Here is a 120427-nt window from a genome sequence, read left to right on the forward strand (position 1 = left end):
TGATGCATCATTTTTTGGCTCTCGAAATAAGCTCTGTCAGCCAATGGGATTCTGTATTTTGTGTAGCCCCTTGAGAATGTCCAGGTATCAAATCTGGTATCAAGCCTTACTTAAAAAAAACAAACCCTGGAAGAAGGAGCCATCTTAGATCCTGAGGAAGATCTGAGGTCTGCTTCATTAGATCAGACCATGAACCCTCAGAGTTCTGCCTCAGTCTCTTTTATTGTAGGTTGGACAATTTTAATCCCCACATATTAAGGCTCCCTTTTCTCTTCTTAATCCCTAAATTTGTCTGAATTTGTCCAAAGCCTACAAGACTTTGTGGTTTCCAGGGGAACTCCCATTCTAGGGTAAGTCCTTAAACTTATAATAAATCAATCAATAAACATTTTAAAGTACCTTCTATGTGCCAAGCACTGTGCTAAGCTCACCTCTGTAAATAATTCACAAGGCAAAGTCTGTGTCTTTCTAAAGGAGAGTTAAAAAGAATTGTTTTCAAATTGGAGCCGATCACTCTCTTCCAGGTATCAAGTAAGTCTATTTGGTTTTTGAAGGCAGGTCAGGGAAGATTGGCCTGCAATCCTTAATGTGGTGGGTATGCATGGGAACTGGAGCCTCCATTGGCCGATTGGCGCTGACTAGACCTGGCGAGGTCCTAACTTCTAACTCAGCTGATGAGGAAACTCCTCTCTAGGGCCATGGACTCTGACCTGAATAATGAAGTCCTTTTCCTAGAGTTGGAATATTAAAAGAGGATCAGTTCAATTACCACTGCCCATAGCTGGAGGCAGTTCTTTCTCTGAGGAAACCTGGAAGTCGGGAAGCCTGAGAGGAAAGATAAGACTGGAGACAATCTATGTAACAAAGACCTAAGAGTTACCACAGTCTTTGGAAGAATTGTAACAACAGCTCGAGTTTATATAGCACATTTAACATTTAAAAATCACTTTCCTCACAGAAACCTGAAGTACTGCCATTTTACAAATGAGGCTTGACAGGTTACATCATTTACACTTATTTTTACAGGTTGTTAAACCTGAAAGTTGGTTAAAGGAGGCAAACAGAACTAGATGATAGAAAAATTAATATTATTTATTTATTCATTCCCTTTAAGCATAGCAGACAGGCATGACCAGGGATTGAGCCAGACAGAGTCTAACTGACTTGTACAGAAACATGAACAGGTTTTATATTTTTTAGAACAATCACAATTCAGCATGTTACTCAATTTTATGATGCCCATGTATGTTTAACCACAAGACAAAGATTTTCCTTCATCTTTTAATGGCTAACAGGGGAAGAATATCCTTAGATCAGGCTGATCTGGCCTTGTTGACACATAAAAGGGTATTTCCTGAGCAAACTTTAGAGAACAAAGAAGCCCAGGTCCAGGCTCTTCTTCAAGTGGATCATTATTAATTCAGGCTCTGGGTCTTATTGAAATTACAAAAAATGATATAAAATGGTATTAAATATTCCACAAGGTCATATAGTTAATGTTGGGTCTCCTGAGATCCAATGGAAGATTCTTTACACTCCAGACCGAAGCACACTTTTTTCGATTTTTCTTTTTTTTTTCCCTTGGCGTTTTTGTGTTTTTCAGTATGTTCAATATGGAATATATTGTGCATGATTTCACATGTATAATCGCTATCATATTGCTTGCCTTCTCCAGGGGTGGGGGAAGGGCAGGAGGGAAGAAGAGACTTTTGAACTCAATTTTTAAAAAATGAATGTTAAAAATTTTTTTAAATTTAATTGGGAAATGTTTAACTTAATAAATAAAAAAAAATTCTTGAAAAGATTTTTTTGCACTCAGTACCCCTTAGATGTCTCTTGTTTCGGTTCGCTGTGGTTGTTTTTTTTTCCTGTTGATCTTAAGTGCCTTGTCCTTAGATACCTTGAATTCTAAATATGTCCTGAATAGCTTGGAGCCTCAGAAATGGCGGTATTATGTCCACGAAAGCCAGTCAGGGTAGACGGCACCATTTTAATTCTCAACTATTAATTTAACTTAAACCTCCCAAATGTTAACATTGTATCATTTTGTTAAGTCCGTGATCACTTACTAAGTAGCTGTATGACACTGGAAAGCTACTAGACCTTTATGTAACTGTTTCCCTCTGTCAAAACAGGAGTAGCAACATTTGCAACAGGAGCTCCTAGATTTGGGAAAACAACAACAAAAGCTATAAATAAAACTACATAACCCATTTTTATCATCTTGAATATATGAAAAAGCACTTACTCATTCTGCCCACAAGGAGCTTACATTCTCATTGGGGAAAACAACGGGCAGGTGAGTGGTAGGCAGATTTAGCTCGCTACAAGGGTAGTGGTGCACTGGGGAGCAGGAGGTTGACACGCGCCACCCAGAGGCAATGACAGCTTAAATCCCATCAAGGTTCCGGTTACAGAACTAAAATGTATATGAAGAGTTAGAGGGGGCACTGTAGTCACGGGAAGTTGGTTAGGAGGTTGCAGACGTGCCTGGAGAAGACCGAGAGATGCGCAACCAAGCTGGAGGCAGTCTCATACGAAGAGAGTTCACGGCAGAAGCACTTCCGGGACGCTGAAGTAAGGATTCTCCCAACCAATAAGCAAGTATGGACGACTACCTTTCCTCGGCCCTGCTTCGGAAGTGCCCAAGATCTTAGCCGTCACTAAGGCTCGTCTACTCCGACCTCTACCGCCCCCTCTCGCCGAAGCCCAAGCGCCGCCACACGGCCTCACGAGTGCGCCTGCGCCAAATAGTGCTTCCTTGTCTCGGTAGCGGAGCGAGAAGGACGAGAAGGGAAGGGGGCCAATTCTCTTCCCCATATCGATTTTTTTTTTCTTTTTGCTTGTGTGAGGGCGGTTAGCGCGTGCGCAGACGCAGGCGCTGGCAGCCCAGTTCCCTTTCCCTTCACAGGGCAGGATCTACTTCCGGTAGCTGCCCGGAACCGGCGCTTGCGAGGGGGGATTAGGGGGAGGGTCTCATTTACTAGGCAGCGATGGCGGCGGGGAGTGGCGGTAGCTGCCTGGATGCGCTGGTGAGTGCAGTGCCCCTGCGTGGGCCCCGGGTTCGGCGGGATGGGTCGGAGCGGGACGGGACGGGGCTTTGACCTGTGCTCTCTCTCCGCAGGGCCCCGGGGAGCTGCTGTCGGCGGCTCACGCGCTCTCCCTGCCGGCCGAGGCCTACGGCAACGACGTGAGTACGAGCCGGACCCCGAGCTCCCTTCTGCTTTTGAGATCCCCCGGGCCGACCCCGCGTGCCCCGCAGCCGACGCTCGACGTCCCAACGCACCCGCGTTTAGCTTTTGAGCGGAGCGGTGGAGGGCACGGCCCGGCGCTCTCGCCCAGCCCCGAAGGGCTTCCGGCTGCGGGCCTTGTGCTTCGAGCGCCGCCTTCTTTCGATCTCCCGACCCTTTGACGTCCTCCTCCGCCGTCCCCTCCCGTTAGACTGATGCTGATGGGAAATCCTCCCTCCGCGGGCCCCGCCGCATCCCATTCTCTCGTCTTAGACAGATTGCCCCCAGAGTAATATCCCCCCCCCCATTTTCAGTTTCTTCCTATCAACTTCCTGCTACCTGCAAACATGCCTTTTCACCCCTGTCTTTAAACCGTGGGGTCCTTGAACAGATATGTGTGTGTATACGAATAATCCTGTGTCTTTGTAATATTCTGAAAAGGAGTCTGTTGGCCTCACTATAGTGCCAAGGGGGTCTGTGGCATTAAAAAAGGTTAAGAACCTTTGCTTTAGATCCCATTGGGGAGAGCCAGCAGTGAGATACAGTGAAATGGAGCACTGACTTTGGAGTCAGAGGATTTGGGCTGAAATCCCCTTTTTGACATTTGCTGTGTGTGTGACCTTAGGCAAGTTATAGTCTTCCTAGACCTCAATTTCCTCAACTGTAAAATGAAGACGTGATATTAGCTGGCCTCTGAGGTTCTTTTCAGATCCAGATCTGTGATCCTGTGATCTCTGAACATTTCAAACTGGATATTCCATAGGCATACCGTCTTTTAGATTCCCATATTTATTGGGGGTACCACCATCTTCTCTTCAACCTAGCAAACTAGTGTCATCCTGACTCATTACTCCCACTTATATCTCCTCTCCAGTTGGCTGCCAAATCTTCACTTTTCTATTTCCAAAGCATCCTCACATCTGACCCCTTCTCTTAACTCAGGTAGCTGCTGTCCCTGGTTTAGACCTCCTTTTATCACCTCTGGCCCAGACTATTCTAATAGCCTCCTAAATGGTCTCTTGCCTAAATTCTTTCCTTACTCCGATTCATCCTCCATAGAGCTGCCAATGAAATTTTTCTGAAGTGCATGCCATTCCCCTTCTCAGTAAACTCTTGGCTCCCTATCACCTTTGGGGTTGAATATAAATTTTTAGGCATTAACAGCTCTTCACAACAAAATGACCCCATCCTCACTTTCCAGTATTGTTATACATTACTCCTTCATACACAAACACACACACACCACAGTACAGCCAAATGCGCTGGCTGTCCCCCACACCTGGAATGCACTTCATCATTTCCACCTCTTAGAATCCCTACCTAGCATCCTTCAAGGCTTGGCTCGAATACTAACTTCCATGTGATTCCTTTCCTGATCTGCCTGGCTCCTATTACCTTGCCCACTCTCCCCAAATTATCTGTTGTCTTGTAATGTTCTGGAGGGTAGGGTTTCTTTCTCTATTCTCTTTGTATAACCAGCATGTAGTACAGTGTCTGGCTTGCTGTAGGTGGGTGTTTAATAAGTGCCTTGTTGATTAGGGCAAAGGATCATCCAAGCTAAGGTAGAGAATCTTATCAGGTTGGTCACAGAAGCCAGGTTTTTGGTCTGGAAAATTATCTAAGGAGTGCCAACATCAAGGAAAATACCTGTATGGTATGTGCAAAGATACTGAGTTCAGCTCTGGGGATATGTAATGAGGTAAGACCCTACCCTCGAGGAGCTTAGGGGTCAGATGTGAGTATGCTTTGGAAATAGAAAAGTGAAGATTTGGCAGCCAACTGGAGAGTAGATATAAGTGGGAGTAAGGAGTCAGGATGACACTAGTTTGCTAGGTTGCCAACTTTAATGAAGAGAAGATGGTGGTACCCCCAATAAATAAGGGAATCTAAAAGACGGGATGCCTATGAGGGAGGCAGGGTATGATGGATGGGCCCTAGAATTGGAACTGAGAGAACCTGGAATTGCATCCTGACTTGGCTACTTACTATCTTTGTGACCTGGAGCAAGTCACTTAACCTTTCTACTCCTGTTTCCTCATTTGTAAAGTGAGGGCCTTGATTAGATTGCTGAAGATCCTGTGAATTACAGTGTAAAATAATAAGCACATTTAAGGTCAAAATCAATTATTATATTGAGTATGTGAAGAAGAGACAAGCTAAGGCAGCTCAGAGCTCATGTTGAATGTGACTTGATGCTCTAGGCTACACGGAAGCTTATTGAAGGTGTTCAAGAAGAACAATGTATCAAATGAGTGTTAGTAGAATATATGCTATTATGGGTCCTAGGAGAGAGTATTCAGTCAGTGGGATAGGGCCAGGTTGGGCCTCGAAACAGATTAGGGTAGGGATAGGATGTATTTGGTGAGACACGTTTGGCTAGAAAAGTTGCATGTGGATTAATAGTGAGGTAGTATGATGTAGTTCATAGAAGACTGGCCTGAAGAGTCAGGAAGACCTAGATTCAAATCCTCTCTCTGACACATCCTAGCCATGATCTGATCTTAGGCAAATGTAATTTCATCCATGTGAATACCTTTTCTAGTAATTTACATGACAACTTCAACACCTGGGTAGATGTTATTTCATGAGTTGCTGTGGCTGAAAATGTTCACAGAGTGGCCAGTTCTTTGGTGACAACCTTCTCCAGCATTAGCTAGGCTTTTGTCCATAGTTTTTTTTTTTCTTGAAACCATTTCCATTCTTGAACTCTTCTAGCTGGTTAGGATAGTATCTGCCAGATCTTGGGCTCAGTTGGCACAGCTATCCAAGAACCAGGGGTCAAGATGAGGCATTGGAGGATATAGATGCTTTAATAATGATTATTAGTGATACCATGTATTTGTATAACACTTTGAGATCTTTGTTACGTCTTGACTTGGTATTAATACTCTAAATGGTCTTTCTGGCTTCATGCTCTCCCTTTCAGTCAATCCTGTGTGCTAGTTACCAGCTAATCTTTTAGTTGTAAACCATCAGGCACTTATTACCTACTGAATAAAGTCCAAACTCCTTAGCCTGGCATTTAAGGCCTCCCATAATGTGGCTCCAACTTGGGACCCTGCCAAACACCATTCCCTGAACTCTCCCTTCACTTGTGCATTTGTGACCTTTATCCTTAATGCTTCTACCACCAGTCTCATATGTTAAATCACTAACTGTTCTTTGAATTCTAACTTAAATTTTCCTTCTTCCATGAAGATTTTCTTCTTCTATCTCCATTGATTGCCTAGCTAGAAATGATCTCTCTCATGTACCCTTTCTATGCACTAAATTTACATTAATGTGTAGCATTTCACAATGCCATGTATATGCTTAATAATGCAATAGGATCTATGTATACAAAGAGCTTTTAAAAATAAAACATTTTGCATTGTACTGTACTTGATAATATAGAAGCACACAGATTAACTTCATTTTACAGTTGAAGAACCAAGGAGCAAGCAAATCAGTCTTAAGAACTAAGGAATTAAGGAAAGAGCTGACCTGACTCCAGTCCAGTACTCGTTTTCATTTTTAAGAGCTGGAGTATACATGGCTGTCCCCAACAGTAGCTCTTCCGTATGTTATCGCAATGTAATTGGTGAGAGTCATGATCCATCTAACCTAACTTGACAGCTGTGGCATCTGGAGATAGCACAGCTTAGTTGTCATCACCTGGATAGCTTTCTGATCAGTCATCTCTGAACTCTTGTTATTGTTTTGCCTAGAATAGAACAGGGCTTCATTTTCCTTCCTCCTGGTTTGCCTTGTGTTCCCTTCAGCGTAGGCTGCTTGCTCTTTTGTGCCAAAACTGGGAGCTGTGCTGAGATGATTTTCCTTCTTTGTTGTGTTGCAGCCTAACATTGAGATGGTTTGGGCCATGAAGGCTATGCAGCATGCTGAGGTTTATTACAATGTGAGTCTTTTTTATTTCAACTATTCAAACAGAATTAAGGAGACCCTTCATAGTGCCAAACATGTTATAGTACCTGCCTTCTGGGAGGTTGGGATGGTATTGATCCTGGGGTATAGAGATATGGAGAACTTAGCTTTGGCATGGGAAAAGAACTGTTATATTTATTCCTCATTCTTTCTCAGATTGAGTGACTAACAGTTACCGAATTCCTAGGAGACAGTAGTACAATAGAATTTAAGTCCTAGATTTGGGAAGAAAGGACTTGAGTTATTCTGCTTCTGCCACTAGCTAGCTACTTGTAGGACCTTGGGCAAATCACTTAGTTTCCTCTTCTGTAAAATGAAGAGCTTGGATTAAATGTCCCTTCCCACCCTAGATCTAAGATCATACAGGGGAAATAGAGTAGGCCAGGATCAAGGATTGCAGTGTCCTTTATAATAATGCCATCATTGTATCTAGCAGTTAAGACTTATGTTTGCTTCCCTGCTCTCTGGCAGTTGATTTCTTCAGTTGACCCACTGTTCCTAAGACTCACTAAAGTGGATGACCAGATCTATTCAGAATTCCGGGAGAATTTTGGGAAGCTCAAGATAGATGTGTTGGACCCAGAAGAGCTCAAATCAGAACCAGCTAAAGAAGTAAGGAGGCTCTTATAAGGACTGAATTGAAATTGTGGTTTATGGATTTATCTTAATATGGAATCAAGAGAAAAACTGTTAAGAGTGAATGGTTATAGGTATTCAGAGGCTGCTTACCTGGTTCATGGATCATGTGGATCTCCCATCGGGCTGTTTCACTTATTATTGGTTATTGGTATCTCTAGCTTACTCCAAACAAAGTATTTAAAGAAAAGATTAAAGTAAGGCATTTTAGGTCTTTTGGATATGTTACCCTATGACTAGATTGTTAGAAATCGGCTGAACTTCTAAAATTTTAACCTGTAATTTTAGTCGATTTTTTCCTCACTCAAATAAGGCATTATTGGTGTTAACTGTAATTATTACACATTCAGTGATTATGAGCACTTTTTAATACAGACTGTGGGGGTCTTAACACCCACCTTTTCTTTTTTTGAGGCTGGGTCTCCTTGTCGGTTGTTCATGGATTTAGCCCCGCCCTGTTGATCCATATGGAAACTACTTTGCTGTACTTTTACCAACCTGCTGGCTCCCTGCTCCCAGGAATTTACCATATTGGTGCCTGAGTTAGTGCAGCTATCTGATCTGCTCAGCAACTCGGAACTCCCAGACTCAAGCAATTTCCACAAGCCTTACCTTTCCCAGTAGCAAGTGCTCCCTGTGTGCCCAGCTCTATTATCTTTTAACTTTAGGACATCAGTTGATAGAAAACTTTTGATTCTACTATGTCTGTTTTCTTAGCCATATGGATAAGAACACAGCTTGGTCCTTCTAGGTATAGGCTTGTTTCCTATTAGTCCATGTAGGTAGGGCCATAGTAGATGGGTACATTTGATCTTTTTCTGGTCTGGGTTTTGCTTCCACAGAAGTGGAGACCATTTTGCATGAAGTTTGATGGTATTGTCGAAGATTTCAACTATGGTACACTACTGCGGCTGGACTGTACTCAGGGGTATAGTGAAGAAAACACCATCTTTGGTGAGTATAGTGATGCTTTAGTACAGACATTTTTTCTGTATATAGGATCTTGGTCTTATTTGAGATATTACCATTTGTGTATCATGCATTTGATTATCAGATTTTCTACTGGGACATAAAAGTCCTTATGCCCCTAGGCCTTTGCAGTTTTCTTGTGGGCGAAACCTTTGAGTTGAGGGAGAAAGCTTTCTTATTCTCTTTCAGAAGAAAAGGAGATCTGAAACTTAATTCTTCTTGCTTTCCAGCAACCAGGATACAGTTCTTTGCTATTGAAATAGCTAGGAACCGGGAAGGTTTTAACAGAGCTGTTTACAACAGTGCTCAGCAGAACAGAGCAGCAGAGAAAGACAGCACCATGTCCAGGTAAAGATTGCAGGAGCTACCAGTCTTTCAGATCACTGAATCTAATATCCAGGAGGACTTGCAGGAACCTTTGTGGATTAAAGAGGCATCATTATTTGGCATCTGCTCTGTGTAGTTTCCTGACTGGACCATTGGAAGTATCACACAAACTCTTCTCAGGGTGTGCAAAAGAGGCAGTGTTCAGAACTGCTGAACAATCAGTTCAGGAACAGTCAGTTTAAAAATATTGATCAAGACTAGTATGGATATAGGCCATACGTTAAGAAAAGAAAATATACAAAAATACAAGATACTGCTGAGTATGTTCATGAACTTTATATGGGAACTTTTATAAAAAGGACTTCCTTTATATTGTACCCTTCCTGCTTCTTTCAAAGTGTTCTAAGGAGTAAATAATTCTTAAAATGTATGTGTTCTTTAATTGCTCTTAACTCTTGGGCAACCATATAATAGCTGTCAACTTTGCTATATCTCTTGTACATTTGTGGGTTAACAGGTTATACTATTTCCTGTAATGTGTAAAAGCAGGTTTGGTTACAATGGTAACCTGCCAGCTATTGGCATTATACCAATTATGCTTTAATATCCATACCATGACTAGAACACTTAAAACAGCAGATAAGAATAAATTCAGTAGAAACCATTGAAGTTTATTGGCGGTCACAATGCTTACACTGTATGTAGCAAACACCCTTACAAGTCAACCGTCAATCTGACCACGCAAGAAAGGACCCAACACGCAATCGCCAGAGGAAAGAACAAGAAACAAAAACACAAAACAAAAACAAAAAAAAAACACAAAACAAAAACAAAACAAAAAACTAAACAGGGTTGGGTGGGGTGGGCAAGGGAAGAGAAATGAAAATAAAACCTAATTGATGTATCCCTTGGGCAAGAGCTGAACTAGAGATGCACACAACTAGCAGCAACAATTGTGGGAAAGGTACAAGGCAAACAGCTTTCTCTATTTCTCTGTAGGTAATTTTTTGTTTTTAATGTTAAAAACGTTTACTATGGTGGATTTTTTTAAAAGGAAAAAATGTATTCTTTTTTTTTTAAAAGGGGCAGAAGGAGAAGGATGTTAAATATTTCATGCTAGGCAGACCTTGTTATTAAGAACCCCCTCCATTGTGGTAACTTTCTCCAGCTCATACATTCATGAGTGCAGGGTATATATAGATATATATAAATATCCACACACATACACACACACACACACACACACACTCACTCTCTCTCTCTCTCTGCCTCAAGGGCTAGGGAAGACTAAAAGTTATTGGCCACAAGAACTTGGCCAGAAGTAGCCATGTTCAGAGCTGTTCAGCCCTAGGGCAGTAAGCTTTTTTTTCAGCTCCTTATCTCCATACTTAAGAGACCCAAGGAATCATTTAACAGAGTTAAAAATCACACTGCCTTAGAGCAAGAGGCCTCTGGGGATTGGGGAGGAGAGAACAAGATCAAACACTTTAGCTGGAGTATCTGTCAGTGGCCAGGGGGGCTCAAGGAAATAGTAAAGGAGGGATGGTGCTTGATTGGACATGGCTTAGAGTTCCTAATAACAAGGGTTAAGACAGTAACAGGAAGTGGTAGTTTCAGGGAGAAGTGAAGGGACGGACAATAAGAAAAAATATACATTTGGAATTACTTTTTTTTTTTGCCTCTCTCTACACTTGTCACTAAATATATCTCTGCACTTTCACACACCCTCATCCAGTAAAGCTTCAGGCCACCAGAATACACATTTTCGTCACTCGCATACACAACCCCTCACTTCAGCATTGGTGCACTAGACTCTGTAAAAATTTTTCAATCACACTTTTTTTTTTTAAACTTGAGTCAATATAAACCTTGTTCAAAATGTTATGAAAAAATGTACATGTTTATACAAGGCAGGTTGTGTCAGGACGCTGGGGTTCTTCCCCTCCACCAGGAAGAGGGGACTGGATTTTCACACCTTCCTGCTTACTATCCCCACTTCCCCCAACCCCACCCACCTCCCAGGAACCAAGCAGTGCCCTGCCCCCCTGGTGAGCACAGGCTCACACCCCTCTTCCCTGGGAAAACAGCCAAACTGACCTTTGTAATCCCCCCCCAGAGGGAGGAGCAAGGGTCAGGCATACCCTCTCCCCCTCAGAATTGTTCAACCCTCTGGGCCAGACCAAAGGGACACTGCTCTGTACAGGTGGAATCTGGTAAGGTGTCAGCTCATCATGTCATTGCTATTCACGCCATAGGTGGAATTTTTCATGGAGTCATTGACTTCTCGACGAAATGCTGACAAGTTCTGGGTGAACCTGCAGAAAAAAATCATGAGTTACAAGAGGAAGAATAATCTCTGTCTTGACCATTTGCTGTTCCCCCTTTCTGAAGGCTCTGCAGCAAGTTTAATTAAGGATCCAGTTAAGTCTCAGGTCCATAGTAAAGAAGAAAATTTGTAGGTAAAACTGGGTAAAATTCATAAGGAACACTTTAGTTAGAACTCAAAATCTTGCAGCTCAAAGGACTTTGGGGAGTTTCCTAACATTGTTATTTTACTAAGGAAAACTAGTTTATAAAAACCCAAGGTCACCCAGAGGTTAACAAAACTAAGAGAAGCACAAAGGTCTCAGCTTCCAGAGGTATTTCCACAACACTATGGTGTTTCCATTGGACAAGCAGGGTAGTTAGCCAGCATTCAAGATAAGGAAAAGGAGTTAGCTGAGATTTGGACCTGGGGAAAGTAATGCTATCTATAATACTAGCGCCAAAAAGCATCATTTATAACATTTTCTGAGTAGGGAAAGGCTCTTATAAGTAAAGTAAATCCTATAGCTGTGTTGCCACATTAAAAAATGTCCTCACTATATACTCACCTATCTCTGTTTTTTGTCAGAAGATTTCGTTCAATGCCTTCCATCAGGTTCTCAAAACACAGGTGCATTGCCTGCTGTTTTTCAGGGGGCTGGCTGTTCACTATACTGTTCCTCAAATCTGAGAAATACTATTAGGTGGTTGATAAGGGTAAGACAGAAGACAAAGGAAAGAGAATGGATGGTTTAGGCTTTATGTGCCATAACTGAGTTCTCATTCGTTATATAATTGTTACAAAAAAAAGTGCTTGTTATGCACAAAACACTGCTACATGCAAAAATACAAACATAAAAATAAAGATAAGGTCTTTTGGAATTGACAGTTTAAAGCTATAAAACAGACTAAAATATTGTTAAGGGTATGAAAGGAAACGTTATTCAAGTTCTGAGTGTAGTCGGTAAACATTTATTAAGAGCCTGCTATGTGTGCTAGGCATTGTGTTAAATACTGGGGGTACAAAGAAAGGCAAAATAAAGTCCCTGCCTTCATACAGGATAAATTTGAAATAGTTAGGTCTGACTCTTCCCTGAGGCCCTGGTGTCCACCAATTTTTAAAAGTGTTTTTTCTCCAAGGCCTGATAGGCAACTTAACATTCATATCCTCTAAACAGTAGTAGAAAGAAACCTTTCAATTCTGAAAGGCTAGGTTCCCAGTCTGCCTCTGCTAGTAGTCCTTTGAGCATCCTTTGTAAATTAGGAAGTTGATTTAGATCAGGGTACCCAACTTGGGACCCATGGAGAGACTTTGGGCAGTCTCTGAGTTTGGATGGGGGAAAAAAATACAAATCTTTATTTCAATATAATTGGAGTCCTTTCTAATTTAAAAACATTCACACAGACTGCCAGATATGTCCATAACACAGAAAAGGTTAAGCACCTTTGGTTTAGTTCTATGATTTGGATCATGCCCTTACCATACAATATGTAGCATTTCAAGAAGTGGAAATGGAGGAGGGAACCATTCTAGGCACAGGAAACAATATGAGCACAGGTGAGGTAAAGTACTGGGCATGTATAAGAACTTGAGAAGTCCAGACTTTTATTTGGTAGGTAATAAGCCAACTGAAGGCTTTAAACACATTAGTAATAGCAGATTTGTGCAAAAGATCAACCTGGCAGTGTTCTGGAATCAGGAATCAAGCTGCCCGTAATTCAAGAAGGGCCCCTGTCTCTGTGTCTCTTTCTGCATTTTGGGTAGTTTCTGTAAGGTAGCTTCTCATAGAGAGTTCTAAAATCATGGTGCCTTTCTTACCTTTTCATTAAGTAATATCAAACCAAGTAGAGGTCGGGACATGGACCACTGGTTCCGACAGTCCTCAAAAATGATAATATTCAGCACCGTTGACAGCATCTAGAAGAACGAACCAAGAATCTAAAGAGATGCCCTTAGACTGCTGTGTGGTTGATAAGAGAGCAGCCTGTGAGCCTATTCAGGAGCCTGGCTAGAAGCTGTTGGACACTTGAACATGGTGAAGGCAAATGGAACTTTTCTGGTTTCCATGGAATTATTTTTGGTAGGTGAGATTTGGTGGAATCACCAAGCTTTAAATGTCCTTATTTCTAACACCTGCCTCTGAAAAAAAATTTCATCTTAACATTTCTGGAGACATTGTCTCTACTAATGGAACAGAAGTTAGTTCAGTTAGTTAGAACATCATGATTGAGGCCAAAGTATTGATTTTGATTTGTGGGGGCCAGTTATTTTCATGCTGTCTTAAGACCACATGCATCCTTAACCCTGACTAGCCATCTTGAAAAAAAATAAATATATATATATGTACACTACAAAGGAGACCAGATCAAAGTGGATGGATCAGGGTTAGTTTATTTCTACTACTCTTTAAACCTATGTCCTACCCTGGCTAATGAATGTGGGAGGGGTGGGGATGGGGGCCATCTTTGTAAAAGGACAGGATAAACTGGGCCATGGAAGGTAGGGTTGAACATCTGGAATTGTGACCCTATCCATATATGACAATTATTCTGCTAAAATGATACTTATCTTCACAATGAGGGGTTTTAGAGAGGTGTCAAACATTTTGTGTGCACCTTCCCAGAAGTAGCTCTCCTGATAGAATTCAATTCCCTGGCTTCACCCTCAAGTTGCTTACCTGTTGGATCATCTCTGGATGCTGCTGCATAATATGCAGGAAACGGTCACTTTCCTGTGTCAGAGGTGTTGTTCTCTTCTTAGTGCTACGTGATAGCTGCTTGAAGAGGTATGTTACAATGTGGTCCAGGCAGGAGCAGCAGCCTGTACATACCATGGTGTCTGGGAGGGCCAAGAGAGGAGAGGAATGGAGCTGAGATGCTATACTGACTCAAATTCTTGGGCAGAGAGGTTACTTATGCTTAACACCTGACAGCAGGTAGTGATTTATAGCAAGATTAGGAACTACAGTTGTTTCTACCAGGACAGTATTTCCCATTTAACTTCTTGTTCCCACATAATAGGACAAAATTTCTAAAGTTCAGTCAAAAAAAGGTATGGAATTGTATAAAATTCTTAAATAATCAATGAATCATGAGCTTATTACTACTCCAGTCTAGTTAAGTCACCAATCCTAGATATATCTGTCTGATTTATTAAGAGTAGTTCTAGACTAAGTGCTTTGTGGAAATGAAAAATCATTAAAAAGTAGATTTAAAGCGGTGGAGTTTCCTGTGCAAATTTATCTAGTAACAATACTGCCACATGTTTACCTTGGCATTTATGTAGATAACCTAAAATCACCACTAAAAGTGAAAGGACACACTATTTTATCCATTTTATAGAAGGGGATGATATAGCACAGCTCAGTCAGTCAGTGAAGGGGTCACTGGTCGACAATCAGTACCTTCTTTATGATCCAGTCCCCAAGATTATACAAAAATCGGTTGAGGGCCAAGGAAAATACTCAACTACTCTCTGTAGTTAGTTTAAAACTTAAATTGAATTAGCTATCAGTATGAGACAGGATGAATGAGAGAATGGGGATGGGTGGGAAGACCTCAAAATATCATACAACCCTTTAGGAATGAATATTATATACCCTATAAGCTTTGCACACAGTAGGAGATCATCAGATGTTAAAGGAATTTTGAATTGTGTTCCATTCCAATTTGTGTTTTAGTCAAATGAATTTGTGGCAAAAAGGCCTGAGGATCACTAAATGATAGCCCAAGTCAATATTATAAAGGATGAACGTTCAAGTTTTTTGGATCCAAAGCATTGTTATTATATTAGCATATCTGCTTTGGTGAATGGATCTATCTATCACAGTAGGATTAATCCTTTGTACATTCAGTTCTTTGTTACATCTCCATGAAGCCTTGTACTTCAGAAGTTTCAGTGTTATAGTGGTCTTCTATTCCAAGAGGGCTTACTAAATGCTTCATTCTATCATCATACAAGGTGGGCTTTGAATGAAGAACATGTGTACTCTTGTTGAGAGACCCCAGGTATTTACCTAGTGCAGTGAGTCCTTCAGAAATGGAAGAAAGAATATACATGATAACATGGGGTTCCAGGCTGGCAATAAAGTTCATATGGTCCTGGGTGAGGACTTCCAGTAATGAATAATATGACTGACTAAGCTTGGGGTAATCCTGTAGGCAAAAAGATAGATAAAAATCAATTGAGGGCAATGAACAACTTCAATAAAGTTGCAGAATACAAGAGTCACCAATTCTTCTATACTAACAAGCCTCAGGATAAAAAGTCAGAAAGAAAAAATACAATTTAAAATAACTACAAAATATATATAAACACCTGAAAGTTAACATACAGGAACAAAGGTGCGACTAGCATTAGCTGACTTAAAACCGTATTACAAAGCATCAATCATCCAAAACTACTTGGTTTCAGTAACAATAATCATAATTATCATAGTTCTCCCATAATAATATGGGAGAAAGGGGTAAGGAGTTTGGCAGAAAAAAATAGGCATAGACTAGCATTTAACAACATATCCCAATACATCAATCACACAAATATTTATTAAGTGCCCTAAATGGTTTAAGTCATTAAAAAAATATTAGGACAATGAAACTAGTTAGGGGGAAAAGTAATAACCAAGTGAAGGAGAAATAATCACAAAATATAAGTTTTTTATTATATAGGCAGCTGGCAAATAGGAAAACAGTTTTGCATCAAACACCTCTGATAAAGCCCAATGTAGTCTAAGATATTCAGGGAAATGACACAGACAAGACTAAGAGCTGTTCTCTAAAGGATTTCGAGTGTAATGCAAATTATCAATAGCTGTATGAATAAAAAGAACCCATTCAAATCACTAATAATTAGAGAATTGTGAACAAAAAAAAGACCTCAAACTTAGGTTTTGTCTCACATCCATTAAAAATTGCAAAAGCAATAATTAGACAGAAATAGGTACCATTGGAGGGGCACTGAAAAGATGGGCAGGCACACTAAAATACTGCTAGTGGAGCAATTAATTCCAACTTATAAAAATCATTCTGAATTGTGTTTAAAAAATTACTAAACTGCTCATATTCTTAGGTCCAGGGATCTACTGGGCATATTCCCCAACCCCGTGTACCAAAATTTTTATAGTGGCATTCTTTGTAGTAGAAAAAAGTGGAAACAAAATGGGTTCTGTTGACTGGAGAATGGCTGAACAAACTGTGGTACTGAATGCTGTGGATTGTGATTGGACTGTAAGAAATGAGAACTAAGAGAAACATGAATAGACTTTATATGAACTGACACAAGACATGGTTCTGGGGTGACTATGGTGTAAAAAACACAAAGCATAGTCTTATCGGAATAAAAATGAACAGTTAATCCTACCCTACATGGAGAAAGGCTGAAAGAGAGTGAAGGCCTAGACCCTACCAGTATAATTAAGCCTTACCAGGAGGTCACTATGTGGGATAGAGAGGAGCAGCTTGATGAAGGTCTGTAAAGCATTGTCCAATGCATCATCGCCATAGAGACGGAAGACCCCAAAGTTGACATAGCTTCCACTGAGTGCAGCCTTTAACATGGAAAAGCAGATGGAGATGCCCTTGAGCTTCAGCGCATAGACCTGATCCTTTGGGACTTCTCCTAGTGTCAGGATGCGATTTCCTGAATGTACAAACACATAAAACATATGTAAGACACAGAATACCTAACATTTAAGTCCCTGGGTTGGCTGGTCCAAAGAAAGTCATGGAAGAACTTTAAACAAAGCCTGTTTATCTTTATCCAAAATGCAAATTGGCTGGATCGAATAATAATGATTAATATGTATCATATTATTATATTGCTGAGTTAAATAAGCAAGGTTCTACTCTCTTGTCCATATCTGACTGGATGGCACATTTCTCTATTCTTCATCTAACTACTGACTACATATTGAAAGGAAATCATCTTCTAGCCACACAGACATTAAACTTATGATTGTGAATGAGAAAGGGTTCTTGTTCAGATATCTTTGCAAGTCCAGTATATCCTGCTGTTCTTGGTATTCCTCCAATCACCAGGAACCCACCCAATGTTAGTGGGTATTACTTCTCCCAAAAAAACAGCTAAGCCACCCTGTACCTTCTATTTTTTATTCAGAATGCTGGAGATTTGTTACATGCCCCTGTTTGCTGCCCTTGCCCCAAGGCATTATGTAAGAAAATTCCTTAGGGCCAGTCTTATTCATCTGTGTCATCTAGAATGCCTTGCACATGGCAAGCACTTCAGATATATTTGATAAATAGAATTAGATAAATCCCTGGGAATGTCAGCCTAGCTCTTAGACAAGGGAGCTCTGAAGCTTTTATTTTCTGCCTGCCATTCTGTAGTGAAACTATAATCCTGCTCAGGAGGCAAAGTTGTTCCACTGTACCTACCATATGTAGTTATCATTTTGCTGGTTTCCCGAAAGAGTAAGATACCATTTGGGGAGGAGACATCGAACTGAAGTCGTTGGGACCTGAGCAGAAAATATGGGAGACTGTTGAGTCAAGTGTGGTGCTAGAGAGGTCAATGTGACTTTAAGAAGTCCTGCCACTCCTCACCCTTCCACCCTCCAAACTATCCTACCCTGTCTTGGGTGCTTTGAAAAAGCTTATTATAGGGCTTCCTGGATTATTGTTTTTAGTGCATCAGGACATATACAGCAGGCCACAGAATCTGGGCTTAGGCCCCTTCTCCTTCCCCTCAAAGAAAAAGTTTAATGAGCTCAGTGGTGTGGAACCAGGCATGCTGCTTGTATGTTGAAGGATGTGACATTAGATGTTTTGCCTTTCACTCAAATTTAAAAAACAAGGAGATGGAAAATATTGTTCATTCTTTAGTCTCTGATATTCATTCAATAGCACCTTTAAAGACATGACTTCATTCATCATGGTTTCCGTGGCAAGTAGAAGTTTGCATGGGTGTGTTTGAGGTGGTAAGTGGTTGCCCAGAGACCATTTTTTTTTTAAAGAGGGGAGGGCAGTGCAATTGGGGTTAAGTGACTTGCCCAAGGTCACACAGCTAGTAAGTGTGTCAAGTGTCTGAGGCCACATTTGAACTCAGGTCCTCCTGACTCCAAGGCTGGTGCTCTACTCAATGCACCACCTAGCTGCCCCAAGAGACCATTCTTAATAGAACTGAAGAGTGGGACTTGTTCAAGCTCAAAAAGGAAGTCAGAGCCTAAGCCAAAGTTAAAAATTTTTTGAGTCCCCAACTGCTCACTACACCATATTCCTTTTGTCTGTTTTACACCATGGTGAAAGATCTCCTGACTCAAATAAACCACAAAAGAGACTATATTCTCTGTTTATGGATTGCCTGTTATCTCGTGCATACTTGGTAGTTAATAATTAAATCCTCTTGTTTTCTGTTTGGCCAAACCTCTACTCCTGAACTAAGGTTTCTGGTCTTACTTCTTTTGATAAAAGCCTGTCCTAAGTCTGCTAATTAGCATAGTTTAACTGGCAGAGAGTTTTATGTGTTTGCTGATGTCTCTACCAGGATCAATGTTGTGTGTGATTTGGTATGTTTTTCTTTTATCTATAGAGGACAGAGAGTATGGGGAAGGGAGAGGAAATAATAGGTTAGCTTTTTAGAGAGTGAATCCCCAAGTACACACCAAGTCTGCCTGGGGCAACAGAAGAAGCAAATTACCTTGAGATTTCCTCTGTGACTCTCCTTTCAAGCTTACCTGTTATGTACCAATTCAGCCATCAGTTTGAGCACAGGTGTAGTACAGGCTGGGTCATGGTACCAAAGTTCAATTGCCCTCTGAAGGATTGGCATGTAAGATGGGTACCTGTAAGTAGTAAGCTAAGGAAGCCCCCTTTGGGCACTATCCCAAAAGGCCCCAGGTTTAAAATTATTTTCTAAGCATTTGCCAAAAAAAAAAAAAAAAAGGAAGGGTCCAATAACAAATGTCTGCAGAGTCATGTTTCTCTGGTTTGTGGACAATAAACAGATACAGCAAAATTTTTCTGGGGGTTCTCTATTCTACCAGAATAAGGGGTTGTCTCATTGATTAAAAGACAACTAATTTACAAAATATATTACTAATTTACAGTTTCTCCCCCAAAGAGCTCAAAGTTATTAAATTTTCATTTATCTTCATATCACTTCAGTGAGATAACTAAGAGAGACAGCTACTCTCTCAATGTCAAGTCTAGGTGCCTTAGTTTCATCAAATAAATTATTTGTTAAAGGTCCCAATCTGAAGTAAAGCCAGAACTAGAACTCAGGCTTTCTAATTACAAGTTGGATGTTTCCATTAAACAGTCTTACATATCTTTTCTTAGTAACTTGTAACTCCCATTTGTAGTGAAATTTGTGTGGAAATGTCTCAAGGTAAAATCACTGAGACTTATTCACTCATTCTTCTTGACCCTAACAGAAGCCTGAGTGGCTTATTTACCCACCCTCCAACCTTACTGACCACATTAAGTGATACCAAACTACGTATTCTTCAATGAAATATATATAGCATGCTTCCTGTGAATGCAGGAAAATTCCTCACCACCCCCTCATTACTAAGACACAAAGTCTACCCCAATTCTACCCTATGGAAATAATAGCCTCTAGTCAATTCTCACTGTAGACCAATTCCCTCCTGAGTCAGGATACATCCATTCAAACAACATCATGAAGCTGGTCTTCGCATTGAAGGCAAAAGCTATTCCCCTCAGATCTCTCACTAGGCCCACTAGAGTTCGCTGTAGCAAAAGACAGAGGTATGATTATTATTTTTAATAAAGATAAAACCATCGGGGATTTAAAGTTTCCAGAGTCAAATTCTCTCTTTACTATAAAAATTCTTCTTTCCCTATCATTTTCATCCATATGTTAGAATAAGGGAGTCATCTCGCTTTAGAGAACATATTATTTGTATTTGTCTTTGTGCTAAGGAAATGGAGTAATCCCCAAAAAGTTCCAAAAAAGTTAAAATGATTTTAACTTAAAATAATACAAATTTAAGACTGCAAATGAGTGTGCCATGTGTGAAAATGGGAGAGTTAAATGATCAATTCGGTACAAGAGCAGAAAAGTTATACTTTCCAAAACGTGGTTGCTTTCCTAACTATATAATGGCACAAAGCACTGTTACATAACGGCACTGCTGGCATCAGGAGCCGTTCCATATCACATGGAAGAGTTAAATGTGTATCAAAGTATTTTTAAGCTCATGTGTTTGAAAGCAAAATAGGATGAAGTCTATCTCTGATCTCTGAGTATATTCAGCATTTACATAATTAAAGACTATATGAGATGGAAGGCATCTTAGAGCTCCTCTAGTCCAAGCCTCTTATCTTCCAGATGAGGAAACTGAGGCTCAAAGAGAACAAATGACTTGCTCAAAGCTCCTCAATTAATGATGGTACTGGATCAAGTCAGATCTCCAAATCAGTTCATAGTCTAGTGCTCCTCTATCCTGTACTGCTTTTCAGTCTATCAGTGGGCCTTGAAGCCCTTGTCAAAATACTCTAAGAAACCTTGCAGAACACCAAGGAGTCTAGAAGGAATTGTGCCCTTGGGGCAGGATGACTCAACCAAATAATGTTCCTCAGCTGGATCTGGCTAGAAGCTTAGCTTTAAGGATACAATGAGCAGGCAAGGCTACCCTGGGTTTATGCCAAAGGCCCAAATTAAAAGCTAAGAAGTGGCCAGCCTGAAAGATGGAAAATATGAAAGAGCCACCAGGTAGTTTTTGAGAGCCCTTTGTAGGAAAGGAGTGGGTAACAACGGTGATTCTTTAGGCTACTTTTCTAGTATTACCAGAGCTGTTCTATCAGCTGGGCCTACAGCAGCAAGACCTTTATTTCATTAACATTACCCTAACAAAATTTTAATACTGGGGCAGGTTACCTTAAATACCAATACAATGGAATAACATTCAGTACCCAAGCAGTGCTCAGTCCATACCTCAAAAGATAAAGTACAGCGCAGAGAGGACTATAGTACTAATACTGACATGGCTTGCCTGCTACCGCTGATGATTAAAATGAAATAGCTTTGTGAAGATGAAGAAAAAGACACCAGGGAATGCCTGCTATATCTGCAAAAGTAAATTTTGCTTGACCATGGCTTACTGTCACTTATGCTTAGCCCTGGCACTTGCAACATCAAAAACAGTTAATAGTAATATAAGCTCACATTTATATAGTGCTTTAAAGGTTTACAAAGCACTTTCCTTACAATAACCTTCCCATTTTACACAGAGGGAAACTGGGGCTCAGAGAGATGGTAAATTTTCCACAAGTCACATTGCCAGAGCTGGAATTTGAAACCAGGTCTTTTAAGCAGTTGAAACTACAAAGAGTCTTTACAATGGTAGGGTCCTAGTGTTGAAACTGGGATGCAGAGGTTCTTCTGGGTAAGTGACAAGGTATGTAAGTAGTAAAAATAATAAGGAAAAATTGAGATGACAATTCTCTAAGGTTGCAAGAAGTAAAAATCTAACATGAACGTTCATATACAATAACTATGGGTGGTCATGGGAAAACCCTAGGTCATAGAATAAAAACCACTGGATACATGACAGAAGACCTCTCATTGTCTGCAGTGATACCTAATTTAGTCCCTTCCAAGGAAGACCTTCAAATCCAACTAATCACTGGGACAAAACTCACCTTTGCTTCCTGTTCATTGAAAGTATTGGTGCTAAACATCTGGGCAACAGCTTCAAATGCTGCTGTGAGAGGCAACATGAACTGCTCATATTGATCCTCATCCTCCCCTAGAAGTAAAGAAAAACCCAAAAGTGTCAGCTACCTGCCAACAATTCAATCCCGCACTGTCACGAACACATAAAAAACAGAATGGGGTGGGAGAATTTAGCAGCCTCAGGCTATCTTTAGAGGTGCCCTTTACCTCTAAGTAGAATACTCCTATAGGATTTGGTGCCAATTAAAGAAGGAAAAGTCTATGTGAAACATAAAGGGAAAATCTGCCAGACCTTGCTTGCAAGCCTCCTAACCTCCCTACAAATAAGAGACTTTTAAAAATCATTGCTCATCGGAAGAAAATTTCAAAGACATGTTTATCCTTCGGTTACATGGAGGTATCATAGCATTTCAAATTTCCTTCCTCCTCTGGCTAAATGATCTTGCCATTTCAGGAAGCTCTTTCTGTTAAATTAATGTGGATAGAAAACACCTCACAAATTCAGTGCTTCCTATGTCCAAAACACAATATGAAACAATGCTTATTTAAGGAACCCCTAGGATTAACTGTAGTACCTAAATCCACCATGAGGAGGCGCCCAAGTGCCGTGTAGAATGTAGTTCGACACCGCATGTCTGTCAGGTTGGACTGATTGTTAATACCCAAAAATGAAAAGTGCTCGCTCTATTAAAGAAAAGGAACAAATCAAATAGATGAGTTGCATGAGTTAAGACAGTTTACAAGCCAAGAGCCTCGGAACCTGTGAGACCTTTGCAGCTGACAGCCACCAGAACATTTTTACGGAGTTGGTGGTTGTTACTTTTTGCTACTTGCAGCTAATTTATCAGCAGAGAGTGTGAACACCAGAAAGATTTTTGAGTGCTTAGATTTACCACCTTTGAGGAGTAGTACTACATAGCTGCCTTCTACTGTGGCGACGGCAATGACATTCATCTCTACACCCCCAGCACATCATGGCTGCTTAATGCTTGTTGAGGGATTACACAAACCTTTTAAAAATTCTTTATAATTTGGGAATGTAATACTATTGCTGCAGCATAGCATCAAGTAACTCCACCGAAGGTGACTCCAGCATGTGTGTAGGGTCTGTAGGTCAGACAGACCTGGAGAAGGAAAGAAGATACTCACCGTGTGATTGTTCAGCATGAACTGTACTGCACTAAGTTTCACCAATTTCCTCACACTACTGTACGTAGAGACGAGACAGAGAGGAGTCAAGGAAAGAGCAAGTGGAGCTGGGGTAAATAAACTGGATAAATGAAGTCCTGTATCTAAAATATCTTCTATCACTGTACAAAACAGAAAAATCCAAGGCTGCTTGGTCCATGTATCTTTAAACTTTATTGCCCAAGAATGCTGACAAGACTCACTGTCAGATTTTTCTGGGGAGGCAAAACAAGGCTTCCTTTTTGCAAGAATATCAATGTAAAGCAAGCTTTAAAAGCTGTAATAGTCTTAAATCTAAGAGGGCTAGACAACTTGTTCTCTGTCCTTCCTGCAGAGATACCTAACTAGGATTCTACCAATGAACTGAAAGGGCAACCTAGGGAAGGCCATGGCCATGGAAATACATGCTAAAATTCCAAGAAATGATGGGAAGAATCTACGGTAAATAGTTTGGGTTATTCTTCCCTTTTTGTGGGCTGAAATGTTCTTCTATTTGGCTATTATCTTTTGCTGCTACCAAATAAGAATTGAGTTTGCACTAAACCTTAACTAGGATTAAATGAGTGAATGGCCACAATTTATATCTGTGAGGCATACTGCTGTCTGTGTTGTGTGCACAGGCTTGGGGCATTACAGACATGAATAAAAAGGATATCCGATGGAGAGGTCATTGAGAAGCTGTAGTGTCTTAGAGGTGATTGGTTCACAGCGGCCCCAGTACTTCAAGTTGGTGATGCTAAGAACAAAATAAAACACAAAACACAAACCTTTTAACTTTCTTTGCTGCCTAGAGGGAGGAACTAGGGAAAAAATTATCCATCAAAAGTCGCTTCCAACAATTCACAGACATCACAACCACAAAATATGGGTATAAAATCACTGTACTTACATTTGTTGACTAGAAAATTATCCTTCAGATAATCTTCACTACTTGGTTCCAAAGCTATACTGGCCCATACCCAGGCCCTTGGAATTCTGGGGCACTCCAGGGCTGATTTCTGCAGCAAGGGCAAGAGATTTCTGCGGCAGTGATAACACGCAGACGTATGCAATTCTACACCTGCACCATCCACTGTCAGTTGCAGAATTCTAGTAGCCCTTGCTTCTGGATTCCTGATTGGGAGAGTCCTTTAGACCCGCCTTGTTTGGTTTAATTTTATCTGAACCAGCATATGGGTTTGAGTGTGGTTTGGGGAGGGGAGAAGTGGGAGAAGGCAAAATGCCATCCTGCACACAGCCCTGGGTGTGATACTTGGCTCCTGGTGTGTGCTTTAAGAAACAGCTCCTAGAAGGGAGAAATGCCACCAAAAGGGCACAACAGCAAGGTTGTCTTTTCAATCTAAAGAAAATGGCCAATGAAGTTCTACTTCAGTGTTGGTTTGATTAACAGTATTAGATTTCAAAGAATGAGGCCCATTTTGAGGTGAGTCTTAACTCGTTGAAAATCAGCAAGTGTGAACCCCTGCTAAGGGCTTCCCCAGCAGCACTGTAATAGGTAAGACGATAAACACTGACTGGGTATATGCCCATTTTAGTAATGACAGTGACAGGGTTTTCACTTGTGTCCCTAAGGCCAAAGTGAGAGTCTTATAATATATAGTGGATGAAATTAAATTCCCTTCTGGGCAACCCTGGAATGCTCTGGGGCCGGGCCACATCTCTAAACACAATCTGTCACACACTCGGATGCACGATGCTCTGACGCAAAACGATCAAGCCTGAAAGACCAAAGCACTGGCAGCACATTGCCAGGATCACAAATGAACTGTTGCAACAGAAGTGCATTGGCCTGACTCCTGTTGTTGGCAAGCTCCAACACTTACATTTTTCCTATGAAGACGCTCAGGACCATGGTCTCATCGTTTAAGCCCAAGACTTCTGAGAGTCGGCGATACAGCTGGTTGTTACAGAGAATGAGAGAAGAAAAGGGCAGTGAGGAGAGAGGGGTCAAAATATTCCTATTAATTCACCAACACTTTCTTTTAGACCTAAGGATGGGAGGGACATGAGGGGATATGCTGAAACATCTCACCTGCTCAAAGGGTAAGCAGGTCTTTTTGCATTGGCACACTGAAACATCCAACCCAAGCTGACAATGCCCTATGTTCCGAATGTGGTATGCTCAAACCTTACTCTTTGCCATCCAGATATATACAAATCCCCATACTTTGGGGCCTTTTCCGGGACATTTGTTTGGACAGAAGCTGAGAATGCTGAGTAGACTTTCAGAATTCAGAAGCCTTGGAGCTGAAGTCTGCTCTCAGTCTGGGACCTAGTCCTGAGGATGTCACCAGCCCCCACCAAACCGGGAATCCCAAAAGGAGAAGCTGTGCTAGTGGGGAGTGGTTGTTACCTTGGAGGATTTCTGCACCTGGTCCCCAATGTAGATCTTACGGAACTGTTCAAAGAAGCTCAGCATGGCTAGCTCTAGCTTCTCGTTCCCTGCCTGGGCCAAGCGAGAGTCTGTCAGGTTCATCAACTGGAGAACCCTATAGGTAGAGAAGCAATGATTTTCTCAATAGCAGGAAATTCTGGATGTTCCAGGAGACCTAATCTACTCTGAAATATTTTACATTATTTGCTACTCTTAAAAGAATAGTTTTCAGATTTTGGGCTCTGTTGAGGGAAGTAAATTCTCCATTTATACCCCGTAAGTAGGTACTTTGGTCCAGGAATGAATAAACAGCTAGATACTGATACCTCCAATCATTTAAGAGGCAGCATAGTACTATGAATATGAACTGGCCTAGAAGTCAAGAAAACCTAGGTTCAAGGTTTATGTGACATACACTAATTGTGTGAACCACTTTAAACTCCAAGTGCCCAGGCAACTCCCTTAAGAAGAGAAGCTGCCAATTAGGACTGATAGAGAGTCTCCTCATTTCAAATTCCCTCCACCAAGGAAGACATGGGTGTGAACAAAAATAGAAACACTTAATACTTCTTGAAACACACTCTTGAGCAGAACACTGTAGTATAATGGGAAAAAGGCAATGGCTAACAGTTAAAGACACTTGGGTTCTACCAAATCAGCTATTTCTGTCACTTAATAAGCCCTCTGATCTTAGGTTAAGACCCTTTCCCTTTTTGGGTCTCATTTTCTTTCTCTAAAAATGAAGTGAGTGGACTGAATTATCTTTAAGGTCTCTCCTTCCAACTCTAAATTTTCATGTATATGTAGCCCTTGAATCTGACTACAGAATCAGAAAGATAGCAGATTTCCAGTCTTACTACCTACACAAATTCCCTTCCCTAATTTCCAAAAAAGTGTTATAAGATAATGAAACTGAACTTGTCATACTTATGAAGCTAAAGGTAAAATAAAAGGGCATATGAAAATAAGTTGTGGCTATAGAGGGAGAAGGAAGTAGGATTTCTAGAAGGTGCCCCTAAACTACAAAGTGCACTTTGAAGTGTGGTGTTTGATGAGCCTGTGTTGAGACCAAATAATTCCAAAACATTACATTGGAATGTAGCCCTCTCCAACGAAACCAATGTTTAGAGATGTCCAGGATATTTAAATCTCTATTGTATTACAAGTTTTCAGAGCCACTAATATGGTGAAATTCTGCCTCAGTCCAGTGAAGAAGCCATTTAAAAATGCTCGCCACTGGTTATTTGTAAAATGAGAATCCCAGTTAAACAGACTCACCATGAAGCTGTATGGCCTGTTTGGGTTTACGGCCATAGATCAAGAATGTCCATCCAATAACAGGTCCACATATCATCAACTCTGCCTAACATTTTGTGGTGCCCTTAAAACACTCTAGAAGCCAGGATCCATTTTGGCATTTCTAATATTACATTTATAGGTCTCTGGTTAAACTACTTCAAATGTCTTTCTTATGAGACCATATATGTTCCACAAACTGTAGTTGAGACTGTGCTTACATCTGAACTTCACTAGTACTACCACTAGTACTACTACCACTACCACTCCTCCTCCTGCAACTTCCTTTTCACAAGCAATCTGCTTCACTAGCTCATTTTCAGGGAGAGAGGAAGAAAGCTATAGCAGAAGCAGGTTCCCACAGCAGCCTTACAACTCAGAAAAGATGCCGCTGAAGTGGAAGTCTGGGGAAACACTTACCGACAGACCAGTTCCCCATCCATAGCATCTTGCTCATCTGTGCTTGCAAATGAAACACGGCCACCAATCACTGCACCAATAATGTAAACCAGCCACGTTAGCCGTCCTGCAATGGAAAGAAGCAGTGTTAACATCACTCTTTCTTTCAATGACTAGGGCCGAAAAGAGATTTCCCACCATATACTTTCTTTTGGCTACTTTGTGACACTGAACTGACTGACCCTGGGAACCAGTGGTTTTTTTTCAGCAACAGTAATATTTTAGGGACTACAAAAGCCTTGCTTTAGTCAAATGAGACTTGAAATTTCTTTAGAGTTTATGTGGCACTTAACTAAAAATATTTCTTCTGGTGTACAGATGTAACTGATTAACAAAGACCCTTTTGAAGAGAAAAGAAATGCAGTATTAGAAAGAGTCCTGACTGAATGTTCAATCCCATCAAAGGCCATGTAGCCAGTTTTGGAAGATCCTGCTTGAAATACTCACCTTCCTGCACTGCGATGTCCATGGGGCTTGCGCTGGCACTCTGGAGCAGCTCCTGGTATGACTGGGCTGACTGGTCAAACAGCTGGACAAGGAGTGCACATGTCTTCTCGTATTCACAGCGACCAATTGTAGACAGTTGATCCAACTGCTGCTGGACCAAGCCTGTATCATCCAGGGGGTCTTCCAGACCATCTCTGTACTCAGTAAGAGGGAAGATAGTCCAGATAATGTCAGTTCTCTACCTGCAGCCATTTTTCCCATCACTTGGGGGGTCCTAATCATTAAACTGAAAAAACTGGAAAACATATTGGATGCTCCATACTCATGGACCTCTTCCTTCTGCGAAGGAGTGAGGTAGGGCCATTTTCTCATATCTCTCATCTTTGAAACCATGCACCATAAAGATAACTAACTGCTTGCTTTTTACTCTTGTCTGCCCTGAACTTTTGAGAGTTGGTTATTCCATTTCATCTTAAGTTTCCTCTTCTGTAAAAATGAGGAGATTGGATTAGATAATCTTTAAGGTCCTTTTGGCTCTAAGATTCAGTGACTAGGACCCTGATGACTATTGGAATATGAGACTTTTGGCCCTCAGTCACAATAAAACCTGACTTACTGGTTCCTACCTTAATCCCTTGACTCTATTGGCTTGTGAAAGACTCTTAACACACCTGTCCAGCCCTAACCCCATATCTAACTACCCTGTCCTGCCGCTGCTTATATCCTATCAAATGAGAGAATATTTGTAAAAGTCCTTAGCACAGTGGCTGGTAAATAGTAGGCACTCAATATATGTTTGTTTCCTTCCCTCTCTTCCCTTCTCTATCATCACCATCACCAAGATGACAGCTATGTAACAATTAATCAGATTTGGCCCTGAACAAGCTAAGAGAATGATAACAGAAAATCAAAAGGTAAGTCTTGAGAGTCCAAGAGAATTTCACCTAGTAGCTATCACTGAAGATAAATGAAAGAGGCAGGTTCTCCTAGATGAAGAACCATTTCATTTTATAAAATGTCACTCTGATGAGGTCTGAATCTTCTTCAACCATAGCCATGGCTTAATCCTCTTACTCCAAGTGAAATGTCCAGAAAGACAGGGCCCATGTGTTAATGTAATATGTGACCAGCTGCTTAGCATTTTGATGTTTTTAAGTTATCCTGGAGTTAGAAGTGATACAAGATCTTGTGAGGAAATAAAGCTCTTACTTAAATCTTTAAAAAACTTAGACCTTTAGGGGTTTGATATTTAATACCTATATTGTACATAATGTGTTTTTATATCATCTTTGCCCTACAAATCTTTCTCTCATGTGAAAAGAGAATTTGTAGAAGATTCTGTTGATATCTTTTATATTCAAAGAAAATGCTATGCCTGGTGAAAAAGTGGAAAAAATAGTGGGATAATGAAGAAGACTAAATAGCTCTCCTCTCAGAATGCATGATGTCACGTGCCATTTTAGTTCCATTTTTTTCTTTAAACAAAGGAAAAATAAACCTTTAGTTGTATTAGCCATAATTATGACTCAAGCATTTTTTTTTTGTGACATAGCAGACCTCAGGTAACAGAAACGTAAGGCTGTGGATAGAATAATTAGGGTGACCTGGCTCCCTTACCTTAGGATGATATGCACAGACTCCAAGCGTGATGTGATGTAGGCTTTGGTGACTTCAGGGGTATAGGTTTCCAGCATGTGGGGCTCTGTGGCTTTGACATAGGGTACAGAGGCCGCCAGTCGCTGCCACAGACTCAGGAGATAGTGCACACTATTTGGGGCAAATTCCCAGTGCTAAGGAGAATCAAAAGGTGGAGGGATTATTTTCACTTTTTTGAATAATACAGATTGGCCACATGCTACTGACTGCAATAAAGAGGATATAGGTTTTGATTTTTTTTTTTAAAGAATGCCTTTTCCCAAGCTTTGCTCTCTGTGTAGCACATAGCACAAAATTCCTTTCATTTTAACAAAAAGGCATTGTGTTAGGAGACACACAATGTGTTGGGGATACAAAGATGAAAAACAGCACAGTTTTTGCCCTCAAAAAAACTTATAATCAACATAATAGGGAGTATGAGCCTACTTTTATAAAACTCAACAATGGCTAACAGTTGTTCTATAGCTCTTTTCCTCTTCCTCTCTCAGGTGAGAACTTCCAACAGGGTTAGGGACTCATCTTAAGTATTCCCCAAGGCCCCACAAATGTGATCTGTCTTTTACTTGTTTTCAATCTCTCCCTGACCTTTGATGCTTCCCTACTATCTATAAACATGTTCATGTCTTAAAAAAACCCCTACTTGATATCCATCCCCACTAGCGATCAATCTATATCTCTTCTCCCTTTTATGGTTAAACTTCTTGAGAAGGCCATATGTGATAAGTAATTCCACTTTCTTTCATCTCATGCTTTTTAGAAATTCTCAATAGTCCAGTTTCTCTGATCTCATTATTTAATTGAAACTACTCTCTCAAACTTACTAACACTCACTTGCCCAATCTAATGGCCCTTTATCGATCCTTATCCTTACTGACCTCACTCTGTAGCCTCTGACACAGCTGATCACCCTCCTCTCCTTGATACTCTTTTCTCTCTAGGTTTCTGTGACATGAGTATCCTGGTTCTCCTCCTATTTGGCCACTCCTTCTCAGTCTTCTTTCCTGCATCTTCATCCAGGTCAAATTCAATAATGGTGGATTTCCCCCAGGATTCTATCCTAAGCCCTTTTCTCTTTCTTCTATACTATTTCACTTGGTGATCTTGTAGGATTCAATTATTACCTCATTGCTAATGATTTTCAAATCTATGTTATCAGACCTAACCTCTCTCCTCACCTCTACTCTCATATCTCCAACTGCTCATTAGACATCTTGAACTGAATGTCCCAGACATCTTAAAACTTGATATGTCCAAAACTGAACTCATTATTGTTTCCCTCAAAACCTCCCCTATTCCTACCTTCCCTATTACTGTTTAGGGTACCACCATCCCCCGAGCCAAGACTCCAAATTTAGGTGTCATCTTCAACAACTCACTCTCTTACCCTACATATCCAGTCAGCTGTCAAGTCCTGTCATTTCCACCTTCTCAATTCTCTTACAAATGTCCCCTTCTCTCCTCTAAAACTATCGGAACCATGGCACAAGTCTTATCATCTTATAGCTGTAATGCTGAAGCAGCCTGCTGGTTGGCCTCTTTTTCCTAAATCTCTTCCCACTCCAGTCCATTCTTTACTCAGCTTCCTAAAATTCGGGTCTGATTATAGCACTGTTATAATCAGTTTCAGTGGCTCCTTGTCACCCCCAGGAACACATAAAAAATCCTGTTTCTCTTTTAAAGCCCTTCATTACCTGGCCCCTTCTCACCTTTCCAGTCTTCTTATACCTTACTATTTTCTATGATCCATTGACATTGGCATCCATGGTGTTCCCTGAGCAAGATATTCCATTCCAATTTGTTTTGTATATATCTTGTTTGCTCATAGTTGTCTGCATGTGTCTACCTTATTGGACCGTGAATTCCTTGAAGGAAGTGCTTAGCATAGTGCCTAGTACATAGGAGGTACTTAATACATACTCTCTGACTAATCTGGCTGTGGCAATCTAATTGAACTAGGATCTCCTCTATTTAAATCCTCTGGTTCTAATCTTGATGTCTTGGGGATGTGAGGGAATCCTATCTTAAATGGATCAAAAGATAATTTTTATGCTTTCTGTTCCTATCACCTGACAACCCTACTGTTAAGCAAACTAGTAGAATGAAAATAAAACTGACCTGAAGGCTGCTATGTATTTATTACATGATAACCTTGGTGCAAAGCTAAAGTTTCATCTCTGTTAAGACCTCTATGTTTTGAAAATTTCTTTTCTGAAATTTCTTTCATAGTTGAAAGGAAACTTTTACTAAAATTTAACTGAACCCAGGAGTAACTTTGTACTACCAATTATTAAGTATTAAATATTAAAAACTTATCCAAACTTAATTTGGGGATGAGGAGGGAGAAGGTGGCACTTATGTTATATAGTTTTATATATTTTGTCAGTCTTTATAACAAAGGAATAAAGTACTTGAAGATCAAAGAAAATATACCATTCAGGTGAGGTTCCCTTTGCTCAATTCTCCACAGACTACATGTAGCACTTCCAAAGGAGTGAAAATAAAACTTCAAGTATAGATAAGGGTCCCACTTCAAAGTTATTAACCACCATAAATATTTTTCTGATTAAAAGGTCACTAATGGGTATTTTAACTGATAATAAGTACTTAGAAAATAAATGGAAAGACACAGCTCCTTTTCATCACTTCCTTAAAAGAGACTCAGTCCCCCTCCTACCCCTACTTAAATTGCGATACTGTGCATTTGATTACGTAAGCAATGATACTGGTAAAATGACATAGTAGCTAGGGCTCTTTTAGAAAAGGCATTACTTAGCCTAAGTCCTTACTCAAAAAAGGGCTTCCCTTGTTAATAATATCTCCCCATCCTGTCAACCTGTACATACTTCCTCCACTTAAGAGAGTCTTCTTAACTAATAACTTGTAGAACTGATGTGGGAAAATAAAATTCTAACATATTATGTCCTGATAAAAATCATTACATTACTTCAAGTTAATTTATCAGTATTACTATATGTTTGCATATACTATAACCAAATTTTTTCTCTGGGAACATATATATATGTATATATATGTGAACTTACAATTGAAAACACTGAAAATGCTTTTCCTCCCCCATTACATATCTTTGAAGAAAACACTGTTCAAAGTGAAACAAAATTGGATAAATTAAGGCTCCAACAGTGTTAGAGGCAAGAAAGAGCATTTCTAATTCAAATTAATTTTTTTTAACAAACAGGAAAGGTATAATAAAAATTAGCATTTATTGATGTAAAGTAAAAAAGCTGATGCAGGAAGTCTCTATAACGAAAGGAACAAATAAGATAACAGCTGTCACTTTCACCTAGGTCAGGCTTGACTGGAGAACATAATGGGAATATAAATTCTTGTTTTTAGTTAATGAAAAGTACTTCCTTGTTTACCTATTTAAGTTTTTTTTTCCTTAGCATTTTACTTGAAAACAAATGTCCAAATATGGCCATACTGCTAATTCAAGCACTGACAGCACCTCCCTTAGCCTCTTGTCCCCTCTAATTGGAAGGCTAGAGGGCAGAGTACCAAACTCCTCCCACTGCCTTCTTTTATAGAGGGCAGAAACTGGGCTTTCTGGCTCACTCCATTCTGCATATGCTACTCTGCATGGTTTCAACTCCACACAAGACATCCCTGACCCTCTTTCCTGTGTTTTCTCTCCCCATTAGACTGCAAGATCCATGAGGGCAGGAACTGTCTTTCTTTTTATTAATTGTATCCCCAGAGCTCAGCACCATGCCTGACATATAGTAGGTGTTTAATAAATGTTTGCTGGATTGGATGGCCCAGAAATATTTTATGAAATCCAGTGTATCACAATATTTTTAGAGATCGTTCTTTAAATTGTTTCAATACCCATGAAGCTAGCTTATTATTATATTATTACTGTAAGCTAGCTTATTACTATGTTGTTATTATTATATAATAAGCTAATTATTATAAACAAATTATTGTTTAGTGAGGAATAATATGGTCAAAATTTAGTTATCTTCAACCTCTTACTTCACAATATTTTCCCCCTCTGATAAACTGAATGAGTGTCTTTTTCATTGTCTCTGTTCAGTCTCTCGAAAATACTTCCAGAAAATGAAACTTAAGTGAAGACGAGGGAAAATAAAAGGCTAAAATAACCACCAAATTGGATTATCAGGCCCTGAAAAGTGAATTGGTTGAAGCCTCCAAATCAAATGCAGTTGTGAAGGAAAGTAAGTCTATCATACCCCTGGGTTGGTTAGGGTCTTTGGGTGGGTATTGTTCCTACAAAGGTGAAATCCAGCAGCAGCAGCAGAAAGAACATTGTAGACAGGGAGAAAGGAAAGGAGTCCAAAGCAAACCTGTAAGCTTGTCACTGTGAAGTTGGCTATTAACCGGATAACCTCAGGGTAGTTTTCCACCTTTACCAATTCTCCCAGTTGGTAGTTACTTTTCAATCTGGCCAGAAGCCTGCAAAACTCATGGTAATTGTTTGGGTCTGACAAACTCTGAAGGAAATAGAGAAGGAAAAGAAAGTGTGAGTGCCATGTACTTCAACTCCTTCTGGTATCTTATAGAGTAAATGTGTGGGGTTTCTTTGGTGTGGAGAGGATTGGGGTGGGGGGGGGGAGAAGTGATAGATGTTTTTAATTCCTGAGATGAATCTTTATTCAGAATATCTTATATTTACATAGTGCAAAAAAAATTTTTTTTTGAGGACTTTCACATCAATTATCTCAAGCAAAAACCACCTTCAGATATAAGAAAGGCAGCTTTTACTAATTCCATTTTGTAGATGAGGAAAAACTGATTCACTTAAATTGAGGTTAGGAGGCTTGTCTAAAGTTATAATGATTACTAATGACATACTCGGGACAGAAGACCATTTCTCTGTGTCACAAAAAATTAATTTACATTATCTGTCAAGTGAAATATTGAGCACAACAAACAGGTACAAAATTACTAGAATGTTTCATTAGCAAGAAAGACAAGGGGCAGAATTTGGTATTTTAGTATGAAACCATTATCTCCTCCCAGCAGAGTACTAGTTAAAGTAGATCAGGACTGGAGAAAAAGCACATCTGAAAGCAAATAAAAATAACAATACTAATAAAGGAGCATGGCACATTGAAAAGGGGGCTGGCTGTACTTGGAATTAGGAAAAAACGGGGTTGAAATCCTGCTTAATCTTTCTAAGTCTTAGTTTCCTTATCTGTAAAATAAGGTTAATGAAGTCAGTAATATTTAGCACACAGGGTAACAAGAAGGACTAAATGAGATGTTTGTAAGGAGCTCTGCAAATCCAAAGGCACTATAAAGTACCCTATATTATGAGATTTTATATACATAAGATTCTTATGCCAATAGCCTCAATTTGGCTAAAATGGTTCCTTCCTTTAAAATCTTGCACTATAATCATTTACCAAGATAATCAGAGTTATCCATTCCCTCCCCAAGTTCCTCACATCGCACAGAGTCAGAGAACTCAAGCATATGTATGCTTGGAAGCAAACATACTTGAGCAGGTGTCAAACATACAGTCTGGCTCTCAACACTCCTGAGTGAAGCCTGAACCAGAAGAAAATGTAATTGGAAAATATTTAACAAAATAAATAAAAATACAGTAAAATCAAAGATGTTAATTTGTGGTTAAGCCAATATGCAGGCCACCAGGAGTCTTATATGTGGTTTAGTGGCTCCATTTCTAAGTTTGACACCATTGCACTGGAGAATTTAAGGTTCATTCTTTTCTAGTCTACTGCCAAATATGGCACTCTCACCTGTGGATTTTCCAGTATTCGCTTAACACCATCAACAAGATGAGAGAGAAATTTTGCCCTTTCTGCATTGTTAAACAGGGACCTGCGAACTGAAGCAATTTGTACCAAACAGGATAGGACCTAAAAAAGAAATTAATCAGAAAAAAAGAACTGAAAATAGTACAACTGGTTACTTTACCCAAATACTCTCAACTAAAGAAGCCTTCCTCATCTCTTATAATGGCATCTGTTTTATACCCCATTGGGCTCTCCAATTTTAATGGTATAGAAAGATCAAGGAGGATATAACTCAGGGCATCTGGGCAGTTTTATTATGAGGTAAGAACATTAGAACCAAGTTGATCATAGCTGCTAATTAGATTCACTGTTCTCTGCCCAGTTTAACGTTCCTCTCTTGTTCTTGCCAACATACATATTTAATGCTCTAAAACTCCAAGCAATTAATAGCTTAATTGCTTTAGATTTCTGCTTAATGGCCTATGTTTTTCTTTTTAGCAAACCTTTTCGTACTTCATCAGCCTTGGCTAAGTTGTAGTGTAAAGAAATGTCCATAAAAAAGCACATCATTTCTACCTGCACTGAGTTAACACTTCTGCTACAGGAATAGCTTTTCAGTAACCTGGAAAAGCATGAAGGCATCTAGAATCCTTAGTTCTACTGTAGAAACAGTGAAAAACTGAATATTTCATTATGTAGCTATAAAATTCTTCTTCCTTTGCTATTTGGTATACATGTATATGAACAAATAAAACTTTAGGACTTAAAGGAGTCTGTCCAGGTTAAGAATTGCTCTAAAAGGACAGCATGTCATTTACAAGCAGTTCCTTGGGTAGGTATCCAAATTTGGCCTCACACTACACCTTTCACTTATTATTTCTATAATGTATGCCTGAAGGAATCAGTCTGATTTTTAACAGTCCACTTATATAAGATGAGGTACTTTCCTTCATGGCAGTGTGAGGTACAGGCTAAACTCACATTTAATAATAGTTCTTAAAAAAAAACAACAAAACCCACATCATCTTCAGTGTCTGGCTGATAAGACAAATATTTTAAAATACTAATTCAGACTTAAGTGGCCTAAAGTAAGCTTACTCAAATCTTTCTAACACATGTTCTCAATAAGGTCTATCCCTGGTGTAACTACACCATTTTGAAGCAAATGCCTTGAAAGATATTTGAATAAGGCTCACTCATCAATGCTGAAGATAACTTTTTTTTTAGGGACTGTTGTCCTGACTTACCAGAGGTGAAAATGAAGGAGGGATGGAATGATACAGGTCAAAAAACAGCTGCAGGGTAGAAGAATCTAAGAATGCTGAAACAAATAGAAAAAAGCACTTTACTGTATGTTTGCATCATTGTTTGTTGGAATACTTCTGGCAATATGTCCAAGTAAATAATGCTTACTGAGGATACTGAAAAAAAGAGTCTGAGGGCTAAAAGGTTTACTCCCATAGAAAGTGTTCTCTCTATTGTTACAAAGCTAAATTAGACTTCTCAGATTCCTTAAGAAAGAGATTTATGCCTCTGGTAATATAGGAACAAAGTAGCATTAAGGGATCTATTAAAATGATGCTGAAGAGAAAGAATTTTCATATGTTCAGAAATACAAATAGAGAAGGGTCTTAAGAAAGACACTATAAAAAAATCATAAATGAGAAACACAAGTTCCTAAGCTGATTAATGCAGAAGGGTAATCAAACATCTCTAGAGCAGTCACCCCTTAAAGAAATCCTCTCTAAGAAGGTCATATGCAAAGATTTGTTTCTTTCTGCTGGCATAATTCTGTCTTGTTCTCTGTAAGAAGCTACAATTCCCAATTTCCCCCCTCAAACTTAAACAAGGATTTTCAAAGGAGAAGGTGCTTGAATGGTTTTGTCAGTACTGTGTTTCAGAAACAGATCTATTTCAGGTGATGAGGTTGTTTTCCAATTCTCTGATTGTTACCTGATCTCCAACTAGTGGGAATTTGTACTGTGCACAGGTCATCTGAGGACTCATCTGTTGATGTGCCGATAAAATCAAAGTTTAGGCAGTTATGGGTGAGTTTGAGCAGTTGCATGAGCAAACCATGCTGACTTTCATCATTCAAATTCAGGTTTTTTCCTGAAGCCTGTAAAGATCAGGAGATTTTAAACACACAAAACAAGACCAACCCCCTCAGAATAAAAAAAGTAGTTGAGATTGAAAGAATATTCCCATTTCAGCAGATTAAAATTATTTCCCCACAAAGAACCTATTTACATATGGGTAAGTAATCATTCAGCTTTACACATAGGCAAAGTGTCCTTTTTTGTGGACGGGACAGCCACCACTTGCTAACACTCCTGGTTAAAGGGAAGAAAAGAAAGAACAAGGTGAACTCAGGAAACAAGTGATGCCAATGCTAAGAAAAACTGACCCATCAGCCAAAATATGTGGTTCCATACCTATCATTTGAGTTACCATTCTAAGATAGGGCAGGTGTTGCCATGGAGGAAAAGTGGGGGATTGGAGAGAATAATGAAATGTGGCTCAGGGAACTCATACTGCCTGAAGGGTGGTGGAGAAATTTCTATATCTGGCAAATCACTTTTTATAGGCATGGACATCTTTAATCAATCCTTGTAGAAAAGAAAATGTTAGGCAAAATTAAATCAAGCTAGAATTTATAGATTCGCTTTTTAAAAAGACATGCCAAACTCCTAAGACTGTACTTCTAGATTTTTCTGTTGACTTAATGAACAAGAGAAATTCTGAATCATAGTGTGATACCAAGTGAATTTATTTTTAGGCCAAAGGCCAGTTAGCTCCTGGCAGGTCTCATATTGGGGATGGAGTTGTAAACTTGTCTCAAAAAAAAAAAAAAAGCTCCTCAGCTTACGGCACATCCTTTTCTGATATGGAAAACATCAATATAATTTTGCCGACAGTATTAGTGTCCAAAAAAGGGGAAGGTTTTGTGTTCGAGATACATAGCTAAAGAGGCAGGTGGTAATTGGAGCTCATGAAGGGGACAGCATCTATACATCTCAGTCACTGCTTCAGCTAACTGCAGCTGGTATGATCAGAGGCGTGCATGTTTGACATTTTTCTTCCAGGAATATAGAATGCTTCTCCTTGATAAAGAAAAATAATGTGGGCTAAAAGACTTTTTTGGGAAAGTTGTATGACCTGGGTATGCTTTGGGAATTCTGAAGCAGTAGAAATAACTGGTGTAAAAGGGCACAAGAGAAAGAATGCTGATTTGTTTCTAAAAATTGGGGCATCCTGGAAAATGAGAACAGAAGGACAAAAATGAACAGAAAAATCTGGAGGCTAAGTTATTTCCTTAACCATGTCATGCAATCCCAAGAAATTCTATTTAGCCATTGACAGAGGACAAAGTACTCACATGGAGTCACTGATGTGTGGACAACATCTCTCTTGCTAGTTCATTCCCATCAATAAATAATACAACTTTTAGCCAATCAACTTCCTCATTTTAAAAAAGTAATTTCCTTATGTAATATCAACCTCCCTCTCTAGGATAGTAAACCTGAATGTTAAAAACAACCCTAAAACTCTTCTTCTTACAGATGTTGCCTGTTTATCTATTGTACTTCACTCAGTGGGGGAGAGTCAAACCAGCCTAGTTTCTGTGTAGTAACACAGTGCAGCTTCAACCTGTTCCCAGAGTACAAGGAAGCTAGGTACCATTGTGCTTACTCTCCTTACATGAAGGTTTTATTTGGTTTTTAAAATTATGGCTTTGAGTGACAGAACATGCCTGTAATCCCTGCTACTGGAGGAGGCTGACACTAGTGGATCTCTTGAGTTCTGAGCTATAGTAGGACTAAAACTGACTGGGTCCATAATAAATCTGGCACTAATAGAGGGAGTCCCTGGGAAGAGAGAGAGAGCTGCCAGGTTGCCTAAGGAAGGATGAACTAGCCTAGGTTGGAAAAAGAGAGTAGATTAAACTTCCATACCAATTGCAGTAGGTTTAGGCAAGCGGTGCTACACTTCCAGCCTGGGCAAGATAGAGAGACTTAGTCTCAAAAAAAGCCATAATTTTTTAAACTTTGGTTATAAAGGAAATCTCAGGAAAAGAGAATAGGATGGACACCAATTAACTGCTCTGGGCTTGGGGGAGGGTACAGGCTTGTAAAAATTATCAATGGGGCACAGTACTCTAAAAATCCTCTAAGACAGGCACTATGGAGAATCACAGATTTAGAGTTCAAAGGGATTGTAGAGGTCATCTAGTCCAATCTCTTCATTTCACAGATGGGGAAATTCAGACCCAGAGAGGGTAAGTGCCATGCCTTAGATCATATAGGTCAATGAGTGATAAAAGCGGAATTTGAACCCAGATCTTCTGACTCTAAGTCCAGCAGACTTTCCACTGTATCAAGGTGCTTCTCAAGGATGCAAAGGATGAGGGTGACTAAAGAAGAAGACTAAGTTTCTTCCCAGAAGAATGTTAGCTCTTTGAGGGAAGGCAGTGCTTTTTATTTTGTCTTTATATCCCCAGTACTTAGGCAGGATTCCTTGCACATGGTAGGTATTTAATAATTTTTTTGCTGGATTGGATCAACACCTAAATAAAAAGAAATATTAACACACCTCAAATTACTTTTCCTTTCCCCAAATATGTAAGGCAGGACCCAACCTTCAATCTCACCTGTTTTAGTAAATTGCACGAGAGAGTGAAGATATCGAATAATGATGAATCTCGAAAAGAGGAGGCTATTTTTCTATGTTTGGTTAGAGGGTGGGTGGTGTCTGCCTGCACAGAAAGTGAACAAACCAAATGCAAGTTTAGAATACATTACCAAAAAACAAAACAGGAAAAAAATTCTAAATATTTTAAAAAATACTTTCTTCCATATACTCCATATGAAAGACTGAAAATATTACTTTCAATTACAGTCTATATTTTACATACTTATATGCCCTTTTATGATGAGGAACAAACAAGGGGGAAAAATGGAGAATAATTACCTTCCAGCAATCAAAAAAGGAAATCACTTTAGATTTTATGAAGAAATACAACTAAGAAGAGCGGAGATGAAGAACTGACAAGGATAATTTTTTTTTTCCTTTTCTTTCTTCAACTTAGCTAGGTAATATTATCATTATTACTAAATTAACAGATGTTAATAATTTTCATTAGGTTATAGCTCATTTTGATCTCTCTCATCTGAACACTTCTAGTACTAACTGTAGTAAAATACAGCTTACCTATATATACATGGTACTTTAGTAACTCAAGAACTTGTGATTAAATGAATGGGAGGATTCCTCTTGCCCCTAGACTCAGACTGAAATCCTTATAAAGCTTAACAGATAGTCCCTGAGAATTACTGAGGCCAACAATTTTAGCATAGTTACACCAACCTACAATATTTTCTGATTTACTTAGGCTGGTCTTCAGAAAGGAGACATCAAACTTGTCACCATACCCTACCCAAAACCCTTCTCACTTGACATATGGACCTGAAAGATCTTATGTTCCACTAGGTGAGCCTGTGAGCCTAGAATTTATCCCCTTCATGGCATAATGAGGCATTAAAGTAGTGCTTTAGTTTTAGCAGTCTATATCACACATATTATCACTTCATTATATGCTGTTTTGTATGATTTTCTGATTGATTCCTCCTATGGATCTTGATTTCCCACCTAGATATAAACTTCATTTAGGCCAGAACTGTTCTTATGCTTCTTTTGAATATGCAAGACCACTAACCAAGTGAAAAGTACATTTACTTACATACTTCTGCAGCAACTTATTGCTTTCCTAGAAATTTTCTCTGGAAGCTCAGAGTACTCACACTAGCTATGTCCCAAAGAAGTCAGTTTTCTTTTGGCCCCACTAAGAAAGTCACATAGCAATTATTTTTGGGAAAAGGAAAATCAAGTCATGGAACTCCTTTCAATTTATTCTATGTGGGGAAGCTAAAGGAGGTTGTAAAACTTCCAGTGAATTGTATTTTCTGTCTTAAATTCAGCATTTACGACATAATGGAAAATAACAATCTGAAAATGTGTATGGATAATAGCAAAGCACTTTACATATATTATCTCATTTGATGTTGAAAATATTTTCCAAATCTTTCTCTAGTACGTTACTTTTGTATCTATGTGTTTTGGGAAATATATTGCTGGATTATATATAATAAACAATTTATTATTTCTAAATGTTGAAACAAATATATTATGCATCATATGTCTAAATGTGAAGCATAATTTGTTTAGACAATAAAATGCATGGAAACACTTTAATAACATGAATGTATTATACAGACTCAGAATTTAAAAAGTTTGAAGAGGCCTCAGAGAGGCCTTTTTACAGAAAGGTTAAGCTACTTAACCCCAAAGTCACACTGCCAACTCTGGAGCTAACATTTAAAAATGAAAGTGAAGAACCCAGGAAAATGTGTATGCCAGCTCAGATAACTCATGCTTACCTACTACTAATTATAATAGGAATAGCATGCAACAAAACAACATGATATGGACTTTAGTAGACTACAAACTGCAAAACTTAAATCATTAACTTAAGTTAGATTTTCTCAGAGTCAGGGTTAATAAAAATGTCAGCAAAAGTATAAGCAATAGCATGATTAATATAATTAATCTGTTGACCACTAAAGAAGGGGTACAACTAATATGAATTAATGACGGCCTATTTAACAAAGGAACAAACTAGAAAATCTAGAATTCATTTTCCACTAGCAAATTCTAGCTAGGTCCCAAGATAAAGGGCAGAAAAACATTTAGTTTGAACCAATTTGTGAAGTCAATTAAAATAGCCATTTTCTCCCTAGTGTTTTAAAAATTATTTGGTACAAAACAGATTATTTTACATATTGTGAAAGTGTTCTGGGCAATAACTTTAATAATGTTAGATAGTTGAGATTTTTAAATGAGTATAAAGATGTAATAATGTGTAGAGGAATAGAGAGGCACCTAAAGGATGCTGGAAAGGATTTGGTGACTCATCCTGTTGGACTGAATTGCCTTCACTGGCAAAATGCTCCTAACACAGAATAGAGTGCTTCAGCATCATGGCTCTTATCTTTAACAATGAACATTAACATCACTAAGGAAACCGAAAAAGTAGAGTCAAATACTTGGAAATGGAAAGAATAATGTGGCAGTAAGAGTAAGGAAGGTTGTACACGTAGAGAAAAAAGCCAACCAACCAATTCTATTCCAGAAAGGACATTAATCACTTACCGCAAAAGCACACAACTGCCAAAAAGATCATCCCACACACAGCAGAAAACAGCAATACTAAAGAAAAAAATAGAACACTTACTTCAATGAGGAAGGCTGTAGCACTTACTTGATTAATTTCATTGGTTAGCTGAGATAGAATCGTCACTCCAATGATGCAGTGTTCAACACTATCCTGGTGGGAAATAGAAGGCAACAAGGTTTGGCTTTGTGCTTCTCATTTTCACTCTCTATTTGGGGCAGAGGGTCTGCATAGGAACTTCAGGTGCTAAAGCTACTACATTCCTGAGAAGGCAGCTGCTGATATCTCAGGAAATTAAATAATTTAATTTTTAGAGAATGGGGGAGAAGTAGCAAAGTAGGAAAAAAAATCTCACCTGTAAAAACCTTGTGACATCTGTGATTACATTTCTGAAGACGTATTCATCTTTCTGACAGTCAAACCAACCCAGCTTTGTAATTCGAGCATATAATTGAATAAGTGCTTGGGTCACAAAAGTAGCCAGCTTTGGCCGAGTGGCAAGGTAGTTGAGCACATAGTTCCCTACAATACGGAAATAATAAGTGTGATAGCAGGCTTTGACAAATAAGTGTCATTCTTTACAATTACTAGAGGGTCACAGAACTGTGAACATGAAACTGTTCATTCTAAAATTTCACACTTCCTGTCATTTTATTAAAAAATGGTACCTAAAATTTTAGAAAACTAGTTCCAGATTTATGAATCTTATACATGTAGAGTTTTATACTACATGCAGGGAAACATAAACAAAGGCATTCTTAGGCAGTTAAAGAAAATGTTCTTGACGAATATACCCATATATTTCTTATTTACTGGTGCCTATAAAGATTGAATCAAAGAAGAAAATTCCAGATAAACAGAGGCACCTACAAAATTAACTAGATTTTCACCACTGTTTCAAAAACACACTATGAGCATCCTCACTATTTATAAAGGTCTTAATAATCTAATGTGTAGCAATTTTCAGAATACTACTAAGCGAAGATATGAATTTAGTTCCTGCTCAAAATAGTACTAATAAAATTGATTTATTTGCTTCAGCATGGAAAATTCTGTACTTACGAATGTCTATCCGTTGTTCCAACGGCAAAGGGTTGTTTGTACGTGATACAAGCTTTGTAAGGCATGTAGCTGCCAGTAACTGAGAGTACGATGACTGTGAAAACAAATCAAGAAAGTCTGAATTTCAAAATGAAGAGTTTTGTAGGCCAGGAGAGTTTTTATTTATTATATTTATTTGTTGCTCATATTCTGCCTTAAAAGCGGTAATGAACTTTGATGCATTTTAATCTTAGAAAATTCATATAGTACATCATTCTAAGGACAAATAAGTTTCACAGAACATGCTAAGGAAAAGCGCATTTAGCTTCAATCTGGAAACATAATAAATAAATTCAAGCAATTGGTATAAACACCTAAAACCAAAAAACCTAAAAGCCAAAATCCACCATAATAAGGAACCCAATTCAGATATCTGCTAAATAATGAGGTAGCAGCTCATAACACTGAACAAAGAGAAGTATACAAGATACACTAAAGAGTGTGAAAGGTTATCTGAACTGGCTGGAGCAGCAGATGTCATTCACACTACTTAAAACTAAGAATGACTGATGACTTTTATCTTAAAATATTCTCAATATGTATAATATAAAACATTCCAAAATAACACCTTTCCATCAGCACGGTTATTGATCAATTACAGCTCTGAAAATTGTACATGCTACTCAGTGTGAAGTGAACTTTAAAGTATAATTCATAAAATTAATTTATGAAAAATAAAAAATTTCCCTGGAGATAAGAATTACCACACTTCAGGGAACAGGCTCAAGGTCATTATAAAAAAGTAATTCAATAAAGGGCCATGAATAAGTGAGTGAATATAGGTGCATTTTTAGGCCAAAAGGCTGTCCATTAATGTTGAAGTTGTATATTATTTTAAAATATAATATATAAATAGTATATAAAGTAACATGGGAAACTAACTGAACTTGAATCCATGACATAAAATATGATTTATATTTCTCAGTCAGACCAATCATGATTAGTATTTGATCTGGAAAAGGATCCTAGAAATCAGTGCTAGGGAACATGAAGCCCTAGGCAAGAAACTAAAGACCTCATGGGCATGGGCATAGGTGTTATTTTCAACTGGATTACTAGTGTGCCTTCAGAAGAGAAAGGAAGACATGGAATAAGAAGAGTTGGTTAAGAAGACAGTGTTGAAGAAGGGGATTTGGATTTTGGGACTTTAAATATGGACTGAACACCTCTTACAATGGCTGGTAAACTTTATTTCTCTAGAGATTTGTTCTATCAAGAAGTCTTTGAACTGAAAATTGTGAGGAAAGAAGGCAGGGAGAGGGTGTTTACGTAAATCCACTAAACCAGACATCACCAAGAACAGGAGTGACAAAGGAAAAAGAAGAGTAGAAAGGCCCAATAATTTAAAAAAGGTCATATCCAGAAGGAGCAATAAGTACTCATGGCCTCAGATGCACAGACACAAATGTGCAGAATATGGGCAATTAAATGAAGTAGAGGTCTCAATACAAGGAGGTAGATTTCATTTTGGAGGTTCGTTAGGATGTATGTTGTTCATCCTTTGTTCTGAAGAGGCCTAATGACATGATGAGGTGATGTATGATGTTTGTTGGGATGTATAATGTGTAATTAGAACCATATTGTACCTTATGACCAAGCAGTTTTAAGCATTATTTGCATTAGATACCTTAAAGCTTGTTTGAACGTATTTTCAAATGACATGTCAAAAAATTATTTTGCAGACCACAGTAGTATGTTTTTTGACTATTAACTTGTCAACTCAACTATATTTCCTAGGCTTTAAACTAATCTTCATTAAAGAAATCTTTTAGGGTTAAGCCTAGAACATAAAAAAGGTAAACTAGAAATCAAGGGGAAGGAAAGGGGACAAGCATACATTCCCTGTGTGCTAGGTACTGGGCTAAGCACTTTACAAATAATGCTTCATTTGATCTTCACAACAACCCTGCAGACAGGTGCTATTATTATTCTTATTTTACTGTTGAGGAAACTGAGGCAAACAGTGGTTAAGTGACTTGCCCAAGGCCACACCAAGAATTTTAAAGCCACATTTGAACTCAAGTCTTTCTGACTTCATTCCTAGAGCTTCATTCCACTCTGCCACCTAGTGGTCCCCTTTCTAACTGTGAGACTGTTGATAGGCAAATTGTATAAGCCTTCTATGATTAAGATTATTTTTAGCAAACACTTTGAATAACAGGAAAATGAAGGCATTTAAATATCATGTATGTGAAAGCGGCTACTGATATTAAACCACTGCTACTTAAATGTAAACTTTATTAGTAAATTAAGTCTGAAAACTGAAGCAAAGTTCCAAAAAACTAGTTTAAGATGACAAAGTTAAAGAAAAAATTAATTTTAAAAATAATTTTCCTCATGGCAGGGTTTGGCCTCTATGATCTATTCACTATAAAGCCAATTTCCATGGAAAGAGAAATATAAATGTATTTTAAAACCTCAGAGTAGACAGTTATTACAAGTCAGGCTAATAATATCTTTTTTCAACCAATAAGAGCATAATGGATAGAATGCCTGAGAAATCATCAGATCATACGCACACTCCCTCTTTCCAGGAGGAGCTGGCACTTGCTCAGGCAATCAGGACTGTTGGTGAATTCAACCAAGGCTTTCTCTGCCTGGAGTCGGGTTGTTGTATCTGTAGTTTCGTAGAGCTGCTTGCACAGGTTCTCTAGTTGGGCTAGGCTCTAGAAGAGATCAACCAAAAAGGAAAAAAAAAAACCTCAATGAAAACAGGATTTTTCACTTTTGAGTAGTGTTTGGAAAGATTCATCCAGTTCTAGCTAATGAAAAAATTTAGTTTCTTTAAAAAAAAGATTAAAAACAGCTATGTATTCCGTAGCTTTTTCACCAAAACAATCTTTGAAACTTCATTTTTGGCTATATACTATTTTAAGAGAATAGTCCACTAAAGGATATTATATTTAAGAGGCCAATCTGTACATTCAGAAAGTTTAAGTCACACACACACACCCCCTTACAGGACAATTTTCCTTCTGTATCCAAGCCATTTCTATAATGTCATTCAAATAAAAAAACTAGAATTTATTTCTGCCAACGATTTCATCACTGATGAATCAAATGCATTGCTGGTATGCTGTTTTACATACAAATAATTACATACATACACTGTATTGAGTTCTGAATTATACTTCTCCCCTCTTTTCATGTGACCCTATAAAACACACATTTATATTGCAAAAGAAAAAAATACTAGTTTGGTTCACTTCATTTAAAAAAAAACCCAAAACATCTGATTGTGGCTGCAAAATGTTACATTGGACAGCTCATTTAACTTTTCTGGAACTCAGTTATGATCTCTAATGTTCCTCTGTCTTTAAGAGTCAATGCTGAAATATGAGGCAATAAATTTCAGTGAGTAAAGCTTAAAGCATAATCTTTTCTCAGCAATAAGGGGAAGTAGTGTAGACAGCCAGCTTTAGAATTAGACCCAGGTTAATTCTTTCCACAAACACATACTAGCTATGGGACCATGGGCACATGCTTCTTGGCATTTGAGGAAATTCTCTAAAAGTATAAGGTACAGAGGAGTTGTGATGAAATCACAGCTCTAGAGCAAGAAAAAGAATTAAGCTTCAAAATTTACGCACCTTTTCCCTCATGTACCTCATGTCTCAAGTTGAACAGTGTCTCTCTCCTCTGTTGTACATGAAACTCCTGCTTCAGTTACACATTTAAATGACACTGGCAATTTAAACCCAGCTGCAGCATATGTTTACTTGGAGATAAGAACAGGGAAACTCCCCCAAACAAACCCTTCTTTCCAAATCTTGAACTAATTCCAGAAAAGCAGGGATGATATAAACATAGGACTCAAGCCCTAAAAGTGATCTAAATCTATTGCAGTGTGTCCTAACCTTTTCGAGCATGGAGATTCCTCCCCTCTTTTAGGGTAAAAAAAAAATTCATGGACCTCATGGTGGTTATTAGCAAACAAGTTACTATGAATTTGGCAATAGTTTTAAGTGAATTTTTAACTATATCATAACAAGCATTGCTGTATCTGAAAAATGTTAAATATCATTCAGTCTACAGAAGTTATGTTTATTGTACAAAGTCATACACATTTTGTTGGCAATAAGGATGAAAATGACAGTGCTTAGCACGCATATAGATGTGGACTATTCACAAGAACTCTGTCCACAGATGGGAACCTCTAACCTTATTTCTTTTTTTTTTTCCATGATAGGGATAAAGTACTTTGTCTTTAAAATGAATGTCTTGAAAAGACTGAAAACAAAACAGGTACCCATCAAGTGGGAAGTAGCTAAATATGTAATGGGACTGTAAGAAATGATGAATATAAAGAATAAGAAGCATAGGAAGAGTTATATGATTTAATATAGTGCTAAGCAAACAAAACCAGGACAACAATATACCCACTGAAATATACCCAATTAAAAAGGGCAATAAAATAAGATTAAATGCTACGTAATTATGACTAAGTTTGGTCCTGGGGAAGGGGTTAAGCAAATGTACCTAATTCTTTAAATTTGTGTGTGTGTATGGTACTGCATACTATTAGGCACAGCCCTACTATGCTGGCTGTATACAACTCCTTCACTCCTTTTAATCTTTATTACAGACCTCAGTATTAGGGTAGCTGAAGGGAATATGCATATATAGATATGTTTATGTACATATATATATAAGTGAATGTGTATGTATGTATATATGTATGTTAAGGAATGAGAGAGGAATATATTGAGAGAGGGAGATAGGGAGAGATAGAATGGGGTGGATTATCTCGCATAAAGGTGGCAAGAGGAAGCAGTTCTGTGGGAGGAGGGGAGAGGGCAGGTGAGGGGGGAATGAGTGAATCGCGCTCTCATCAGATTTGGCCTGAGGAGGGAATACCATACATACTCAATTGGGTATCTTACCCCACAGGAAAGAAGAGGGAAGAAGATAAAAAAAAGGGGGGGATGATGGAGGGGAGGGCAGATAGGGGTGGAGGTAATCAAAAACAAACACTTTGGAAAGGGGACAGGGTCAAGGGAGAAAATTCAATAAAGGGGGATGGGTTGGGAAGCAGCAAAATATAGTTAGTCTTTCACAACATGAGTTTTGTGGAAGGGTTATACATAATGATACACATGTGGCCTATGTTGAATTGCTTGACTTCTTAGGGAGGGTGGGTGGGAAGGGAAGAGGGGAGACAATTTGAAACTCAAAGTTTTAAAAACAGATGTTCAAAAACAACAAAAAAAAAGTTTTTGCATGCAACTAGAAAATAAGATACACAGGCAATGGGGCGTAGAAATTTATCTTGCTCTACAAGAAAGAAGTGGAAAAGGGGATGGGAGGGGAGTGGGATGACAGAAGGGAGGGCTGACTGAGGAACAGGGCAACCAGAATATATGCCATCTTGGAGTGGGGAGGAGGGTAGAAATGGGGAGAAAATTTGTAATTCAAACTCTTGTGAAAATCAATGCTGAAAACTAAACATGTTAAATAAATAAATTTAAAATAAAAAAAAAGAATTAAAGTAACTAGAATTGAAAATAGAAAAAAAATCTTTATTACAAAGGAGGCTCATTGAATAGGGAAGGTGGGAGAGAGGAGTATATTGAGAAATGAATAAGAAATTTAAAGTAAAAAAAATTTAAATGAATGATTTGAATTTGAAGTAGGCATCTGGCTATTCTCAGCAGCAACAGGATTTATTTTCCAAATAGTATAGGGATCTTGCTATCAGAAAGTGCCATTCACACACACAAAATAAGCAAGCCAATCCATTTAAACCAACTACTGAAGTTATAAATACAGTTACAAAGCCAGTGTGCCCTAAGCTTTTCATTACCATTTCACTTCATTATGCTGTGACTTTAACAATCATAGCTTTTCTATTAAGCAGTAAACCCTATAGGCCATGAAAACTACTTCCTATTTTGTTCTACCTGTTTAATGAAGCTCAAATATCAACCTGAAGGAAATAGGCAAGGAAGCATTACAGCACGTAAGAGTCAACAGTTTCAGTTGGGAGATGTACACATCTTGGGACTTTCATTGGACTTGTGTGAGGCAGTGAGAGAATAAAGTGTGAAGACTTCACAGGGTGTGTATGTGCGTGTGTGTGTGTGTGTGTATACACACACACACATATATATACATATACATATGTGTGTGTCTGTGTATAATTAATGTTTGAGAATCAATATTTAGAGAAAAGGGAAATGGGATACATTCAAGTCTGTGTGAATCTGATTATTTAGCCTTTAGGAATGTCTTTCTCCCCCTTCTTCTTTGGATTTGTAGATGTCACCTCAGCTGTGAATGGAATACAAGATTGTGAAAGCTTCCCTATGAATAACTCAGGCAAGTTGATACTCAAATAGTACAAATTTAGTTAGGATGTGGACCTCACTAGGCCTAAGTTTTGTTTTCCTGTAAATCATATGATTTCGGGGAAATCAGATGGTATTCCCCTCTCCCCCTCCCCTAGCCTACTCGCAAACCGCCATCTTAACATTAAAGTTTCCTTATAAGGTAATTCTGTAGTTTCTGTGCTGGTATTGGGTAAAACTTATTCTTGGTTAGATTGTGAGGCCACCTGTCCCCACAAACAGGGACAGAGGTCCAGCCTCTAGGGTGGGATTTCTTAGAATTGTTTGTACAAGGATATATATCCCCTTGCTTGCCCTCTCCCCCTTGTCTCTCTTCACTACCTTCTCCGCCCTGGTAGTGGGAGATGCCCAATTCTCGAGAGACTTGTTCAAATAAAGCCTCTGTTTTGTTTCTACCTTGAGAAAGCCGAGTCACCTCCGTTTTTTTTTATTTGAGTCAATGGTCCTCTGACTTTCCAGGAACCCTACTATTTTCTTTTCTAATTCAAAACAAGGAAAAGTAGAAGTAATATTTTCTTCAGTGGTCTTTTGGACCTCCTTTTCCATTTGGCTAATTCTGCCTTTCAAGGCATTCTTCTCCTCATTGGCTTTTTAGAGCTCTTTTGCCATTTGAGTTAGTCTGTTTTTTAAGGTGTTGTTTTCTTCAGTGTATTTTTCAGTATTTTTTTGGGTCTCCTTTAGCAAGTCATTGACTTGTTTTTCATGGTTTTCTCACATCCTTCTCATTTCTCTTCCCAATTTATCCTCTAACTTGCTTTTCCAACTCCTTTTTGAGCTCTTCCATGGCCTGGGACCAGTTCCTGTTTTTCTTGGAGGTTTCTGTTGTAGGCTCTTTGACTTTATTAATTTCTTCTGTCTGTATGTTTTGGTCTTCTTTGTCAGCAAAGAAAGAATGGAAAGTCTGAGACTGAATCTCGGTGCGTTTTCGCTGCCTGGCCATATTCCCAGCCAACTAACTTGACCCTTGAGTTTTTCAGTGGGGTATGACTGCTTGTAGATTACAGAGTTCTATGTTCCACGTTTGGGGGGGAGGTGCCAGCTCTGCCACACCAGCACTGCTCCTTCCCCAACCCCCAACCCGAACTGGGCTTAGAATCTTCGGCAGGCTGTGCACCCCTGCTCTGATCCGCCACTTAATTCCTCCCACCAGGTGGGCCTGGAGCGGGAAGTAACAACAGCTGTAGCTGCCCCACCTCCGCTGCCCCCGGGGCTGGAAGCTGAACCGCCAACTCCTTCCACTCCCGCAGCTTTTCCCACTAACCCCACTAACCTTCTCCGCAGTCTTCGGTGTTTGTGGGTTGAGAGGTCTTGTAACTGCCGCAGCTCACCTATTCAGTGCGCTAGGGCCCCCTCCGCCTGGCTTCTGGTCTGGATGGTCCACGCCGCTCAGGCTGGGCTCTGCTCCACTCCGTTCCCAGTTCCCAGCTCCCAGCTCCCAGCTCCGAGCTCCGTGTGGGATAGACCTCACCCAGAGACCATCCAGGCTGTCCTGGGCTGGAGCCCTACTTCCCTCTGCTGTTTTGTGGGTTCAGCCGTTCTATAATTGGTTCAGAGCCATTTTTTATAAGTTTTTGGAGGGTCTCCATACGGAGCTCACATTATTCCCTGCTTACCAGCCGCCATCTTGGCTCAAGGAAAAGTAGAAGTTAAATGTGTACATAAAATCTTGCATCAAGCATAAGTTCTAAACGCAAAACTTAAACTTTTCACAAGGAAGAACTATTACATATACAAACTCTGAAACACAATTTTATGATACTCCAAATAAAAGATTAAGTAAATCTCTACCACAAGGTATTAGTTTTCAGGTATGATACGGTTTTTTTAGCTGCGCATCATGATTCACAATAATTAAAAAATTTCCACAGATGTTTATCCTAACTAAAAATTAAATTAATCTTTAGAATTTCTATTAGTAGTATCAATCAAATATATGAATAAAGTTCTAACTTCTGAACATCCTTAAGTAGATAACTCATTCAAATAGTCATGTTGTTTGAGATACAATGAGTACATCTGCAAATGTATCTCATTTATGTTTATTACACCTACACTGTTGACATGATTGTGGCTAAGCATCTGTTAGTAGTTTCACACTGCTACAAACCTACATTTGGTTAATGGTAAGTTTTAAAAAATCCAGTTAACAAAACGCTGCGCAGTGAAGTCTGGTAATGAGTTCTAGGCTCAGCAAACAATACAAGCTTTTAAAAAATAAAATCAATTTCACCATTTAGGCAAAGATTTTGAAGATCCAGGTCTATTTCCTAAGTCTCTAGAGGCTCACAATTCTGGCTTCAAACAAATCAGTGCAGCAGTTTTATAGTTAAAGAGTTCGTAATTTTTAAGGCTCTTCATACTAAACTGATCCTTTAAAATAGCGGCTATTAATGTTTTTTTTTTTTGTGTCATAGACCCCTTTTGGCCGTCTGGTGAAACCTACAAATCCCTTTTTGGAATATTAAGTGCACAAAAGAATACAGACACAAAATAAAATACATATGACTAAAAGGAAATAAATCATACTGAAGTACTGTTATTAAAAAACATTTTTTAAAAGGTCCCTAGTCTCAGGTAAAGAACCCCTGCTATATAGAGAGATCACGAGGAATCTTTCCCACCTCCCTAATAACTTACTGAGAATTTCCTAAGTAATCCAAAATTTCCCCAATATATCTTGAGGCTAAATTTTAATATCTAACCACAATACCTACTCTAAGTCTAGATGAGTAGCAACTAAGTTACTTTACCCAACTCTTCTCTGGCTGGGCTTTACAATCATTTTACGTTTACAGGGTACATTCTGTTTAGATGGAAGTAAAGTCACAGAAAAGCTCTCATGAGAGACTGCTCAGAAGATGACTCTTGCCAATCAAATAATTCTGACTGGCCTTCTCAAGTCCATAATAAGTGAAGTTTTTTTTTTTTAATACAAAGGCTAGTAAACCCTTTTGTTCAGTTGTGTCTAATTTTTCATGACCCCAAAGACCACAGCAGGCCAGGCCCCTGTATCCTCCACTATCTTTCCAAGTCTGTCCAAGATCATGTTTGTTGTTTCATGATCCATCTCATTTTCTGCTGTCAAGGCCTTTTCCAATGAGTAGTATATAATAACCTGGTTATTCTGCAATGAGCCACATGCTTGACAGATACTTCTTCCAAAACTGGAAGGAGAATTTCTAATCAGCAAAGTAGTACTCTTACATACAAGGAGCTCAATCCACCTAAATCCAAAGCCCAGAACCACTTTGGTTTTACCAACAATAATAACTAAAGGAGTGACATTCACAACAGAAACTAACATGTCTTACAATCAAGACAGTAAACTCACTTTTTTTTTTCTTCCCCAGATTTGGCTATACTACTAAGCTATCAAGTTTCTTAAGTCCGGGTGGAAAGAATACAGGCCACAGTTACTTTGATCTTTAATGTAAAGTGTGGCCTGCTGAAACTACAGACTCCAGCATGTAATACTGTCTTAATGGAAATTTTAGTTTTGATAAAGATGAATTATGTCACGCGCTGGACCTTTAACATCATTTACGTTGTTCAAATCAAATGGAAATATGGAAACATTATTTTGCTCCCTGTTTTTTAAAGTATACGAATGCTTTTTAAAAAAAAGCAATCCAATATTATATAGTTTTAGCGGGCAGTTCAAGAATCAGATATGCCCTTTGGTTTTCCAACTAGTTGCTATCACATTCTGTGCTGGATGAAATATGTACTGCCAACAATATGTAATATTGAACTGGAAATGGTTTTTAGGTGAATAAAACATTGAATACATCTGCAAGGAAAAAAAAAAACCAAAATCAGTCTCAAAGCTTTTTAACTGAACTACCTGAAACTAAAGCTGTATACAGGCTCATTATAGAGGAATTCTATTTTAAAAAGACAAGAATTTACATATTCGTAAATATTTCCTTTTCTCAGATACCTTGTCTAAAAGTTACTGCTGAAAACTAAGACGTTTCTACTCTGTACATGAAAAACTCCATCAATTTATGATTCACTGAATCAATCATTTATTTAGTAAAGTTGAAAATTTTTGCATCCACAGTTTCTTAAGTAAATTAGTAAATGAGATGAAGTAAAGTTTAATCAATGTGAGAATCAACCACTTTTAAGCACTTAGAAACAATGAACATATAGATACTAACTGATGATGTAATTACAAATTCAGTAAAGCAGATACAAAAAGAATCTCTATTACTGCAAAACTTTAACTTAATTACTTCTGTACTTAGACAAAAAGAATGTTAGAGTTGAGAAGAGACTTAAGTGTTGTCCAGTTCACTCTCCTAATTTTTATAGATCAGAGTAATTTAAAAAAATTCAATTATTAAGGATTTGGTAACCTCCCATCCCCAGCTTTTTTTGTAAGCCGAACTAATTCTAAAGTGTCAGGTAAAAAAAATTTTTTTTGATTCCTTGGCATTACTTTTCATACCTAAAGCTTCAATGGATAAGTAGGACAGGTGAACATGGGAATAGGCTTTCAGTAGTTCTCAGGATCCAGCCACTTTAAACATGGGATGACTTTGGAATAAATACCAACGCAAATGGAGTCTGGAATCTTTCGTCCACAGTGGTCATGCACACTGGGTCAAGCACATCCTTAAGCAAAAGGGTCTGGATGGACCAGGTTAAGGCAATTTAATTTTAGTACCACCCAGGGATATGGATCCATCCTAGGTTAGAGCCAAAGTGAAGCAGTGTAAAATTATGTTTTAATCTGCTAATATCACGGTGTTTATAAGCCATTATTTTTCTCAAATTCTTCCTGATGCCCTTTTACAAAACTCAAATCTTTTTAATCCTTCTTCCTTTAAAAGAAAAAAAAATTTAATTTCAAAAAAAAGTTTATCTATAATGGGCAAATTTTATTTTAGAATTGTAAAAGCTCCATCTTCTACTAATTCATTCTCTTGGAACAATGACAGAATGGAATTTTAATAGAACAGGAAAAACCACTATTAGTAAATCAGTAAAGTAAGATTTTAGGAGTCACTTAGGGATATTCTGTTGCTGAGAATAAAAAAGCAAGACCTTATTTTGCTTTGCTTCTGGGGAATGTCTACAAGCTATCAACTAAGATAAAAATTAGACACTTTCAACAAGTGATAATGCAAAGCAGGAGTCTGGTAGGTATTAGATAAGGACAACGAACTGGCTAACACATGAAACTGCAAATTTCTAAATTTAACACCAAAATTCTAATCAAGTTTTAACATAATAAACATGTGTGTGACTTGTGAATTATGGGTAGGGAATACAGAACCAAAACAAACAAGTTGTTCCACAAGTCAAACATCCAAACTAATTAGGTCACAAATGATTTACTGATTTATTAACCTAGTAATATAAATGTTCTCATATCTCTGGCTGTTAAATTAGTATCACTGGCATCTGAGCTTAGTGTCTTTTCAGGGAGACCAATAGTAGTGAAAAAATTAGAGGCTGAAATGAACAAACCCCTTTCAAAGTGATGTTAAATGCTAAATCAACAGTACTTTTCACAAACCAAATTCTTGTCCCTTACAGAATATATCTTTGAGAAATTTGTGGGGCTTGACTGAACTTTAGATGCATTACACTTCTGTCAAATTTGATTAAATTGTCTCTCAGTTTTCTCTCTCTTTTTTTTTAGTTTTCTCTCTTAAGAAGGCCTATGTAAAACCAGGAGAATAAGTGACATTTATAGACAGCTTTCAGGTTTTCGAAGAAGCATGGAGTACTAGATCGAGCTAGCCTCTGAGCCAGAAGACTCATTCAAATTCTACCTCTGACAACTGCAAGTTAGGCAAACCTAGACAGTTTAAATCCAGGTCTCCAAATTGCAGAAAAGATACAACTGGTACTTTCATCTGAGACTTGCCTATACACGTGAAATCTCAGGTCTAGCCTCCTTTTTCTCTTTAAGGTTTGAAAAGGAATTGGTCAACAACAATTAAGTGCTTACTATGTTCCAGGCACTAAGCTAAGCCATTGGGACACAAAGAAAGATAAAACCATGGTCAAAGAGCTCACATTCCACTGAAGAGACAACATGCAAATAACTATGTACGTATAAGATATAGACAACAAATGAAGACACCAGCACTGAGGAGGACAGAATGGAAACAACAGAGATCAATTAAGAGACTATTAAAATAATGCAGGTGAGAAGTGAAAAAGAGGGCCTGTACCAAGAGTGATGGCTGTGTTCGAAGGAAAGACAAAAATGGAGACTGTGTGGACTCAGCAGGTGATTTGATATATGGGACTAGGATGGGAGAAAAAGAGGTAAGGCTGACTCCAGGGATGTGAACCTGGGTGACAGGAAAGATAGGAGGGAAACAGACAGAAATAGAGAATTCTCAAGAAGAGAAAGGAGGTGCAGTGGATACAGTGACAGCCCTGAGGTCAGGAAGATTCATTTCTCCCAGTGCAAATATGACCTCACAAGCTGGGTGACCCTGGGTATGTCACTTAACTTTGTTTGCCACAGTTTCTTTCTCTGTAAAATGAGGTGGAGAAGGAAATGGCAAACCACTTTAGAATCTTTGCCAAGAAAACCCCAAATCGGTTCATGAAGAATTGGATATAACGGGAGGTGGGGGGGACGGGACACACGACTAAACAACAAAAGGACAATATTAATTCTAGTTTGAATGTGTTAAATTTGAAATGCTGACAGGATTTCAAGGTACACGTGTACAGCAGACCACTGGCAATGATGGACAAGAGTTCTTGAAAGAAGAACAGAGCCAAGAGGGCAGAGTGGCAGGTAAAGAAGTACAATGAAGCCAATCCCCTCCCTCCCCCAACTTCTCCAAATAGATCTAAAACAAAAATGTATCAGACCCAATACTAATCAAGAAATCAAAGGGAAAAAAAATAACATGTAATTTTTCCACTTAGGGAAACAGGGAAGTCTACAAACACTGGGAAAGGCTCTAGCAAGGAAGGACCAGGCAGAGCATTTCAGCACAAGGGGAAGGATGTGTATCAGGGTGAGAAGAATTCCCAGAGCCAGTACAGAGGGGCCTTAACTTGTATAAAGTACAGAACAAGTGTCAAAAAGCAGCTCTATTGCTCACTACTCCCTATCAGGTCAAAGACTCAGGACAGACTGAGTAGGGGACCTGCACCTAGGTATGGTTTTACAGGGTAAGAAGTGGTCAAAAGCCCTGAGCTGCGGAGTTAGGAAAAAGCAACTTCAGAAGCCAGTAGTGGCTGTGTGGTCTCAGACCCAGGAGCAGAGCGGGACCTTGATTCCAGCCTCCAGCCCAGTCTGAAGCCTGCAGAGGAATAATAAAGGCAGAAATCCCAGACCAAAGGCAAACTTAAAGCCGTCACTATTAAGCATCAATTTCCAGTTGGCTGATAGTGGTTAGCCCAGCAGCAATTTGCTGAAAGTCCAAATGGCCTACAGTGTAGACTATAGTGCTTGGATCCAAACCCAAGTCATGAACTTGCAGACGGTGGGGTACAGGATGGAGCAGAGATCAGACCACTTTGGCAGCACTGAAATCTTGCAGGATTTCAGTCTGAGCTGTCCCCAAGACCGTGGGCTAACTTTATCCCAAGAAAGCAGAAACAAGACCCAGCCCATTTATACTGTTCCTCCATTTATACTATTTATATCTTGCATATATATAGTTATTTGCATGTTATCTCTTCCATTAGAATGTGAGCTCCTTGAAGCAGGGATCATGGTTTTACTTTTTTTGAATCCCAAGGGCTTGGCATAGTGTCTGGCATATAGCAAGTTTGGTACAGAAATACATTTCTCTCAAAAGAGAAATAAGAGGGAAAGGGCAAAAGGAGAAAGGGAAATGACTGAAAGGACTCAGAATGAAAAATGCCATCCACCTTGAGAAAAAGAAGTAATGGAGTCTAAATGCAGATTGAAGCATATTTTTAAAACTGTCGAGAGAGAGAGAGAGAGAGAGAGAGAGAGAGAAAGAGAGAGAGAGTGTGTGTGTGTGTGTGTGTGTGGAGAAGAGTGCCCAGGACATTAAGTGTTAGGGGATGCCCATATTTTGTGGGTGGAAAGATGATAATTCAGCAAAGAAGACCAGAAGGAGTGGTCTGACAGATAAGGGAAGACACAAAAGAAAACAGTATCATGGATACCATGAGAGTGGTTGACTTTGTCAAAAGCCACTTATAGGTCAAACTGAGAATTAAAAAGGACTATAAGGAGGATGGAAGCTAAAAGAATATGAGAGGAAAAAGGTGAAGATCAATACACAGTCAGACCAATTACCAGATATGGGGGTATTCTTAAAAAGGGAAAAGCTGGATCCTGTTGGGAGAAAGTTGTTGGTTATTCTTCAAGAAATAATGATGTGGATATCCAGATGCTGCCAAATGAAGAGATCATCCAGTAAGAGTCAAAGGAAAAATAGAGAAACAGGAGTAGTTGACTCTGCTGAACTATAATGTGATCATATAATATTAAAGTTTGCAAGACATCACAGAGAAATTTCCAAAACTTGTCAAATCAGATTTCTACAACCAAACTCTGATGATTTACATGGACAATAAATGATATTAAAAGGAATCTAAAAAGAAAAATTGCTAAATATTATGAAGACTTAGGCAAGAAACTAAAGACTTTAGGGCATAGGTGGTTTTTCCCATCAATCAATGGAAGAAACAAACATTTTAATTATTAAAGAGTCTACCATGTGCAAGGTACTGGTCAAAACAAAAACAAAAACCCAAACCAAAACCAAACAACTGAAAACCTTCCTCCCAAAATAAAAATAAAGTTAAAAAAAGGCCCTTGCTTTCAAATAACTTACATTTTAATAAGGGAAACAACATATGCCTACAAATATACACAACATCTATAAGGGTAATAGCTTCAAAAGAGGAATTTGGGGGTTCTTGTTCTGCCAAAAGCAGAGCAACTTGCCTTAGTGTTAATTTCATGCTTCAAAAGGTAGAGTAACAAATGAAGGCAATTTCTATTCTGGATATAATCTAATTCGCCCTTAGAAGGAAGAATTGGTAGATTCTTATGAATCTTGGTGGAAAGTTAACACTTTATTTCAGGATTTACGACAGAAGGGAGTAAAGATGATGGTAGTTTGACATGCAATTTAGATTTGGGAAGAGGAGATTTCACAGGATTCAGAGAAAAGAGAGGTAGGATTCTGCAGAATAAAATTCTACAGAGGAAATCAAGCCAAGTGAAATGGTAAACTCTCAAGAATGAAATTCTCAAGACACAAACACTTATAACTTCAACAAAAAGACACTGGTGAATTTTTAGACTGATACGGATAAACTCATCAACCAACTTTTAGTTACAGAGAAAGGGAAAGATTAATATAAAACTGGGGCATAATTCTGTAAGTATATCAGATGTGCCAAAGTTCAGTCTGCTGAAGTTTATGAGAAAAACACTTAATAAGCATACCAGAAAGGTTTTAAAAAAAATATAGTGGGAATAAACAGGATCAAAAAGGGATCCATCCCTATGGATAGGGGAATAGCTCAAGACTAAGCACATGATATGGAAAACAGACAATTTTGATTACACAAATTTAAAAAGTTTTTGCACAAGTGCAACCAAAATCAAAAGGAAAACAAGTAAACGGAAAAAAAAAACTATGCAACAACTTTTTCTGGTAAATGTCTGGTTTATAAGATATTTAAGAAACTGATTCATATTTAGAAGAATGAAAGCCATTTTCTAACTGAAAAATGGTCACAGGATATGAATAGGCAGTCTTCTAAGAAAGAAATCCAAGTTATTAGTACTCACATGAAAAATAACTAATAATTAATTATGCAAATTAAAGGTATTTTGAGTTTATACTTTACAACCTATGAGACTGGTAAAGTTGAGAAAAAAAGGATAACAACTGCTGGAGGGAGCTATGGAAAAAACAGGTACCCTAATGCACGATTAGTGGAGTTATGAAGTTGTAGGACTCAGGAAAGGTTTAAATGGTGCCTGAGATGCCTCTTAGAGCAAAAAAGAAACTCTATCAGGTAGAGGGTAAGGAGGGAGTATATCCCACATGTCGTGGAAAGCCAGTATAAAGGCAGAGTGTAGTGTTTGAAGAACAGAGAGAAGACGAGTTTAACAGAACCACAACATGTGTAAGGGGGAGCAGTGTCTAATAATGCTTAAAAAACGGGTTGGAGCTAGGTTGTGTCTGTCTTTAAAAGCTAAATAGAGGAGTTTATATTTGATACTAGAGACAATAGGAAGTTATTGGAGTTGATTACCTAGGGGAGTTACATGGTCAAATCTGTGCTTAAGGAAAAATTCTTTGAGAGTAGTATGAATTGTGAAATAATTAAAGGCAGGAAGACCAAGTTAAGAGCCTTTTGCATAATCTAGGGGATAGTTGTGATAAGGGCCTGAAATACAATGGTAACTATGTGAGTGGAGAGAAGGGGTCAAACCCGAAAAATGTCATGAAGGTAAAAACAGCAAGATTTGTCAACTGACTGGACACGCAAGTAAGTGAAGAGTCAAGGATAAAAACCTAAGGAACTGGATAAGTGGAGGCAACTTCAATAGAAATAGGGAAGTTTGGAAGCAGAGAGGAATTAGGGTGAGGGTAATTAGTTCAGTTTTTAAAATATTGAGTTTAAGATGCTTTTTGGACATCCACTTTAAAAATGTTTAATTGGCGATATAGCATTGAAGCTGAGATCTGGTAGTCAATATCAGTCTGGTAGACTGATAATTAAACTCACAGGAGCTAAAGTGGGAACCAAGAGAAGAGGTTCTTAACCCAGGATCCTCAGACACCATAAAGAGTCCATGGGTAGATTTCAGGTCTGGGAAAATAGATGAGAAAAAATTACATCTTTATTTTTTCTAATCTCTAACTAAAATTTAATATTTCCTTTAAATCTGAACTCAACAACAACAACATTATCATCATTCTGATAAGATTTATAGAGGCTACCACACTGGTCCACAACAAAAATAGTAAAAGTTGCTGAAGGGCAACCAGGGTGGTGAGGCAAATCAATGCCATGAGCATCCAGTGAAGGAATAGGGGAAATTATGTTGCAGACAATTTAGAGGTAAAATGACGGCTTTGTCATTTGAAGTGCTTAACATGGAAGAATTATACTTGTTCTGCTTGGCCTCAGAGGGTCTTTCCAACTCTGAGATTTTGTGAAACAAACATAAATGTCAACCACATTTTAGGGAGTACAATAATCCAATCAACTTTTAGGAAAGAGGCAAATCAGGGATTTAGACATACTCCCACAGCTACCATCTCCAAATAGTCTCCAGAATGAATTCTAGGCTCAGCAACACTTACCACCAATGGTTTTCAAAAAAAAATTTTTTTTGGTGTTTTTTAGTGACAGACCCCTTTGCTCTAAAAACAAAACTTAGGCAAAGCCTTATAATACAGTTTTAATGCCTGCAATTGATGTTAAATAACAGGGCTTTTAAAATTTTATACATTAACAAAACTAATCTGAAATCATTACTATTATAAGCAATTCAGGAAGGAGGATAGCACTGTTTGTGTTGCATAATAAAATATTAAATATTCACCTTGCAGATGCTTTAAAGAGAAAGATGTGTGCATGTGAAATTGAAGACCTCTATTGTATGTGGTTTGCTTTTCCTTTTTGTTGTTCATTGTGTCCAATTCTTCATGGCCTCATTTGGGGTTTTCTTGGCAGACATACTGGAGTGGTTTGCCATTGCTTTCTCCAGCTCATTTTACAGATGAGGAAACTGTGGCAAACAGGGTTAAGTGATTTGCCCAGGGTCACACAGCTAGGAAGTACGTGAGATCACATTTGAACTCAGATCCTGGGTGCTCCAACCACTGAATCACCTGGCTGCTCCTAGCTTTTCTTTTAAATATGTAATAAAATCAACATCTAACTTTCAAAACTGTCCTATTGTTCTGTGATTCTTTCTGGCCTTACTTCTGTTCACTCCCACCCCCAAATTTCCAAGCATTTTTTTCTCTCATCTCCTACCAACAAGAAAGAAATACAGTAGTCCCTGTATCATCAGCACAGTCAAGAAAAAAAATTTCTATTGTTTACCGTGTCCAAAAATTTGTTCTTATTCTGCATATAAGTATACCATCTCTGAGATGGACAGTGTTGTTCTTTCTTAGTACTGTGAAATCACAGTTGATCATTCAAGTTGGTCACAATTCCTAGTCTTTCCAAATTGTTCATCTTAACAATACTGACATTACAGTATAAATTTTTCTTCTGGTTCTGCTCACTTTAATTTGCATCAGTTCAAACAGGTCGCCTCAGGTAACTCTGAAATCATATTTTTCTTCATTTTTTATACAATAGTATTCCATTACATTTATTATACTACCATTTATTTAGTCTTTTGATTGGTTTAGATTAGAAGGGAATAGTTAACAGGGAAAAAATTCTTTGCAGCAAGTTTCTCTGATAAAGTTCTCATTTCCAAGATATATAAGGAATTGATTCAAATTTATTAAGAATAAGATTCAGTCCCAAGCAATAAATGATTTAAGGATATGAACAGACAGCTTTCAAGGGAAGAACCATCAGGGTATTTAAGCCATATTTAAAAAAATCTCCCAAAACTCCAATAGAGAAAGGAAAATTAAAGTAATTTTGAGTTTCCTCTGCATAACCATCAAATGGACAAAACTGACAAAAAAAATTACAAATGTAGGAGGAGCTGTGAGAAAACCTGCATACTGATGCACTTATGGGGAACTGTTAATTGGTCCAGCCATTCTGGAAAGAAACTTGGGATTATGCACCAAAAGTTAACTTGTACATGTCCTTTCACTCAGTGATACCACTGCTGAAACTATAACCTAAAGCAGGGCTGTCCAAAAGGCGCAGTGCGATTTATTGGGCCTGCCTACAAGCACAGAAATTTACATGAATGCTTTAGTAAACGAAACCAAGCTACTGCAGAGCTCTCATTAAAATGGCAAATCAAAATATATTGTCTATTGTTTCAATAAAAACCTAAGGGTAGACAGTCCTGACCTAAAGCAATCAAAGAAAAAGAATGTCTTACATGGAGAAAATTATTTATACCAATGTTTTAAAGTAGCAAGAACTGGAAACTAACAGGGATCTGATTATTACAATTTAGATTTACTATATCCTCTTCCCAGAATGATTCAATTATTCAGAGAAGCTATTTTAAATGAGTCCAGGTATACTAATTAAATTCTGCCAATAGTGGAGCCTATACCAATCTATTTCCTGTTGTGTTGAGATTCCCCAATTCTGATCATCTAGAATCTTAACTGCATTAGGTGTGAGTGGAATACTTATACAATAGTCTCCCAAACATAACCCTATATTCCTTCCTAGTCTCAAACTAATTTCACCTACTACTAAGCTATTCCTTGCCCCAGTATCACAGATACTGCCTGCCAAGTAAGCCTTGGATCACTCCAGTTATCAGTTGCTGTTGCTCCTATACAAGTGCTGCTTCTGCTGAATATAGCTGTAGAAAATTATAAAACCTCATTTACTGGGTCCAATACACATTATTTCCTAGTCTCAACTGGGTCCTCACTGCTAAAAGGTAATTCTTTTCCACTTCCCTAATTAAGTCACTCTCCTACTCACATGGCAGTTCTTCCAAATCTTTTCATCCCTCCTCAAACCTACCATAACCCACCTCACCCTCTCAGTTAAGAACCTTACCTCATATCTTCCTGAAAAAGTGGAGGTCATTCACCAAGAGCTCCTTCTTCTTACCTCCTCATCTCACATCACCCAGATGACTTCTTCCACTATCTCCTCTTTCACTCCTGTGTCAACAAAATGAGGTGGCCCTTCTCTTTGACAAGGCAAACTCCTCTATATGTCCAAGTGATCCTTCCACAACCATCTTCTCTGCATAATGCCCACTCATTTCCACTCTCATTTACATTCAATCTCTTCCTATCTACTGGCTGCTTCCCCCACATCTCCCTCATTCTCATAAAAACCTTACTTAACCCTTCCATCCCTGCTCACTCTTGTCCCATATTTCTCTTCCCCTTTGTAGCTAAACTCTTTGACATGGTCATCTACAACAGGCATCTCCACTTCCTTTCCTCTCAGTTTCTTCTTAAGGCTACAGAAACTGTTCTCTCCAAAGTTATTAACAATCTCTTTATCGCAAAATTTCATGACCTCTTCTCAATCCTTATCCTCCTTGACCTGTCTGCAGCCTTTGACGCTGTTGATCCCTCTTTTCTCCTTGACATTTTCTTCTCTCTAGGTTTCTGTAACATCACTCTACCCTGGCTCCCTTCCTACCTGTCTGACCCACTCCTTGGTCTCTTTTGCTAGATGTTCACCTAAGTTTCACTCACTGGCTCTATTCTGGCACTTCTCTTTTCCCTCTATATTATTTCACTTGGTGACTTTTTCCTTTTCCAGACTTCCTTATCAAAGCTGTGGGTATACCCCTGTCCTTCCAGTCACCTAAGCTCGCAACTTACGTGTTATCCTTAACTCCTCAATTTCTCACACCCCACATCTAATCTGTTGCCAAGGCCTGTAGACTTTACCTTTGCAACATCACTTGAACTCTCCTCTAACACTGCTACCACCCCGGTTCATGCCCAGGCTACTACAATAGCCTGCTAGTTGGCTTGCCAGACACGAGTCTCTCTCAACTCCCATTCAGCTGGCAAAGTGATCTTCCCAAAGTATAAGGTCTGACCATATGACTCTCTTGCTCAATAAACTCATATAGTTCCCTATCAGCTCCAGGATCAAATACAAGATCTTCTATGTGGCATTCCAAGCCCTTTATATTCTGGCCTTGCCTACCTTTCCAATCTTCTTAACACCTTAAATACTGCCCCCTTCCCCCAAGTACTCTGTAACATAGCAATATTGGCCTTCTTGCTTTTCTTCAAATAAGACACCCACCTCTTGATTTTCACTGGCTGGCCTCCATTCCTGGAACACTCCTTCTTCATCTCTGCCTTCTGGCTTTCGTGGCTTCCTTCAAGTCCCAGCTAAAAAGTCCACCTTCTTTCATTATACGTTTAATTCTAGTGCCTTCCTTCAGTTATTACCCTCAATTTATCCTGTATATTGTCTGTTTATACAGTTGTTTGCATGTTGTCTCTCTCCCCTATTAGACTATGAGCTTCTTGAGATCAGAGAACTATTTTTTGCCTTTCTTTGTACCCTCAGACCATAGCTCAGTGATTGGTACATAGTAGGCACTTAATGTTTACTGACTGATTACATTCTACCCTTTGGAACAATGCTCTTTTCTCAGTTTTTCTTTTCTTCTTGACACCTTTAAATGAGTATTCCTTTAGCCTACTTTACTTTAATGGGAAGCTGCAATATGTATAAAACACTGTGACTCAAAAAGTCCTAATGGTTCTCCTGAACTCCACTGCCACCCTGTCAAGGCCCTCCATAACCTAGCTTCCCCCTATCCCCTCTTTCTAGCCTTCTTTTATATCCTACTTCACCCTCACCCTGCCCCTCAAAAAGTTCTCTTCCATTCAGTAACTCTGGAACTGCTTTCGGTTCCTCAAACAAGAAACTCCACCCCCTCATCTCTCAGCCATGGGCATTTTCATTGGCTGTTCCCATGCCTGGAATGTTCTCCTTCCTCACCTTTGCATTCTGTATTTCTTCAAGTCCTAGCTAAAATCTCACCTTTTCCAAGAGACATTTCTCACTTCTTCTTACTTCAAAGTGCCTTTCCTCTGTTTATTACTGCCTACTTTTTCTGTGTATAGTTTTTTTATATAAAGTTGTATGCATAGTGTTTCCTCGTTAGCTTATAAGCTCCTTGAGGGCAGGAAATGTCTTTTGCCTTTCTTTGTGTCCCTAGAGCTTACCTAGTAAAGTCCTGTCACAGAGTAGGCATTTAATAAATGTTTTATGACTGACTGAATTACTAATACCTCAAATTCAATGTGTTCAAAATACAACCCATTATCCCCCCCATAAAAATCTACCTTTCCCCCCAACTTCCCTATTTTTATGGAAGGCTTTACTATCCTTCCAGCAAACCAGGTGTTGTAGCCTTAGCTGCCTTCTACTTCTCTCTCTCTCTCTCTCTCTACCAAGCAGTTAGTTGCCGAGTCTTACTGATTGTGACAACTCTCATATCTGTCTCCTTTCTCTCTACTCACAGAATTCGGGCCTTCATCACCTCCACTTGGAATACTGCAATGGCCTTATTCATATCCATGTTTCTGGTCTCTGCCCTCTCCAATCCATCCTTCACATGATTGCCAAACAAGTATCAATACCAAATTAATCTTAGTTGCCAAGTTATTCTTAAAACACAGATCTGCCCATGTTCTCTTTTCCTTGAAAAGTTCACTGGCTTAGAAATGGGAAGAAAATGTGTAATTCAAACTCTTGTGGAAATCAATGCTGAAAACTAAAGATATTAAATAAATTAAATAACAATTTAAAAAAAAGAAAAAGAAAAAAAGAAAAGTTCACTGGCTTTTGGAATCCCTTCAGAATCTGGATCTCATCAATCTTTACAATCTTTCTTTACATTTTTCTCCTTCACACATTCTACATTCCATACTGGTCCAACTAACCGGTCCCTGAATAGGAGTGCTTATGTATCCCCCCATTTACCTCTGAATCAACAGTTTCTTTTAATACCCAGCTATTATACCTCCTAACTGAACCTTTCCTCATTTACTCTGTTGCTAGTACTTACCCTGTCTTGAAATTATTTCTGTTTGCTTACATGTGTACATACTGTATCTAGCAGTAAAAATGTAAGATCCTTGAGGGCAGGGGCTATGTCTTTTTTTGTCTTTGTATCTCTATGGCCTCACCCTATGAGATAGAGTGGTGTAGTACAGAGGGATGCCTCAAGAGCCTAGGAAGAACTGGATTCGAATACTGCTTCTGACACACACTGATTGTATGATCCCCTATCATTGCCTCCAATACAGACTAGAAGTGGGAAGAATTGTTGCTGATCTACCTAAATAGGAGGAGTTTCCTCATTGAGTGTTCTACAACGAGGAAACTGCAGATCCTGCTCCCTACAGTGCCTAGCACAAGCACACTTAAAATCACAGGTGATTAATAAATGTTTGTGGACTATAAACTTAATGCAGAAAAAGTCATCAACCTCTTCTTCAGCTTGAAATGAAGTAAAACAATTTGTAGTGCCTGAGGTTATTAAAAATAAGAAGTAAATAAATAAGAAATAAGCACATACAGCACATAAAAGTATCACTTCAATTTAGTGGAGAGGAAAGTTCACCCCTACGTAAGGCTAATTTGCTAAAAAAGGCAGTGTCTATGGAGACATTTCCTAAACTGATTTTGAAAGTCAATTTATTAGTCGCCTACTCTATAGGGGAAAAAAAGTCTCACTATAAATAGCCAGTAAAAATTGAAATAAAATGACAACTTTTTGAAGAACTAGCAAAACACAACTTTAAAATATCAACACAACTTGACCAATGAAGTTCAACTATTTCATGAGAGCAATTTGATTTCTCATAAGTTAGAAGGGGGAAATAAAAATCAGCCTCTGGAGTTTAGCAATATAAAATATGCCTTTAATGAATGTTAGTAAAGCTAATTAAATCTTAAGAGGAAAGTGTTCTCTGAAAATAGCTTTAAAGACTCAGAATAGATTTAAGAAAATCCTCCTGTGAAGTACTAAATCAATTTAGCTCTAACATAGACTGGATACATTTTATCACTTTTGTTTTGAAATCAACTTGTAGATAATTCCACTTTGCAAACCTCTAGGACTAGGGTATACCAATTTCATCTGCCCAGAGATCAGTTTGGAGCTAGAATTACATGGGAAGAACACAGAAATGCAGTGGCCCCATCAGGTCTGGGGCCTCTAATACTCCTGGGATCAAAGGGCACTGAGGAAATTTTAGAGAATAAAAGAAGACTGTGAAATATCATGGACCTTAGTTCCAAATTAATATAACATTAAAGCTCACATCCTTCCTTTCTGTAAACTACAAAAAAAGTTGTGGAATGGGATACTGAGAGGGTAAGGAGGTGTCAAAATAAAATATTATCAATAGAAATAGAGGAAATTAAGCCTATTTTCTTACCAAAATTAGCAACGAATAAGTACTTTCAGAAAATGCACAATCTCATACTTAATAGATGAAAAATGTTGGCAGCCCCCAAATTTTCTCATAACCTTATGAATATCCTATGACTTATCATGGAAAATGGTTTGGGAAAGCTGATTTAAACAAAATAAGATTGACTTTGTTAAACAGACTATGGACCTTGAATAAAATCGTATCATCTCCTTCAGTCATCAGATGATAGAGCTACAGTCAGTCACACAAACCCTGAAGGCCTCTCTAGCTTCACTTATAAGAACTTACAACTTTTAAAACTGGAATAAATTGGGAAGTCTTTAAATTGAGTTTCTATGTCGTCCTTACAAAAAGTAACAAAATGCTTAAACAGCTTTTTCAGGAAGTTAAGCCTAGCAGATTATTCAAAACTAAATATAATTATTCATGAGCTGATTTAATTAACAGGAAGCCTCACAATAGAGACACTGAAAGAAGAGGCACTGATTGACACTTAAGCACAGCAGTAAACCTCTTGTAAAGATATCAACCTAGGGTTCCTACTTCACAAACCCTACTTGATTTCAGAAGCTTTTTAGCCCTGTACAAGTAAAAGAAAGTAAGCAAGAGCTGCAGAACCCAAAGTGAGCTTTTGGAAATGTCCTTTCTGCTATGACTAAGCTTTACTCTATTACTGGGAGAAGCAAAGTTTTGGGGCAGCATCTACAATACTTTTAACTTCTGCAAGAAAGAAAGAAAACTATAAATTGTTTTTCTTTAAAGCTATAATTAACACTATTATTTTCAATATAGTGCTTTTACCTAATCGTCTTCCTTGAATATTATGCGCTTCATGTAATATATATATGTGTAATGAATAAAATTTACAGATTAGCCAAAATTATAAAAGAACAAAGCATACATAGAAGCATTCCCCAGTAACCATCAGTTTCATGCAAGTATTTGCATAGGCAACAGAAAGAGGATTTAATATACTTAATATGCTTTAATATACTATTCCTTGGGCAAGCTCCACTGTATTATTCTAGGATGTTTGCTGAAACAGTAGTTGAAATATCATGACAAGAATACAAGTTGGCTAAGTCACCAAGACTTGTGCCGGACTTAGGAAGAAAAGCCACTCAAATAATTATCCAATGACATATACTCAATCTAATAGCATGGAATTAAATAAACTGACCTCTATTACACTATTAATTCCTGAATTAAACACTGGAATAGGGAAACAAACTCAGGACACCCAGGGTCTTGCCACTTATAGCACAGAAAATAATTCTGAAGGGACTGGTAACTGAAATTCTGGGGAAATATCCATGTGTGTATGTGCACGAGTGAGAGAGAAAGAAAGAGAGAGGGAGAGAGATATTGTCTGTCCAGTTAAGAGACAAGTGGATCTAGAATTCGATGACTTGAGTTTTAAATCCTGGCTCTGCTTCTTACTGTGTGACCTTGCGCAAGTCTTTCTCAATAAAAGAATGCTGGACTAGATGACCTCCAAAGGCCCTTCCAGATGTAGATCTACAATGCTTATAGTGTTTGATTGCCTTAGGTACGTGGACTTGACTTACTGCTATTGCTGTGAAGTCCTACACTCAGGGAAACTTTCCTACGGGCTGCCACAATTGAACATCTGCGGAAGTCTCAGATGCGTAAGGACTACATTTTATTCAATTTCTCTTTAAATATTCCTTTTAGGCAACAGAGAGTTTCAGTCAATCGTTTTTCAGTAGTGTCCAACTCTTTGTGTCCCCTGGGGTTTTCTTGGCAAAAGTGGTTTAACATTTCCTTCTCCAGCTCATTTTACAGATAAGGAAATTGAAGGAAGCAGGGTTAAGTAACTTGTCCTGGGTAACATGGCTAGTAAGTGTGTGAGGACACACTTGAACTCAGGTCTTCCGGACTCTAAAGCCTGGAACTCTATCCACTATGCCACCTAGCTGCCCTAAAAGAAAGGTAAAATCCCAAGGACTAGAAGAACCACCACAGTATCTCTCAATCCCTCCCCTCCCTACTTACTATTTTCTCCTGGTTTAGGGGCGAATAAATAAATGAAAACTTGGCAAAGTTGCTTCTGAAAAAAAAAAATCACTGATCAAGACCACCACTTTAATTTGGAATAATGCCATATATTTTTCATAAAATGAAACAATTTAACAAACTTTAGTTACACATCCATTACCAGCAAAGTAGAGTATTAAGTTCTGGAGATACAGATCAGGTAACTGAGGTTCAGAAATTTTCTTTAAATCACACAACTAGTTTACTATTAAAATGAGAATAGAACTCAAGCCTTTTAACACCTAGTACAATGCTACAATGATACAATCAATTATGAACACGGGTGTTTCACTATAACACATTTTACTATCCTATGGAATTCATTGTAAAACAGGCCCTTCTTAAAATAATTCAAGGGTTTATCATTTACTGTTAAGTAACTGCTAATGGCTCTATACCAACACCACACATTTATGTTTTACCCTTAACAGTCCCCAAGGGACAGTTTCCAGAATATGATGTAACTGTAGTGTATTTTTACATGTAGTCTTTCTAATGACTGTTAAATATCTTATCTTCAAGGTGCTGTTTGTTAGGTGCTAGGGATAAAAAAAATTGATACCACATAGAACTTCAAGGCATTTATAACTGAATAGGGGAAGGTAGAAAGAGGAAATGTGCATAAATATCTATGATGCAAAGAAATAAAAGATATATGTAAAGGAAAGGCAATTTCTCACCAAATCCTGAAAAATTTGAAGAAGAGTTAATTTTGAGAAGGGGACATCTAGATATACCTTAATAGAGGAGGTGGTAATTTAAGGAAAGACTTTGGGGATAGGAAAGATGGGATTTGGGGAGAGCTGATACTAAACACAAGGGACTGAGCCAAGGGATGGAAAAGGAGGAGACCAAGAAGACAGGAAAGCCCATTCTTCTGGAATATAGGACATGTTAAGAGCAGTAGTATGAAATAGCTGGAAAGGTTGGCTTGATTGTGAAGGACTTTGACTAGATGTAAAATTTAGATTTTATTGGGTAGTCTGTAAGAGGGAGCCACTGAAAGTTTTTTAATAGAGTAATATAATCAGTTATGCATTAGAAAGACTACTTGGGCACCAACCTAAGTTACATTTTAGTTGGAAAAAAAAATTTTTTTCAAACCACACCCCAACCCCCAGACTACTCATCTCATTCCACTAGTCCCAAAGAGGAATGTTCATTGTGAAGCTATTTTCAGATGCATTGTGATAGGTCTGTGCTAAGTTACAGAGACAAGAGATGGAAGGGTAGGAACTATTTTTTTGTCTTGTATACCCAGTTCCTAGCTGACCTAACACTATAAAGTATGTATTATAAATGTTTGTTGAATTGAATGCTGAGTTTGGGAAATACACAACACATGAAGGGGGTAAAGGAAATAAGGCAAGACAAGTAGGTTAGAACTAGATTATGGAAGGCTTTTAAAGATCAGTCTAATGATGTGCTTTTTAATTTTGAGACTAGGAGGTCTCTTTTGTTTCTGTAGAAATGGGCAGACCAATTATTAAATTATTTATCAATAATCTAGGTAAAGAGGTGACAAAGTTCTGAATTAAGCTACGAAAGAAGAGATCAAATATTTAAGAGCCAGAAGAGACAACACAAATTAGCTAATGTGATCCCCCTATTTTCTAGATCAAGAAACTGAAGCCAGAGAGACACAGTGACTTGTTTGAGGTCACAAAAGTAGTAACTTCAAACTTAACCTTAGGCCTTCTTATTCAAAATCTAGTGCTTTTTCCACTGAACCAAAAAAAACGTAAATGTTAGAGATGCAGAGGTGGAATTAACAAGAATTCCAACTGATAGGACATAGAGGATTTAAGTGTTTTGGAGGGAGGAAGACTGGGGTTCAAGGACTGTCTCTGACACACAAAGGCTGTGTGACCTAGAGCAAGTCACTTAAATCTCTCAGTGCTCCAGACAACTCTCTAAGACTCTAAGGTGAAGAGCATGTACTTGCCTGGCTGCATTTATAAAGAGTTTTTTCACCTGGAATGCCTTATACCAAAAGATGGAAAAAAGAAATGATGAGTCAGCATCAGTCTATTTTAAAACATTTCTTTCTTTAGAAGTTTTATTAATACCTTTTGTTTTCATACTACTCATTTCCTCTTAAGTTGCTCTATCCCCATTGAATCCTTCCTTGTAACAAAGAAAAACCAACAGACACAGTTGTGTTCCACACCTTCTCTAGTGAAAGTACGTTTTAGTTATCAGTTGTCTGGGACCAAAAAGAGTCATTAAAATTACGTCTTGTAGGCATTTTAAAGGCAGCTAGGTTGTACAGTCGGTAGAGTGCTGGGTCTGGAGTCAATCAGTCTTATCTTCCCGAGTTCAAATTCAGCCTGAGACACTTATTAGCTGTGTGATCCTGGACAACTCATTTAACCCTGTTCGCCTTGGTTTCCTCATCCGTAAAATGAGCTGGAGAAGGTAATGGCAAACCATTCCAGTTTCTTCGCCAAGAAAACCACAAATCAGGTCACAGAGTCAGACATGAAATGACTGACCAACAACAAAAAACATCTTTTTCAAAAAATTATTATTTATTTAATATTTTTAGTTCTCAGCAGTGATTTTCACAAGAGTTTGGGTTACAAATTTTCTCCCCATTTCTACCCCCCCCCCACTCCAAGATGGCAAATATTCTGATTGCCCCATTCCCCGATCAGCCCTCCCTTTTGTCACCCCACTCCCCCCCCGATCCCCTTTTCCCTTACTTTCTTGTAGGGCAAGACAGATTTCTATGCCCCATTGTCTGTTTATCTTTTTTTCCCAGTTGCATGCAAAAACTTTTTTTTATGAACATCTGCTTTTAAAACTTTGAGTTCCAAATTCTCTCCCCTCTTCCCTCCCCACCCACCCTCCCTAAGAAGGCAAGCAATTCAACATAGGCCACATGTGTATCATTATGCAAAACCCTTCCACAATACTCATGTTGTTAAAGACTAACTAATTTTGCTCCTTCCTATTCTTTCTTCCTTTATTCAATTTTCTTCCTTGACTCTGTCCCTTTTCAAGTGTTTGCTTTTGATTACCTCCTCCCCGTATCTGCCCTCCCTTCTATCATCCCCCCTTTTTTATCTCCTTCCTCCTCCTTTCCTAAAGGGTAAGATACCCAACTGAGTGTGTATATTATTCCCTCCTCAGGTCAAATCCGATGAGAGCAAGATTCACTCATTCCCCCTCGCCTGCCCCTCTTCCCTCCCAACAGAACTGCTTTTTCTTGCCACTTCTATGTGAGATAATTTACCCCATTTTGTCTCTCCATTTCTCCCTCTCTCAATATATTCCTCTCTCATCCCTTAATTTGATTTTATTTTTTTAGATATCATCCCTTCATATTCAACTCACCCTATGCCCTCTGTCTATATATATATGGACAGCTTTAGCTACCCTAATTCTGAGGTCTCAAAACAGTTCAACTTTAGTAAGTCCCTTATGATTTCCCTTTCTTGTTTACCTTTTCATGCTTCTCTTGATTCTTGTGTTTTAAAGTCAAATTTTCTATTCAGCTCTGGTCTTTTCACTGAGAAAGCTTGCACGTCCTCTAGCTTATTGAAAATCCATATTTTGCCTTGGAGCATGATACTCAGTTTTGATGGGTAGGTGATTCTTGGTTTTAATCCTAGCTCCATTGACCTCCGGAATATCATATTCCAAGTCCTTTGATACCTTAATGTAGAAGCTGCTAGAGCTTGTGTTATTCTGACTGTGTTTCCACAATACTCAAATTGTTTCTTTCTGGCTGCTTGCAGTATTTTCTCCTTGATCTGGGAGCTCTGGAATTTGGTGACAATATTCCTAGGAGTTTTCTTTTTGGGATCTTTTTGAGGAGGTGATCAGTGGATCCTTTCAAGTTCCATTTTACCCTCTGGGTCTAGAATATCAGGGCAGTTCTCCTTGATAATTTCTTGAAAGATGGTATCTAGACTCTTTTTTTTTGATCATGGCTTTCAAGTAGTCCAATAATTTTTAAATTATCTCTCCTGGATCTATTTTCCAGGTCAGTGGTTTTGCCAATGAGGTATTTCACAATGTCTTCCATTTTTTCATTCCTTTGGCTCTGTTTCAAAATAGCTTGAGTTCTCATAAAGTCACTAGCTTCCACTTGTTTCAATCTAATTTTTAAGGTAGTATTTTCTTCAGTGGTTTTCTGGACCTCCTTTTCTATTTGGCTAATTCTGCCTTTCAAGGCATTCTTCCCCTCACTGGCTTTTTGGAGATCTTTTGCCATTTCAGTTAGTCTATTTTTTAAGGTGTTATTTTCTTCAGTATTTTTTGGGTCTCCTTTAGCAAGTCATTGCCTTGTTTTTCATGGTTTTCTCACATTACTCTCATTTCTCTTCCCAATTTTTCCTCTATTTCTCTTACTTGCTTTTCCAAATCCTTTTTGAGCTCTTCCATGGCCTGAGACCAATTCATGTTTTTCTTTTGAGGCTTTTGATGTAGGCTCTTCTGACTTTGTTGACTTCTTCTGGCTGTATTTGGTCTTCTTTGTCATCAAAGAAAGATTCCAAAGTCTGAGTCTGAGTCCATTTTTGCTGCCTGGCCATGTTCCCAGCCAACCACTTGACCCTTGAGTTTTTCGTCAGGGTATGACTGCTTGTAGAGTGGAGAGTACTTAGTCCCAAGCTTGAGGGGCTGCGCTGTTGTTTTCAGAGCTATTTCTATACAGCAAGTTCTGCCACACTAGCACTCCTTCTCCCCCAAGAACCGCCAACAACCAGGACCTTGACTCAGATCTAAGCAAGCTCTGCACTCCTGCTCTGATACACCACTTAATTCCTCCCACCAGGTGGGCCTGGGACTGAAAGCAACTGCAGCTGTGGTTCCGTCCTCAGAGCTGTACCACCTCAGCTGCCCCTGGGGCAGTGGCCAAACCTGTCCCCGCAGTTTTTCCCCCTAACCTTCTCTGTTGTCTTTGGTGTTTGTGGGTTGAGAAATCTGGTAACTGCCACAGCTCACTGATTCAGGGCGCTACGGCCTGTTCTGCCTGGCTTCTAGGTCTGGTTGGTCCAGGTGCAGCCCAACGCTGAGCTCTGCTCTGTTTCGCTCCCAGCTCCATGCGATAGACCTTACCCAGTGACCATCCAGGCTGGGCTGGGCTGGAGCCCTGCTTCCCTCTGCTATTTTGTGGGTTCTGCAGTTCTAGCATTTGTTCAGAGCCTTTTTTATAGGTGATTGGAGGGTCCTGGGGGAGAGCTTTAGGCAAGTCCCTGCTTTCCAACTGCCATCTTGCCTCGGCACCCCCCCAAAACATCTTAAACTCAGCATGGCACTTATTTCCCCCAGCCCCCTTCCCTTTCCCAAATTTCCCTATAGTGGTTAAGGGTCCTATTATTTTCCCAGTCTCTCATGATACAATCTAGGTGTCATTATCCAATCTCACTCTCTCATCTTCCCATAGTCAATCTGTTGCCAAGTCCTGTCATTTCTACCTTATTAATAATGAGCATCCCTATATGCCTATCTCTCCTCTAACACTACCACCACCCTGGTGCAGGCCTCTTCACTTTACATCCCCCTGCCTCAAGTCTCTCATTACTCCACTCCATTCAGCTATCAAACCTATCTTATTAAATGCAGGTCTAACCATATTACTCCTCTGCTCAATAAATTCCAATGACTCCTAGAATCAAATATAAAATCCTTTGGTTTTTTAAAGCCCTGGCCCCTCCCAACATCTTACTCATCTCCACATACTCTGTAATCTAGTGACACTGGCCCCTGGCTCTTCCTAGCATGACACTACATCTCCAAAATCCAAATATTTTTACTGGTTATTTCTTATGCCTGGAATGCTCTGTATTTTTGTTTCCTGACTTCCTACAACCTCTTACCACCTACAGGAAACCTTTCCTGGACCTCATTAATTCTAGTGTCTTCCCTATGTTGATTATTTCCAACTTATCCTGTATATACCTTGTTTGTATATAGTTCTTTTTATGTTGTCTCTCCTACTGAACTTTAAGTACCTTGAAAGGGTTGTTGAATTGTTTTTTTTGTATATCCAAAACTTAGCACAGTGCCTGACACACAGTAGGCACTTAATGCTTGTTGCTAACATGATATTATTGAAGACACTATGCATACTGTTCTCCTGGTTCTATTTATTTTGCTAAACATCATTTCATGTAAGTTCCTATTTCTGTAAATTCCTATTTTTCATTTATTTATTGATAGATAATATAATCATAAAATATCATTCATTTATATAGCACAATTTGTTCTATCATTCTCCAACTGATGGTCACACACTTTGCAGCTTTGGGCTATCACAAAAAGTGCTGCTATAACTATTCTGGTATATACAGGATCTATCTGTGTTTTACCTCCATCGGAGACCACAAATGTCTAGTAGTATAATGATAACCAAAACTATGAACAGTTTAATGACAGTTCACATAATTTTAAATTGTTTTTCTGAAGGGCTGGAATTGTTCTCAGATCTACCAGCAGTAGAAAAATGTGCCTATCATTCACAGTTACACCAACATTTACTATTCTCAACTTTTGTCTAACTGGCACCACACAGATCAGCCATCTTTCATCCAGCTGCTCCCACTTTAAATGCCAGGGGCCTGCCCTAGAGCCATGCTTCTTTATCTTCCCAGCCCCAATTTTCCCTTCTTTTATTTTGAAAACTGTAATCAAACCAACACTACAGGTGTTTCAGCCTACTGTCCTACGGTCCCCTCACCATCCATGTAACTTCCCAGACCCAAACTCCATCTTCTGGCTACCACTCTCCTATATACTTAGTCTCCAACATTAGAATATAAGCTCCATGAGAGAAAGAATGAAACAGGTGTTCTCTTTTTAACTCAAGTGCTTAAGCATGATGAGGGACATACAGTAAATGCTTAATGAATGCTTCTTCATTAATGCATTCAATCCCTCATTCTTCCTGCTCTTGTGAGGTGAAGTCTCAGAGTCGGAACTATCTTTAATCTGGTTGTTTATAATTTTTTTTTTACAAGTAGTTCATATTCTTTGATTACTTATCTATTGAGGAATGACTCGGTCTCATATTTTTATCCATTTGCAAATCTTGGATATGAGACACTTATCAAAGATATTTGCTATTATTTTCCCCAATATGTGATTTTCTCCTTATTCTAACTGCTTTGACTTCCTTCATCCAAAAACTTTACTCAAAATTATCTATTTTGTCTTTTACTACCCTCTACGTATCCCGTTTGAGAATTTGGCCCTCACCACCGCTTTGAAAGGTACCTTGTTTTGTTTACTAACGTTTTTTAGAATACTAGTTTTCCCCCAATTATACGTAAAGTCAATTTTTAACATTTGGATCTTTTTGATTTCCAACTCTATCCTTCCCTTCCTCCTCCTTGAGATGGTAAGCAAAATAGGTTATATATGAGCAATCATATAATACATATTTCCGCATTAATTGTTTTATGAAAGAAAACTCATTCTCTAATTTTTATGTGACCTTTGATACTTTGATTATTTAGCCATTTGTAATATATTGTGGTACATGGTGCAAGCTACTAGTCTTAGGGCAGCTATGTGCACAGTGGACTGGAGTCAGGGAGACCTGAGTTCAAATTCGGCCTTGGAGACTTCCTAGCTGTGTGACCCTGGTAAGTTACTTAACCCTCTTTGCCTCAGTTTCCTCATTTGTAAAATGAGCTGGAAAAGGAAATAGCAAACCACTCCAGTATCTTTGCCAAGAAAAGCCTAAATGGGGTCATGTAGAGTTGGACACAACTGAAACAACTGAACAACTGGTCCTAAACCTAATTTTTCCCAAACTGCTCTCCAGTTTTGTCAGCAATTCTTATTAAACAGATTCCCTTCTCTTCTCCCAGTAGTGCCTTAGGACTCTAAAGGTCAGAATAAAAATGGCTAATAGGGAATTAATAATTTGTGTGTGTATCTTTGTGTGTGTATCTATATACACAGAAACACACCTGTACAGAGTGGGGGAGTGAGGGAGGGAGAGAGGGAGAGGGGGAGAGACAGCACTATGGAATGTCTAAAGGTCAGCAATCAGGATGGTCCATGATTTGTGGGGATGAGTTAAAGAAACTGGGGGACAAAGAACAATGTTCACTAATTGATATTCACTTAATAAATTAGAATATTTCATAATCTAATATAGGCAGATTTGTACTATTTTGTAAGTCTGGTAAATATCAAATTAGGGATTCTAGGTATAGTACACAAATATGTGAAGGAGCTGAAATTTCTCTGGAATGGAGAAATTTTCAGTAAGACTTCTCATTCCACCAAATCAAATTCCAACCAGTCTAGATTTAGTAGATATAGCCCAGGGAATTGCCTGACATGTAATGAGATTAAGTGACTTACCCACGATGATAGATCAAGTATCACAAGCAGGATCTGATTCCAAGATTCCAAGCCCTGCATGGTCTACTCTCAATGCCATGTTGCCGCTGGTTCTACGCACATTTTTTTTTTAAATTAAAAACATTTTTTAATTACAAAGATCTGTTCACCTGTAAACTGCCAGCAACTGTCATTTTGTTTCAAGATGGCAGGTTGAATGACAAATCACATATATATAGTCATATCCTTTAGTAGTACATGAAGTGTCATTAAAATCAAATATTGTAGAAAAAGGTGAGAGACTTTACACCATTACCTCAATAATCAGATCCCCTCAATAATCAGAGTTCTGTCTATAGTACAGGGGTAGTGGTTTGTGTTCCACATAAATAGTAAAAATTTCCCATAAAATAATGTCATCGCAATAAACTGTCAAAATATTGAGAATATGCTATATCATTATCACATGGAAGTACACTGTCAGTAATTCAAATAGGATAGATTCATCAAAAGGAAAGGCACTAGACACAAAAAACTTGTATAGATTAAATTACTAAGCACTCCTTAAAAAAATAAAGAACCTAAATAGCTGGAGAATGTTCAGGGCACACGCCAAAACACAAAAATAACAATAACTTCATGTTCTACCAAACAAATTACTAAGGGGATACTTTATAGAACTTGATAAAGTAATAATAAAATTAATTTGGAAAAACTGAAAATCTAGAATATCAAGGGAAATGACAAAAAGAAATAAGGACAAAAGGGGAAGAGTACTTCTAGACCCCGTGTTATAAAGTAGCAGTCATCAAACCATCTGGTCTTAACAGAGAGAAAGAGATCAATGGAACAGATTAGACAAGGGAGATTCAGAAAAAATAGAACAATAATCCAGTGTTTCACAATATGGAAAACATAAGTTACCCAGGGAAAAACTCTCAATTTGATAAAAACTGCTAGGAAAACTGAAAAGAAGTCTGGCAGAAATTAGGTAAACATCTTATGCTACATTCCACAACATATTCCAAATGGATACCTGACCTTAATGTTAAAGCTCACATTAAAAAAAATTAGAAGAGCAAAAGATCATATACCTCTTACAGCTATGGGTAAGAGATATATTCTTGGGGGCAGAGCCAAGATGGCGGCTGGAAAGCAAGGACTTTCTTAAGCTCTCAGATATTTGTTACCCACATTATCTTGGGCAAGTCACTCAACCTCGAGGTGCATCATTTTTCTCATCTATAAAATTGACGTAGTAACAGCACACATCTCACATGACTGTTGAGAGGATCAAGTGAGATAACTTTAAAGTGATCCTCCCTCCACACCCTTTATTTAATAAGCCTGGAGTCAAACATGGGCTTTTATCCTAGACCTAGAGTTTCTTGAGCAGATTCAGACCTGTGCTTTAGAGATACTAATTTAGCAGCTGTGTAGAGCAAGGGTTGGCCCAATCTGGTCCACCACCTGTTTTTGTGAAACCAGTGACTAAGAATGGATTTTACATTTTAAAATCAAGTGTTATTGTATTATTTCAAAATATTCTTAGCCCTATGACCATAGTTTATAAGAGATGAGCGGAAGGTAGTAGAGATTTGAAGCAAGGAGACCAATTAGAAGACAAAAGGTGTTGAAAAGGCCTGAAAGAGTGGTACCTATATAAGTAGAGATAAGGGGCCAGATCCAAGAGTTATTTTGGAGGCAGAATCAACAAGACTTGGCAACTGAAAGAACATAGGATGAAGGAGAATGGAAGGTTAAAGTTGAGACTGAAGTTGCAAATCTAAGTTAGGAAGGATGATGGAAAGAGGAAGTCAGAATGAGGGATAAGGTTTCAGGGAAAGAAATGAACTTCTATTTTGTACATGTACAGTTTGAGAAGCCTATGGCAGATCTGTATGGAAATATCCAATAGGCAATTGGTGACACAGAGTTGGGGCTTAAAAGACTTACGGATATCTAGATTTGAGTGTCACCTGCATGGAGATGAATAATTAAATTCATGGGAACTGATGAGGTCACTAAGGTAAAAAGGTACAGAAAGAAAAGAGTAGAGGACCCAGAGCCTTGGGACACAAATAAAGATCTATCAAAGGATATTAAAGGAGAGACAAATAGGAGAACTAAGAAAAAGTAACGTCATGAAAACTCAGCAGAGTATCCAGCAGGAGAGAATCCCAAATGCTGCACTATTTTAGAAGAGTGAACCTGAAGCTCATAAGTTTCATAATAAAGTATTTATGGCAAAAAAATAAAAGCAAATCAAAGGAGTGAAGCATTCTGCCCTATAGTGATTCCTTAATACTATATTCCACCTCTATTAAATTCCATTCATCAACCCAAGCTTTAGCAGCCATGACGCTACCCCTCCCCTCCAAGCTGGTTTTCAGATTCTCTGGGATTCTAAAGCAGGGGTAAGGGAATAATCATTTATATGGTACCTACTATGTGTCAAGCACTGTGTATCTCATTTGATCCTCACAACTCTTCAAGGTAGGTGCTATGATTATCCCCATTTTACAGTTGAGGAAACTGACACCAACTGTGGTTAAGTGACTTGCCCAAGTATCTGAGGTCACATTTGAACTCAGGTCTTGTAGATTTCAGACCCAGCACTCCATTCCACTGTGGCACATAGGAGACCCTCTGGTGCAATCCTTTTTCACAAAGTTTCACAATAGTTTCATTTGCCTCACAACCTAAACTATACCTGCCCTTGGTAAGGCTCTTTCATGAAAACAAAAGCAATGAAAAAGGGCTTTGGGAAATTACCTACTGAACATTTCTAAAACATTCATTAAAAGTTTACTAAATACGGATTCTAACTAACTAGTACTGTGGCAGGTGCTAGAAGGTAAAAAATAATTTAGAAAACATGGTTCTTGTTCTCCGTTAATAATCGGAGCAGTCCTTTTTGACAATATACATGCGAGAACTAAATTGTACTAACTAGGGACAATAATGCATAATTAAGTGATTTTAAACTACGAAGAAAAACTTTTCAGAATTTTACAACTGTTGTTCAGATACTTGTGGTCTTAAGTCTTCAAAATTACATAGTTCATTCAAAAATCCCCAAGAATACACTCCTTCCTCTTTGTATTAAGGACATGCCAATAATCCCACAACATGTGGGTAAGAAGCCAGGTCATTTGGCTTGAATTTCAATTTCAGTAGCTGACTGAAATATTTTCTCTTGATGCTGACTATAAACTCTGAGAGCATTCTAGCAAAGGATTAACAGAAAAAGACCTGAGGTGTTCTACTCAGGCAGCTGCTATCAGAAACACTACTAAAGTAAAAGGGTTCAAAGTTGTGGTATATTAATGTAATAGAATACTATTATTCCATAAGAAATAATGAGTAGGTGGATTTCAGAAAAACCTAGATTTTCATGAACTGATGCTGAATGAAGAAAGCAGAACCAGGAGAACACTGTACACAGTAAGCACAACACTGCGTGGTGTCTGACTTTGTTACACTTAGCTCTTCTGAGCAACGCAATGATCTAAGACAATTCCAAAAGACTCATGAAGGAAAATGCTATCCACATCAAGAGAAAGAACTATGGAGTGAATGCGGATTGAAGCATACTATTTTTTTTGTTGTTTTTTTTTTTCCCTTTCGTTCTGATACTTCTTTCACAATATGACTAATGTGGAAATATGTTTAATATAATTGTATAGCCTATACCAGATTGCATGCCATCTTGGGGAAGAGGGAAAAATTCAGAACTCAAAATCTTAACCAAACTGGATGCTGAAAACTAAAAATAAACTTTTTGAAAAAATGCAAAGAGATTCATAAACCTTTTTTAGGACATGGACCCCACCCTGGTAGTCTGACCTGGTGAAGCCTGTGACCTCCTCAAAATGCTTTTAAATACAAAAAAAAAAAGGCTATAAAGGAAACCAATTACACTAAAATATATAGTTTATATATATAAACACATATGTATATAAAAAATAAAGTTCATGGACCTCGAGGTAAGAACCTCTGCTATGATGGCACATATGAGTAAACAGTACTTCATGCAGCTTTTGGAATCCGCTGGAAATCTGGTAACAAATCTACAACTTAGAAACATCTATTACATCTACTATATTCAATAAAATAGCAAAATATCATGTAGATTGAAGGATGCATTTAAGATCATTAAGTGAGACACATTAGGCGATATTTAGGACTAGAAATCAGCATACCTATCACTGTATCTTTCATGTTACTTGAAGCTTCTAGAGCCTCAATCTGGCAAAGTATTCTGCACTTCTAATTTTGAAGTAGATATGATACATAAAGCCAATTTCAAAATTATTTATGACTGTAAACCACTGTCACACAGAATCACATTATTCATAAATATGTGATGACCAATGATTATGACAAACCAAACAACAACTGGGATATATAGAAAATGCTCATCAAAACCTCAAGTACTAGAGAAGATGATAGATGTTCTTACTGTTACCAATTTTTTTTTTTGACTCTGTGATTTCATCAGCCTAGAGAATTCTCAGAATGGAAACTCTCTTCTTTAATGCAAATCAGCAACTCACTTACAATTTATTGTCTGAGAGTTGCCTAGGGCACTAACTAACCTTAGGTCACAAACCAGTTTATAAATCAGAGGCAGAACTTGAAAGAGAGCTAGCTTTAAATCCAGGAAGACCTGGATTCAAGTCTTGCCCCAGGCTGTGTAAGCCTGGACAAATCACTTAACTTCTTAGTTTCGGGAAATTCCCTGGACTAAGTTTTAGAGAAGGTGACAACTTGCATTGGTAGCAAGTTTTCTCACCAAGGAGTTTCCTAATATCAAGGAGGAGGACTATGTATTAATTTAGAGGATTACTCTTTAACAAAACTTTCAACCAATCAATATTTATTAAGTAACCTATGTGTCCAGCATAGTACTAAACTCTGGGAATATAAAAAAGGGCAAAAGACAGTCCCTAGACAGGACTTCTGGGAGCCAAGATGATGGAGCAAGCAGTAAATCCCTGTAGCTCTCCCATATTCCCCTCCAAACAGCCATTAAACAGCACTCCAAAACAAATCTTGGAACAGAGGAGTCAGGAGAAAGACAGGGTGAAGCAGTCTTTTAGCCTGGGAGACTTGGAGGATCAGCAAGATAGGTTCATCTCACCCGGGTAAAAGGGGAGCACATTAAACGGCAGGAAGCATCCCAGCAAGCCAGGAGCAAGCCCTGCCTCAGCACACCAGCAGGAGATCCTGAGCCCCAGTGTGATGGAGCAGGCAAACGCCAACACCAGGACCCCCATGTGCCTTAGCATGGCCAAGGGAACTAGCAGACCCCAGCTTTGAGAATCACCATATGCTTCAGCGTAGCCCTGTCTGACAGGGTCCTGCGGAGCTGGACCTCCATGTGCTTTGGAGCAGCCCAGGGCAAATAGGCATCCTCCAAGAGGCCAGACCTCCACGTGCTTCAGTGTAGTCCCCAGAAAACTCAGAAAAACCCCTCCACGCTTCAGCACATGCCAGACACCACCACTTAGGACCCCAGTTCAGCACCAGGTAAGCTGCCAGACCCCTAAGAGCCTCCAGCAGCAGCAGCCACCCCCCACCCCACTCCCTCAACACAGCACTGGACATGAAGGTTCCCCATGGGCCTCAGGGCCTGTAGCCACTGGCACAAGAAGCCTGAGACAGAGCCCCTTCCACCCTGGGAGCTGAGATCAAATTTAAAAGAAAAGGAAAAGGCGAAAAATAAGATGAACAAAAAACAACAAAAAAATAAATCTGACCACAGAAAGTTGTTACGGTGACAGGGAAGATCAAGACACAAACTCAGGAGAGGACAACAATGTCAAAATACCTACGGGTAAAATGCCAGAGAAAAACAGGAAGTGGTCTCAAGCCCAGAAATAACTCATGGAAGAGCTCAAAAAGGAGCTTAAAAATCATATTATGCAAGTAGAAGAAAAACTGGGAAAAGAGATGAGAGTAGTGCAAGGCAATTATGGAAAAAAACTCAATGGCTTGGGAAACTGCTTAAAAAGTAGGACTGGCCAAATGGAAAAAGAGACACAAAAATCCACTGAAGAAAACAAGTCCTTAAAGAGCACAACTGGCCAAATGGAAAAGAAAGTACAAAAGCTAGTTGAGGAAAACAATACCTTAAAAATTAGAACTGGGCAAGTGGATGGAAGCTAAGGACTCGATGAGACATCATGAATCAATCAAACAAATTCAAAAGAATGAAAAAATGGAAGTAAAGGTAAAACACCTTATGGGAAAAAACCTGACCTAAAAAATAGATCTAAGAGAAACAATATCAGAATCATTTGACTACATGAAAGCCATAAACAAAAGAAGGACCTGGACCGCCTCTTTCAAGAAAATACCAAGGAAAACTGCCCTGCTGTCCTGGAACCGGAGGGCAAAATAGGCATTGAAAGGATCCACTGATCACCTCAGCCAAGAGATTCCAAAATAAAAACTCCAAGGAACATTAAAGCCAAATTTCAGAACTGTCAGGTCAGGCTAAAAATACTAAGTAGCCAGAAAGATAGTCCCTGCCCTCAAGGAGTTTACAATCTAATGGGGGTGCTAACATGCCAACAAATACATACAAAGCAAGCTATATGTAAGACAAATAGGAAATAAATGAGAGTAGAAGCACTGGAATTAAGAAGGGTTGGAAAAGGCTTCCAGTAGAAGGTGGGATTTCAGTTGAGATTTAAAGAAAGCCAGAAAGGTCAGCTGTCAGAGTAGAGAAGAGAGGGCATTCTAGGCATGGGGGACAGGCAGCTAAAATGCTAAGCTGAAAGATGGTGTATCTTATTTCTGCCAGGAAGCCAGTGTAACTAGATTCAAGAGCATCTGTCTGAGAGAAAGGTGTAAGAAAACTTGAAAGCTAGGAGGGGGTTAGGTTATAAAGGGTTTTGAATGCCAAGCAGCATTTTGTATTTGTTCCTGGAGGTAACAGGAAGTATAGTTTCCCCTACCTACCCACACCCCCCAAAACACTGCCAGGCCTTAAGTCCACTTATTACCTCAATGAACAAATAACTTCACCATTTTAGGAACAAGTTTCCTCATTTTCAAAATAAGGGGTTTGGCAACTCTGAGGTACCACTTCACACTTATCAGATTGGCTTACATGACAGAAAAAGAAAATGGAGGGGATGTAAGAAAATGAGGCTACTAATGCACTGTTGGTGGAGTTCTGAACTGATCCAACCATTCTGGAGAGCAATTTGAAACTATGCCCAAAGCGCTATAAAACTATGACCTATATAAAACTTTGACCCAGCTATACCACTACTACGTCTATATACTTGAGAGATAAAAAAAAAAATGGAAAAGGACCTTTATGTATAAAAATATTTATAGCAGCTTTTTGTGGTGGCAAAAAACTGGAAATTGCGGGGATACCCATCAATTGGGGAATAGCTGAACAAGTTGTGATATATGACTGTGATATAATACTATTGTGCTATAAGAAGAAACAGGATAATTTCAGAAAAACCTGGAAAGAAAAACAAATAGATACAAAGTGAAATTAGAACTAAAAGAACAATGTACACAATAGCAACAATATTGTACAATGATCAACTGCAAATGACTTAGCTATTCTCAGCAATACATACATCCAAGACAATTCTCAAGAGAAAGAACTGATGCAATCTGAAGGCAGATCAAAGCATATTGTTTTTTTAATTTTATTTTTTTTGGGTTTTTGGTCTGTTTTCTTTCACAACAATGACCAACATAAAAATGTTTTGTGTGACTGCATATGCAGAACTTGTATCAAATCAATTGTCTTCTGAGTGAGAGGGGTGGGGAGGGAGGGTGGGAGAGAATTTGAAACTCAGAATTGTAAAAAAAAAAATGTCAATATTAAAATTAAAGGGACAAAAGGAGGGGGTGGTGGACTAGAGGTTCCCTGTAATTCCAAAATTCTCTGTATATGATTCTACTTAAGAAATAGCATCTAGCAATGTATAGAGAGCTGACTTCAGAGCAGGAAGACACAAATTCAAGTTCTGCCTCTGATATAGTTGGGTGGTGGGACACTGGACAGGCATCTGTCTCTTATCTTCTCAGTGCTCTAGACAATCCCCTAAGGCGAGAACAGGTAGAACAGTTGTGGCTCTGCTTAGTAAAAGTTAAGTAGTTTCCTAACCGAGTTCTCTATATTGATGAAATTGTATCTTCAAATTAAAAAATACTTAGAAACAAAGGCATGAGGAGTGATAAAATAACTTGTTACATTATGAAGGCTTTTAAGTTTAATTTGAAAACTAGATCTTTTAGCTATTTTGATTTTGAATATTATTCCTGCAGGGCAAAAAAAAAAATAGTACATGGAGGGAAAAGGAATAGTTCTAAAATCCACTGGACAGTTCTTAGAAAACAAATTTTTTTTTAAATCATTACAACTGAAAGACCCAACATGTTACTATTAAAAGAACATTAAGCCTGGATCTGAGAATCAACTCTGCCGTTCACTACGTAAACTTAAGACAATCTTTGTGAATTTCTTCCTGGGTCAAATGGGAATAATGTTATTTGCCTTAACTATTTCACAAGATTGTTGTGAGATCAATTTTGCAAACCTTCAAAAAGTACAGACCAAATAGGATAGCATGCTCCTATACAGAAAATCCTCTAACTCATGGTTAAGCATGGTGGAGAACATTTGGAGAAAGATCAAAGGGAACACATCATGCCAGAAACATACTAAAAGCTGTAAGGACAAATGAAAGAAATGGATAAAGAGTGTCTCCTATAAATCACAAAGCTGTCACAGAGGCAGATAAAATTCTGATAGGAGACTTCAAATATACAGATATCTGCTGGAAGTTTCTCTGGAAAATACAATAATAGCTAGCATTTATATGGCATGTTAAGGTTTGCAAAATACTTTATATATGTTAACTCACAACAACCCCGTGAGGAAGGCACTATCATTATCCCCATTTTTACAGATAAGAAAACCGAGACACAGTTTCAAGAAGTCAAACAACTTGCTCAGGGTCATATAGCTAGTGTCTGGGGCAATATTCCAATTCAAGTCTTTTGCCCTCAAGTCTTGTCACTGTACCACCAGAGCTCACCAAGATAAATTCTTGATTGTACACTGTTAATAATTTTATCCCTCACAAGGTAGAGGAAGAGAGGAAGGGAATGGTCATTCTGAACCTCACTTTGACCAATAAAGAAAGACAAATCAGTAAAGTAAAAATGATAGAAACCTCTGTGGCAGATAAAAAAGGAATTACTGGTATCATTACCTGACATGTACCCAAGATGTTAGGAGAGCAGATTTTGAAGAGATTGCATAAAAAGATAGAATTCTATGGCCTGAGACTGGAGGATCAAGAAAGATGGGAATGATTTCAAGAATTAAATTCTGAATATGTATTCTATGAATTATTCAGAAAAAAGGGATATATAATTTTTAATATGTGGCTCCATATCACTAAGGTCAGATAATTAATGTAGATACTCATATGTTAAAGTTAAAAATCTAAATAGTTGTAAATTTAAGTTTATATTTTAGTTTACATTCATAAGTTATTTGCAAAAGAAAAGCAACTATGCAAAAGACTGAATTAAGAGTATATAACTGAGTACCATTATAAAGCAGTAACAATCCTGTAAGAATAGTGTCAGGAAAACTGAAATCCAGAACAAGTGCAATATTAACAATAAAGAGGTCTCAAACCACCACCACCACCGCTGCCGCCATCGAGAATTACGTGGGGCGTGGGGAGGTAGGACAGGAATAACAAGAATGAAAAACCTGCTTTCTTAGAGGGGGAATAAGAAACAATGATATCAGAGGATCAAAAAAAAGCAGAGTTACTACTAAATTTTAATTTTGCGCTTGTTTTCTCTACCCAACAGAAAAATCTTCAGACTGAGGACTAAATGAAAATAGTTAGCTGAAACCTCCGAATAAGTGAGAAGATAATAAGTGAGAAGATAAGAAGAGACGTGCCTTTGATAAGTTCAAGTCACCTGGTCTGGACAAACCATACGTTCAGGATCCTCAAATAATTTGTAGATGTGATGACTAAATCGTTACTAATGATTTCTGAGACACTGTTGCAAATGAACAGGTGCTATAGGACTGGTAAGGGGCAAACTTCTCAATTTCTTTAAATGGCAAGAGATTCTTCAAACTGTATACAGGGCGAGCCTGGTAATCATTCCTGGTAAAATTCTAGAATGAATGGCTAAAAGGACAGTTTGAGAGCACGTAAGACAGGTAGTGATCACTACAAACTAGTATGGTTTGACAGGTTATGTCAAGCTGATCTCATTTTCTTTTTTTGACAATGTTACTAGAAGAACAGAGTAGGGTAATGCTATAAACCATAATACAGATTTCAACAAGGTATTTGACAAAGTGATAATATCCTTGTAGATTACTGATTTAAAGCTGGATTGAATCTTTACAGGTGAGGAAGCATATCCAGAGGTTCAGTGGCCTGCCTACCATGACCCAGAAGTCCTCAAACTCCAAACCCTTCCCATTGTACCATGTGGAGAGAGATAAAGATAGGATAACTGTAGAGTTAGAACTGGTTTAACAACAGAACCCAAAGAGTGGTAATTAATAATAAACAATAACCTAAAGAGAAATCTTTAGTGGAACGCTACCAAACTTTGCCTTTAGACTTATCTTGTTCAGACATTTTATCAACAACTTCAATGAATGAAGATGGTGGCTGGAAAGCAGGGACTTGCGTGAGCTCCCCACCACATCCCTCCAAAAACCTATAAAAAATGGCTCTGAACAAATTCGAGAACTGCAGAACCCACAAAATAGCAGAGGGAAGCAGGGATCCAGCCCAGGACAGCCTGGATGGTCGCTGGATGAGGTCTATTGCGCACAGAGTGGAGGGGAGCAGAGCTCAGCATGGGAGGCAGCAGGACCAGCCAGACCAGGAGCTGGGTAGAACAGGCCTTAGCACCCTCAATCAGTGAGCTGTGGCAGTTACCAGACTTCTCAACCCACAAACACCAAAGACAACAGAGAAAGTTAGTGGGAAAAGCTGTGGGGGACAGAGGTTGGGGTTCGGCCACCACCCCAGGGGCAGCGGGGGAGGTGCAGCTACAGAACTACAGCTGCAGTTACTTCCGGCTCCAGGCCCACGTGGTAGGAGGAATTAAGTGGTGGATCAGAGCAGGAGTGAAGAGCCTGCTGAAGATTTTCGTCAGGTCCGGGTTGGTGGTTCTTGAGGAAGGAGGAGTGCTGGGGTGGCAGAGCTGGCTATATAGAAATAGCTCTGAAGTGAACGGCGCATCCCCTCAAGCTTGGAACAAAGTACTCTTTGCTCTACAAGCAGTCATACCCTGATGAAAATCTCAAGGGTCAAGTAAGTTGGCTGGGAACATGGCCAGGCAGCAAAAATGCACCCAGATTCAGTCTCAGACTTTGGAATCTTTCTTTGGTGACAAAGAAGACCAAAACATACGGCCTGAAGAAGTCAACAAAGAGCAAAAGCCTACACCAAAAGCCTCCAAGAAAAACATGAACTGGTCTCAGGCCATGGAAGAGCTCTAAAAAGAGTTGGAAAAGCAAGTTAGAGAAGTAGAGGAAAAACTGGGACAAGAAATGAGAATGATGCAAGAAAACCATGAAAAACAAGTCAATGACTTGCTAAAGGAGACCCCAAAAAATGCTGAAAAAAATATTGAACAAAACACTTAAAAAAAATAGACTAACAACTTCAATGAAGTCATAATCATTCTTATTGAGTCTGCAGTTAACAAGAAGCCAAAAGGGATATTTAATATATTGGATAACAATTGGGATTTGGAAATAAATTCTGACAGACTAAAGCAACGGTGTGAGTCTAAGGAGATGAAATTTAACACCCTAAATTTAAAATCTTTCAGGTAGAAGAAAATCTACTGCACAAAAACTGGATGGGAGAAAGAAAAGGCTAGAACACACTTTACATGAAAGTTTTAGGGTGAACTGTAAGCAGAATATGAAAAAAGAGAATTATAGTTGGTTCTGCTATAACTCAACATATGCATTCTTCCAAAATGCCAAGTTATATAAGAAAAATGGGGCTGGGGCACAATGCTCAAAAACTTCATCAGTGACACATAAAGAAAAGAATCTAATAAAAACCAGTAACAGTTTTATACATGTTAAATAGTTTAGAAATAAATAAATTCGATATGAAAGAGTGGCAGGTCTCAGCAACTCAAGGCTTGGAGGCCTGAGGCCATGGCATAAGTCTAAAGGGATAAAGGGTAGGAGTGAGGCTGGTACCTTTCTCTGCTCACAGTTCCTGTTCTATCACAATATATACAATATGGCACTTTACCTTGAAAAAGTCCTTACATTTACTTATAGAAGTGGGTGTTGGGAAGGGTTGCAGCTTTTAAGTTATTGTGAAGTAGTTCAGTTTTCTGCATTCTTGCTGTTCTTGTGGAAGAAGTCTTGAAGAAACAAACTCAAAGTAAGTTATACTCAAAATGTTCTCTGAACATCAACTGCATTGCAACAAATTTGCACTTTCAAAATAAGCATTATAGCAGCACTTACTGTACAGTCAAAAAAAAAGGATTTGATTTTATTTTAGGCTAGAAGAAGAGTATGTTATAGTTCCACCTGTTCTCTATCCTATTCAGAGTCTGAGATTTTCAATTCTGACATTTTAGGAACAGTGATAACCTGGAGAAGATCTCTAGTGTGAGAAGGGCATTCATGACAGTGAGAGGATTCAAAATCAAGTCCTCTGAAGGGTAGTTAAAGGAATTGGGGATATATACACAGAAGAGTATGAAAATCGAGGGGTGAAGATTCATTCGTTCTTTACCATCATACATTTGAAGGGTTGGAAAAAAAGTTTATATTTATTCTGCTTGGCCACAGGGGAAGAGCAAGGACCACTATGTGGAAGGAAGTTTCAGGGCAGGAAGATTTAAGCTCAAAAGAACCTAACAATTAACCAAACATTAAATAGGCTGCTACAATAGATAACAGATTCCTCTTATCCCAGAGAAATTCAGAGCCTGAATGACTGTCAGAAAAATTACAGCATAGATTGGATGGATGATGCTTAAGGTTTCTTTCCAATTCTAAGAATCTAAAGAAAGGAAGATCCAACAACCTTGTTGACTTTATTTACCAAACCCTCATTATCAAGCTGATAGTAATCTCTGCTGTGGTGGGATTACCATGATCAAATACAGCAAATAATTCATAAGGCTGATCTGTTTCTGGACAATAAAAATGGTTCTTATTTGCATAATGCTTTTTATTTTATAAAGAGAGTATCACAACAACCCCACGAGGTAGGTAATTGTTATTATTCCCCTTTAGCGCTAATTAAACTGAAGTTCACTGAGGTGAAGTCATTTGCCCAAGGTCAATTCTTGACAACTGGTAGGCGACTGATCCAGAACAGAGTTAACTCAGTCACATAAACCTAGAAGGGGTAGAGTCAGGGCCAGTTAAGGTTACAGGCCTCTTCTCATTAAAGCAAAGCAGTCATGCTGCAGGCTCGGAGAGGGGAAAGAATATGCAATTATACATTGCCTACTATATGCCAGACACTGCGCTAAGTGCTTTTTACAAACATCATCTCATTTGATCTTCACAACAATCCTAGGAAGTAGGTGCTGTCATTATCCTCATTTTACAGTGGACAAAACTTAGGCAAGTAGAGGTTAACTTGCCCAGAGTCACAAGGCTAGTTAAGTGTTTGAGGATGGATTGGAACTTGGGTCTTCCTAATTCGGGACTTAGCACTCTATTCATTGTACCATCAGCAGGACTTAGCACTCTATTCATTGTACCATCAGCAGCCTCTTGGGTCAGCATGAGACTGAATTTGAGTTCTCACCTTAAAGGGAACTTGCTTCCACTGGCATAAAATTGCACAAATATGTGTGTAGGGATTCAATCTTCCTGAAGTTCTTGGATTGGGTTGATCAAAGATAGCAGTCTTGTCTTTAAGACAGGTTTTGAGTCCATTTATTAGAAAGCCTAGAAAAATACTCCTTAAAACCATCTCTCAAGATGAATGAGAAAATCCTGAACACATCCTCCCTCTGCCAGTACTCACCAAAAAGAAAAAACAAAACAAAACAAACTGACGTGGCTATTGTAGAAATTTGTTTTGCATGACCATACAAATTTGTAAATGGCTTTTTTCTTGCCTTCTTAATAGGTAGGGAAGAAAGAGAATTTGAAACTAAAATAAAATTGAATTAAAAAAAAAAGAACCAAATGAAAAACATACAAATTATGATCCTAAAACCACAAAATTCAAAAGTCAGATAAGCTTTGGTTTTCATTTACATTGATGAATTTCTCTCCTAATTTTAAAATCTCTAAGGTTCTTTCTAGTTCAATCAATCAATCAACAAGTATTTATTAAGTGCCAACTGTTTTGAGTGCTAAGAATACAAGTACAAAGAATGATATAATTGCTTATATTTTAATGGTGAGACAAGTACACATGGAAAAATAAACAGCATAAATAAAATTTAAACAAACATATACAAAGTCATTAAATACAGGGAGAGCACTTGAGGGAGGGAAGTTTTATGGAGAGGATTCATGCAGAAGATGGTGCTTGAGCTATGTCTTCAAAACTGGATTCCAAGAGGCAGGCTTAAGGAGGGAGAGAGCATTCCAGGTATGGGACCAATGCAAAAGCCTATGTGAGGAATAAGGTGTGGCTGGATCCAAGTGTGCAGGAGGGCATGTAACATCCAATGAGGCTGGAAAGACAGGTTGGGATTAGGTTTGTAGCACTTTAAAAGTATAGAGGAAACCATTGGATTTGAATGAGTAAGGAAGTCATGTCATCAGATCTACACTTATGGAAAATTTCCTTGGCAGCAAAGAAAGCAGTTTGTAGGATGGACCAGAGAGGGGAAGAGATCTGAAGCAGGGAGACCAGTTAGGAGGCTGTTGAATAAGTAAAGAGGACCTCACTAAGGTGGTAGCCATATGAGTAGAGAGAAAGGATCAGATGGGAGGATGTTGTAAAGACAGAAATCTGACAAAATCTGACAACCGACTGGATTTGTGGGGTGAGGGGAAAGTGAGTAGCAAAAGGGTGAGAAATCAAGGAGTCCAGATTACAAACTTGGGAAACTGGAAAGAAGCAGTCAACACAATAGGGAAGTCTGAAAGAAGAGAGGTTTTGGAGGGCAAGACAATGAGCTTAGTTCTAGACACACCGAGTCTGAGATGTTGCCTGGATATTCAGTACGAAATGTCCAATATGCAATTGGTGATGCGGAACTGGAGCTCAGGGAAGAGATTTGGGCTAGATATATAAATCTGGGAATCATCTACATAGAGGTGATAGTTAAAACCCATAACAGGAGAGGAGACGGGAGGTTAGAAGAGAGGAAAGGGAGAAGAGGGCCTAGAATACCACCCTGGTGAACACCTACATTTAGGAGGTGTGATGCGGTCAATGAGCCAGCAAAGGAATCTGTGTGATCAAGAAAAACAGGAGAGTACTGTCCAGGACAAACAAGCAGCTAACAGTCAAGTGCAGAAGACAGGTCAAGAAGGAAGAGGGCTGAGAAGACCATTAGATTTAGCAATTACAACATTACTGTAAACCTCCAAGACAGCAGTTTCAGTTGATTGAGTTTGGAAGCCAGATTGCAAAAGCTTGAGGAGTCTGTGAAAGGAGAGTAAGGGGAAGTAGTATAGATGGCTGGCCTTCCTGCAATTCCTCAGACACTCATCTATCTCCCTTTCCCTGGCTGTTCCCTCATGTTTGTTACGCTCTCCCTATTTCTACCTCTGCTTTCCCCAGCTTCCTTCAATTTCCAGCTAAAATCTCACCTTCTACAGTAGAGTATCAAACATAGGGTCAACACTCTCAATAATGGGAACCAGATTAAAATGTAATTGGGAAATGTTTAACAAAATAAATACTTTTAAAACCTAGAAATTGTTAATGTGGTTTTCTAAGTCAGTATGTGCCCTTAGGGATCCTTATGTATGCTTCAGTTGCCTCCATTTCTACGTGGGTTTGATAACATTATTCTCCAGGAGCTAAATCCCAAATTTCCTGATCCCCTTTAATTTTAGTGCTTGATTAACCTCCACTTTTCATTGTTTTGTTTTGTTTTTTAGAGGGGGGAAGGGATGGCAATTGGGGTTAAGTGACTTGCCCAAGGTCACACAGCTGGTAAGTGCTTCAGATGTGTAAGCCCAAATTTGAACTCAGGTCCTCCTGACTCCAGGGCCGGTGCTCTACTCACTGCTCCACCTAGCTGCCCCTATAGTGTTTTTTAACCACTTTTCTATAGCTGATTTGTACATTGTTTGCATGTTGTCTTTCCCATTAGACTATGAGCCCCCTGAGAGCAGCGACTGTCTTTTGCTCTTCTTTTATCTCTAGCACATAGCACAGAGAAGCTCTAGGATGATGGGGTCTGATAAAAGTTTTAAAGGATGTTTGAAGTCACTGATTCTATGCTTTTCTGACAGCATAAATTAAGCTTGGGCTTAAAAGAGTAATAGCTAGGGGCAGCTAGGTGGCGCAGTGAGTAGAGCACCAGCCCCGGAGTCAGGAGGACCTGAGTTCAAATCTGACCTCAGACACTTGACACATTTACTAGCTGTGTGACCTTGGGCAAGTCACTTAACCCCAATTGCCCTGCCTTCCCCTCTGCAAAAAAAAAAAAAAGTAATAGCCAGACAGGAAGAAAAGAAGATAGATGTATAGATTGTAGATCTAGAGTTAGAAGAGACCTTAATACCCCCAAGTCCAGCACCCTCATTTTCAACAAGAAGTCAAAAACTGTTCAATGGAAAAATAGTAAGTGACAAAACCCTTATTAGGAACCTCTCTACCCCATGTGGAATGCAACATTCATTCCACTTCTGAAACGATTTCATGCAAAGTTCTTATTAAAAAATAGTTGAGAACAGTAGAAGGTAAAAACATTAACTACTAAAAGAAGCTAAAATGGTATTCTAAGCAATTTTTGGCTGGATACTATAGCAAATATGACCTATCTGGCCTTTGGGTAAACGGTGTTAGAGGTTCTTAAAAAAGCAAATTAAATCTTATATCTAAATCAAACAACATCCTTTTGGAATGCAGAAATAAAATCTAAAAAAGTCAGGAGTCACTCAGAGGTGAATGAAAAATTGTATTAATCAAACTTAAAGACATACTTTTTTTAAAAATTGGGAGAAATACACAGAAATGTTTAAAAAATCAATACAATCTAAGGGAAAAATAGGGCCTTTTTCTTACTATTAAGATAAACTGATGACATATATATATTTATTTTAAGGACCTGGCAAGTATTTTAAAGATGACTTGGGAAAAAATTTGAAACTCAAAATCTTATAAAAGTGAATGATGAAAACCATAAATAAATGAATGAATGAATAAGATGGGGGGAAAGACTCAGAAAACTTCTGAGAAAATCCTGCTCCTCCTCTTTTCATAATCCTCAAGCTTTAATCATATACCTTTCAGCTACAAACCCAACTCAAACTTTCCTGCAGATATGCTTGGTTTAACTCCAAAATCCTTTCCACTATGCTACCACACACTTAATTTAAGTCACCTGATCATACAAGGAGACCATTAGATCAGAGTTTGCATACAACCACAGAGTTGTAGCCTTCCTTTAAATCCACCACAGCTATAAGGTAAATGAACTGAACTCCCCCTTGCCACAGAAGTAGGTATTTTTTCCAGTATGTTTGGTTCCTCAAATTATCCACTTTCTCCCATTCTCTCTTTAAGAGAAGTTTTGACCAGTGTTTTCAGAGAGGAATTACTATTTCATTAACCATAAAGTTAATTCAAAGAATACTTTCTATGTTTATGGTTCAACTTATTAAAATAGGCATTTTTCTCCTTTGTTGGGGGCAGCCTGAAGTTCTGAAGCAAAACATCAAATCCCAAAGAAAGATTTGGAGATATAGAAAATACAGCTATATAAACTTATGAAATTGTGATTATGAAGTCATTAAATTAATCACAAGTGAACAGAATTTTAAATGCAAATAAATGAATAAATCAGAGGTGGGGAACCTACCTGTGTAGGCCACATGTGGCCCTCTAAGTCCTCAAGCGCAGCCCTTTGAATGAATCCCAACTTTACAGAACAAATCCATTGTGGCCTTGAGGCTAAAGGTTCCCCCACAATGAACTATGCAAATAAGTGAAAATGAAATTAAAACATAGAGGTATGGGAAGGAGTTATAGAAGAGGGGTCACTCAACAATGCAATGCCACTAAACCCAGTTGGTCACGTTAATGTAGTCAGAAAATATGTATGATGTTGCTTATGCATCTAAAAAGGTGCTCCTCCTCCATCTCTGTACTGTGCCTCTTCTCATGGCTTTGAAAAGCTATAAAACCCACTTTACAGGTGAACTACCACAAGTATATTTAAAAGTCAAAGAAAATGAAAGTTACACATACACAGTTGCCAGTACCTATTGCACTGATTTTAGGTGATTCCTAACAAATGATGTAGCTCTTGATCTTACACTAAAAGGAGGAAAATTGTCTTAGGAATTATATGTAGAAACTGAGGCTTTAACATGTTGGTTTTATTGGTTTGTTATAATGACACTTTAAAAAATTTCAGGGCTTTGGCACAACATTCCTTCTAAAATCCTACTGGGTAAAGAAAATAAAGCTGGTGTAAGTAGCAAGGTAATTTTTTGAATCATAAAAAAGGGCAAAACTCACTTAGTAAGACAAAGAAAAGTAATCTTAATGCCCTTAGAAATTTAATTCTATGTAATTTCTGGTGTTTTCTGTTTCATAAAGCTTGAATCACATTTGTTTGAGCATAAAGGTAGTCTCTTCTCAACACTTAGGAAGCTCATTCTCACAAGTGGGAAACTGAAGTTAGATATATTAGGTGGATATAAATATGTTTCAGAGACATCCAGGTATACTAACAGAAGGTGGAAAAGTAAACCCATTCCAAGTTCTCTGAATTCAACCACATAACAAAAATTCAGCATTTCCCCCAACAGCTTCCACCTCTATTACTATCCTATCCTTTCATATACCTTTAATGATAGTTCTAACACAGCATCAGAATACTGTACTCCACCTTCAGTAATGTTGCTTTAGATAGGAAGGAATGACTAAAGTTAGTTGTCTTTCTCTACCAACTAACAAAATATGTTGAAGTTGTATAACTCCTTTGAAGGTGATTTCACAAAATGGAATACCCATGGCTCCCACCTTCATTATCTTTCATATTTTTAAAGGCCAATTAAACATCCATCAATTCTTTCTGTTGTAGTAAGGCTTACACTTTTGCACCCTGTTAAATTTTAACCTTTCCTTTTTAAATGATTCTTCATGATTCCCCAGTTATACTAGCAGTCAGTATTTAATTACTGCACTGGAAACTTTAAAATAACATGAGTGCCTCCTTCTGTGAGGATCACAGTACTGACAGTAACATTCCACAAAAGTGTATATGGACCAGATTTAGAACAATGAAAAACAACCATCTTTCATTCATATAATCATTTTATCTCCCCCCAACCACCTGAAATCAAGATCCTAAAAAAAATTTTTTTAAATCATGTGGCCACAGCCTCAAGTCTAACATCTGATCTTTATAATTTCTCAGTACTATTATACACCAAGTGTCACTCTCACAACTTGTAAAAACTTATACTAAATTTGTAAGCTTCTGAGGGCAGGGATGATGTCATCCTTCATCTCTGCATCCCCATTGCCCATATTTAGCACAATGCATTATATTTACAGTAACTTAATTTTTTTCAAATACTGAATTCCAACCTGAGACAAAGATTTCTTAGAGAGCACATTTATTCATCTTTAAATATTAAAAAACTGGGGAAGGTAAATGAAAATAGGTAAATAGAATCTTACACTGACTTAATTTTTTTCTCAATCATATTCTGTAATCACTACTTTTACAACTGGGGAAACGACAAACTTGGGTTACTTCTAAAGTAACTTGTCAAATATGCCACGATACCAAATTAAATCATAATTTTTATTCTATCAAACTTTTGTAACCCTTAAAATCTTCCATAGTACCTATTATCCCATAAGAAAAGTTAGAAAATATTTTCCATGACTTTAGCCTAGGGCTAACCCAAGAATCACCAGAGTGCATGGAATATGCTTAGTTTTAATAAACTGCTCACCCTGGTGGCCCAGAATAGTACCAAGAATTATAGTACTGTACCTGCAACTTTCAAATACTCACGAATAATTGTGACTCTGTAATGACAATTCCAACAAGTTCTTCGTCACACTGCATTTAAGACTGAAGACTGGGGACTTAACTTCTGATTTTATTATTATAGAGAACATCCAGATGAAGAAACTCCCTCCACCAATGCACTTCCTTCCAGGCACTCCTCTCTCTCTCTTTTCTGCAATTTACAGTCTTAGAGAGTGGCCTTCAACACTATGAGGTAAAGGGACTTCCTCAGGGTCACCAAACCAGTGCTGTGATAGAGATGGGACTTGAACCTGGGTGTTTCTGGCTATGAAGACAGCTGTCTATTAATTATGCCAGGCTGATTCAAACTTAACTTTCATTAAATAATATTAATCTATTGCTACCATTCGAGTATACTGTCATGTGTCTTTCCTTGGAAGGTTTTCATTACTATAAAAAGTTATTCCTTAATCTTACCTTAATATTTGTGAAGAATGTATACTAGGAAATCACTTACAAGGTTTACAGAAAAAAGGAGCAATCTGTAAAACTCTCAAATTCTGTTGATAAATACTAAAGAACACCACCCAATTTGGAATAATGTACCAAAACTCTTAAAAAAAAATAAAGTTAAGCTAAGTACTGGATGCATCTCTTTGCTTTCAAAACTAAATTACAGAGTAAAAAATAAAACCAAAAGTAACCTGGACTCTTTTTTCTAAGACAACAATACTATGGAAGAATATTTTAATGATTCTTTGGCCAGGGCTCTCTTTTGGCTTAAACTGTGGGAGCATATAAACTGGAGCTTAGCATTTAACATAACTGAGCAGTCACAAAATTCCCACTTTACCCCTTAAAGACTTTAATTTTTGTCTAGTAATCCCTACATTTAACAGTGCTTATTGTTAGAACACGGTAAGCATTTAAATAAATGCTGGTTGGTTGATTCTCCCTCCACAAATTAGTTTGTTTTTACTTATCTGTGTACAAGTAAAATCTAAGTTCCTGAGGGCACAGACTATGTGGTTTTGTCTTTGAATCTCCTGCAACTGAGGCACTTAATGATTTTTCGGTTGAGAGAGACAATATATAGTACACTCAGAAAAGCACTTTGGTTCTCTGCTTTTACAGAAACTTCCTTTTGGACATCATTATTATATCCCAGTGGCTTGGTACTGGGCTTAAAGTCAAGAGACTTCCACCCTCTTTACACGAGTCTCTTCAGCCTAAAAGAGAAAAAATCTTAAACATGCTCCTGCCAGCAGATTTGGTCAAGATTTATTTTTAAAAATGTGATGGCTGACGTTTCCACGGCGCTTCCCGTTTTACCTAGCACTTTTTCTCAAGATAATCTTTTAAGATAAGTGGTTAAAAGGATGATTTTATGCCCATTCTACAGATACGGAGGAAAGTGAAGGTCAGAGAGGTTAACGGACTTGCCTGGACTCGGTCCACCGCCCTGGTGGCTGGGGACTCCAGGCTTGCCTCCTGCGCCCTCCCTGTCCACTGGCCATCCCCGTGCTGGGCTGCCCCGGGAGCTTCTGGCGTCTGGACTCCAAAAGCCGGGTCTACACCATGATCATCCTGCATCAAGTTTCCCAGGGCTATTGCTCATCTAGGCCTCACCTACACCCCGCTTTTGGAACACAATCACTCCCTCTTTCCCCGCTCTGGGCACCATTTTTGTGCCCACATCAAAGAGGGGAAGCCAAACTTCCCCCTCGACTCCAGTGTAGCCACGCGGGCCGGGAGGCAGGGAAAACTGGAGAAAAGGTGGCCTAGGCCCAGGTACTGAATGAGAGGCGGGGTTGGGGGAGGGGAAGGGAGCCATACCTGGGACCCCCCCCCCCATTTCTCCAGAACGGGCTCCTCGGAACCTCGCACTGCACCACTCTAGTCAGACACACCCCTCGTTTCCAGGGGGGTGTGGGTGCTGAACCTGAGCTCGCAGGGGCCTCGGGGCTTGGCGCCCATTTTGGAGGCGCGAGAAGAAGAGGCCGCGCAGGGTGGGGGGGGGGTCTCCTCGGGTGGGGGCGGGGGCGCGCGGGAAGGGTTGGCGCGTCCTCTCCCGCGAGGCGGAGGCTGGCTAGCTAGCCCGCCCGTCAGCCCGCTGCCCGTCGGGGTCGGGGGGCGGGAGAGGAGGCCCCGCGGGGATGGGGGGCTGGCGAGGGGGCCTCCTCACGAGCCCTTACTCGGGGGGGGGGGGGCTGCTTCCCACCCCACCCCCCTCCGCTCCAGCCCCAGCAGAGGGGAGAGGAGGAAAGGGAAGGGAGGGGGAGGCCCAGCCTGGACGAGGGATCGATTGGGTTCGAGCTGAAGCTCACCGCCGCTTTTTGCGCCTCGAGTCCCCGGGGAAGGAGAAGCAGAGCTCAGGCCAGGCGCTGGGCTGACTGGAAGGGATTGGGATAGTGGAGGCCGCGGCCGACCGGCGGTGGGCCCCGGCCCGCCAAGGGGGGTGGGGGTGGGGTAAGGCTCCGGAGGCCGCGCGGGCCCCGGCGCCGGCACGAGCCCCCAGGGCCGCGCGCGCCTCCATCTCCTTCCTTCTCCACTCCACCTCGGCTCCCCGGGTCCGCCCCCCCGCGGTTCCTCTCACCTGCACATGATCCGCCATTTTGCTCCATTCATGCTCCTCTGTGGTCCCCCCCTTTCCCCCCCCTCCTCGCGCACCTCGGCCGGGGCCGCCGCCGCCGCCGCCGCCGTAGCCGCCGATACCACCACCGATGCGCCTGCGCGCTGGGCGCACCCCCCCCCCCCCCCACGCCTGTAGCGTAGCCCACCCCGAACTGTGAGAGCCACCGCAGCCGCCAACCCCGTTGCAGAATATGCAGCACTGGTGGGACGGCGTAAACGCGCGCAACGTCAGCTACCCGGAGAAAGCGTTGAGAGGGAGGGAGGGCCCGGGATGAGGAAAGAGCGAGAGCGGAGGAGGGGGAGGGGGGAACAAAGCATTGTTTACATGGTTCTTAAAGGGGCAGAGCATACACCGCAGCGGGCGGGCGGGCAAGTGTAGGCTACTGGATCGTGCCGCGTGCCCTGCGCCCGGCACCCAGCGCGGGAGGAGCGGATCTTCTCTGTGAACCGGGTATTGGAGACCTCATCCTCATCCAGCCCCCTAGCACCCTTCATCTTTACAAAACCTCACCCTCTTAGTTGCTGGTACCTTTCTCTTGATTTGTCTCGGCGGTCCCCAAGCAAGTTGGGGGTCTACACCCGCTACCATCACTTCCCGGGCCAACAGTGAAGCCAACCTCCTGATTCCCGGGGTGGGGGTGGACCTGTTTAAATATAGACATACAATAGTAAAATGTTTTTCATGCAGAGAGTGGAGGAGTACATCATTTCCCATTCATTTCAAATATTAAGCGCCTACTGTATGTAGCCGAAGCTGCCAAACCTTGGGGGGATGGGAGTGGGGAGAGAAGGGATTGATACCAATTGAGATAAGAGATCCCAAACCTCGTGTGGTTTACAATCCAATAGCCGGGCAGGACTCGTCCACAGGTAGCTATAATGAAGTGAAAATGGCAGACAAAGAGGAAAAAGCCATTGGTGGGGAAAGGTAGGGAAATGCTTCTTAGAGGGCATGGGGAAACTCACCTCTTGGGCTTTTGCAAACCTCGCCCTTCTTCAGAGCTTCCAGAGATCCACCCTCTCCTCAAGTGAGAACCTCGACTCACATTTCACGGGAAAAATTGAGGCCATTTTCTGAGAGCTCCCTTTTTCCCCTGTTCTTCATCTCACATCACTCAGCTGACTTCTGCCACTATCTCCTCCTTCATGCCTGTCTCATATGAAGAGGTCACCTTTCTCCTTGTCTAGGCACAAGCCTCTGCATCTACAAATGGTCTTTTCCCATCCCATCTCCCACAGCAGAATGCCCCCTTTATCATCCCCACTCCCACGAAATCTTCAAACTCTCCTTGTCTGCTGGCTGCTTCCTTACTGCCTACGGGCAGCTCCATGCCTCCCCCCATTCTCAAAAAATCCTCACTCAACCCACCCATCCTGGCTACCTCCTTTCCAGGTTAAACTCCTTGGGAAGGCTGTCTACACTAGCTGATTCCAGGCCCTCTTCTCTCACGCAATTCTAAACCTCAAATAATCTGGCTTCCAACTTGATCATTTCAAGTGAACCCTCTCTTTCTGAAGTTAACATCGCATGCAAGCAAGATTAGAAGGAAAGCAGAAAGCTGGGGAATTTTTTTTTTTTTTTACATCAAGTGTCTTTGATACAGGCCTCATTTCTCACATACATAGAGAACTGAATCAACTTTATAGGAATAGGAGTCATCCTCCAATTGACAAATGGTCAAAAGACATGAACAGGCAGTTTTCAGGCAAAGAAATCAAAGCTATCTATAGTTATATTAAAAATGCTCTAAAACCCTTCCTTCCTTCCTTCCTTCCTTCCTTCCTCCCTTCTTCCTTCCTTCCTTCCTTCCTCCCTTCCTTCCTTCCTTCCTCCCTTCCTTCCTTCCTTCCTCCCTTCCTCCCTTCCTTCCTTCCTCCTTTCCTCCCTTCCTTCCTTCCTTCCTTCCTTCCTTCCTTCCTTCCTTCCTCTCTTCCTCCCTTCCTTCTTTCCTTCCTTCCTCCCTTCCTTCCCTTCCCTTCCCGCAAACTAAAAAAAAAAAAAATGCTCTAAATCACGATTAAAGAAATACAAATTAAAACAACTCTGATGTACCACTTCACACCTATCAGATTGACTAATATGACAGAAAAGGAAAATGACAAATGTTGGAGGAGACCTGGGAAAATTGGGACACCAATGCCCTTGGTTGGTGGAGTTGTAAAATGATCCAGCCATTCAGGAGAGCAATTTGGAACTATTCCCAAAGGACTTATAGCCCATGTATACCTTTTGATCCAGCAATACCATTACTAGGTCTGTATCCCAAACAGATTTTAAAAAGGGGAGAGAGGACCTATTTATACAAAAATATTTATAGCAGCTATTTTTGTAGTACCAAAGAATTGGAAACTGAGGGGATGTCTGTCAAATGGGAAATGGCCGAACAAGTTGTGATAGATGATTGTAATGGAATATTATTGTGCTATAAGAAGTAACAAGCAGGATGCTTTCAGAAAAACCTGGGAAGACATATATGAACTGATGTAAAGTGAAATGAACAGAATCAGGAGAGCGTTGTATGCAGTAACAGCAATATTGTACACTGATTAAATGACTTAGCTATTCTGGTTAATACAATGATCCAAGGCAATTCCAAGATACTAATGATGAAAAATACTATCTGCCTCTAGAGAAAAAACTGATAAAGTCTGAATGTAGGTCAAAGCGTACTATTTTTGTTGGGGGGGAGAATGTTTTGGGGGGATTTTTTGAGTTTGTGTCATTCTTTTACAACATGACTAATATGGAAATAAGTTTTGCATGATTACACACATATAACCTATATCAATTTGCTTACCATATCAGGGAGGGGGAGGGAAGGGAAGAAAGAAGATAATTTGAAACTCGAGATTTTTAAAAACAAATGTTCAAAATAGTTTTTACATGTAATTGGGAAAAAATAAAAGATGATTAAAAATAAAGTTACCATTGATCTGTTAATTGCCAAACCCAATAGTCTTTTATCAATCCTTATCTTTCTTGACATCTCTCCTGCCTTTGACAGTAAGGGACTTTAACATACCTATTGATTCTCTCTTAAATACCCTAACCACTGAGTTCTTCAGCCTACTCTCCTCGGCTATACTTCAGCCACACACTAAGACAGTCACATTCTTCTCTATCTTGCCATCACCCACAAATGTACCACCTCCAAGTTCAAAAATTCTGGAATCCCCTTATCTAACCATGATCTATTGGCTTTTCACCTCTCCCTTTTTCTTCACTTACAAAAACCTACACTTTATCCCAACCATGACCTCCAATCCGTTGACCCCTCAACTTTCCCAGTTCTTCTATCCTATACCAGCCACTCTTGTCTTCTCCCTATCTTGACCCCTTAATGAACCAATTCAACTCTACACTGTCTTCTCATGCATTCCTATCTGCCTTATCACCAGTTATACCCAGCCAAACCTCAGCCTTGGAACACTCCCACCATTTGTCGACTTTGCTTTAACCTACATGTGTGCTGCTGAACAAAGATAGAGGAAATCAAGGAACTATCCTGACTGGGTACACAAATTTATATTACACAATCTCAATGGGTACCTTGCTGCTACTAGGAAATCCTACTATACCTCCCTTATCAACTCACTGTTCCACTTTCCACAGTAGCTCTTCCAAACCTTTTTCTCTCTCCTCAAATCTCCCATGGCTCACCTCCTCCCCCTCCCCTTCCTCCCACTTTCTCCCATGAGATCCTTGCTTCATATTTTATAGAAAAAAAATGAGATCGTTTTCCGTGAGTACCTTCTTTTTCTCTTCCTCATCTCCTATCAGGTACATTCTGCCACTATCTCCTCCTTCACCCCTGTTTCACACGATGAAATGGCCTTTCTCCTTACTGAGGTTAACAACTCTATTTCTTCAAGTGATCCCATCCCACCCCACCTCCTCCAACAGATTACCTGCCTCTGTTATTCCCATCCTTTCACTAATACTCAAACCCTCATTTCTTACTGCCTACACACATGCCAGTGTCTGTCCTGAAAAAAAAAAACCCTTGATCCTTCCATCCCTGCTAACTATCTTCCTATATCTCTTCTGCCTTTTGTAGTTAAACTACTTGAAAAGACCATATACAATAGCTACTTCTATTTTCTCTCCATTCATTATCTCCTTAACTGGCTTCCAACCTCATCATTCCACCCAAACTGCTCTCTCCAAAGTTACCAATAATCTCTTAGTTGTCAAATTCAATGACCTTTTTTCAATTTTCATTCTCTTTGACCTCTGCAGCCCTTTCATGCTGTTGATCACTCTCTCCTCCTTGGTCTTCTTCCTGCTCTAGACTTTTAGGGCATCATTCTCTCCTGGTTCTCCTCCTACTTATCTGATACCTCCTGTCTCCTTTGCTGAATTCTTCTAATGATAGGTGTCCTTTACGGTTTTGTCCTGGGCCTTCTCTTCTCCCACTGTACTACTTCACTTGGAGATCTCATCAGCTGCCATGGACTTAATTACCGCCTCTATGCTGATGATTTTTAAATCTACCTTTCTTTCCCCAATCTCTCTTCTGACCTCCATTCTTACATCTCCAAATGCCTTCCAGACATCTCAAGCTGGACGTCCAGTAGACTTCTTAAACTTTAACTCCTTAACTTTTCCCCTAAATCCTCCACTGCTTCCTATGTTCCATATTATCATAGAGGGTATATGGGGGTGTCAGGGAATACTATTACCTCTGGTGTGAGGGTTTGCTGAACCCTTTTCAGGGCTGCTTATCCACCAATGCCCAGCTCCAAGAAACTGAAGCATGTGCAGTGACCACATCCTGACAAAATGTCTGGGTATAAAAGGTAAAGCAGGTTGAGGGTAATTGACAGGCCTCAAACCCAAGCATGTGAAGATGTCTCCCTTAAGAATGAGATGGGAACAATTTGTTCCAGGGGCCACAAAGGTAGCTGAAGCAAATGATATGGAGTGCTTAGAGTTTAGTCAGACATCAAAGAAAATGAGGTCATCCACTGCTTCCTGTGCCATCACCTGTCATCCTGACTTTTGTCTTGCCATTGGACTTTGATGGCTCTGGAAGAAAGAGTAAGGCTGATGACTTTGTGCAACTCTGCCTTGCTTAAACTCAGTTCACTTGAAAATCAAGACATCACTCATGACATCATTGGTCCTCTTTGAAAACACGAAGGTGGAACAAGAACAGAATAACAGAGGGGGCATCCTCTCTGGCTGTCTCCCATTCTTGGAATGCCCTCCCTCCTCCATTTTGACTACTGACCTCCCTGGCTTCCTTTTAAGTCCCAACTAAAATCCAACCTTCTTCAGGAAGCCTTCCCCAACTCCTCTTAATTCTGACTTTCAGTAATTTCCTACTTATCCTGTGTATAGCTCGCTTTATATGTATTTGTTTGCAAGTTGTCTCCCCCATTGGATTGTAAGCTCCTTGAAGACGAGAATTTTCTTCTGTCTCCTTTTATATTCTCATGCCTAACACACAGGAGGCACTTAATAAATGTTGATTAATTGATTGATCAATCTCTCTTCCTGGATATTTCTCTTCCGTAGCTTTTCGTGATGCTGCTTTCTCCCCATCCTCATCCCACCTGTCTGACTGCTCTTTCTCAGTTTCTTTTCCTGGATCATGATATGAATCACAACACAGGTACCCTGGGGGTCCCCCAAGCTTTTGTCTTGGACCCTCTTCTTTGTTGTCCAATAATCTCATCAGTGCCAGTGGATTTAACTATCCTTTCTATGGAGATGATTCTCAGATACTATCTCCTGACCTCTAGTTCCATATCACCAACTGCCTTTTGAACATCTCAAATTGAATGTCCTATGGACATCTCAAACTCAACATGTCCAAAATAGGACTTCTTTCCCCCAAAACCTTCCCCTCTTCCTCATTTCTCTATTACTGTAAAGGGCACCACCATTCTCTCAGTCACTCAAGCTTGCAACCTTTATGCCCTGCTTGACTCCTCACTTAAACTCAGCCTACATACCCAATCTATTACCCAGTTTTGTCATTTCTACCTTCCCAGTATCTCTTGCATAAGCCCTATTCTTTCTCCTGATATAGCCACTACCCTAGTGTAGATCCTCACCCCATGTCTGAACTATTGCCAATAGCCATCTGACCTGTTTTCCTGCCTCAAGTCTCTTCCCCAATCCTATTCATACTCAACTGTTGCTAAAATGATATTCCAAAAACATGGGTCTAACCATGTTACCTCCCTGCTTAAACTCTAATGGCTTTCTATCACTTCCAGGGCCAAATATAAAATACTTCATTTGGCTTCTAAAGTCTGTCACAACCTGGCTGCTTCCTACCTTTCCAGTTTTCCAATCTTCTTACAGTTTACTCCCCTCCACATACTCTACAATCTGGTGACTGGCCATCTTACTGCTTCTCACAGAGGCCACTCAATCTCTCATTTCCCTAATTTTTCAATGACAGTCTGATGCCTAGAATGTTCTTCTTTCTTGTCTCTACCTCCTAAATTCTTTGTCTTCCTTTAAGATTCAGCTCAAATCCTACCTTATGCAACAGGCCTTTCCATGTCCTTCTTTCCGCTAGTACTTTTCTTCTGAAAATATTTCTCATTTACCCTGTACATATCTTTTATATATGTAACAAGTCCCAAAGCCCATTGGTATGGTACTCTCTTCTTGTTGATGGAGATCAATGGCCAGTGCCTGCATTGGGGGCAAGGGCTGGAACAGGAAACATGAGAGTGCCAGTCTCATCAAGTCTCCTTGGGTTCTACCCAAGGTGAGGTGTTTCTCTTTTCCAGTTTTGAGAGAGAAGATGGATGATGACAACCCCAACAGGTTGCCAAAGGAAAAGACTCTGGGAAAAAGCTGACATGAGAGGAGCTTGCAGTTTCTATCATGTCCCTGTCCCCAGTTTACTACATTAGACTTTGGGGAACTTCCTCCAGGTGAGATCTAGGAATCTCCTCTTGGTTGAGCTGAGTTATTTTGCTCCTAATGGGAGAGCTCCTTCACTATCTGTTCACTGGTATATATTCTCCTTTGTAATACTTTCCCTAATTTCCATTTGCTACCATTTTGGATAAATGGTTTTCTTTGCTAATTGCTATGTATGTTTATTGTGGACTGGTATTTGGTGGGAAAGGAGGTTAAACTTTAGATATAGAACTTGGAGTCCTGCCTCCTTTATTAATAAAATAGTAATCAGAAGTTAGGCTGCATCTGAAAATGGCATCCACAGGACTAACAATATTTAGGGGGACAGACAGATATAATTCTAGTCTGGTACCCACTCTTCAAGGAAAGCAGAATGGCTTCTTGCTTCTCTCCCAGTAGGAATTAAAGCCTCTTTGGAGAAGAGGGTTAGGGGAAGAAGCCGGAGATGTCTATTCTGCCTCCCTTTAAGCTACACAACAATGCCCCCATGGTATATGTGGGGGGATGGTTCTCACTATATATACATATTGTTTACATGTTGTCTTCCTCATGAAAATGTGAGCTCCTTGAGGTAGGGACTGTGGACTGTGTTTTTTGGCTTTCTCCGTATCCCCGGCATTTAGCATCATACCTGACACATAGTAAGAGTTTTATAAAACTTAGGTTTACAACATTGAAGTCATCACTTCTTCACTCTTCTTCACCCCTCACATCTCATTGCAGATTCTACCTCCGCAATATCTCCTTCATTGGTGCCAGCTTCAACTTTCCACTAGAACTCACTCCATATACCCAATCTGTTGTCACCTTTTTAATTAATTAATGATTTTTTAAAAAAAGTTTTCAACATTTACTTCTATAAGATTTTGAATTCCAAAATTTTTCCCCTTCCTCCCCACGATGGCAAGCAAGCTTATATAGGCTATACAGGTACAATTATATTAGTCTTGTTGTCAAAGAAGAAACAGAACAAAAGGGAAAAAACCATGAGAAAGAAAAAAAACAAAAAAAAAGTGAAATAGTATGCTTTGATCAGCATTCAGGCTCTCTCTGGATGTGGGTAGCATTTTCTATCATGAGTCTTTTGGAATTGTCTTAGATCATTGTATTGCTGAGAAGAGCCAAGTCTATCAAAGATGATCATCACACAATGTTGCTATTACTATATACAATGTTTTCCTGGTTCTGCTCACTTCACTCAGCATCAGTTCATGTAAGTCTTTCCAGGTTTTTCTGAAATCCACCTGCTCGTCATTTCTTATAGCACAATAGTATTCCATTACATTTATATACCACATCTGTTGTCATCTTGTCACTTCTAACTTCACAATACCTATCTTATAGCTTCTTTTCTCTCTACACACACAGGCCCACCCTGATGCAGGACCTCATCACCTCTCTCGGTCTATTGTAGTAGCCTAGTGGTTGGCCTCACAGGCTCAAATCTCTCCCCACAGTAATTCATCCTTTATTTTGCTGTCAGTGTGGTCTTCCTGGAGCGCAAATCTGACCTTGTTACTCTCCCTCCCCCCATTCATCCTGATGAATATCTGGTCACTGGATCCAGATGGCCCTGGAGAAGAAAGTGAGGCTGGTGACCTTGCACAGCCCTCCCTCACTCAAATTAAAGTCAGCTGCAAGTCCCTGATGTCATGGTCCTCTTCAAAAATGAAGGACAAAGGGGCTGCTAGGTGGTGCAGTGAGTAGAGCACCAGCCCTGGAGTCAGGACGACCTGAGTTCAAATCTGGCCTCATATACTAGCTATGTGACCTTGGGCAAGTCACTTGACCCCAACTGCCCTACCAAAAAAAAGGAAGGACAAACGCAACCTGTGAGTTGACTGAGCTGCCTGAAAGGGGCTCAGGTTGCCCTCTCCCTCTCCCTCTGCTTCTCATCTCCAAAGGAAGCTAAATTTTGATGACCAGAAGCTGCCCACTTAACTTGGGGTTTACTGGCTAGATTTCTTTCTTTCCTTTTTTCTTTTTTTCTTTCCTTTTTTCTTTCTTTCTTTCCTTCCTTCCTTCCTTCTTTCTATCTTTCTATCTTTCTGTCTTTCTTTCACAAAACCTTAAATCCAGTTCACTCTGAAGCTCATAGATTCAGCCACAGTAGTTCCCTGTCCAAGCTCCACTTAATAGCTGTATTTTGGGCACTCCTGCCTTAGAGTGAATGTCAGTGGTAACTGTTTCTCTTTGGAACAACAACCCTGAGGGTCTTCCCCCACCCCCAGGTAGATTTTTTTCTTTTTTTCTGATTAAAGGGGCCATCCCTTGACTCAATTCTTAAAGAGGCCTATTCACTGAATGGGTGTTACCTCATTGTAAGTGAGTACATGAAAAGGCCTTACCCTGAAAGGGCCAGGGTCTCCCATTGCATCCTGGGTCATCTCCAGTCATCCTGATGAATATCTGGTCACTGGATCCAGCTGGCTCTGGAGGAGAAAGTGAGGCTGGTGACCTTGCACAGCCCTCCCTCACTCAAATCAAAGTCAACTGCAAGTCATGTCACCATTTCCCCGATGTCATTGAAAACGATGTCTCTTTGAAAACAAAGGACAAACCCAACAACAACCCTCCCTCAATTTAATAAACTCCCATGACTCCTTGTTACCTCCAGGTTCAAATATAAAATGCTAGTTGGTATTTAAAACCCTTCACAATCTGGTGCCTTCCTTCTTTTCCAGACTTATGTTTTACTTCGTTCCATAGTGCTAGATAAACTGGCCTATTGCCATTCTTCTCTACAAAACTCCATCTCCAATATCATGCCCTTTTACTGGCTGTTTCCCATGCCTAGAATGTTTTCCATTCTCACCTCTATATCTTGGCTCCCCTGGCCTCCTTCAAGACTTAGTTCTAATCCCACCTTCTACAAGAGGTCTTTTTCTTGGTCCCCTCCACAGCTAGTGCTTTCCCTTTTATATTACATTCCATTTACACAGTCTATATCTTGGTTGTTCATCATTATTTGCACGATTTTGCTTTTTTGTCTCTGTAGGGTTTAGCATACTGCCAGGCCCATAGTGCTTGTTTACTGTCTAGCAGATAAGGCTAATCCTGATCAACCCGGATATTAGGGCCCTCCATCCCTTCAGTTACTTTTTATTTACTTGGTGTATGTTTTGTATTTGCTGATAGTGTACTTACTTGTTTTTCCCCAAAAGAATATAAGCCCTTTGAGAGCAGGGATTATATTGCCCTCCTCTTTGTATCTATCCCCAGGGCTTAGCACTGTGGAGGACAAGTAGTAGATCCTTAATAAGTACTTGTTGAATGCATCAGTGAATGCTTTATTTGGAGTCAAAGGAACCAGATTCAAATGTTAGCTTTGCTGCTTAATACCTATGTGAACGTGGGCAGGTCTTTTAAGTTGTCCAGGACTCATTTTCTTCATCTCTAAGAGAAGGTTGCTTTTAGCTGCATATCTGCTTCTCTCATCCCATTTCTTCTCAAAGTAGCTCATTCCACTTTGGATTTGCTGTGATTCTCATAAAATATCACCCATCCCTTTCTGTCATAAAGCAAAAAAATATATATATTTGGCAGCCTCCCCTCCCCCCCCATCTCCCATTCTTTGCACAAGTAAAACAACACTTCCAAGCAGTTCCCATAAGGTTCTTGGTTCATTTGCCTGATTTCTTCTATGGCACAGTTTCTAGTCTCCTCTCTATCCTAAGTCATCCTCCTTCCTTCCTTTGGGCACACTCCATATTGAGCTTGTTTATAGGGAAAGAGCTTATTGATTGAATGATATTGTAAGGAGGATTCCTGTTCAGGTATACGTTGGGTTACCTGAGCTGTGGCTTCTGAGGCCCCTTTCAACTCTGAGATTCTGTGACTATATGTTTATAACAAAATAGCACAGTAATAATAAACTCACACTTACATAGTGTTCTAAGATTTATAAAGTACTTTCCCTGTAACAAGCCTGTAAAGCAGACATAAGAGTGCCTGTGAGGCATTACCTTGCTACACAAGTATTTTTAAAAATTTTTTTGTTTATTATGAAATTAACAAATGTGAACAAACATGAATATTTCAACCCACAAAGAAAGAGAAGTATATGAAATATTAACAATAGCTAGTATTTACATTTAATATGTTTAATGTAACATGATCATATTAAATATAATTTAATATATAATTTGGTATATCAAAGCACTTAACAAATATTAAATCATTTTATTCTTATGCTCTGGGAGGTAGGTGCTATATCCATTTAACAGATGAAGAAACTGAGGCAGTTAAGTGACTTGCCCACTTACACAGACAGTTAAGTAACTGAGACTGACTTTGAATTCAATTTTTTCTGACTCCAAGCCCAGCCCGTCATCTACTGTATCACCTAGCTGTTTCTAATTGTGAATATTATGTACAGCTTGGCTTTTTGTTTTTTGAAATGGATATTAAATTTAGCATAGTACCAACACTGCTTGTCTGTATCCCCTTCTGAGCTTCCTTCTGCTCTTTTCTAAGTATTTTTTGTATCTAGTTAATCTTTTTTTTCTTTATTGCAAGTATCATGATTTCTGTCTTTACAAGTGAAGTAGCTGAACCTGGGAGAGGTTAAGTGACTTGCTCACAGTTGTACAACCAACGAGCGTCGGTCGGCCTTCTTCAAGACCTTCTACAAGAGAACTGTTTTCCTAGTCTTTCTCACTGCTAATGCCTTCCCTCTCATATTGCATTTCACTTACTCTGTCTCTTGTGCAGATAGAGTTATTTGCATGTTACTCTCCTCCACTGTAATGTGAGCTCTTTTCAGGGACCATGGTGGTTTTGCTTTTTCAGTATCTGTAGGGCTCAGCACATGGCCTGGCCCACAGTGTTTGTTGACTGACTAACAGATGAGGCTGATCCTGATCTATCTGGATGTCAGGGCCCCCTACCCTTAAACTAGGGCAAGTAGGTGGCACAGTGGATGGAATGTGGGGCCTGGAGTCAGGAGGATCTGAGTTCAAATCCAGCCTCAGACATTGATTAGCTGTGTCACTAGGCAAGTCACTTAGCCATTTGCCTTAGTTCCTCATCAGTATAATGGGCTGGAGAAAGAAATAGCAAACCACTACAGTGTCTTGGCCAAGAAAACCCCGAATGGGGTCAAGAAGAGCCGGACATGACTGAAATGACTCAGCAACAACAGCTGTTAAAATAGGTTCGAGTTCTGGGTTTGTCACTTCTTACTTATGTGACTTTGAGCAAATGGCTGAAATTCTGTTTCGTCTTGTGATAAGAAGAGTCAGACAAGGTGGCCTCGTGTTTTGTCTAGCACTGCATTTGTGGATTAGGAGGTGGAGTGGAAAGAACCCTAGAAGACCTAGGTTCAAATGATACTTGCTACCTTTATGACTTTGGGCAAATACTTAACCTTTCTGGGTCTCAGTTTTCTAATCTGTAGAAGAGAGAGGACTTACACGGTCTTTGAGGTCTCTTGAAGAGCTTTGGTCTTAGACAGCAGAACTTTAAATGAATTCGGATGCTTTTGTTTGCGAATTCTTTTGCTTTCATTGTATTCAATGCTAAGGATTTTAAGATTTTTTTGCCATTTGTTTTGTATGTGTATTTGATTTTTTCATTCACTGTTGTTGTTTACAATAAAAAAATTAGGAAACACAATTTTCATCTTATCAGGTTTGGCCATTCCTTCTAGTCATTCACTCAAAAAAAATCGATTTGTTAGAAATTCACCCTGGGTAAAACACTACATTGAGCTCCGAAGCAGATAAAAGTTTAAATAATGCTCTTGCTACCGTGAATTTTATATCTAGCAGGGGTGGGTGAAACATCTATCCCAGCTAACTATAATGTACAATATTAAAGTTGAGTTGGATTAGATAGTGACAAAACAAAGTGATATTCGAGGTCCAAGGAATGGGGAAAGTTTTTTTTTTACTGATCTAAGAGAACAGAGAGAGACGGCTTACTGAAACAGGTAGCATTTGAGTTGGATTTTAAAGAATTTTGCAGAAAGACTTACATGGACTGATGCTGAGTGAAGTGAGCAGAACCAGGAGAACACTGTACACTGCAACATTGTGCTATGATTGACTTGTTAGATTTAGCTCTTCTCAGCAATGCAAGGCTCTAAGACAATTCCAAAAGACTCATGATGGAAAATGCTATCCACAGCCAGAGACAGAACTATGAAGTCTGAGTGCAGATTGAAGCAGACTATTTGCTCTGTCTCTCTCTTTTTCTTCTTTCTCGTGGTTTCTCACATTGGTTCTAATTCTTCTTTACAACATGACTAATGTGAAAATAGGTTTAATATGAATATATGTAGGTCCTATGTCAAGTTACACATCATCTTGGGGTGAGGGGAGGAGAGAGATGGGGAGAAAATTTGAAACTCCAAATCTTATGGAAGTGAATGTTGAAAACTAAATTTAAAAATTTAATAAAAGAAAGAATTTTGCTAGGTGAAGAGTGTGAGGGAGGGTCTTCCAGGTATAGGTAACAAAGTGAGTAGTGTTGTCTCTTCTGAGATAAGGCTAGAAAAATAGGATCGCACAAGACTGGGTAGGGTTTTGAATGCTAGACCAAAGAGTTTAAATTCTCTTCAAGAGTTGGTACAGAGCCACTGAAGATTGTTGATGTTTTTGTTGTTTAAAAAAAAAGCGGTGGAGTGATATTACGAGATCTATTTGCAAGGAAAGATTATTCTGAAAGACTGATTTGAAAAAGTGAAAATGGAGGTAGAAAGATCTGTTGGGAGGCTGTTTGTAATAAAGACTTGTAAAGAGGTGATAGCAATGGGAACAAAGAGAAGGAAACAGATTCGGGATATGTCATAGAAGTGGAATAGACAAAAATTGGTAATGAATTGGATATGAAAGGGGAGGGAGTGAGAAGAGTCAAAGATAACTCAAAGGTCATCAAAATAGGAGAGAGGGTGCAGGTTGGTATCACAGAAAGAAATGGCAGTGTAGGGCCAACCTGAGGAAAAATGATTGATAGTTTTCCCTGAGGCTTTGTTGATTTGGAGGTGCTGGGGAGACATCACAGAATGTCAATGTTGTATGGGACTTCAGGTGACATCTCATCTAACTTGTAACTAAAAACGAATCCCCTCTTCAGCATAATCAACTAATGATCATCCAACGTTTGCTTGACCATCTCTAGTTCCAGGAAACATCCTGACCTAGCCAGGTCTTTTTTAAATATGTCTAATTGTTAATATCATTTTCCTGACATAGTGTCTCAGAGTCTTCCACATTGCTCGTACTTCTGTTCTCTTGGGGTAGGAGGAAACATAAATCTAGTTCCTCTTTCTATATACCCCCTTTCAAGTGATAGACTCAAGGCAACTCCCCAACCCCCTGAGCCTTTCAACCAGTATGAAAGACTGTCACATCCTTTTCTAAAACCTAGATGAACTGTTAATAACATCCCTGTATTCTACCAGCTTAGTAACCCTGACCAGAAAAAAAAAGATATTTGGTTACTGTGTCGACACCTGTTATTGGTTTGGGAGTGGTTTTAAAAGAATGGGAAGGAAGGGGAAGAGGAATACAGCAGCAGACAGAAAGGGAGACGAAGATTAGAGAAAATTATCTCACATAATCAGGTTGTACAAGTAGAAATCTATAAAAATAAAGAGGGAGGGAGGGGGGAATGGCTGACACTTGAACCTCACTCTCATGAACTAGTCAAAAGAGGGAAGAATACACACACTTAGAGTTGGGTACAGAAAAAACATTTCACTCAGCAGGAAAATAGGAGGAAAAGGAGAGAAGAGCGGAGGAGAAATTAGAGAGAACATTAATGGAGAGATTAGTCCTAAACAAAACTAACCCTAACTAAGAAGGTACAAAAATATCTATAGCTTTTTTTGAGGTGGCAGAGAATTGGAATCTGAGATTGGGGGTGGGGCATCATTTAGGGAATGACTGAACAGTAAATGTAATGGAATACTACTTTGGTTTAAGAAATGATGAGAGCATGGTTTCAGAGAAATACGGATAGACTTTATGAACTGATATAGTGTTGAGTGAACAGAACTAAAAGAACAATTTATACAATGACAATAATATTGTAAAGCAAACAACTAGGAAAGATTTTGAAATTCTAATCAGTACAGTGACCATGATTCCAAAAGATTAATAATGAAACATGCTGGATGGAGAGATGATATACATGCACACATATGTGTATTCACCTTTTTTTTTCTTAAAATATGGCTAATGTGGCAATTTGCTTTGCCTGACGCTATGTATTTGTAAGAGGGGTTTTGTTTTTCTTTCATTCTCAATGGGGGGGGAGGGTTTTTATTGATTGGAAATAATAAAATTTAATTTAAAAAAATCTTTTGAAATCTCCTCTTCCTAGCATACATGTCAGAATGTTGTTTACTCTCCATCCATGTCACCAGTTCTAAAATGGAGTATTCACTTCCTTTAGAGTTCCCGTGATTTCCATCCCAGCAACTAGTTCTTCCTTGTTGGTTGAGAATCACATTCAGAATATAATTTTAGCTTAATGGCTTCTCCACCTTCTGAAAGAAAAAGATAATTGCAAGTCGAGAAAATCCTAACTTTACTTTTAGCAGAGAGAGAGTACTTTAGCATCTATCTGGGTAATTGAAATCTCTCATCACTACTGTATCATGACTCAATGCAAAGTTTGTGACCTGCTTCCTGAATTTCTTGTCTGTTTCTTCTTTCTTTCATTGTAATCTGAAGGTATGCTCTGATGACAATATGGCTTCCATTTTTGCCTCTGATGATCATCACACAAATGCCTCCCTTGGGGAAACTGGGCTTGGCTGCTACCTTTCATGTTGTTCCCTTTGCTGGAAATCCCCCTAAATGCTTTTCATATGCTTTCCTCTACACATGATATTGTCTTAATATACAATATTACTTTCCACTGCAAATCCATTTACATATCCTATTTCTTTTGAATATGATATAACCTTCTAGAGCCATATTTTAGTCTCACTCCACCAAGTTTCGTTGATATTTGTGAGGTCAAATTTCCTTCTTTTCCTTATGCTCTTTAGTTCATCTGGCTTGTTATCCAAACTTTGTGTACAGACATCTGAGGCCATTCGTTTCATTTCTGACTCCTTTCACAGATATTATTTCAAGTGAATTTCTAGACATCTCTACTGCTATTCTCTCTTACACTGTAGCTACTTTATGGTCTAGTTTGGTCAGTACATGTAGGCAGTTTCCTTCTTGCCCCTTCCTTTTCAGTTTAAAGCCTTTTGGATTAGCTCTGCCAGATTCCAGGCTAATAAATTCCTACCAACCACAGTGAGAAGAGTGACTGGCTCTGGAGTCAGAAGTCCAAGGCTCAGATTCCAATTCTGATGCCTACTACTAGTATGACCATGGTAAGACACACAACCTCCTGGGGCCTCAGTTTCCTCATTTGTAAAATGAGGGGGTTGGACTAGATGGCGTCTAGATATACAGTCCTATGATCCTAGAGTCCTTGTTAGGAATGCTATCACTGGAGGCTATATTTTAATCTGTGATCCCCAAAGGTCAAGCTAGAGATAGCCTGCAGCCAAGTGACATGTGACTCTGGGGCTCAAAAGAACGATCAAGGCTTGAGATACATATTTAGGAGTCATCTGCACAGAAGTTGAGCAGCTAGGTGGTCCAGTGGGTAAAGCACTAGACTTGGAATAAGGAAGATTTATCTTCATGAGTTCAAATCCTGCCTCAGACATTTACTAGCTGGGTGACCCTGGATAAGTCACTTAACCCTGTTTACCTCAATTTCTTCATCTGTAAAATGATCTGGAGAAGGAAATGGCAAACCACTACAATGTCTCTGCCAAGAAAACCCCAAATGGGCTCATGAAGAATCAGACATGACTGAAGAACAACTAAACAAGAAGCATAGAAATGGTAGTTGAGAGATCACCAAGGGAGAGATTGTAAAGAAAGAAGAGAACAGGCCTGAGTACAGACCTTTACCCACTAAATTGAACTGAGGTTCAGAGAGCTTCTTGATTTTATTGTTCTTCCCCACCAGTTAGCAGCATTTAGAAATGGTTACCTTTTGTGGACAGTTGACAGCCACATCCAAAAAAAAAAAAAAACCCAAAATTTTGCACACAAAATGTACATCTAAAACTAAATTTATTGGGATGAAATTTTGAGGGACCATCACCTGATCCTTGGTCTCAGATGGTTGGTAATATAGTTACTAAGGGGCTTCAGAACACTTCATGTTCAGGGCATGATTTTCTAGGCTTACAGTGCAGGTACAGGAGGCAGATTTCTAACTTTGTGTCTAGACACACAGTTTGAGACAGCTTTGGCAGGCCTTTGGGTTTCCCTTATATGAGGAAGGAGACTTGCTTCCTCATTTCATTATGAAATTACTATCACCTTTTTCTGCTTCTATGATATATACCACATGGAAATCCCCACAATGAAGTCAGAGGCCAAACTTAGCATTCCTTGGACCTGGATCTGTAAAAAAAAAAACCCAGGTGCAGGATGGGAGGAGAGACTTTAGCTAGGTGCCTCATGGATGACATAATGGCTCTTATCAAACAATGGAGGCATTTAAAAAAAAAAAAAAGAAATTCACTGTTAGTGATGGCCCAAGAATTTTTGGAAATTAACAAACAAACAAAATTAGAGTATAAATAAATATATGTACAAAAATATCCCAATACAGAGCTTTTCTTTTTTAATAGTACAGTTATGTATTTTTTAATTTTTAAAATTGTCTTTTTTACTATTATGAACTTGACAAACAAGACCAAACAGGAACATTTCCTTACACAAAGAATAGAGAAAGAGGGTTGTATGTGATACAGTGTATCTCTATTGCATCCTTCTCAGTTTTTAAAAGCACACACTAAATTTTGCATAATACTTCAAATACTACACTGTTTATCTATGCTGGCTTCTGAACTTTTTGCTTTTCTTTTCTGCATGTGTTTTAATGCTTCATTGACACTTTTTTTGGGGGGGGAGTGGAGGGATCACTATCTACCTCCACTATTGCACCATAAATCTGTACCCTACCCCTTATTCCCAAATAAAAGCCTTTTCTTGTAACAAATAACTTTTTATTGTTGTTCAGTTGTTTTTTCAGTCATGTCTGACTCTTTGTGAACCCATTTGGGGTTTTCTTGGCAAAGATATGGGAGTGATTTGTCATTTCCTCTCCAGCTCATTTTACAGAAAAGGAAACTGAGGCAAACAGGTTAAGTGACTTGCCCAGGGTCACACAGATAGTTAATGTCTGAGGGCAGATTTGAACTCAGGAAAATGAGTCTTCCTGATTCCAGGCCTGGCACTATGCTGTGCAACTTAGCTGCCTCCACAAATAAGTGTACCCAAGCAAAACAAATTTCCCAATTGGTCATGTCTAAAAATGTACATCATTCTGCACCTCTAGTCAATCTCGGTCAAGAAATGGAAAGTATGATTCATCATCAGTCTTGTGGTATCATGATTAATCATTGCATTGATCATAAATCTTTCTTTTTTCCCCCCAATTAACAAGCATTTATTTTCTATTCTGAAGTTTATTTTTCTATTCTGACCTGAGTTCAAATCTGCTCTCAGACATTCATTAGCTATATGACCCTGGGCAAGTCATTTAACCTCTGTTTGCCTCAGTTTCCTCATCAATAAAGTAAGGATAATATCACTCACCCACCTCCCAAGGTTGTTGTGAGGGACAAATGATACAATATTTGTAAGGCAATTAGAACAGTGACTGGCAGGCAAAGAGTAGGTGCTTTATAAATGTTAGCTATTTATTATTGTTGTTTTTTTTCCTACTTCTCTTCACGCCCCAACTCCTACTTAAGAAGAAAGAAAAAAACCTTCTGTGACAAATATATGTTGTCCTGAGTCATTCCTCAATTGTCAAATGGTCAAAGGATATGAACAGGCAGTTTTCAGAGGAAGAAATTAAAGCTATCTATAATCACATGATAAAAATGCCCTAAATCACTACTGATTAGAAAAATGCAAATCTTAAGATCCCACACCACACCTATCAAATTGACTAACATGACAAAACCAGAAAATGGTAAATGCTAGAATAAATGTGGGAAAATTGGAACACTAATGCATTGTTGGTGAAGCTGTGAACTGATCCAACCATTCTGGAGAGCAATTTGGAGCTATGCCCAAAAGGCTATAAAAATGTGCATATACCCTTTGACCCAGCAATACCCCTTCTAGAACTGTATCCCAAAGAGATCATAAAAATGGGAAAAGGACTCACATGTACAAAAATATTTATAACAGCTCTTTTTGTGGTGGCCAAGAACTGGAAATTGAGGGGAAGCCCATCAATTGGTGAATGGCTGAACAAGTTGTGGTATATGAATGTATTGAAATACTATTGTGCTATAAGAAATGAGGAGCAGATAGACTTCAGAAAAACCTGGAAAGACCTGTATGACTTGATGCTGAGTGAAGTGAGCAAAGTCAGGAGAACATTGCACACAGTAACAGCCACAGTATGCGAT

General features: G+C 39.1%; 2 protein-coding genes across 2 annotated transcripts; one reads left to right on the forward strand and one right to left on the reverse strand.

Annotated features, from left to right (window-relative positions):
* Positions 1 to 2907: 2907 nt before the first annotated feature.
* LOC118844243 (protein PBDC1-like) lies at positions 2908 to 9747 on the forward strand. The gene is made up of 6 exons (XM_036752093.1): positions 2908 to 3032; positions 3125 to 3190; positions 7066 to 7125; positions 7623 to 7763; positions 8630 to 8741; positions 8987 to 9747. The coding sequence occupies exons 1-6, from the start codon at positions 2994 to 2996 to the stop codon at positions 9106 to 9108; spliced, it is 540 nt and encodes a 179-aa protein (XP_036607988.1). The 5' UTR covers positions 2908 to 2993; the 3' UTR covers positions 9109 to 9747.
* Positions 9734 to 101191, reverse strand: XPO7 (exportin 7). The gene is made up of 28 exons (XM_036752092.1): positions 101044 to 101191; positions 46057 to 46203; positions 43499 to 43592; positions 42792 to 42958; positions 42524 to 42589; positions 39857 to 39961; positions 37159 to 37324; positions 36453 to 36526; positions 35209 to 35328; positions 33790 to 33936; positions 29426 to 29598; positions 27809 to 28002; positions 27323 to 27428; positions 25586 to 25721; positions 25056 to 25129; positions 23888 to 23968; positions 23194 to 23257; positions 22620 to 22728; positions 22011 to 22117; positions 20008 to 20096; positions 19079 to 19186; positions 17781 to 17863; positions 16811 to 17025; positions 15404 to 15542; positions 14066 to 14226; positions 13207 to 13305; positions 11957 to 12084; positions 9734 to 11398 (listed from the first exon to the last, which is right to left on the reverse strand). Exons 1-28 carry the CDS (start codon positions 101059 to 101061, stop codon positions 11305 to 11307), a joined length of 3264 nt encoding a protein of 1087 aa, XP_036607987.1. The 5' UTR covers positions 101062 to 101191; the 3' UTR covers positions 9734 to 11304.
* Positions 101192 to 120427: the final 19236 nt, after the last annotated feature.

The sequence above is a fragment of the Trichosurus vulpecula genome, chromosome 3 (genome assembly GCF_011100635.1).
Source record: "Trichosurus vulpecula isolate mTriVul1 chromosome 3, mTriVul1.pri, whole genome shotgun sequence".
Taxonomy (NCBI): domain Eukaryota; kingdom Metazoa; phylum Chordata; class Mammalia; order Diprotodontia; family Phalangeridae; genus Trichosurus; species Trichosurus vulpecula.

Excerpts from the sequence above, each read along its gene's own strand:
- LOC118844243 (XM_036752093.1), top strand. The coding sequence starts at position 2,994 with ATGGCGGCGGGGAGTGGCGGTAGCTGCCTGGATGCGCTG. Across the intron at positions 3,033-3,124 it reads GTAGCTGCCTGGATGCGCTG|GGCCCCGGGGAGCTGCTGTC; the intron begins GTGAGTGCAGTG and ends CTCTCTCCGCAG. Across the intron at positions 8,742-8,986 it reads TGAAGAAAACACCATCTTTG|CAACCAGGATACAGTTCTTT; the intron begins GTGAGTATAGTG and ends CTTGCTTTCCAG.
- XPO7 (XM_036752092.1), bottom strand. Across the intron at positions 29,599-33,789 it reads TCACAGTGACAAGCTTACAG|CACTGGGAATTTGCCCCAAA; the intron begins GTTTGCTTTGGA and ends GATTCTCCTTAG. Across the intron at positions 11,399-11,956 it reads CTGACAAAAAACAGAGATAG|GTTCACCCAGAACTTGTCAG; the intron begins GTGAGTATATAG and ends TTTTTTCTGCAG.